Source organism: Patiria miniata, unplaced genomic scaffold (genome assembly GCF_015706575.1).
Source record: "Patiria miniata isolate m_02_andy unplaced genomic scaffold, ASM1570657v1 HiC_scaffold_2, whole genome shotgun sequence".
Lineage (NCBI taxonomy): Eukaryota > Metazoa > Echinodermata > Asteroidea > Valvatida > Asterinidae > Patiria > Patiria miniata.
The window spans coordinates 3,940,729-4,066,559 of NW_024037058.1; the positions used below are offsets into that span (position 1 = coordinate 3,940,729).

Sequence of the window (125,831 nt, forward strand, 5' to 3'; positions counted from 1 at the left end):
GAAGAATTATCTTTGCATATTGTGTGGAAAGAGTTAAAGCCAGTGACTGCTATGGAAATTGCAAAATGCCACAGCCTATGGAGCTCGCGCGGAGCCAGTCCAGTGACTCTTCTGCAAACACCCAAAAGCTGTGCGGGGAACCGGGGAAGAGTAGGGTTACCGTTTACCCCTGCACGGATCATTATTGGCTTGCCTGCCGCAATTTTCTTTCAGAAGGAATGAAGGGAGTAGGGAAGGGGAGAGTTAAAAAAATAAAAATAAGAAAAAGTCAGCTAAAAAGAAAATGGCTGAAATGAGCAAGCGCGTCGTAGCGGTGTGATTGAGTGTGTTTATATTGGCCCGAGTGAAATTGGAAAAGATTCCTTTCGTCACCCTCTGGCTGCTGGATTCCCAAGCTGGGAAGTTTGTCAACAAGCGAGGGCGCTGTCAGACGAGCGAGTACGCTACTTCAGTGTCGCTGGGATGCACTCCGGAACATATTTTATGATAATAAATGAGATTTTCGTCTCTTGTTTTTGGCAACTTGTACACTGAACGCAGTATTACAAGATCACACTAAAACCGTTGTTTAGTGTATGGCTGAATTTTTTGTTGTCTCTCAAAAGACAGTTTTATCACAAATTACCCTGGTTCAAAGCCACTAAATTGCAGTAAAGCCACGCTATAAATTAAGGCAATGGTAATATAATTGTGGCATTGTGGAGAGCACACTCTGCCCAGTGTTTGGGGACAGGGTTCAAGCTGCCAAAGCCGAACAAAAAAAAGAAGAACGAAAAAGAAAAAAAAAACTAGAGATTTGTGGTTGGCGCTACTGCAGGACTTTGGATGCTCCGCAGCAGCATGCACCCCCCCCCCTACATATTTGAATTGATCAAGTGATTTATATTGGCCGGATTGTTTGTCATCCGTCATCAAACCCGAGATAAATAATTTAATATCTGCCGGTGGAACGTTAAGAGGTATTCAATACCGGACTGACTGATTGATTAATGTATTTTGCTTCCGCCACAAGTGGAATATTTCACTCGGAACACATTAGGGAGATAAATACCGGGAATGGTAGGGGAATTTATTTCAGGCCCGGTCCGTTGCTGTGGAAGAACGGGCCAATGAAAATTTCCTGTCTGCCGTTGGACGTTAACCCTTAAAGTGTTTCATCAAGCATAAACGGATATGAAAACGGAATATTGTATTTTTTTTTACGTTTTTATTTTTAAACAGATGAAGATATGGCAATGGATCTAAAAATTGAAAATATCATATCTTGAATTACAGAAAATGGATTGCAGCCTGTTTCTTGTTCCGTGTCACGGGGCTTTGCGGCGTTAAGAAATATGTGTTGGTTGTCAGAATTCCATCATCCTATCCAAACAGTAGTAATCTGCCTCGTATTGGTACGCCCGTAATGAAATCAGCGGCCGGCGAAAATCTGGTTAGCTGCCAAAATATGCATAAATTTAAAGTGCAGTACTGGATAATGTGGCTGAGAAAGACCCGTCGGAAAAGACTCTCGCCTAGAGAAGATGACAAAGAAGATGGCAAAAAAAGTCTACCTTGTGTTTTTTTGTGTGTGTCTTGTTTGGAGAAAGAAATAAAAACGGCTCACGGGGAGTGGGGAGCCAGGGAGTGTCTTTAATTTCTTACCTGTCGGAACAAATCCGTCGGTTACCGGTTACGGGCCGCCTAATGTGTTTACACTAAAAATGTCTTGGAGCTGGTAGACCGCTAACTCATAGAACCCCTTGAAACTCCCTCAGGTGCATTTACACAGGATTTTAAATTGGAGAGCCGGGATGCCGGACTGATGGTCTTTTTTTAGTTCTCCTGTTTGGTCCTCGTATATATACGGTTCTGTTGAGTCTAACAGCGCGTGCGGATAAGCGATTGCGGAAAATTAGTGTTCCGAAGGAGGGGCGAAAAACGGACTGTTTTTCTAGCATCAAAGCCCGGGATTGAGTCGTGTGTTGTTTGTTTTGCTGCGCAAATTGTCGAGTGCATGTAACTTAAGTGAGCGGTTAAGTCTGAAATTGTTTTGGCCGAGCTCACGTTCTGGTCCTGCTTCGCGGCTCGGGTCACGTGCAAATTGGCCTGGGTAAACAGTGGCCCACGGTCAGAGTGGGCAGCTCCCTTAATGCCACGTGGCTGAGCAGCTGGCGAAACTTGGCAGAAATCACGCTTGCTCTTTTGCCGAAGTCGCTTTCCATTTTTTGAATCAAAACTTTGCATTTTCAATAGAAGTTATCAATAGAAGTTTGGGTAAAGAGGCCAAATTTCATAAGCTGCTAAGCAGACAGCTTTGGCAAATAACAAGAATTAGGCCGGAGCAAGTCACAAACAATATAAATCATGGAATATTTTTGGTGGTAAATTGTTTTTGACGAGCAAATATTTTATGCGCCTAACAAGTTCCGTACTGAGTAAATCCATGAAATTGGAACCCCTGTTTTCATTTAGGGGTAAAGGGTAACTGTGAAAATACACAATCTCGGATGGTTTTTGTCTCGCCTGAACTTTGTTCAGGAAAGAGACTATGCAATCACTATGTATACGTGTACGTCTGTAGTATGTAATTGTATGTAAAAGTTGAAGTCCAATTGGAACGAAACTTGGGTTATAGATGCAAAATGGCAACCTTCATACTGATTAGTCACTCTTTATAGATAATCACGAAAGCAGGCGAGACGCATGGTTTGAGAACTATCTTGTCTTTTTTTCAGTTACGTGCGAGAATAGGACAAGAAAATACTCGCAGTCCTTGAGCATATATAAAGCCATGAAGAAAATGGAGAATTCTTATGAGTCCATTTCTCTCAAATGTGTGGTAGTCAGGCATGCAACTTTTCCTCAGATCCGCTGATTTCCTCGTTTTGTAACTTCTCGTGAATGCCATTACAAATTGGAAAACACTGTACAAAGTCTTGTGTGGTTTGGAATTTCTTCTTTTTTTCTAAATTCTCAGGTGCAAGCCTGGGTATTTCTGTTCTCCCGATACTTGTGCAGTGAAATCTCGATTAGTCTAAACCTGCTAACTCGAAAACCCTTCTCACTCAAAGTAAGCACTTATTGCTCACTCAAAACTCTGCTTAACTCAAAATTTGAGCCCATTCCCCTGAGATTTGACAAATCCAGATTTCAAGGTATTTGGCTACCCTTGCATCATGTACATGTAGTCGAGATAAAATGAAAAGTTTGCTAACTGAAAAAAAAAGTCTAAAAATATACTTCTCACTGTTTCCTCACCGTCTTGTCTCATCTTGTTCAATCCATCAGAATTTTTTTGTAATTAACGAGTGATTGTGTTTTTCATTTGTCAAGTTATATTTTTTTGTTGGGGGGATAAATGGATATAGTGTCCCCGTTTCTCGCATGTCAGTTCCATGGTCTGTTAAATCCGTGAGAAAAAAAAAAAACCGTTTGTCTTTGATGAAGGAGCTATAATACCTGTCGTGCATATTGCCCGGCCTGATGACAAACGTTCCAGAGAAGGGTATCCCTTGTCTGTCATACCACGGGTGGTCAGCCGTAGAAGTCGGCGTCCCGCTTCACCGGTTCCCCGTCTCTTTCTCTGTTGACGATGATCGAGGCAAATTAATTCCTGATGTACATTGTGGGATCCATCAGTTTTGTGTTTGACAGATACATGTATATATTTGCAGGGTGCAGAATGATTCATTGAGTATTATTTTGACCTTATGGGGAAAAGACTTGACCTATTTCCTGTTCTGAACTCAGCGAATGTGAAGTGAATTTCTGTGTTCAAATATCCATTGTGCGATGTTTCACGCTGAGTGCCAATTTCAGGTAAATTTTGTAAAGCCCTTAACCAAACCTCCCCAACTCCACGCAGATCCATCTTTCCATTTTGGTGGATTTTGGGGGACTTGGTCCTGCAGGCCTGGCTTGACTAAACATTGATGGAGTATGATGGACTTGGGCCTGGAGGCATTAAAGCAAAGCATGCATTGGAAGCAGTGTGATTGATGGATTTGGCAGACTTGGGCCAGTACTTAGTAAAAGACAGTAGGGAGTTAGGGATAATACGTTAGTATTAGGTTCAGTGCGTGGCGGAAAGCTAGCCAAGTAATCTTAAAAAGTGGGCAATTTAGACTCAACGTCAGAATTTTTCTGAGAACTACTTCCCAAGTTGTACATGTACATATGTACCAGTACATCCACCATTCCAAACTCGCAAATCACGTATTTTCAAGTTTTGTACCTTTTTTATTCAAAACATATTTAAATCTTGGTGTCAAAACTGAGAAAGGTTCAGAAATATCTGTTGCCGAAACAATTCTCCCTCTTAACCCTAACCTCACCAAAAGGTACAAAATACTACTAGTAGTAAACTGTAGTATGCAGTACTTCAGCATATAAGTGGGCACAGCACTCATGCTATTTGTTGGTTTCTGGTACCTGCCTACATAATTGTTATGTAGTACCGTACTTTGTAGTAAGTGTGTGTGGTACTTTTAAATGAACTACTAAATGAACTATTTGGGGCTAAGGTTAATATCAGCATCAAGAACATTTTACAGCACCTACTGAGGTCCATTTCAATTGCAATATGACATACAGTAGTCTCTTAACGATAAGCACTCCTGCAGTTCCATTTATAGTATTAGTAGCGGCGTGTATGAACATTCTTGTTTACATTACTGGATAAGAAGTCTTAGCATTCAGACACAAACCCAAGCTTTTTAGTCGCATCCTGTTAAAAGATTACTGCCTAGATATTTGCCAGCCAACACCAGAAGTACATTTAGTAAACCTGTCTTTTATCTTCAGATGACCCCACATTTGGAGCTTGAACCTTCATCCAACAGAATCCAAAACCTTTTACAAGTTATCTGCCCAAATCAGGGATGGGCAGCCATTTTTTTTTTTTTTTTGGTTTTTGGGAAGGCCCACTCTATGCGTGACAACAATACATTGTGCAGACGTCCCTACATCATATCCTAGCAACTGAGCCCCTGCAAAACACATGGTGTGTTGAGTGTTACCAGGGTGCACCAGACTACTGGAAAAGAATCTGCCTGGCATTACTTTAAAGGGAAATACGCTTCGGGTGCATACTTCAAGCGATACTTGATAATTATTTGATTTTTTTATATCATTAAAAGGTTTGATAATAGAGCTGTGTCATGGCAATATCTCATGACTTGAAAGATGTAACTACAGTGATCGTTGAGTTTAGCACTAGAATACACATTCCAGTCTAAAAATTTGGGTTTCTCTTTTTAGAGGGAATATACAAACTTGGCAGACATCAAAAAACAAAACTACCAAATTATCATGAAATACCTTACTTGACTGTAAGTGAATAATAGTCTCAGGCATCCTGTGAAATCGTGGCACATGGTGTGCTGTCATTTTCAAGAAAAGTGGAATTATGTATCAATTACCAATCATGGTCGTCTGGCCATCGTTGGAAAAAACTGACTTTTTCCAATTCTTCACCATTTATGCGAGTTTTTCTTTTGGGTGTACTGACAATATTGCGGGGAATTGTTTAGCCTTGGCAGAGGCTTGCGCTCTCTGAGTGCTTTCTAGTTTCCAGCAGTTTTCTATTTCTCAAGTGAAATTTTGTCTAAATATCTTGGATGAGAGATCCTCTTTAAACCTTACATGAAAACAATACAATCGACATATTCCATCACACAGTCGACATATTTAACCAGGACTTATGTTATTCTCATATCTGCTTCGCCTGTTTAAAAAAAACACATGTAATGATGTAGCCCTTTAATTAGAATCTGTGCTTAGCTCAGGTAAAAGCCTGTCATGCGCTGGGCTGGGATTAAAGGGCTTTGTGGCCGAGGGTCGCGTAAAATCTCTGGGATTCGCAGACAATTTAAGGAGAAGGAAAAATAAATTCCAGCGAGAGTTTATCGGGACTTAAGCCACGGAGGCCAGAGTACTTAGGTCGACCGCAGTGTTTATCCTATAGATTTTTTTTTATTTGACTTGGTGGGTTTTTTCCCCTTAATAAAATGGGTTCACTTGAAGCAGACTGGCAGAATTTAATATTATGTTGCCAAGAGGGATTAAGCAAAGCTAGATTTCGGAGAAGAAAATGTAGATATTTCACTGACATTTATTGTTTTATTAATATAACTTTCAGGTGATTGAGGTGAAACGTCTGTCACATTTTAGGCCTGGGTTGGTCGCAGTGCACAATCTGTGGGAATCATTGTAAAAATATTTGGGGAAAAAAAAACTTGACCTGCTCTGGAACTCTCCTAAGTTAGAGCTTTTCTTCATCTAATTCTTGACATAAATTCACTAATGCAGCCTGAATAAGAGGATCCTTTCTTCTGCATGTCCAGGCACCGGACCCCTAACAGCGTGCTTGCTTTTTCCAGGGACAGGTGGTGAAGGGACGGTTGTGCTTATAACTAGGATCGGCCTGATCGTACTAGGCTCCCCCCTCCCCCTGCAGCTGTCAGGCTAACCAGAGAGAAAATAAAAACATGGCCGTCAGAGTCCCCGAACAGCCGGTTTTGTGATTCTATCATTTCCAAGCAGGAAGCATTTCATTGGGGTAGCTTCCCCTCCCAGCTCGCTGGGGAGAGAGTCGGGAGTTGACTAAGTCTGCCTGGTAGTCTGCGCTTTGCCTGGTTGCACTCGGACTGCGAGCCAGCCGTAGTGTTGCCAACTAATGTACCACGGTTGTGGTTAACGCGGGATTGTTCTTTAGGAACTTAGCTAAACGTGTAGAAATGACAAACTGTTCTCTGCCAGTGCCTGGCAGTCCGTACTTTGCCTGGATGCAACAAACTGCAAGTCAGCCACAGGGTTACCAACTTATAAAGCAATTGTCAGTGTAGAAGCTGAGCCAGCTTGGCCAATCCAAATCTTTCCACATGTACCGGTAGTCCTGAGCTCAGATACCCGGCATTGCCATGCAACTCACGTATGATATTAGAGACCAGCCTGTGCACACTGTGTGATGGCTTCGGAGATGATTTCGGACACTCTGAACAATTCAGCCAGCGCCGTGTATTCGCTTGCCATTGCACGGGCCACAGCACAGCATGTGCATACGCATGAATGTTTGAGCCTCGAACACTCGAGTATGGCATTTCTTGTCTGCCGGCAATATTTGATGGCATTCGTAGGCCTCTCTCTATATATCTCTCGCTCTCACGTTGGCCTACTTTTCCTCCTTTTTTGGTTCGTGAATAGTGATGAAATCGAGTTTTTTTTTCTCTGCGTTTTTTTGGTTGTTAAATGCTGTTTGCTGCTGGCAATAGCGATGGCATGGAGGTAAAGGTTTGGACAAATAATCCAGCGACCGGGGAGGGAGTTGGGCTCTTGAATTCTTCAGGATGTCAAAATGTCAACAGTGTCAAGAGTGCTCACAAGCCAATTATATAGGCCGGTCTATGTCGTTTATTATGTTGTTTCTCACACTTTCGTTTCCTAGTTTGTCCCATAAAAATATCATCACAGATGACTTGTTTGTTTAGTGATGAATATACTGATCAATAGTTAATTTAGCTCACAATTTCCATTTACATGTTAAAAAAAAAATTACTTGTGCACGTTTTTAGGGTTTTAGTAAATTGAACTGTTTTATGCAGCAGCTTGAGATCAGCGCAACCTGTTCTCTACCCTCACATGTACCCATTTATTCTTCTGGTTGAAAAGAGGCAATTGTGGTATAGTGTCTTGCCCAAGAACACAAACACCATGATCTTTCTCAGTCTATGTATGTACCACTGGACCATAACACTCTATTTGGACTGAATGTTGGCAGTAAGAGCGGCAGAGTTCTTTGGAAGAATTCCATCAGGTTTTTGGCTCCTTCTCTGCGAGTTTTGATCCCCTTTGTTCATCCCCCAACCAGTGCCCCGCCCACCAATGATTCCCCCTCCAAATTCACCACACCAACATGAAAATGGCTCTGTATTGTTTTGCTGCGTGGAGCAAGAGGCGACAGTGTTGGTGTCACATTATACGCTCGGCATCCTGGGAATGATTATCGGCCAGCGACGAGAGATCCCCTCGCTCGTAAACTCCGCTGATAACTTCATCGGAGGGCAGAACTACAGGGGCGGTGCTGATGGGTTTTTGGATGCCACAGATCCTAGAAAAGGCAAATCAGACAGAAAGAAAGCATCTAGGAGTTGTTTAATTAAAGGATTGTTTTTCTCTCTGAGTCTGAATGTTGGGGACGATGAAAATGAAAGTATGAACATGTAGATGCAGCACATGCAATGACGGTTATTTTGAGGGACGTCAATATTCTCCTGTGCAGAGTGATTTCTTCCTGTGCTTTATAAATATCACTGGCTGTACCCTTCTGATAGTTGAATTGCTACCTGAAGAGGAATAATGCTTAGCTGATCTGAAATTATCAGTAAAAAATGTTGCACGCAGAGAAATGTTTTTATGTAAAACTAGTTAGAAGCTGCTACTGGTCTTAATTGTCTAAACTGCAGAGTTGCTGATGCAGCCTTGGCTGTGGGCCATATTTACGGTATGAGGAAACGATTTAGATCATGTTCCCGGTAATTTTATTAACACGCTTATATATGCGATTTTGTCACGAGATAATGTCGCGCGCACAAATCAATGAGCGCCTTTACGTTTAATATGCGACTTACTGCGCGATTTTTTTAAAATCAAATTTGTTCACACACGCGGGTGTGCGACATTGCGGCGCGACATAGTCGTTGCGACAAAATCAGGTACATGTATGTGTAAATAGGCCTTGTAAACTGTTGAATGGAATGGTGCCAGACTATTTATGCATTCCAAGCCTCACTTTCAGCCTCAATTTTAAATTATTCACGAGAGCTCAGCACACCGGTATTAATGTCTAATTAAGTTTATTTCATTACTTTCATTTCTATGATCAAGTTCCAAAAATGAAGATTTTACCTCGCTTTCAATTCAATATGGCCGACTTGTGAATAAGGCCCATAGTACAGTATCACAGCGTTGATCGCTTATAAATTTATGTTGATGCCTTCTGCATAAAATGCAAGAAAGAATATCAAAGTGTTCCCCAACTAAGCTTGCTTCAATTATCCTCTTGAAATATAGGGTGACTACAACCTGCTTAGTCTGCTCTCAATCGGGAGAGGCAGGTGCCAGACTTGGGAGTCATTAAATCAATTAATTAGCTCAATGATTACACATTCTAAGAATCCATTAATTGCAATGGCTACAGTTTGCAACTGATGTGTTGTGGAGGGACATTATGCGGATGGTTGATGTTTAAAAGATAATCAACTTTAATTCCTCTCAGAAATTGATTTTCGACTAATTGCGTAATTCAATGTTTTCATTTGGATGATGTGGGGAAACATGCATCTCAATCCTCCAAAGTCCTCTTGGAGGTTTTGGAGGATTTGGGTGTATTGGGGATGAATGGCGTTTGAGAAACATGAGAATTTTGGAGGATTGAGGATGAACGCTGTTCAAGCACATGAGCGTTTTGGAGGTCTGAGGAGGAACGGTGTTTTAAGAGGAAGAGGATTTTGGAGGATTGAGGATGAGTACATTTTGAGAGGCAGGACTGTCTGATGACTTTGAAGGATTGAGGCACTGGGTATCCTTCATTTGAACTTAAAGTGCATTTTTTTAAAGGATTTTGGAGGATTGAGAATGGTTTCTAGCAAAATGGGGCCTGGAACAAGTTTAAAAGCTTAAAAAAACAATCAAGACTGGTTTACAGACAAAAGAACGTGTCTCATTTGTCATAAAGTATTTGAGGAATTCTCTTCTGATGATAATACCTGTACAATAAATGCGTTTCCCCTTCACGTGCAGTTTTTAGGATAGAATTAGCCACTCTGAACGAATTGGGGCGGAAAGGAAAGGAAATTAAAATGACATCCCTCACACCCCCCAGTCAATTAAAAAAAAAAAAAAAAGATGTTGAACAAAAATATCGGAGAGAAGGTGCCAGAAATTTGGTTGGCAGATTGCAGTATGGCTCCAAGCTCTCATATCGCCACAGCGTGCTCTTCATAAGCACTTCTTCCGTCGTTTTCCCAGTGATACAAAAAGTTGATTCACTTGGCTCCGCGGGGAACGATTGGCAATTTAACTGGGTCATTGTGCCTCTAAAACACTAGGAAATGATTAATTTTTGCTTATTTTTTTCTGTACCCCTTTTCTCACTGCCTCTCACTCGCTCTCATTGTAACCTCAGCTCGACAGCTGACGGTTTCGGGGAGAGAAAGAGAGAGAGAAAAAAAAAGGGAATTCCGAAAAAAAAGTATCGCTCAAATTGACAACTGCGGTGCGATTACAGAATCGAAGAGGGGTGTTTGTTATTTGCTGTTGGTTTTCTTTGCGGGATTTTTTTTTTTGCTGGTTGGACGGCAATTTTCGTTCGTGTCATGCGAATTTATACCCAGTTTAGTTGGCAGATCTGGGATAATGGTACATGGAGAACGGTAACAAATTGCCTCAGGGTCAGTGAAGGGAAGAAGAAAGAAACTGTAAGGAAAGGCGAAAAATTGGAAAGACGCTGGATTCCGAAAGTGGAGAAGTTTTCATTTTAAAGAGAGATCTAAAGGTCGTGTGCAACATTTGCTTTTGCTGTAATTTTCAGAAATGGATGGATTTGGGGTTAGTAGTTTATAGCAAATGTTGTTACACTGATCTGTTTAAAGTTTTTGTGTTCATAGATTCTAGAAAAAAAACCAAAGAAAAATAGTGTTCTTGTAGTCTGGTTGCCTGACCCTACTTCAGATGAAACAAGGCAATTTGTAGACATTAGGGAATTGTCAGGTCAGGAACCAGACTAGCTGGCTTGCACCCATTCACGGATGTGTAACCGATTGCACACAAAATGTGAACTAAATTTGGGAAATTGGGGCAGTATTTGGAGAAAAAAAGGCTGTTTTTCCAACGATTATCGGCCAACCATCGTTGGAAATTGATACAAAAATTCCACTTTTCTTGAAAATGACAGCACACTTATACATGTATGCCACGATTTCACAGGATGCTTGAAACTATTATTCACTTACAGTTAAGTAAGGTATTTCATAAGAATTAGGTAATTTTGTTTTTGGATGTTTGCAAATGTTGTATGTTACCTTTAAAATCTCCAGCTGCTCAACAAAAAAGGTCACAGAGGATTGACCTATTACTTCACATGTGGATTTTCATACCAAATAAGGCCAGAGGCAGACCAAAAAAATCTGAGCTGAGTTGAACAAACATAGCATGACAAAAATAGGACAACATTACTGCTAACACGGCATGACAGGAGATGTACACAGCGCATGGTTTTTAGGACAAGCACATCCCCAATTGACCTAGATTTCTGTGTTTTCTTTTCCAAAGGCATGCTTGATGCAATCGAATTCTAGTTATTATATTAGGGGCGAGCTATGGGGGCTGTCAGTATAATAGCACTTTGTAAGAGTGCAGTTTAGCTGCACTATCCAAAATGACAATTGGGGAACACGTTTTGACATAATTACAAATGAAAAGAGATTTATTTGGGTAATTCAGCGAAATAGTGAGCGATTTTGTCTCGGCTGTTCTGGAGAAATGGGCCTACATGCTCAACTGCAAAAGCAATGTTGGAGATTTTGTAAGGCCAAGTACAAAAAAAACATCAGTTGATCGTCCTCGCCCACATCTTTTTTTGAAACTGCATTTTTTTATTTATTAATTTTATTTTTTCTCACCTCAAAAGCTAATTTTTGTCATGCGTAAAACATTCATTAATTTGGTAAAAAAAATAGAACATTGTTTAACATGAATATTCTGACTACATGTAATACTAGTAGAATAGCTAATAAAAAGCTGGAGGTCATTTTGAACTGTAAAAGTTGGCGGCCATTTTGAATTTAAATACATGGCAGCCATCTTGGAAAAAAATTTAAAAATAAAAAAATGAAACGCCCCCATCCTCCTCTTTTTGAAGATATCCGGACGATCAACTGTTTTTTTTTTTTTACTTGGCTTAATACAGAAGTAATTAAAAATTCTTCCTTCAAAATTCTTATTTACATATCAGAACTTGAAAGTTACAAGAAATTAAACAAATGATATAAACAAAGTCTAGATTTTGGGGGATAGTGAAATTGTTCTTGTCCCCTCAAGGGATAGTGCAGTAATAACCATCAACAGGCAAAACACCTTTGAACGCAGAAAACCTGAAAAAATGAAGTGCGCTTGAAAAAAAAAAGCTGGCCGATATCAGTGGTGATATTTAATTAAAATACCCGTCCAATAGTAAAGCAGCACCTTGTCATGCGGCGGGCCCGCGCATACCATTAACCTAGATCAAGCAGTTTGATTGGCCTAATTCCACTGCCACGATGGTCAGTTCCTATTAAACTTCTTGCGTGTTTGCTCTCATTTTATTCGGGCCAATAAACTAGAGGGACGGGGGACAATTTGATAAAGGGCCGGTGCAAGTGATGCCACACGGCCATACTGATATGAAACTGATCGATAAATTTGCTCTAGCTGTACGTGATTGCTGTTGTTTTTTCCCCTTCCTCTGTCCCATATCTCTTTAAATTCGCTGGAACTGTTGTCAAACAGGATTGGTGAAGATGAATTGAGGATTGTGGATGACGTATTATTCCCGGTTTTATTAAAATGGTGGAATTGGGTTTCATTATTTGACTACTGCGGTTTTAATATGATGTACAAAAGAAGTATTTTGGCCTATGCTTTTGTCTGAATTGGCTGAACGATGTTTAAAAACTTGTGTAATCAAAATGTAATGAACCTAAATAAACCCATATAATCCAAGTTACATAATCAAATACTTAAAAACAAGTTGGTGAAAAATATCCTTGTTCGTACATTGTTATTGCTTAGGAATCTATCTTTTTTATTTAAGAGAATACTAAATATCATAAAACTGTGAGTTTAATTGCTGAAATGCAGTTTCAGTAAAATTGAATAAAAAATCTGTCTTCGGAAATCTCCAATACACATCTTAAATCTGAATATTTTGATATATAAATCTTTATCTAAAAAGTATTTCACATGTTTTTCCATACTCTGACCTCATTAGAACGGCTTATTTGCATATTCAGTAGACTTAATTTGCATAACATCCTCATTTCCATAATTGTATTTGGTTCAGTAGATATTTCAAATGGAGAGGGGCTGTTTTGTGGTGTTCATTGCCAACGTGGCACAGGCATTTGTCTATAACCGCCTGGGGTGATTCTTAATTGGTCATGTCAGCTGCAATACAAGTCAAGTGACCAATGTCCCAGTTTTGCTGCTATATTTTTAATAGGAAATCGCGTCCTTGATCCAAATAAAAATTGGACAGGCAGACCGCAGACCGGTGAAAGGGACTTGTAATAGCCATTAACTGGAATCACCATCTGTAAAAAGAACGTTAAGTGTAAATAATTAAGAGGAAAAGATTTCAGCTCATAAAATATGTAGCGTAGAGGACTGCTGTATTTGTCATTGAATGAAAGAGAATTTTTGATGCCTTGTAAACTGAATTCTTATATAATGTCACTAGCAAGCAGTTTTTTGATGATTACGAGTCTTGAAATAGTTATTCGTTTCATGTCTTCAACAAACTAAACAAAACACTAGTTATTTAGTAGAAAAAAATATTGAATCAGACGATGATTGACTTTTGGAAGACCATTCAGAATTTATTCACTTTAGCATTTCCGTTTTTAAAATTTTGTTTGTTTTTTTGGTTTTTGTTGGAAAAATAATCTAGCGAGCTCTTGAAAAGATTATCCAGAATTTTTTCTCATTTCTGTCAAGTGGGCCGGGCAATTATTGCATTAATTTGATTGCATTGTTGAAACTGATGAATTCTGGCCCTTCAAAAGATAATTTGGTTGTATAACGTACAGATAAGATATTGAAGGGAAGCAGGCAAAAGAAATTCTACAGGAAGACCTTCTGGAAAAAAAAAACGCTTCTTTATTGTTCCATTTTTTCTCTTTTAGTTAAGCCCATATGGATGTTGCGAGGTCTTTTAAGAACCGAGTGGTTTGGCCTCGACGCTTTTCTTTCATGCGGCCCTGTCCATGAAAATGGCGGGAAGTCTCGTGTCGGATGGATGATCGCAATTTGTACAGGGTAATTGGCGCGCAGTGTGTCAAGAACGAGCGAACGATCGGCATGAAATACTCACCTTGAGAATTTAAATTGGTTGGAGACTTCTTTTACACAACATGAAAAACTTTAAACTTAAAAAAAACCTGCCTTTTTTCAAAAACTGCCCCCAATTTACAATCAGTTACACATCCATGAATGGGTGCAAGCAAGCTAGTCTGGTTCCCTGAACTGGCAATTCCCTGACATCTATAATGCTCCGTTTCGTCTAAGGAGGGTCAGGAAACCAGACTACAAGAACACCATATTTTCTTGGTTTCTCCAAAATCTATGAACACAAAATTCTACGCAAACATAAAGTTGCGTAGCAATACTTTCTACTTAACTTTTTGTCGCTTCGTTTGCTATAAAAAAAGAAGCTTATTATCATCCTGTGCAGTTTGCTGTTCATGTACATGTATATGCCATCCAATATGTTTTGTACTGTAAATTGAAAGAAAAAATTGTATCTGAAAGGGAGTGGAAATGCACGCAGGGCGTTACAAGGTCACAACATTGTTAGGACTCAGAGCGGCATAAGATTTGGACAAATTGGGCCCATTGTGGTCAGTGCAGGAAGGACTGAGTGTATACTATTTTCCCTTTGTGCACGGCTGTCAGTTTGAAACGCCTGCGCCATATTTCACTGATGCCTCATTATGTCTGCTTGTGTGGCCATAAAAGGGGAAAAAATATGGGGAAAACTATTTCACAGCCTTCAAGGGTAGATGATAAAATTAAGTTTGATTTTGCAACTTCAATTTGATTGAAAGCCTTGGGCCCTTTTGTTGAGGTCCCCGGTACTCATGCAGCTCTGCCAATGGAACTGCACTTAGGGACCGGTGGAAATTGAGGTTCATTTGTGCTTATGAAGGGAACATGGATAGGGACCTATTGATGTCTTGCAAAATTATTAAACTAAAACAAAACAAAAAAACTGCATAAATGTACTTTTTATGTATCATTAAAAATAAAAATTCCCTCAAAAAAAAGAAGGAGTTTTATGCCCTACGGATGATGTTGGAAGTATTTGCATAAGATAGAAAGAATTTAATGAATGCTTTAAGTCACAGTAGTATTAGTATCTGATGATTTTTTTAAACTCATTTTCCGACCGGAAGATTTGCTTTACATTTTTCCCCCACTTGGCTAGATACAGTCTTCGAGTTTGATAGCAATGAAGTAAGCTGTGTGAGGAATCTTCTGTTGTCTTTTTTGATGATGCTGGTGGTTACTATGGTTACATGGCAATCATCAAGGCTGGTATAGGCATTGAAAAGTCTGTGGGATTACACATACATGAAGCATGTCTGATTGGTTACCAGGGAAACTCTCAGGCTATTAGTATTGATTCAGGTTGACTGGTACTTGGGTTTGATAGCTTCTAGGCTGGTTACACGGTCAATTGACTTTGGCCAAATCGCTTGGCCATTTTGGAGGATCGTGATTTAATTGGTTATCAGGGAAATAGTTGGGTCATTAATAATTGTTTCTGGCTGGTTGATCATTCAATTATTATTTTCTCAAGTTGTTCCTATGTTTGCCTGTGAAAAATGAAATTAGTTTCATTTACCAGGGAAGTCCTTGCTACTTATTACTGAGTTTTGCCTCGTAAAGGAAAAAAAAAATTTGCTTTTGCTGTAATTTTCAGAAATAGATGGATTTTGGGGTTAGTGTTTTATAGCCAATATTGTTACACTGACTGGTTTGAAGTTTTGTGTTCGTTCCCTGACCCTGCACTTAAGAAGAAAGGGAGCAATTTATAGCATCGGGGAATTGTAAGGTCAGAGAACCAGTCTAGCTGGCCTGTACCCATTCATACTAGTGTGTAATCGATTACGAACAAAATGTGGACTAGTTAAATATGGTAAATTTGGGGCAGTATTTGAAGAAAGGCCAGTTTTTTTGCAACGCTGGTTGGCCGACCAGCATTGGAAATTGATACAAAATACCACTATTCTTGAAAATGACAGCACACCAGGTGCCATTATTTTACAGGATGCTTTAGACTGTCATTCACTAACAGTCCAGTAAAGTATTTCATAATAATTTGGTAGTTTTTTTTTTTTTCATGTTTGCAAATGTGATATTCCCATTTAATAACGGACAAGACATTTGAAATCCCCCCCCCCCCAAAATTTATCACAGAGACGTTCCAAGGCTGAAGTAGATTTAAGAGGAAAGGACAAGAGTTTGTGTGGGGAAATTCACATGTGTCTAAAGTGTTCAGTTTATAATTTCTACTGTAACATGATATTCTGAATGACTGCTGCTGGTTGTGTCATTTGCCTGAAATGACCACAAGTCAACTTTTGATGGCGTTTCCTGTGCCATTGTAGGGAATAGAAAAAAAAACTTTGTTGTTATTCCATATTTCTCTGCAGAATCTGAGCAAGACATTTCCTGACGACGTCAGCTGTAATTTAATCTTCCCAAAGCTCTTGCTGGATGTTACTGAACGCCAAAAACATCCTGCGTTGTTATTGTTCACCTCGTGCTTTATCCAGCCAGATGAAAATAAATTGAACAATTGAACTGGCGAGGGAATTTTTCCCGGTCTCCTGTATCCGACCCAACCGACTGGTCGTAACGAAATGATGTAAGGACACAGACTTGTGTAATATTCTCATAACCTCAGCTTAAACACGCACAAATAAAAAAAAAATTAATATTGCCGTGTCGGGAGTGGGTCGCTTTTCACTGTGTGGACAATGTTGTGTATTATGAGTGTCTCTTTTTATCTCTGTCTCTCTCTTGCTGTTTTCTGCCTGTCGTTGCGGTTTACGAAATGCATGCGGAGCGAGTAGTTACGAGGCTGATTGGTCAGAGTGCTGGCCAGATGGAATAGCTACGGGCAGTTGAAAATGATAGCATGCCAAGACGTCTCATTGAGAGATGGCCAACCATGCGGCTGATAGCAGAAGAAACAACGGAAGATATTTTGTCCTCTTTCGTCCATCAGTGCATCTTCTTGGATTCCTTCCATCATTTTCTCCCATCGTTCTGGCTCTCGCGATGGGACCCCCGCCTCCAGTAAAGCTATTGATGACATAGCACACAGGATGTCTTCGGACTCCCCCCGGCCTCCGTACTCCTTCTCCGAACCATCCTCCCTCTCTTTGGTGGATGAAAAGCAAAGATGCTGAGTCGCTCTGAGATACCTCATCAGTCATAGCAGCACCCCCCGAAAGCTATCCATCTAGGATTTCAGCTAAATTGCAGCATGCAAGTGGCCTGGCCTAGGACTTTAGATGAAGACCATTCTTTGAGGGGGGGGGGGGGATGGACGTAGGAGAAATATTGAAGTACACTCTAACACGCAGGTTTTGATTAGGGAATGGAAATTTAGGTTGGAGGCACTGTGTCACAGAATAAACTACACCCAAGCAGGTTTGCTGCGGTGTTGTGTCACGTAATTGAATTTCACGTTGAGATCTATCTCACCCAAAAGACACTCAGAGCAGGTAAATGAAACATAGAGTTAAACTATCGGCACACAGCTAACTGTTTAACTCAATAAGTGTATGAACTCATCTTGTAGCCTCAAGTTTGCACTGTAACGTTTCCAAAATCTTATACGACACATGCACCTTTTCCACAGTTTTAATACTTGGTGGAGAGTTAGTCTTTGCATCTGTGATGCAGTTTTTCCCAAAACCTGAAATGGAGGCAAAAACGACGGCTGTCTCAACGTTGCTCGGAGCGGCCAATTATCTGGAACAAAAGACCGGAGAATTAGCGTTTATTTCCTGAAATGGGTGTTTCCCAATTTGAGATGTCGGTGCACCAGCGTTGAGCACACTGGATGAGTAATGATGGCAGGATGGGGTAGGGGCTCCTAACGTAATTGACAATGTTGTCATTGCCTAACTGGATTTCTGATTTTTTTTCTTTTTTCGCCTCTTGAGAGAGCTTACTGTTCCCGCCTGGGCCCTATTTTATTGAATGGCTTTAGTGTTTCCGAGCTGAGAAGAAAATATGCTTGGCAGCTTAACGTTGGCACTTCCAACATTCACATAATTTGTCCTCGGTATTAACCGAGGGAAAACACCCTTTTACCATATCCGTGTCCATATTTTAATGGGATGGACAGGTAGTTGTTCCCCAGATGGTCCTTGCTTAGATATTGGTATCTTGTAACATATCTGTCTTACGTATTCCAAAAAAAAAAAAAATGAAAATGGAAATGCACTCTCTGTCTACATGCCAATATTTCTTGCTACAAAAATTTGCAATTGAATTCACAAAAGTTCTACAGCTCAATAGACCATTATCATGTTGCGACCATTATCATGTTTGTTCCTTTTTGCACCAAAAAACACCATTCAGTAGCCTACAGTTATTGGATACAGAGAACATGACTGAGATGGTGGCAGCATGATAAAGGTCCATATCTCTTTAAAGGGAATATACATCATTTGCTTTTGCTGTAATTTTCAGAAATGGATGGAATTGGGGGTTGGAAATATATAACAAATATAGTTACACTGACTTTTTTGAGGTTTTGGGTTCGAAAATGCTATAAAAACCAAGAAAAACGATCATTTTCCTGTAGTCGGGTTCCCTGACTCCACATAAGAAGAAACAGAGCAGTTTACATACATTGGGGAATTGTAAGGTCAGGGAACCAGTCTAGCTGGCTCGTACCCGTTCATAGGTTTGTAATCGATTGCAAACAAGTGCGATGGTCAATTGGGGCCAGTATTTGAAAAAAAGCCAGTTGTTTCCAACGCTGATCGGCCGATCAGCGTTGGAAATTGATACAAAAATACCACTTTTCTTGAAAATGACAGTATACCAGGTGCCATGATTTTACAGGCTGCTTTAAACTGTCATTCACTAACAGTCCAGCAAGGTATTTCAAAATGATTTGGTAGTTTTATTTTTTGATGTTTGCAAATGTTGTATTTTCCCTTTAAGTACAAATTGCATTACTCAAATTGTATACACGAATGCACCACCCTGCTTTCAGAATGCATCAATGCTACATTTAAAATCTTTTTTTTTTCTAATTTGGACAGTATACACTGGAGAAGTGATCGCAGAATCGTGACGAAAAAATTTACATTGTCACACCAAACAGAATGTCACACATTCACTAATAATAAAGCAGGTAGTCAGTTGGGTCTATGTGAACATTTTTTTGTTGTGTGGGCTGGTCGGTGTGAAAATGTTTAAGTCAATGACGTCTAGTAAGAGCGAAGGTGCGAGAGCTAAATTGCGTCTGCAATTAGTAGTGAAGATGTGTTCGGTTGGAAAAAGGGGTAGGAATATGGAGGTGTGCGGCGCTAGGGTGTTCCGCCAGTGTTCGCAGTGTGCAGGCTGTTAGAATGCCATCTTTCCCACCAGCATGCTTCATTTGAAATTTCAGCCAATCAGAGGTGTCCTTTCATCCATGTTTAAATGCTGTTGATGAGATGCCGCTGTGAAAAGTCAGATCATGAAATTATCCTGCAAAATTATTGAAACAGCAATAGTCCTATGTAGTACCGAAGTGTGACGTCATTTAGAACCAGAAAGTGCAGTGCAAACGAATGGAGTACGCGCGCGTGTTGGTTCACGGGCTGAATCACGCGCTAATGTCTTTCACACACATTTTGTGCGCGTGACGTAATTCACTTCGGTACTCCATAGTATCAGTCAATTTACATGGACGGTTTAAGTTAATTTACCATCACAGTTTCTGCGTTGGGGGTATAATTCTAAATTGTCATTGCAGCTTTGGTCTTTCTTTTCTATCTTTCTTCTATATTTTGAACCTTTTAAGCTGCATTTAATTGGCAAATGATTTTGAAGATACATGGTACCGGTATGTGCAAAGTACTATTGTACAGCATGGAAGCTTTTTTTTATATGTACATGTACAAGCACATACATGTACATATGCCTGCATGTTGTACATGTACATGTACACGTATGCACATTGTACATCAATGTACAAGTACTTGTGAAACTTGTTCTCATTTTTCAGATTGTATATATACCGGTACTGTACACCATTTCCGTCACAGAATACATGTACATGTAATTGTGAAGGACACATGTACCGGTACATGCACATTATAAATAACTCGGTACATGTACATGTACATGTAACAATACCTTTAATTTATGATATAAAAATACCCAGTAGCCGGAGTGCCACTACCTCATAAATCCAAACAGTAATAATTATTTAACTAATTTCCTCATCACACATGCATGAATGACTATCAAAAACAAAACTACCTGTAAATGCAGCCTGACAACAGAGCAATAAAAGGCTTTTATATACTTTTATCTAGAGACTGTTCTTCCTGCGTGCCTTGGTAAAACCCCCCGCAGCTACCGGGCTGCTGCGGTTGATATTGCTCTACCGGTTTGAATCACGAAGTTTGGATTAATTTCGACCCGTGTCCTGCTGGCTTGCTGTAATGATAACAAGTTTTTATTTTCGCTCTCTCGTTTTTTTTCTTTTCATTTTGATGTTGGTAGGACATGCGCTGTTGCGCCTGTTTCGCGTGACAACTAAAGATCCAGGGTTGACACACATGGATATCATTATATGTCCGAGTGGAATTAAAACATTTGGCATTTGTACAGTCGCCATTCAATTGAATACATGTATTTGATGTGCTGGTATTTCTCGACATGTGCACGAGGAGCATGTATTTTGCACAGGTATACATACATGTACTACAGGGTGGTCCAAAAAACGTTTACATTTTTTCAGAGAAGATTTCATGGAATTGGGGAGATATGTTAAAATTGTTTCAAGATATTCTTAACTACAACATCTTCGTGCTACGTACTTATATGGTGAAAACGGTGCTGAAAATAAAGCCTAAATTTAGAAATGGCGACGGTTTTTAGGAAAGATGGTCAAAAACGAGTTTGTCCTCACGCAAGTCTATGAGATATGGTCAACACAATAGCACTGCAGGCACAAATAACTTCAATAGTTGTAATCAGGTCTACATGACTGCCATAGATGTGGACAAACTAATTTTTGACCAATCTTCTGTAAATGGCCGCTATTTCTTAACTTGAGCTTTATTTTCAACGCCTTTTTCACCATATACAACCAAGATCTTGTAGGTTAGGCATATACTAAAACAATTTCAACATGTCTCTTCAATTACAAGAAATCTGCCTCTGAAAAAGTGTAAACATATTTTGGGACCACCCTGTACAAATGATGTCCATGTATGTTTATTCAATAGTTTTTTGGCTCTGTAATGGAAAGAATATGATCGATCACCTTGAATAATTAAAAATCCTGTACACTTTCTCTGTTGTTATTTGTTCAAACTCTTTTGCCCTTGTACCACCCTAAACTGCTCCGCCTGTTACTCCCAATACTGCCCACACTGCTCCAGCACTAAGGTTGTACACAGGAGTAAGTTTTATACAATGTAATACAATGTATGACAAGTGATTTCTTAAATTACATGAGTTTTTGTAAACTAATCTGTTTTTAATATGCATACTGTGTAAGTGTTACACATATATGTGTCCACACAAATCTAATACAAATTAGGGAATGATTTAAAGAAGCATTTTAAGAACCAGACACCTCATACTTATCAATATTCATTTATGCAAATTGCCTTACATTTAATCACATATATGTGCAAACCAAGCCCATCAGATAACAGTGTTAGACTTAGAGCAGTTGTCAGGATACGTGACTCATCACTAAAAAGGTTGTCACATTTTCTAGTCCACCTGGGAAAGCCCTCCCTTTAATAACCAATGAATATTCATGAGTGCAAATGTGTCCAAAGAACAACGGGAAACCAGCGGAGCGAACTTGTTAGCCAAAATGATCGCGGGGGCTTTTACTCTTGACACGTTGCCGTAACTGGGAAGGGCAGGGGATGTCCTAACGGTGCTTGGATCCATCAGTGTTTGTTAATTAGGTTGCAACACCTGTCCCACGTTCGGAGACAGGTGTGAATCGTGCGATTGGTTGATCTGGTGTGTGCCGAGTCTAGTGAGTCAATAACCCCTGTTTACCCCATGCAACGCCCCCCCCCTCTATCTCCCAAGGCCTTGTGATGCTGTTTACTGATATACTGCAGCCATGATGTCAGAATTTTTAAACCATGGATGACCCAAAGTTGTTGTTTTTCTGAGAGTTTAAATTTTTAATTTGTTTTTTCTCGTTTCAAGAACTGCCGTTGCTTTTAGGAGGTCCAACCCATCACAGGTTGCTGTTGTTTTAAAGGGTGCATGGTTGAGCTTACATATGCAGGAGTATCACTTTGAAGTAATTGGCCTTTTGATGAAAACTGATAATGATTACGATGATTATGATTTTGAGAAGGTGTGCAAATATTTCATGAGATGGAATTTCCATCGGAGGGATGTAAATTTTATTATGGGTTTTTGCAATTTGCTGAAATATTTTATGAACACTGTATACTAAGTGTTGTCCGAGTGCTTGCAAGAAAAAATTTGCAAGATGCTCCTCTGGGAATCGAACCTGCGACCTCCTGCTTCAACCATCTGCACTGAGTATACAGTGTTTATAGAATAAAATCAGCCAGGAGCAAAACTCAAAATGGTATACAAATACTTGGACGTTATAAACAATGTTTCTGTGGTAACGTGTGAGGTAGACATAAGCACGAGTGTTGTACATGTAGTTAGCTGTTTCGAAAACTTTCCAAAACAGCTCTTGTTTTCGTGCAATTTTTTTTTCTTCTCCATCTTTTTAGACTTTTCTCCATAGGGTGAAACAGCTTGTGTTTGTCCACAAAAACATTTCTAGTTTTTGTTGCTATTTTCACGGATTACCAATTGTTTTTCTTCATTCTTTCTCATCCTTTGCCATCTGTTTCTTCGATCGTTCTATACATTTTGTTGGCTTTTATTTCTATCACCATGTTTGTCTTCAGTAAAATACCCTGTCAGAGATGACCGATCGAACATCGCACAAAACCCTGCAACACATTGCTCTCACTGACAGATAAACGTGTCAAACTTGTAGGATGGGGGAAGCATCTCACACACGGTTTGAATTTTTAATAAGGCCTTTTTTTGTGGGAGGGGGTAGATATTGTCAGAACTTATTCATAACTAGTCTTTGGTCGTAACTACATTTCGCACGTGTTAAAAACCATCTTCCTTTCCTGTATTTCTCACACAATTGGCAGCTGGTATAGATTTTTTTCTGTACATGTGATTGTGACATGACCCCCCCCCCATGACAATGCCATGCTCAGTGTGTTGCCCCCCCCCCTTTCTTCTCTCCTCCCCCCCCCCCCCCTTTGCTGGGGGTGATCATATCCCCAGGCGGAATCATACAGCCGGTCATCGACCTGTGCTTCACACAGCTTTGCTGCTGTGTCCTCCTTCCCGGTGCCTGTTTCTACGTCCAAACCCCGGGGGTCCCCCCTGCAGCTTGCGTGATGGGAGCTGCCACATGATCCGCTCGACATGTGCGCGTTTATTGCCAAGGTGCTGTGTGCAGTCGCGCATTTATAATGCGCCCGTGCTGCAACAAGGTGAAGATTTCCCGATAATGATAATTTTGGGGTAATATTGGGTTAGATAAGATTTGAAGGTTTGCATGTTGAAGTCAGCAATGATAGTGATGTCAGTTTGCAGTTGCACAATGTGACAAAAACAAGTATCTTTTGTGAGTTTGTTAGGTTCTGAACAAATCTAGGTACGTGTATACTCTGTCCATTGTCATCATTTTTGGCATGCACTTACAACGATAATCTTGATTGCTCTTTTACAAACGATAATCTTGATTGCGAGGATGTAGGTATTTATCAAACCAAAGTTTAGAGGGATATTTTGGTGTCAGTGGAAACAAGGGGGAAAATTGTGACAGATGAGCGCATGTATTGTACTTTAGCTAATCCTAACGTCCTAGCCAATACTTTGTGATAAAGAACTGAGTACTACAGAATACTATGAGTGTTGGGCACACTTACATGCTGTAGTATTTCATACTACAGTTTACTAGTACATGTAGTAGTACTTTGTAGCTTTAGGTGAGGTCAGGCTAAATTAGTGTTTGAAACATGACCAATACTGGTATTTCTGTGGAATGTTTCGGTTTGGACCATCTTAGAATTATTTATGAAGGATAATTTTGATTATGATCATTTACATGTAGGTATCAAATGTCAGTTAAGATTTTTTTTAAGGGGTGGGTGGGTAATGTTTGTTTGTAGAGAAAAATTGTTGTAGAGAGTCACGCGTGTTCGTACTTATTGATTGAAACGGAGTTTGCATGGGGGCTTGAGCGGCCTTAACGACATTGATGAGTCGAGGAAATAGAGAGATGATTTGCCTGGCCAACCGTTAGTGGCCTCGGAGATAGAAAGTGACCTCACGGAGTTGAGTGTCCTCCCGCGCGGCCACGGCCGGAGAAGGAGAAACTTGCTTGACCATCAGAGTGGACGTTCCATTTCCGCATTTGCTGCGCTGATCGGCGGATCAGATTAAAGCAAAAGGGCTCCGTAAAGTGGAAAGGTAATTTGAAAGGGAAGGATCTCTCCTGATGTCAGTTTCTTGAGGTCTTGGGAATCGGCGTGCGCGGGACTGTGGGTTTTTCGTCGTTAGTGGGGACGTTTTGTTTGATTTGGTTGCCGTCCATCACGCCGGTTATTGGCCTTGGGTTGGATAGGATTGATCAAAGAGAGATATATTGGAGGGGAAAAATAAATTGGTTAAAAAGAGTTCTCAATCATTTAAGTTTAAGAAAGGTTTGTATTTTTTTGTGTCGAACATTCAGGGAGAAGCTCTATATTGCGAAAAATTTGAGACTTACACGTGGACAACAGTGATTTTGGTGACTTGTATTCAAATTAGCATAATAACACTATTCTTGCGATTTTTTTCACGATTTTTTCGCCATCCATGGTTGAAGAGCTATACTTCACTACATTAAAAAAAAACAGTTCAAATAAGTTAATTAAGTAGGTTAAATTTCCTGTCGAAAGTGGGTTTCCTTCTTTTTGCACCACCCTGTATATTTGGAGGGAACATTGAGATTTAACAGCCCAACTGGCTAATTGAAGAATTATCCGAATTCTGGGTCACATTTTCACCAAAGCTGACCTGAGTCATTGTATTTGACAAGAAGACTCTTGTCCCATTCGCCCATTTCCACTTAAAGGGAATATACAACATTTGCAAACATCGAAAAAAAAACTACCAAGTTTTTGCGAAATACCTTAATAGGATGTTGGTAAATGACAGCCTGAAGCATCCTGTAAAATTATGGCACCTGGTATACTGTCATTTTCAAGAAAAGTGGTATTTTTGTATCAATTTCCAACGCTGATCGGCCGATCAGCGTTGGAAACAACTGGTTTTTTTTCAAATACTGGCCCCAATTGACCATTGCACTTGTTTGCAATCGATTACAAACCTATGAACGGGGACGAGCCAGCTAGACTGGTTCCCTGACCTTACAATTCCCCAATGTATGTAAACTGCTCTGTTTCTTCTTATATGGAGTCAGGGAACCAGACTACAGGAAAATGATCGTTTTTCTTGGTTTTAATAGCATTTTCGAACCCAAAACCTCCAAAAAGTCAGTGCAACTATATTTGCTTTATATTTCCAACCCCCCAATTCCATCCATTTCTGAAAATTACAGCAAAAGCAAATGATGTATATTCCCTTTAAAATCTGTTTTGAGACAACTTTTAAAAAAATATGTAAATTTTTGTCTCCTGCTCTCTGAGAGCAACTCTGCCAAAAAAATCCTCTTCAGGGACGAGCAGTTGACAAAGAAAACCATTTCATCTTCTCGTTTAAGTAATCTTTTATCAAAGAATTTTTCAAAGAAATGTGCTTTATGTATTTGTTCCTTCCCCCTTTAGTATAAATATTTTATTGCTGAGCGAACTTCACGAAATTTTTTTTTTGTTCCAATACGATATCTATTTGAATGTGAAGGTTGATGACTCGCAGAAATTCCCTTTTGAAAATAAGATCTGTCAGGGAATAAAAAAAAGAAGTGGATTTATGAGCGCGACAGTATTCCCGGAAGAATTCGAGTTATTATCCTTGCCGGTGGTCCCCAGATATTGTCCAATATTGGAAAGACCGAGGGGTATGTATTTGCACTGCATTACCCTTGTGACCGAGCTGATTAATTTGGACAAATCAGCACCATTGTTGAATAAATCTTGCGCAATTATTCATCTCAGAGGCCCTAAGCTTGTGGTGTCTCCCTCTTAAAATCCTTCCCCTTTTAATCTCGTATTATTTGCAGTTATTTCCCCCCTGGCATCCTTGCTAGTACGGCTTAATCAGAATATATCAAGAAAAAAAAAATCCCCCTAAGAACATTTTTTTTATTTGGCCGTAGTTCGGGAGGGGAGGAAATCCTCAAATACTCGTGAAATGGAAAACCTCGCAGTCTTAAGTATTCTCGCGCTCTGGATATATTTTTGAATCCTCTTCACTTACACCTGCTTGTTAAGATGGACATCGCGGACAATGTTGGCATGGTGATCCCGCATCCCAGAGAGCGTGTTCGCTGAGAGAAAGGAGTCCGTTGCAGTTACACAATGTGTGTTTTTTTTGCTGCTTCTCTCTCCGCCGTGATGTGTCATGCCTCCGCTCGAATCCCTGAAGCGTGTTTTGTGGGAAAAGAGAGGGAGTATATAACGGGAGGGCTGTAAGCAAACGGATTCTGTTGATGGGTCAGGGAGATATTGGACGGGTATTTTAATTTTTGAGTGATTTGGGGGGGGGGGGGAGGAGTTAGAAGAAGGGCAGTGGCTTTCATTCAATGACAGAGGGATTGTATTTTGGAATGGGGCATCTCTGGGATAGGGCTGAAATATTCTGTTTGGCTAAATTGAGTGGGTAATTACGTATTTAGGTGGACAAGATCTTGGGAAGACTAGTTTGATGTGATGTTATCCTGATCCTGTCAACTGTGGATAATAACCACTGCAAATGGAGCTCATTTAATTTTGTTAAGAGTTTTCAATGCTGTGATCTCAGGTCTTAACATTTTTGCTGTTTGTTTGATAATCTGGTGACTTTGCACCTGATGTCCTATAGCTATATTTCTACTGAGGTCAATTTTATAGACCGGCTAAGTGCAAACCTTTGAGTAAGGATAAGAAATATTTGCTTAGCAGAAGGCGGACTACCAGTCAAAATATCATGGGATATGCAATGCTTGTGATTGGTTACCAGGCAAACAAGTTACCAGCTAAGATTAATGGGACATTATACAAATAATGAATGTTTATGATTGCAATGGTAAGAATAATTTCATAAGGTGACAGATGGAATGGGACATGGAATGGAATATTCCATCTGGCACCGAATGAAATTATTCTTTCCTTCGCGCGAATGTGAAACATTCATTATTTGTTTTATACAACACCAGAATAAATCTTCGTCATCTGATTGGTCATAGCCATGTACATGTATAGTAGGACCGTGCAGTGAACTTCTATTAACCTTGGAATAAAACTTCTATTTTCGCTGTGCGGACGTACTGTGGGTTGGGACGAATAATTCAATGACGTGATCAACGACCAACAAATCAGATGATGGGGATTTATTCAGGTGTTGTATAAATACATATAAAATGCTCATGGGATATCCATGTAAAATGACTGGGTCACGGCAGATTTTCCCTTGGCACATAAGGTTGCTAAACGAAATGTCCTGCTCAGCATCTCCACGACATTTGGCGTAGGGCTCTTTTTTTTGTTGGAGAAATTGTCAGGATTTTGTACTCTTGAGATCACAAAAATGCACAAACACTCCGGATCAAGTTTTCTGTCAAATCATGCCAATGTGTACCTAACCCTTTTCCAAGTTAATCTAAAATGAATGTTGAAAGTGCCTTGTCTTGCACCTTTCGTCTTAGAGGGTAAAAACAAGGATGGTGTCTTGCTTGTGGAGACACTGTTTCCAAAGTTAGCCTTTGTCTGTGTGTCGAGACGCGGGAATTGACTACGGCACAAACTTGGCCCGTCGTTGCAGGGTGGAGGTGACGGGAGCTGGGCGGGGCCCAGACATTGAGGCGAGAATCGACGCGGTCAAGAAACTAAACGCACTCGTGTAGACTGGAGCCAGGGCTATATTTATCTTAACACGCTCTGTCTCTCCGTGATTTGGCATCACTTCACACTCCATATTCCGACGAAAATTGTTGTTAAAGTCTCTCAAGTTTTTTTTTTTTTTCTTCTTTAATGGGTTTGATTGGCAGTCCAAATGTGTCTCGTGCGGAGCTCCGTCGCGATGTGTCTTCCGAGTGCACTTTAGTGTCAGGCAAAGTGTATCCACCTTCTGACACCGTTTTTCCCGTCTGGCACGCATTATTTCTGGTTAATCAGTAAGGGAAAATCGTTGAAATGGGCCACACGCTTCGCCAAGGGGGGGAAAGGGAGGCAAAATAATTGAGAGGTAACATAAAACAACACGGGGGAAAAAACTAGAGCCGAGAATGAGCTGAATGCTCAAGTATGACTGACAAATCTTGGATTGATGGAGTGCTTATTTGTCACCCGTTGGCTCCCGGATTTCACCAACACGTTCCCGAGTCTGGTTCCCGAGTCTGGAGCCGCAAGCTCGCCAAAAAAAAAAGTTGACAATGCGCTGAAATTACATCTTAAAATTGTAACCCGAACACAGAAGCAATTTACCATTTTCTCTTTCTTTTTCACTGGATTGATCATTGAGTTGCTCTGTGTTTAGAGTGCTCACGATTGGTAATTGTGCCTGAAACTAGAGAGAATGTCGATCGACTGGTGTCTATCTTACAGTTTGGATAGATCGGAATAAACAACTGAAGTTATGTAGGTTTTTCGGTTTTGAATAGCGGACTTTCTTGTAAGTTTTACTGAACGTGGGCGTTAATATAAGGATTTTGACACTGTATATTTTAATCTATGCAGTATACCCCTGTGACATTTTGTAGTCGGGTTTCTTGCCTTCTTTTTTTTGACCTAGATATGACAACCCTAGCTTCCGGACTAGCTTGCGCAATGTAACCTTGCGAAGCATGGAACGCGAGATGGTGTGTTTGTGTGTTTGAGTGTTGGGGGGGGGGGGGGTTGAGTTAAGTAATGCTCAGGGAAGCAGTAATAGGTAGAAGTGACTGGGCAATGAAGCGGCCGGGCTATGGCTTGGTTTTGACAGCTTATGCTAGGACGAGCCTGATTGCAGTCCTGATTGCCAACTGGAGCGGAAGACTCTTCACATGATGATGAGGGAAAGAAAACGGCAAGGCAAGAAGGTTTTTTTCTTTTTTGACAAAAAAAAGAATGAATAGAGGAGGTTTGTGAGAGGTCTCTAAAAGGGGGGGGGGGGGAGAGGGGAGAGGCAGGACTTGCGGTCCGGGAAAGTGCAAAGGGCTTTGCGAAGCGCGGAAAACCCACTTGCGGGCAGTGCGAAACGCATAATTCGTGACAAATGACGCCGGGGAAGTGTGACGACTTTTGAACCGCGATTCTGACTTGTCTTTTACGACATGAGGGTGATTGCTGTCCCCGCTCGTTGAGGTCGTTTGGAATTTGGAGGGAAATGTGGCATAATTAAAGGTACACTTTGCCCGTGTTGACTAAGAGGAGGCCATATTTGCCGTGCGTGTGCATGTGTCTGTTTGGAGGGTAACGGTAAATGTTTGATTTCTGTGATCAGCGAATCTGTCTTCTGTGTCTAACTGCCATCCCAGCCAATTTACTTGGAGGTTACTGTTATGGTCCTTGTGTATCATGTATATCTGATACATGTACTATCGTTGATGCATTTGAGGTGTTCTTACCATATATCTTGTTCTGATGTTCACTGCAGAAAAGGGAACAGGGTTTTGTTGGAATCACGTGTGCACCGTTCCAATTTCAAAGCTCTGCTTACCAATAAGCTAAACATCCCCACTCAAATTACATGCAGCAGAAAGTTCTGCGCCAACGACTAGTGTATGTCATGGTCTATCAAGGAACTTGTGTGCATGCCTACTGCAGATCCTGTAGCGAAACTTAAATAATTAATACAGGGACGACACATATTTTCTACACAAGACTTGTGAGCACAACATACATGTAGTGCACAGAAACGTGGCTAGCAGCAATGTTACATGTCGTTCTTATAATAATACCAAACTGTCACTATGAAGTTTAACTTATGGATTATTAATTTTTTTCATTGCCCCCTTGAGATTCTTGAACTGAAGCTTTTTGAAACAGGCTGTCAGCATTTATTTTTTTTTGGGGGGGGGCAAAAGTTTTGCAATGCTATGGAAGCCAAATGATGACTCATCCGTCTTTTCCGTCATGTACAATGTTTTACAAAACGATTGAACTCGGGAGTGTTGACTGTAACTCCAATCTACACACAGAAAATTTCCAAAGATTGAAAAATCTCAAACTACTCTAAATCGCATCCATACACGTCCAGCCAAGCGTCAAAATACCCGTCCTTTGTCAGCAGAAAAATTGACGTCTGCTGACGTAGTCGCGATATTGCAGCTCGTCACAGTTGAGCGCTTCAGAATGCGGCCTCTAGTCAAGCACGGTGTGAAATTTGCGACAATGTGAATGTTTTCACAATGGGAGAGAAGGTTTGAGAATTCTCACGGTAGTGGTGGAGGTTTGGGGAGGGGGGTTGAGTTTAATAGGCTTATTTTCGTCTGTCTGGCATTGCTCAGAAAAGACATATAGCTCTGTTCATGGGAAAGAACTTGTGTACATGCTATAAATGTAAAAAACATTGTAAGCACTGATCCTACTGCTATTGTCAGGCAACTTTATGTATATTTGGAGGTCCTTTAAAGGTACAGTCCATCATTTGCAGCTATCCAAAAAGTAACTGACGTATTAATGGTTGAAAAGCATACTCGGTTTAAAGAAAGTAATGGGAATAAACTCCCTGTGAAATTATTCTTTCTGGCAAGCTGTCATTTTGAGGAATCAATGAAAGAAGGCCTTTCCAACGATGCATAAAGATGCATCGTGGGAAATTTCCATTAGTAGTTCGTTTTTTAATTAGGCGAAGCGCGTGCAAGCGTTGACACGATGCACACCCAGGCGCGGTTGCTATATATATTTCGTCGGTTCAGTGCGCGACATCGCATAGCTGCAATCGGCTCAGTGAGAACGTGTCTCGGATGCTGAATTCGGGCCCAATTCAAAACGTGACTTAGCAACTTTTGATTTGAAATTGATCCTAGAACATTGTTTTCTCGGAATATACAGCATTCACTGAGCTGAAACCTCATCAGGTTAGTTGTTCAGCACCCTTCTTTAGATTTTGAGCACCTTTGTTGCTTCAAACGAACAAAATGCACAAATTACAAATGATGGACGCTACCTTTAATACTTTCGGCTTCATGTGTCCTTGTCATGTGAACATAACATGTATCATTTTCAATATGTTTCCTTTATAAAAAAAATCCTCCAAACAGAAAAGTCTTTTGCATTTATACATATGAAGTAGTGTTAAAAGACATGCACTGCAACACAGTGTTGCAACATTGAACACCATCTTAAAAAAAAAATGAAAATCATGAGCGAAAACTGGATGACGTGAGTAAAAATTGAGAGTGACATGGCTTTGCATGTGCCTACTGTCAAAATTGTCTAGCGTAATAAAATAAAGTGTCATGTTTTTAGTTGTAAAAGTCATACATGTAAATTGAGACCACTGATGCAAAGTTAGCTAACATTTCCAAATAGGTTATTTTGAATGTCATAGAAATAAATTTTTCTGACCGATGCCTTGGAAATTATTTCTCCAACCACTAGTGAGGGTCATAAAATTCTAGTCAGTGTGTGTGACTAGGTCATGTCTTATTTAAATGTTGTCAAACAAGTATCAGGTATCATAAATATCGGGTGTTGTATTACAATGCAAGTTCCAACAAAGACTAGTACATTGTTCGGACTTTACAAAACCACTTGATTATGAGCTGATGAATCTATGCTAGGCTCCGCCCAGTATGTCATAGGATTCCCAAACGTCTCGGCCCCAGCGCCCACAGCCATATCTAGAACACACTGTACTGGATAACCCATACGTATCCGTAACACAACTCATGTTCCAGGGCCCCAAGATCTGGGGCTCAGTGGCCCACGTCAATTTTCGTTCCCCCTCTTCGCTATGCCGCCGAGCTCTCCGGTGTCCGCGAGCACTGCCGGGGTATCCGTTTCTATTAGCCTTGTCCATGTGTAAAATCATCCCCCTCCTCCGATGGCTGTGACGGACCCCGGGGGGGGGGGGGGGGGGATTTTTGGGGCGAGCCGGGCCGTTGCGTTTTCTGCGGGACCGGGGCCATGCGATCTCTCATTATCAATCTACTGTGTTTATGTTGCGAGGACGGATAGGTATTACTGCTCCGGGCCATCATGTTGGGAAAGTAATACTGAAACGCGGTTCTCGTCTCGCAGAAGAAGAACAGAAAAGAAGGGAAACGCAAAAAAGAAAAACCAAAAAACAAGAAGAAAAGCACGATAAAGGCGTCACCACTTCAATAATTTCTGAAGGATTGCTCAGCGGAGATTTCTACCTTGGTAAAAAATGGATGCCTCCAGATATTGGTGATTAGATTAGGAGTAATCAATAGGAGTTGATCAAGATCTTGAAAAGGTCGCGACCCCAAGGGATTCAATCAATGATGCAATATTCAGGTGAACAATAATGGATAGTGTACCGATATGCCCAGCTGGAACAATTACGTTGAGAAAACAACAAGTAGGCTTTGCACTTCTATAACATTGGTGCATTCTACAAAGTAAACAAGATGTGCCATCGTTGGAAGATTTTTAAAATTGGCTTTGTGCCAAAACTGACCCAACCAAGTAGTCGTTTCATCTTCACGGTTCTTAGCAACCCAACACAGCTCAAGCCTCGGAGATACTTGAAAGTTGAACCATCGTTCCCATCACCCCCCCTGTTCCAACCAAAACAAAATAAAGACAACCTGTCAACATAATTATGAAATGACAAGATTTGCTCCGGGCCTCAAGAAGTAAAGGAGAATAAGAAATTGCTGGATGCGAGAGGAAAAATAAAGAAGAGGGGGTTTTGGGTGTATAGTGTTTGAGTGGATATGGTGTGGATGTCACGCGGACCTGTTTGTACAGCGTAGTATTGACAGGCAGGTGGTCTGGTACGTGTTAGGTGTCGCGGGGTACCGGCCGTGGAGACCGGTGATGCGAGTACATGCTGTTGCCCTACAGTGGCACTCCACCCTAAGAACTGGAAAAGTAGGGCTGATAAAAATATTGAAACCCCCCCCCCCCCACCTTCTGCACATCTACGGTGAGCAGTGTCATAATGGAATGATGTGATTGGATGTTGCTGATGAAAGCCTGCCCTTTGATTGGCCAATCTTTGATTTGTTTTTCGTGGCAGCTTAAGAACCAGCCGTGTGTGTGGCTTTCATTTCAATTTTCCTCTGATTTTGTGGCATAAACACGTTTGTCAGTGTATTTTGCGCATGTCAGCTTTAAACTTCATCATTACTGAAGAAGCTCCATCATTTCCAAAGATATTTTCCACTTCCAGTGCGATATAAATCTCTCTCAAGATATTCCTCTGTCAAAAAAAGTAAAAGGGTTTAACTGAAAACAAGTGTCGCATTTGTGACAGTGCGTCAAAGCTAATCGTGAAAACCATCCCACAGTCGCATAACAGCCCGGCCCTATCAATTAGTTTTGACAAAGCCCTCAACTAAGAGGTTAACTGTTAGTTGGTGAGCGAAACGCCCGACGAGTGTTTTGATATTTCCTTTCAAGTGTGCCCACTGCCCAACACTGTGAGAGCACTTTTATCTGATAAAAAATTTAGTAAAGAACAAAAAGATGTAAATGTTTATCAAAAATATTGAACTGAACTGAACAACCACTGAACAAGAGGAAAGAACAAAAATGGTGTCGGGATTTTTTTCTCTCGTGTCAGCCTTCGTTATTTAAATCTTGCCCGCAAAACGCGCGGTGTACTTTAAGTGCTGGACGTTGCCCTCATTTTTTCGAGCACAAGAATGCCAAAGTACAATCACCTGCAACAGCGGAACATCTGCCAATATACTCAGACAGTTAATATCAGATCAGTACATCATTAATAACGCATTTGGTAGCGAGTTTTTTCCCGCGCGAGTTTTTTTCCTCCCCTGTTCTGTATACGAGTAGAAAACCTCTGACGTGTTTGGCACGTGTGGGTAGAAGGACTAAATCCACCTTGGATTTGCTTGACGGTAATTTTTTTTTTTGTGAAGGAGTATAAAAGGAACACAGAAATTGGTGTTGGAGATGCTGCAGCTGTTATTGTCAACCTGTAAAGAGCTATAATGCAAGGCGCTCATTTAAAAACCGTTGTGTCCAATGCGGGCATGCTGCAGAAAATATTCACATGCGCACGTGTGAAATTGAAGAGGGGTTGATTCAAAATTCAAGTGCAGCCAGCATATTTAGTGCTGGAGGGTGTGTGGTGGATGGTTTTGCTCTGTCCGCGATGATGGACACACTTGCAGGTTCTTTCAGGTGAACTTGCTCAGGCGAGTTCAGGATCTTGAGGGGGATGGCTCACTCTTCAGTGTATATAATAAGTTGCTGGAATGTTTAAATAGTTGTTAGCTTTATGGCAACTAGTGTATGTATATTCTCTGTGTATATTGGGCACTTGTTTTTTAGCAATTTTAGGATCATCTGTAAATTGTAATAGCATGATGATTTTTAAGTTTGTACTGGTTGCTTTTTAAAAATTATTTTGACTTTTTACTTGAGTTTTGATTAGAAACCCTAACCTTCCCAAATCCTCCAAAGTCTCTTTGCAAAATGGAGAATTTTGCAGGATTGAGGCTATATGACGAAAAAGTGTGGCTGATTTGGGAGATGCACTGTGTCAAGGTCTTGGGCCAGACCTTATGTTGTTTATGCTCAACTGTGCACAAATTCAGGCCTAGATTATACTTGAAATCATCCGCACTGCTCCAGGATGTCACAGGCTCTGCCACAACACATTGACAGTGATTGCTGGAGGATTTTGCAGGATTGCGGCATGGTCACCTCTCCAATGACCACATCAAATGACCACATTCGGGCTGTATGCAATTTTTACATGGAGGCAGTTGGAGGGTTTTGCAGGATTGAGGTTGCATCCAAGAAAAATCCCAAAGGACTAAGGGTTAAGAGGTGGTGTGAAAGTATTCAATTTTCTTCATTTCCAAGTAAAGTTTTCTAAGAGATCTGTGACTTATATATTGTTCATTTAATCAAAGAGTTGTTTGTGGATAAAAAAACAAACCCAAGCCAAACCCAACCTTGTCAAACTTAAGGTAATTGTCAACGCTTCTCCAAGTGTGTGTTGAAGTTTTAGTTGGTTCATGGCCATGCACATTTGGTAACTGGTACTCCCACGTGTCTGACCTTTTGCCTGAACCCTGCACTAACATTGTAATCCCCATGTGATTCTCACAAACACACAAACACAAATTCTACTCAGTAGGACCGCACCAGGCCAGATTTCTATAAGTGTCCTACAAAACTGAATCTGGAGAGAGACGCTGGTTGTATAGTTCCCGATAAAAGATAGAGGCTGTGTTCTCAGAAGTCAATTATTAAACGAAGTGTAATCGCATTTCAATAGGGTGGTCTGTTTTAAGATTTATGTTTATGATGGCACTGTGCCACGGATTGGAGTTCATGGTACAGGCAGATAACGTCCGCTCATCTTGCTGAGGCAGTGGACCTCGCACTTTGGTTACCACAGCAATTCCAAGGAGATACATGCCAATCATCAGGGGTCAAAGGTCAACGAGCCTGTCTGTTTGCATGTCTGACAGTTTTCATATCGCAGGCCTGATAAGGTAACCATGTTGGTGGGTACACACACAACATGATAAGATTAATTGAGATATTAGGATTTCTGGATCACCAGGAAGTCGGGAAAAGAGGCTGGTTGGTTTGCCATGTTGAAACAAAGGGGAAGGATATCACACCTTCGCTTGTCAGAAATAATGGGGGTGGGTGTTGAAGAAAAACAATGATATCTGATGTATTCACACTGAGTGTTGTGATTAGGCATGATAGATCATTTAATACTGAGACGTGCAAGAGATAAGCCGTCCAGACGTTTTATTCAATTGACGGAACTGGCAACTTTTATGAAATATTAACGGGGAGATTGCACTTGAGCGCACTTAGGCCGTAAATCCATACTTTAGTCAGATTTTTAGAGGAAAAATAAAATTCAGGGAATAAATCTTTACGGCACGTTCCGAGTGACGGAATAAAATGGCCCCTAGGGAAACGCCGATCAAAAGTGTTGAGGGGGAATTCCGAACCCCGTTGAGGAACGCGCTCTCACTAGAAGGAAAAAAAAAACAGAAGAAGATATTTGGAATGATAAATAATGCATTTCTCCGGCGAAATAATCAAACTGTGCAGCGGAGGATAGGTGTCGTGGCAACGGGGCATTTGTCCTATGATATCACTCATCGGTGGCTTGATTCAGGCAAGATTTATGCAGAGGGGTAGGAGGTGAGCGTAATTGAGAAATCTGATGCCGTGCATCTACGGTTACCTTTCTTCTTTTTTTCTTCTGGTGCGCGAGGGAGTGCGCGCGTGTCTGTGTGACGGAGGAGAAGAAGATGAGGTACGAAGACGGGATTGTGGGGAAGATAGAGACAGAAGGAGAGAGGGTGGAACGAAGAGGAGGCAGAGAGATGAAGACAGGTGGTGTGCCGTGGAGAAGACGCATGGCCTCCTAGCTCAGGAAACCATCTATCACTGGCTGGGATTCGGCTTCCTCGGCAGCCGTAAAAAAAGAAAAAGGACTGACGAAGCGAGAGCGAAGAAAAAGCAGTGCACGGGAAAGGGGGAAAAGAAAGGCGAGCAGGAGAACGTAAATCAGTTGGTGATGAAGCGAGAAAGCGAAAAAAAAATCTTGCGGGGAAAGAAGATTGAAGGTTTGGGGGCTCAAGAAAGATAGCGGGGTAGATGGATCAAGATTTTGGAGGGATGAAACAATTGAAAGGGGATTGTGAAAGCAAGAGGAATTTGTTTGGAGAAAAAATGAATTGGAGAAATGGGTCAAATGTAAATGTGAATGATTTGGGTATTTAGGGTGATGTTCTGAGGATGTCTGTTCTTCTTTTTGTATCAAACCAAACTATTATTTGTCAAAATATTATTCAGGTATTAACCGTCCTATGCAAACATACATTCTGTGCCAGGTTGTCCTTTCAGTCAAAATTAATCAAGTAACTGTTTTCAACAGTCAAGAGCTCCCGGCCTACATAAAGCAGGATTGACTGACTGTGACTGTTATGTGACTTGATACAGCTATACATTGACTTTGGTGATTGATAAGCCAGCTGTCTCTACCACTTGTTTTTTTTTCTTCTGTTGACTGAATTGACTAGTTGAAGTGCTTGCTTTACATGATCTGACTGTTGGTGACTAGCCTGTGTAAAAGGCATATGGCAGGGGAAGAGGATTGATTTTTTTGACTGTCTGTGACTGTTCAGATAGCAGGATGGTTAATGAAAGATTCTGCCGATGTGATTCTACTGTGGCATCCATACCCGTTGCTGCTGTTCTATCTCCAGTGGGTCCCAACATTTCTTTCTTTGGTGCATGTAGCATCATGTACATCAACTACATAATTTCCCAAACCAGTATCTCGGCTGTACATGTAACTTAGGTTTTTAATGATTTTGCTTAGCGCTTCGTACCATTCACAAAAATACAACAGCAAATTCCCAGGGGCAGTGTGCTAGCCTCCCAACTCTCCTCACATACCTGGCTACCCAGACGTATCCCATCAATCATTGGCTGGCAGGTCTAGGGTCAAAGGTCGTCGCTATTTGTCATTGTGTAGCCAAGGTGTGTTATGACAAATTGGCTTGAACCAGAGAGGGAAAAAGTTCACCAGTGAGCAAGAGAGGGAGCTTACTGGCTAGAAGCAATGAATGCTGTGTGTTTTTTCTTTGAACGAGTTTAAGTATTTCTAGCTTTGGGATGGCAGCGCAACAAAGTATCGCATCTCTTCGTTAGTTAGTTAGTAACAAATGCTGAAATTGTCTATTGCTCCTACATATTTTGACCGATTTCAACCAAACTTTGTCCAAAGTATCAGTAGCCCAGCCCCACCATGTCACATGACCAAACTGGGGTCAAAGGTCATCATGGGATCACTGGGGTCAAAACCTGATTGTTGTGTCTCAAAACACTAGTCCTTCCAGAAATTACATGGCACAATCATGTGACTCATGCATGAACACGAATTTGTTGGCCCGCAGCTTCCAAGATCCGATCGAGCTGGTTCAGGCACAAGCAAAAGCCAAATTGTATCTTTTGTCATCTGTTCTGTCATATCGGCCCATTCCTCAGAGTTTAAAATGTTCTATTTTTAAGAAAAAAATTAATAAATATTCAAGTAACATTCCATTGGGTTTGCTGCTCTGTTGCTCGTGGTCCATCTTGACATGTGTACCATTATCAATTCATAACTGGATGTTTCTGCAATCTCAGTTTCACTTGGGTTCTAAAATTAGGCACCTCGTTAAAATTGTAACAATGCTAAGAATTTGTCAGGTGTATCATGACATTTCTTTATTCCCGGGGAGAATAGCTCGTGAGCAACTTTCACTGCCAATATAAGGCAACCCTCACAACCCGACCCCTTCTTTAATTACTAATCGCGGAGATTAATAACTGAAGGCGTCCGTTTGAATTACCCAAGAAAGCTGTGATATACAAAAGGGTAGGATATACAGTGTCGTGTATGCACTACTGTGCCTTGCTGTTTACCCGAACATGATCGCCGGTTCAAATGAGAGTTAGCCACGCCAATTAAAGAACAGCTTTTTTTTTCCTTTTTACGGAGGCCACAATAGGGTTTGCTAAATCAACACACTTAATAGCGTTCCACTCCACTGCCTGAGCCACCGATCCAGCCTGCACTTCACAAAAGTGCTTTAATAACTCACGCCACCAGCTGTGTGACATAGCAGGGGCCTTTCTTATGCTCGGATAGCAACCCTTACAAGGTTTTATTTCCTTCGCGAACCCTGCTTTTCTTTCCCATCCTTTTATCTGGTTGTGTGTATTACATGCTTCTTTTTTGACGCAGCGGTGTCCTTTTGCGGCTTTTGAAATTCTCGGCCAAGCCGAGATTAGGTTGCACACTGTGTTTTTATTGTAATTCCACGGAGGAGAAAAATGCGGCAACTTGACCAAGGGGGAAAAAGAAGGAGAAGAAGAAGACGAAGATGAAAGACTGATTGTTTGCTGCGGCATGGAGGGGTATATAGGGGATAATTAAACTGAGAGATTGTATAACCTTCGCGTGTACTTTATATGGATCTACATGGGGGATGGTGTGTCGCGCCCAGGGCAGGTTGCCGTTCCACGGAGCTTGTGATAATATTGTCTCAGTCGGAGGGAGTTCTTTTGTAGGGGAGAGGGTTTAGATGTGCCGCCAAAAAAGAATGACAGCTCGGTTTTTTTTGTTTGAAAAAGAATACACCGAGGATTTGAAGATGGGAACCACGATAGATGACATAAAAAGATGCTGGGATGATTTGGCGGAGATGCTCAACTTCAAACGCAAAAGATGGATTCTAAATTTGGTTCAGAGAAGAATTGAAGAAATCCAAGATGGCTTGATGATTAGATGATTAAAAGTTGTTGCATGTACAGTGTAGTTTAAACAGTCTGGTTAAAAATACAGTTTGGAAAACGAAATTGATTGAGGTTTTTTTCCTCCCGACTCAGAAAGTCAATAAAAATGGTCTTTAGTTCAGTGTTGAGGAAACCTTTCTTTTCTGGAAAGACAAGGCTTGGCCAGGCTGAGATATCAATTTTCCGTGCCCATATTCGGGCGGATCGATCAGGGCCCAAGATAAACAGTTTACCCTGCACCACTTGGGAACCAGGTAGGATGTTATGATCAGGTTTTTTCTTCTTCTGTGATCTCCCTTCAGCGTCTGCCCAATAATATTCTATCCCCCCCCTCTTTTTTTCTCTCTTTCTGCAAATGCCATCGATTGCCTCGCGTAATCATGACCCCAAAATATGCCACTAGAGAGGTGGTGTAAGCCTGGGTAGTTTTTTTTCCAATCTTCTTGTGATGGGTTTCCTGCAAGCAAATCTCAAACATGTTTCTGTTTTCGTCTATTTTTTTTTTTCGTTCTCTTTCGGTTGCAAAATGACAACATGCATCTTGAATGGGATTCGGTATTGTATTTAGGTTGTCTCTCCAAGGACGTCTGAGAAGCAGGAAAACAAAAAGAAATTCCTAGGGGAAAATGTTCTGCCGAGATCGCCAGGAGATCACCCCCAAGTCTTTATATATATTTTTTCTCTTGTCGCAGAGATCCATAAACAAGAGGGGGGAACGAATTTGTCTCCAGAATGTTAAACACGGAGCTATCAAAGAGAGCCCCGATTCCTTGTCTCTCGGTGGAATTCTCACAGCGGATGTCGCAGCGGCTAAATTTTTTTTTATTTGATAGATCGGAGGGAGAAAAAAAAATATCCATAAGATCTGAGCACAATCGGCAGCGGTTTGATAAAAGCCGGTTTCTTTGCCTGTGAGGTTGCAGGGAGGGTAAAGCTGCCGTGGGCCCCTCGGTGATTTAGTGTAAACGATTTGATTTTCACCTCTCTCCTCCCTTCGTAGCGCGGTAGCCGCGGTAGCCGCGGCAGATGTGTGTACGGACGGCCACATACACGGTGTGACGAGTTTCAATTGACACCGGAGCACGCCGGATGGATGCAAATCTCTTTGCGGAGGCATCCTTTTTTTTATACTCTGCAAGTCTTTTTTTCTTTTTTTTTTAATCGGGTCTTATCTTCGGGCAGTGTAGAGAGGGGAGGCATTGCTTGCCTAGGCCACCGTGATTGGTGCGGTGGTGCGGGTCCTGGGAGATAACATACTGATAATTAAAGGCCCCATCGGCTGTAGCGCGGTAATCAAACCTATAATACCTAAATCACTCACTCGGCTCATACCCGCTATGTACAACCAGGCTTTTGCATTTCGCTCCAGATATATTTTTTCCTGCTCTACACAGTCTCGGTATATTAACCTTTGCATCCACACTGCTGTTCAAATAATAATTTCGTTTTAATGTGTCCAAAGAAGTCATTAGGCAAAATTGATAACACTGAGGGAAAAATGAGCAGTGTTTAAACCATGATCTCTCATGTTTTTTCATTGAAAGCAAGATAAAATGTGCTTTTTAAGCCTACAAATTAATCTGTTTTGGTTATTAGGTACCCGATAGTAGATGTTTTTTGTGTTGTCTAAAGTTAAGACAAGATTTGAAAATGTACTCTGCGTTCTCAGAGATGCCAACCATTACTCTTTTGGAGTAATTATTAGGATTTTGAGGCATGTTACTACTCTTGAAAATTCCAGCTGTCCTATATGCCAACATTGTGGTTACTCTGAAAAATACTGTGGTTACTCTTAAACTTGACTGTTGGCCTATGTATTTACATTAGCATTACTCTTTGCAGGAAGAATCATTACTATTTTGTAGTCTGTAAAGTTGGCATCTCTGCGTTCTTGATTGCATATTCAAATGTGTAAATTATAACTTTATTTAGTGAAGGGCGGGTGGTGTAATTTCTAGCTTGCTAAAAGAGTTCAGAGTAACTCAAAAGCGAGGTGCGGGTTTTGGGAGTTTGTTAGCCTCCTACTGCACTCTTGCCGGGTGCACGACTCATTGGATGGTAAACACTGTGTTGGGCCAATTTATGACGAACACGGCTTTGCGCATTTGATTAAAGTCGTTTTCCCCTTCTGTCAAAGGGAGTTAGCCCTAAATTAAGCAGTGCTTTTCATTAGCGGCTAACCATTAGTGCAAACATATTAGGCCGTGTGTGCTGCAGTTGCCTGGTTACCGCCAGTAAATGGTTCCCTGTTTTGAAACCGTGCTGTCAAGCCCAAGCGATGTTTGTTGTTGACTTGCTGTGTTGGCACTTTATGTTTGCCGTATCCTTCCCCCCCAAAAAGATCTCTAACACGTCATTTCAAGTTCTCAAATCAGCCCTTGTTGTGGCTGTGCTTTCTGACTGTACCCATTATTTCTTTATCTTTTAAGAATTGGTTAAAACTTCCTGTTTACCACCATTTCTCAGTTACTTGGTATTTTTTTGGCCAATATAGCTCCACCCGTTTCACCCAGCTATATTTGGCGCTGGAAAATATGAACCAGAGGACCAAATTTCTGGATCCCTCACGAGTAAACAGCTTGAGCCTAATATCACGTTGCATTTTAATGACGTGTCGTACATATTTCCTTGGTAGCTGGCATGGCTCCAAGGATTTGATGCATTGCAGTAAACACAAATTCATCTCCTCCCCGAACCAATAAAAGCTAGCTTGTATTTAGATTTGGCGCGTTAATACCAAACTTATTGTGAGTTTTTTTTTTCTTATCCAATTGCCAAACAAGTCTTCTTTTTTTTTAGATTCAAGGTGTGCTTATTTGATGTATTCTTGTTTGCGGTGACCGGTGGCATTGGTGATGAAACTGCACATTATTATGCAGTCATTTTGGTTGTCTTGTCTCTCGGCTGCCCTTTGCTTGTGATCTGTTTGTACCGTTGAGGCACCCTACTGTCAATAGCGGCCATTTTGGTTTGGTTCAGTTGAGCCATGGAATGATCTCTGTCATCAGTTTTGCCATCACTAGTCAGCTACATGTATGCTCAAGCTCCTGAACCCATTGAGGTGTTCTGAGGCCTATTTTGGCATTGACCCGCATGTGTAATATACATACATGTCCATGTCCATGTACATGTCCATGTACATGTATATCCAGTCCCATGCACATTTCTTCTATCTTGAAATCATGTTAACCCAAATTTACCAAATTTAATAATTGTGAGTTTGACAGAATGTTCGTTTATACCATTATACCATTTTGAGTAAGTGTAAAATTATCAATTTGTTGCATGGTTTTGAAATTGTCCAATAGGATCAATGTAATTCAACTATGAATGAGTGTATTTATGTCACACCCTATGTATATGGTCATGTAGTTACCTTTCCATGTTTGTATTTGCCTACCAGAGCCTCAGTTAAGTACCTATTCACATCCCACCACAAGAGGGCTCACTCACCCTAAGACATCCCCACCATCATAAATGAAGATGACCTTCATAATATTAAAGAGCCCCAGATTCATAGAGCTGACTAATAGGCTTGCATTATTTGGTTGGTAACCATTTGTTTTGTTTTTTGGGTAAGCAAGTCTATGTGCTAAGTACATGTAGCTTCATGCATTTGCCCCAGGACATGGCAAGATCACAACCAGTCATCCGGCTCTGTAAAATCAGGGGGGGGGGGGGGGAAGACACCATGTTCCTATAGGGTGCCCTGTTCAAAGTGGACACAATCATGGTCACTATCGGACCATGGGTGGCGCTCTTCATCCCGGCACATTTGCCGATGGAAACACGTTGTTGCCGACAGGAGAACGATTTTGCCGACAAAAAATAGTAATGGAGGGGAGATGACACACCCCTCACACCTCTCCTTTAGTGATGCCCCTGCCTCCACCCCACCCTAGGAGGTGTTTTAGGGACAATACCATATAAGGCCGGCCAGTTTTGGCTCCTCCCGCTTCCCTCTTTCTCCTTTTAATTCAGCTCTTAAACAACCATGTCACATCGGGCAGTTGGCAAACACCCAAAAATATGACATGGTCCATATCCTTGCTTTGCATGTGCGTGCTGGTATCTTCTTAGCATGTTTACTGGTCATGTGTGTCTAGTCCATGGAGTATGTGGAAGCTGTATATCTTTCTACTACGACTGGTATATTTCCTGCTGAAAATAACACTCTCCAGGCATACAGGATAGCTTTTGGTCATGCGGCCACTCGGCGTTGTAATCATGACTATTCGGCAGTATAGTTTTGCAGGAGAGGTATATTGAAATGGTTGAAATACATGCATTAAGGACAAATCGGAGAAAATATTATGCAAATATGAGACAGGAATATACACATGTACTTCTCTTGGAACATAACAATATTTGTTTTCCTGGAAATAGTACTTGGAGTAGGACATTGGTTTAGTTGCATGTGCTTGTGAAACTCACAGTACCGGTACATGTAAATGTATTGCTTTTTTTTTGACACTCTCTGTGTTGGTTGTGTTTCCGTTTTGTTTCTGCGGTCTTTGGGACGACTTTAACAGCTGAGAGAAAATCCACATCCGAATACCTGAGATGCCGGCGAGATTCTTCGAGATGTTGAGTGATGCTGCACGCGTTGTCAATCATTGACAATCACTGACAGTTCATTACTGCTGTAGATTCCCAAACAAGACCACAAGTTCACAAACTGACACAAGTTAACACAGGAGTTTTATTTTATTCTGCACTTGAAAATGGCATTCACAAAGTGGAACTTAAATTAAAAGATTTAAATGTTTAAACGTTTAAACGAAAACAATTCTAAATCCGTTTGCAAATTGTCTAAAAACATTTAAACGAAACCCAAACTATAAAAAAGGGACCTACGTTCACGTAGTCTTCCTTAGTTAAACCTACATAGCACAAATGATTTACTATGTTTTCAAACCTATTTAATTCACAAAACCTTCGAAACACTTCAATACTATTTGATTTCATTCGGGGCACATGTAGTTCAGTTTTTACTTTTTCAGTTACTGACACTGCTGCTTTATCATGTCAATGACACCAGCCTGCAGACATAATGAGCCTTTGTGAATGGCTAAACATTTAAACGGTTCTTAAAATGTTGGCTAAACGTTTACAAAATTAAGCGCAACGTCACATCCTTATTCGTAAATGATAAGTGATTGATGTACAATGTATACACAGGAAAACGAAATGAAAAAAATGTATAAGTTAAGATCTTGCCGTGTCTCGTGTGGATACTGGTATTTCCCTGTTTCCCTTCATAAATGATAGAGTTAAGTAGTTGGGTTTCACTTTCCATCCTGTTGGTGCGTCAGTAGCAAGATGGATCCAGGAATACAAACAGACGATGATTTATTCAAGGCTAGTAGAACATTCTTAGACCAGGACGAAATTGCTTAGTGAAGCAATTGCTTAGCAGGCCAGCTTAAGGACCAACATTTGACATGATGTTTTATTATTTGTAGCCTGATGCCAATTTTATTTAGCTGGTAAGCAGCAAAAAGTTGATTTGCAAATTTTTGCTGAGCAGAGATCTGAAGTGAATCAGTCACTGGCAGTAAATAATGCGTGACTTCTTAGCCTGTGACATGTTTTTGATAAACAAATGTTTTCCTGTGCTTTACAAGTTATACTACCGGTATTTAACAGAAAATCGGTAGGAATTGAAAATCCCCAAGAAAACTTTACAAAAACTGACAAATGTTATGAGAAATTGTTGCCTGCTTGTAACATTCTGTAGTGCGGACATGAGCCATACCGGAGCAAAAGACAGTTGTTTATGAACAGTTGCCAAGGTGATTTTCAGTGGGCCGTTAAATTAAACTGCCTGAACTTAAACTCTGGAGGAATAAAAAAACAATGGCGCTATTGTCAGTTCAGTGGGAGGAATGTGAAGAATAGTGCATGTAATTTGCTGGACAACCCACGCATTGACCTTTAAAATACTCTGACCAACAAGATTTGCTCGCTATGCATTGTGCAAGTGGGTTTGTTTCTGCATTCAATAGGGGACGTTGAACAATAGATGACAATAGTGTCCACAATTCCCGAAGGTCTACGATTGATGATCGTGTACAAAACATATGGGAGGTCTTCCTAAAAAGTTTTAGTAAAAACAAAAGAGGGACAATAGGGGTCCATGATTGAAGATGTTTACACACTTGTGTGGGTGGTAAAATATTAGATCATCAACATTAGTTCCTGATTTTCTGCTGAACATTAATGTGTGTTCTGAATGTGACATTTATGTTTGTGGTAAACCTTTCATAGCAATGTTTTAAGCCTGCTCAAATTCAGTCAAGAACCAGGTGGCAGCAATATGTAGCTCTTAAAAATTTGGCTGGTATACCTGTTCCACCATAGGTAATGCATTATGCTCCTGCCAGGCAATTTTTAAAATTTCTAAGTAATGTTTTAAATTTTAGCCCAAGTAAATTAAGTTTGGGAACAGTCGGTGGCAGTGTATGCCTATACTAATTGATGTTTTGGCTGGTACCCTGCTCTAGATTAATTTGAAGTCAGTTCTTCTAAGCAATTTTAAAAAATCGCTTGGCAAATTTTTAAAGCTGAACAAACACAAGATGAGAACCAGTCCCAACACGCCCCACTTGACATTTTTAGCTGGTAACCTTTTGTAGCTGCATGGAACTGAGTGTGATTGACTCCTGGTGTCAGTGGTGGGTGGCGAGGCAATCATTTTCTAAACGCCCACCTTTACCTGGGCAGGTCAAACACTGTCTGTGCCCCCGTCTTGTTTACCAGAGTTTTTGTGAAATAATCATCCACGGGCCCCGACTGGCATTTGAGTGTTAATTCTCAAACAGATGGTCTGGCACTTGTACATAACGACTGAACCTACTTGTGTTGAAGTGGGATCTCAAATAATGAAAGAAAGGGGGGAAAAAAGATACAAATGAAAACCAAACAGCTTGCCACAAATGCATTGACAGTCAGATCTGATGACGAACAAAATTAAACGCCTTTTCAGAAAATGAGAAATAAATTGACGTATGCACGCGGCTGCAGAAGTCACAATGGGGCGTTTTATTATGAATCTTTAGCGGAGCCGCAGTTGAGTGTTTGGAACACAGGGTCGGACATCTTGAGAACAGATCATGCTCAGGGAGATTGCAGAGTGTATATTTCTTTGATGAGGAAAACATGAGATGCTTCTTCTTTCTTGTTCCACTGGCTGCAAATGTAAAGGTCGTCAACTGAGAAATCTTTTCTCTCCCAGAGCAAATTCTGTTCTTTAGAGTTCAGTAATCTACCTCAAGGTTTTTTTCATAATGAAGATGCTGGGGCCTGTACTTTACGTCGGCAATAGAGAATCCTTTGCTAAGAAATGAGAAATCAAAGACTCATTGAAGTGCTGCCCTGTCAGTTGATGAACAAAAGCAAGGAGTGCATCTCCTTTCTGCAATTTTATTTCTTGGCGAGATGCGTGTGCATTGAACTGGGTGGAAAAGGATGCAAACAAGCATTGATTTGTCCTTCAGCAACCCGACTATATTGATTGGAAAAGTTTCTAAAAGTTGAGTTTTTTTTTATTAAATAGTGTTTGAAATTTGAATATGCTCTATACCAAATATCACCTAAATTCAACAATTTCTGTCAGTAATTCCAATCTATTCTTCTACCACTTGGTGTTGTTTGATTTTGCCAAGCTTTTACCCACCCTACTGCCTTTTACAAAGTTATAGTACTACCTTTTTATACATGTACTTGTGGAAAAAGATTAACAGTACTTATCCCGTACCTGGTTCTAATTCTTGTTCTCCCTATATCTTCTTCACCCTTCAATTCTTCCGAAGCCTCATCTCATGATCTTACCAAACAATTCACTCTCAGTAAAACTTAAATTCACTCAGGCCAACGTTACTCTCTCCCCATAACCTGCAAATTGTAATGCAGATAAGCCTTGCGTGTAAAAACCTACAGTACTGCAAAGCCTATTGCCTTATCCCTTTATTAAATTACTGTACCGGCTTTTCTTAGCCCATTCAACCTCAATTTTCCTACCGTAACCCAGTTTTTTTCACCCATTCACTACCCTTAACCCAGCTTAGCCTAAGTCCACCCAGCCCCGGCCCAACCGGTTATAACTTTAATACCTGTCGCATGTGTCAACCCAACAAGCCCTATCAAAACCCAAACAAAAATTTCAGTCATTTTCAAAGTTGTTCCCCTCCCTCGAACCCTCTTCAAATCCTTCGCATGCAGCTTCTCAAGAGAATCTTAGCGGAAACTGGAGCCTGTGTCAACAATCACTAGCGGTTGACCAGCGTCTTGGATTTCATATACCCAGCATTCTCGGGCCATGGCGTATTACGATGCCTATTCCCGCACTGTGACCGCATCGTGGTCTTATAACGTCATGCTTGGATACCCCCTGATGGTGCCCCGGACTTGAGATGATGCAAGAAGGCGGAATCATGATCGTTTTGTTGGCCGCATTGATGGCACAGATGTCAGTCGATGTTGGGGAATTTGACTGGCAATGGAATGGGAAGCTAGATTGTTGTTGTACTGTAGGTGGCAAGGAAAGGTTTTTAAACCTGAACTTTTTTAACAAGGCATTTTTGCCTGAATTTCCTGAATCCTTAAAAATCAAATATCAGTCTAGGAAACCACCAACACTTTCCTTGTAGATGTAGTTCCATTTTTCAGTGATCATTTTCTAATGATCTGTTCTTGCTCTATGCGTGATATACATGTAGCTTACTCAGGCATTGACGTAGTGTCTTGAATATCAATCATGGGAAAGGTGACATAGTTTTAGAAGAGTGCCCTTAGTCAAATGCGGTTTTCCTTTTTGTATTTCCTATTGGACTATAGTCAAAATAACATTGAAAGATAATCACTTCTTGGAATCGTGTTGTGAACTGCCAAAGTTCAAAAGTTATAGTGCAGAATATACCTTGAAAAATCACAATACATGTGTAGTTTGTCCAGTCCACTTGCCATAATGTTATCTGTGAACTGTGAGACTATTTTGGAATGCGCTTGGTTCAAGAAATTCCAATTGGAAATGATAGAGCGAGGCTCTAAAAGTGTAGATGTACGAGACCAGCTGTTGAATAAGAACTGACACATTATGACATCTGTTTATACCATAGTGTGAGTTCTGTAAATTGTGAGGTAATAAAATCCGGCATAGTATATGATTTTTATCGGTAACCCATGTGTGATTTGTGAAGGATGTGTGTCATACAATCTGTCATAGAGCTTGTTTGCAATCCCAGTGCTATGGTCCTTTGGCAAAATCCCTGTCTCTTACAATGACAGGGTAGCGCCTCAAACCTCCCATGAGATATTACGCTTTCACAATGCTTTGTGTTATCCTGATTTCTCCGGAGAGCAGGAGTCCGAAAGTGGTCTGGTGTCTGGTGTCGTCATATGTCTTGTTAAGGTGACACAGTGTAGTCTGGTTGAACTTTGGTCTGGTGCCCAACATTCTCCCAGGTGTTAAATGGTTGTTGTGGCATTGTACCTGGTGTCAGGTACCAGTGCCTTGGGGTTTGACTCTTTCAGGGAATATCCCCAAGCAGAGAAAATTTGTGTTACAAATTTATATATGCTAATTGAAAAAAAGCCATCCAATATTTGTGCAGATTAATAGTTGTTAAACACTTAGTAAATTAAGTTCCTGACTTAAGGAGCTGATAAGTACATGAATATGCTGAGCACACATATTGGTACCACGTTTGGTTGGTTCCCTGCTTACCTGTGGTGTAGTTTGTCTACTTGAAATGATTATAACACTTGTAATCTCTGGCCCTGTAAAATCCTGTTAAAACCTTGTAGAAAGTGAGCACCGAAGAATATCTATCCATTCACACCAGACCTTAGGCAGCCAGTTATAATGCATAATATAACCGTAACGAGAAAGAAAAAAATTGAAAGGAGGAAATTGAAGGTTATTTATATTTCCCCCTCCCCAAGCCATGCAGCTGGAATGGGAAATGGCTAATATTGTCAGGCTGAAATATCGAATAAGAGGATACAAATTCACGACTTATTTTAGGAAATAACGTTGTAAAGTAGGGGTATAATTATAATTATCATTGCCACACTTAATTGAGAAATTCATGATAGGTCAGTATCAACTTCGTTACCAGAATTTGACACAATTTTTATTTATAATGGAAAAAGAAGAAAAACACAACACTGCATGACCAGTTTTTCAATTCTCGATTTACACAACTTGACACCGCGCTCATTTAGAGTCCCGTGTTTACGCATGAACAGCAGTCTTTCCGTCCCGGACAAAAACAACTGCTGTTATAATGATTGACGACAGGGATCATGTTATGGGGAACGGTGACATGTTATGGGACCAGAAAATTTGCGAGATATTGCCCAGGGCTCAACTACAGAAGTCATGTTGCGTTCTCCCGAATGCGAAATTGTCATGGGTAAGCACACAGACGTTCCGTGCCATCCATCAGCAAACATACTGCATGTTGCCGAGTGACAGAAAAAGAAATGCGCTGTGAACCAAGGGAAAAAAAAGAAAGATTCCAATTAAATGGATTCTAACAATTACATTTGGAAGGCCCGAGGGAAAGATATATCTTCCCGACTTGAGACAGCAATAGTTCAAAGAATGTAAAGTACACTTGGACTGTAGATAAAAAAAAAAATTAAGAAATGAAATTGGATGTAAAGAAAACTTTGAGAGATCTCATGTTGGAGTAGGTGTTGGAGTATCATGGCAAAATATTGTCAGGATTTAGGTTGGCCAGTCGGATTAATCATAAATATAAATCATGAGTATCAGTGTGGAATTTTGTAAAAGGATAGAAGACTGTTAAAAAAAAATCAGTTTACAGCGGAATAAATTTTGACAAATAAAGTTTGACCGATTTTGACAAAATCAGAAATTATTAACTAACATGCTGCAATTTATATTGAAAATTTAATAATATCAAAATTATTAACAATGTATATTTATGTACATAAAAACATTTTTAAATTTATCAATAACTGAAATTTAATAATTAAAAAAAAATGAAAAGAAGTGCATGTTGAAAAAAATTTCACCAATATTTGAAATTTAATAAAAAAACAATTTAGAGAAGAACATTTTGAAAAAAAATCTGTTTACATCAAAGAAAAATACTGAGATAAAGATTTCAATGGATTTGAAAATTGTGAAATTTAATGCTGTTTTTTCCTTCTCCAGTTCTTGAAAATTTGATAGGTTCATTTCCTGATATTTTTTCCCATTAATGGCCGGGCATGGACTTAATTGATTGGGGATTATTTTGTGAATTTCTCCATCCTGACAGTGCCCTGAGGGTGTTAATGCTATTCGAGTTTCAGAAAAAAAAGCAAGTAATTAGCGTCTGGTTGAGCGCTTGGAAGGGCAGGGACTCTTAAAGGAATCACTGCATTGTGTAGCGCTAGCATTGTGTACAAAAATTTCTACTGCAAAGACTACTTTTGCCAATTTGATAATTGCTGCCTCACTAGTGTAGGAAAATGTGTAGATTGTTGTCATTGAAAGGAGGGTTTTATTGTAGGTTAGCTGAAAACATCTGGATGTGTATGGGCTCTGTGCATAAGTACCTGGTACCCCTTCAACAGAAAAGGAGCATTGGTGGAAACCTACATGTAGACTGGTTTCTGGTCCATCCACTGCATATTTTGAATGATCCAAAGTTATTGGGTGCAGGGATTGGTCTGGGAGACCATCGCAAGATAAATTCAAATGTATTCGCGTATATATAGCTTTGGCACATTCAGGAAGCCGTGCGTACTTATCGCACGAACCAGTACATATACTCTTGTTTTACTATATTCCCGAGGACAATGCTTTGTGTTTTCCTTTGTCCCTGTAATATAACACACTCCGCTGTGTGTCCCGTCCATTGACACAGACCATGTCACATCTGTTTAGAAATTTGATGTCTACTTTCAGCAAACTGTTCTCTTCTGTACTGCATCTACCGGTATGTGTGTATCTCCCGTGAAAACTGAAATGAAGATGGTTTCAAAGGGATGACAGTTACATGTACTGTTAACTGTGGTCAAAATTTCATGAGAAGATGCCTAGGTGTTTGTTTTGCCTGTTGCCTGTCAATATAGTGTCACCAGTGACATCGTCTATACATGTAGTTTGGCTAACTTATCTGTGCATGTTTTCATTGAGTTGAGATGGACCCACAAATAATTACAACCACGTCATACGGTGGTAGAAGTGTATTATTGTTATTAATTATTTCTGGTAATGAAACCAAGGATTCCTCAAAAGTGCCCTATTCAGTGTAGCTCGCAAGCCTGAAGAAACCAGTGAGAAGACGGTGAAAAGAAATGACAGTTTTAAAGGTGGGAGGAGAACCCCAGAATGATATTTCTAGGGAAAACCACGGAATCAGGCAGGGACTGAAAACCCAATCCACGTTTTGGCCAAGACGGGATTGGAACCCGGGTCACATGTTGGACGACGAGGAAAGCACCACTTTGCAACCTCCTCTCCATGATGTGCTTTGGTATAATTATCGTTTCCATGCATCCTCATGAGAGCGCAAAATATTTCTTTGAAGGAACATAGGACAAAGGCGGAAATATACGGCAGCATCCCACCTCTCTCAACTACGGTACAGTGTAACGACCCAGAGCCCGCCTTGCTATAGAGCCAAAGAACAAGTAGTCTCTGACCTCATCTGCTGGAGATTACCTTGCCCCAACAGAGGTAGGAGACCCCTCAACTACGTTGACACTGTATGCAATGATGTGAGCCAGCACGTTGATGACATCACCACGGCCATGGCGGACGAGAGTCTGGAAGAGTTTGGTTGCATCCATCCCGGCTGCGGCCGCCCAATAATGATGATGATGATGCACCTTTAATCTTGCAAACAGTTTATAACTGGGGGCACATGGCATGGCCCTTTACAAAGAAGACCCGGAGTCACACCAGTTAAAGTGATTGATCACTGCTTACCAAGAGCTACTAAAAATAAATTGGACAGAGGCTGCACATGAATAAGAAACAGCATTGTGCGTCTTGAGACCAGAATGCCAAGAATGCTTCACTGTGTGAATAGGCTGACAAGCCATGTCCTTAAATTAAGGACAAGCTCTCTTAATTGTCTGTCTGTGGAGTGGCAGTCCAGGGCCTGTAAAAAACAGGGATGGCTCCTGACTTCACCATCCCTAATTGGCCCAGCATTTATCACATTGTGACTGTCATTTCCCCTTCTTTCGGAGCAGAGATTGCTCCTTATTTTCCTCCTGATTTTCTTGCCTAATTGGACAGTGCTGTGCTTGTGATATTGCAAGTGGCTGTTGTGACACTCTCTTGATTATAGAATGACTCCCTTTTTTTCTAGGCTTTAATTTCACATACTCGGCTCATTAGTGTGTTAACGTGGCCAGATACAAATATATGTTTGTTTCCTTTCTTTAAACAAAATAATGTGTAAAGAAGATTGAAGTTGAATTGCAAAGTGTTTGTGTAGAAATCTTTGTGTACTTCTCTACATCACAGCAATTGTAGTATATTTGTAAATGTGCATAGAACTTGTAAATGTGCATAGAACATAGAACATGTACATGTACCGGTATGTTACAAGTTTCAAGTTACAGGCCTAAACCATCTACTTTAGATTTAATATCTTTAACAACTAGAACTTGCATGTAGACATACATTTTAGAAAACAATGTCTCAGATTTTGCAACTGGAACTTAAGCATAACATGCATGTTACTTTTGAAGTTAAAAACAAGGAGTTGGATACATTATTTGCATTTTGCAAATTTAAAACTAGAACACCGGCCTGAAACAATTACACTGGCCCAATTTTCAAAATCTGAACCTAAGTATTGCAGAGCTGTCAAGATTTAATGGGGGAAAAAGAAGTAGACATGCATGTATACAGCACGGCGGATTTCAAAAGAGTCGGCTCAAGTAATGCAGCACAAGTCTGCAACCAAGCGCGCATTTATCCTCTTAAGTGCACCCATGTAGGCCAGGAATTAGCATGCTTAAAAGCCTAATTGCGGCCTTACCCCACCGGCAGCGGACAACGTTTTTCAAATGGCGTCCCTGATTGGTCCAAATTGAATTATTCAGCCGGTACCCGGGCCTCGTCGGCCACTTTAAGCGCGCCAGCGATTTGTGTCAAATGCGGGGTCTCAACACACACATACACAGAAAATAGGATTTAAAAGGGAAGGGGGCAAAAGGGGTCGATGAAATTTCTTCCCGCCGGTAAATTACTTTTAACAGACCCAAGCGTACCGTCTTTTTTTCCCCTTCTGTCTTTGTGTTGTCAGTGTTATTGATCTGCTACTACTGGTATTATCAGGGCATGAGAATTGTGGGTAGAATGGCAGTATCTAGGCAACCTGTTTTTCTTCTGTATTGAAGGGGTGTGTGTTTATTAACGAAACCACGCGCTCGGCTGCCAGAAGTGAAGCGTGTTCTGATTTGCCGTGTTTGCCGAGTCCCTGGATTTATTAATAATTTAAGAAGTCAAATACTGGCTGGTCGATTACTGAAATACCCGAGATCCATCAAGCCTGCTTCGTGCTGTAGGTCTCTCTCTCTGCCGTCCCCTTCACTCTTTTTTAAAATTGATGTATGATATTTCCTTGATGAAATTTTCCCCCCTTCTCTTGTTTGAACGTCACTCCGGTCTTAGTATGTCAGCTGCTCGGATATTGATGTGCTTGTTTTCATATTACGGAGGGGACGGCGTGTAAACAGGGAAAGCGGGGAGAGTATAGCGGGGTGGGCATGGCAGGGAGATGGGGTCCGGGTGATCAATGATGGTAATATGGGATGGTGTGAACGGTAGGAGGAGTGAAGGAGGATGCTGGTGTGTTACAGATGATGTGGACATTTCATCCAGGGGGTATTGATGAGATGCTCGCCCTCTTAGTCTTACCCTGCCACGCCCTATCTTAAAAAAAAAAACAGAGTGTGGTATAGACCTGATCTTGCTGCCACCATTTCAGTCATGTACCCTGTCTCCAATAACAGTTCTGAATGATAGTGTTTTTGTGCAAAAAGGAACCAGACTATTTCAGTCATGTACCCTGTCTCCTATAACAGTTCTGAATGATAGTGTTTTTGTGCAAAAAGGAACCAGACTATTCATCTTGCTGCCACCATTTCAGTCATGTACACGTACCCTGTCTCGTATAACAGTTCTGAATGATAGTGTTTTTGTGCAAATAGGAACCAGACTATTTGTCCTTCCAGCCTCGCTTTGGTTATGTTGATTTAAATGGGGAAAAAATAAAGATGGCCGCAACGTGATAATGGTCTATTGGCAGACTAATGTCTCAACTATGCATGTTTATCAATACACTTACATGTCTGTGAAAACAAAAATTATAAGCATAATTGGATAAAAAATGATGCAGAATTTTGAGCTTTGATTCAACTTGCCCCTTAGGAAGGATTACAGTGTATAATTTACAAAAGAGTGCATCCAAACCTAATAGCGCCCTCTATTGTGGTTGTCGTATCCGAAGAAGGCTAATTCATGTACATACATAGGGAGGATGCCCACTGTATTAGGAGAATTGAGGATTATGGGGAAAAAGTCCATACCTGGACACCACTTGACATCCTGTGCACAAACCCTATGAGACTGGTCTGAAAAAGTCAAAGTGTTTCTCAGTAAATGCTTCAATATTGTCCCTGCTAAATTTGACTTTCTAGGACATGTTATCGCTTTCAGATGGCTGACAGGTCACTGCAGGGAAAAATTAGTGATACATGTCCATGTATGGAATTCTTTCCGGATGCTAAACAGAAGAACAAGAAACTGAAATTTGCAGAAGCGTTTCAAATGTTCATCAGTACCTGCCCCTTAATAACGTCAAACCCTGTATCCCACACAGTGTTGCATTTTTTACTCAATGAGCTACACAGCATATCACAATACATAAATCTATGTATCCAAAACTGAGTTCCCAGTAGTTGTGCCGATGGTTTTATAATATTGCCAATTATCCTGAAACTTCACCCTCTTGAAAATGATTCATTGGAGTGGACAAATAATAACCCAAAACAAGTCGAGGCTTGCATTAACGAACAAAGCCGCAGACACCGTCCCCATCACATTGTCCCCGATCCAATTTTTGTCAAAGTTGTGATCCATCTTGCAGATGCACCCCGAATGACACGGTTGTGTCTGTGCACGCGCCCGGCCCGCACACGTGATGAATTGCCCAATCCCACTTCACTAATGGAGCAGCAAATAACCGCAAAGATGCAAAGTATTCCCCCGAGGAAAATTCAGAGGTTTCTGTTTGTGTCCTTTTTTTCTTTCTTATTCTTCTCCTTTATTTTCCTTTTCTCTCTTTTCTGTCTTGTTGGAGTGTTTGGAACTATCGACGATAATTTTTTAACATGGACTGATCGAGCATGACCAATGATAAGATTCTAACGATGATACAGTGTTGGTGGGGGGGGGGGGGGGGTTTACATGATAAACAATTATGTTGGAGTAAACTACCGGTGCGTCATTTGTTGAAAAGAAGAGGAGGAGCAGTTAAACGAGAGAGCACCTCCACTGTCAAAAACAATTAGAGAAAATAAGGTATAACCTTCCGTCTGCAATTTTTTTTGTCAATTATTTTTGTACAAGGACTCTCATCAGGCCCAGTGCTTGGGAAAAAAAGGAGAGAAAAAAAATGCACTTGAAATTACAATTTGAGCCATTGGTGACATATGCAGCTATGTTGGCAATCATTAAGCGTAATTTGAAACGTGCCTGCCAAGCAAATCTGATGACCTATTGAAATCCGATCCCGGGATTATGTATTTCTTTTCCGCCAACGTGACATTGGATGACTCGTCATGAGCGCGAACGCGATGCGGGAGGCTTCAAAATATCATTTTTTTTGTTTTTTGGTGGTCCTTCTTGAGAGGCTGTTTGTCACGGTGGACTTTGCCCTCTCGACATGACATGCAGAAATGAATAAATTTGGCCTTTCTTGAGCGTTGCCACTCGTAATTTTTTGGTTTTTAAATAAGAAATTTGTATTCGTGCCCAGAAGTGGCAAACCATAGAATCAATATTCCTTTGCTTTGTTTGATGTAAGAATTATACAGAAGGAGAAATTATTTGATGAGAGTTTTGAATTATTCAGCGGTAATTGAAAACTTTGAGTGTAATTGTCAATACGAGAAGCCTTCATGTTTCTGGAACTGCAAAAATCTTTGACCAAAAGATAATGTCTTAAAATCCCCCAAGGCAATTAACCAATGGAAAAACATGTTTCCAGTCATGTGACTAAACTAATTTACATATATACCGGTAGTTAAATCATATATCTGAACTTACATAATAATTGTTCTTTTGCGCATTTTATGAAAATTCGTAAATTCAGAACAGTTGCGTTTCTTTCTGTCGCAGTTTGGAAAAAGCTTGAGTGTGAGCGTGACAGTTGCTAGGCAACAGCTGGCTAGATTTTGTCAGTCAGTTGAACACGTTTTCCTTTTTTCTAAGTTCCATGCCCATATGCAATTGTTTACTAGTTGTTTACAAGTTTGTTTTCTATGTTGTTGTTTACAGGTAGAGGATGTGACCCTAATGATGGACAGGCAAACCAACAGGCATCGAGGTATGTTCACATTTTGTTTCTTCCTTTTCAAGTAGTTTATTTGTCAAAACAAGACATTACTAAATTAAACGCTAAACAAAATACAAACTGAAACAGTATTGAAAGCCCCAGTAAGCCTTCAAATACTGGACTACATTGTACTACATGCTATCAAAATACATGTAGTTTATATCCTTTTTTTAATAGTAAAATATTTATGCTGATTTAAATGGAAAGTGAAAAAAACTACAGGTACATGTAAACATACACTTTATCAAAAACCTCAACATTCCTTCAAATAAAGCAAATGCCGTCAAAATATGGGAGTTCTTTTTTTTTATAAAGCTAAGTGGTCATGTTATTTCTTGACACATGAGGGCGCTGTTTATGTCATGCAAGTAGGACAATGAATGCATTTCATGTGCACTGAATGGCTACATTTAAAACCTGAACAGTAATACATAGCTGCATGTACATGTATATTTACACACACCAAATGGGAACAAACAAATGCTACCAACATTATGGTTCTGGTTGGTCATGTACAAGAAGCGTTTTCTTTTGAAAATCTTCACAGAAACTTCATTTCACCTTAAAATGTGAATTGCCAAAAATGGTCCGGATTTCACGCAGAATGGAAAAAAACAACTTAAGCTTGTCACATAGGTCTCACCTTAACTTTGTTTTAAAGACGTTTCCTTAGTAAAGTTGGATGGAGATGAAAATTATTAACCAACTTAATATTTTGTATATATTCCGCTCAGGAGGTTTTGGAAATGAGGCTTTCGTTGTGTAATTGCGCCTAAGGCCAAATCAACCACGGGTCAATATCTAGAATAGTTTTGTTCTGAATGTAACTTAAGACCCCTGATTTCACAGCTTACTAACTGTACAGTTTTGCCAGTGTAATTGGTTTTCCACTCAATGAAGACACTCGTGAGATTGTTAATTAATGGTAATTTATACATAAAAACCACTCTAGGGTATATATTTTAAAAGATGGACAAAAGTCCCATTAAGTCATTAAATCATTGATCTTTTTTTTTTTCTCGTATCTAATTTGCTGCAATGTTTTAAAGCCTGAAAAACTTTAAATAGGGTTGAATTTCAGGTAGCAATCTGAGCATCCAGTGTGAGAAAAAAAAGGAGGGAAAGGGGGAAAGAGAGGGACAAACAAGAAAGAACGGTGGATGGTTTGGCCAGTATCGGCAAGGGTATGGACGTGCGTAAATGACCCTGCCGCTGGGCATGCAGGGAGTATCAGTCCAGCACTAATGGCCGGCAAACGGTGAGCCAACGCAACCAGAAATTAATTGAACGTACTAACAGTGTTGGCAAAAATGTAACCCAATCCCTCGCTAGCTTGATTCTCATTTAAGGCAAGCCCCGGCCGAGACTCGGAGTTCCTCTTTGACCGCTGCGATCGAAACTGTTGCTCCGTTGCCTCCGAAGGAAGAAAAAAAGAACTTGTAGTTTTCAGTTTTGTTGACCATTTCAGCCTAGGAAATGAATAACAATGTGAGCAGATCGAGTGACTTGCCAGCCCGCTTTCAGCGACATTCTTAAACATTTTCGCAGTTGGTAGGGTCCAAAAGGGGCCTTTGTCGCGAAGGAATTCTTAAACAGTCAGCTCGGGTGTCAAACAAGTATAAATTGCTTGCCGGTCTTGTGATCAGGATACATTTACCCATTCACACTTTTTTTTCTGGAGTTGTTGGCACATGTAGTTTTCTTTTTTTATACTTCGGCGGGTAGAAATATAATTCCCCAGGTTTTGTCGCGGAATTGTGCAGGCATGAAATTCTCGGGTTATCTGATCGTTGTAATTATCTCAGATTGGATTTTTTGGTGAAAGGGAGACGGTGAGTTCTACATGTACCGTTGCATGACTTCTAGGTTAATCGTTCTCAGTCATTTTAGAAAAAACAGCACATCAAACATAATACATTGTAAGTTTAGGACGGTGGTTCATAAAAGGCGTTACTGTTGTTTGCTTGACCTGTACAATAAATCAAAACTTTTAATTAAGTTCAGTGTAGCTTCCGATCTGAGATGTAATTCTTGGAGATTTTTTCAAGACTGGTGATTGACCAGTAAGAATTCAGGTCTTAAAACCGGTCCAGTTTTTTGCAGTTGGAGCAAGTTTAACATTTGTGTGCAGAGCTGAAGTTTCTTTGGAAGATTTTGTCTTTCCTTCAGATCTTTCCACATGTAGGTTTGATGCAGCAGTTTACGATTGAATTTTATGGTAGGCTTGTTGCCTGGGATTTGTCATAAAACTTCAGAGGTCGCTATTGAGCAGAGCAAAACCTAACTGAGCGGATGGCCACCAGAAAGTGATATCCGCCATTGCCAGATTAATCCAAGCAAATTACAAGTCCCAGCAGGAAATGAGGCTCCTTTATATCTGACCGCCGAACCATAAAAATGAAGGAGAAACGAGTCCTATTGTTCCTATTTTTTTTGAGAGCCATGCCACTTGGCAAGCCAGCGAGCCATAACTGAAAGAAAATGGAGCAAATGTTTGAACGGCGCGCAGTTGATTATTTGCTGGCGATTCATAGAGCTGAGTCCGGTCGTTTGCCCGCGTGACTTGCCCCCCCTTTTCCTTTCAAGCGTGCCGCTCCTTGCAATGCCGCCATCATTGTGATTTGTTTTGTGGGGCAGTGATCGGCAATCAGCGTGGGGATCCAGTCATGTGCGATGGGACTATATGAGGGAAGCGAGAGAGAGGAGTTAAGAGAAAATGCGAGCAAGACGGCTTCAGGGCTCACCAGAGTATTTGAATGGTATTGACCTTTCCCGCTGCAGTCGCAATAGTCCAGTTTTTTTGTGCATGGTGCTGCAGGGCGGTTTGCCCTCGTAATTTCCTGTCTCTTTGGTTACCTGTGGGAAATAAACCCAGCGTGCATAGTGCAGGGGCCTCTCGGGCCAACGGCCAAAAAATTGCCCGACACACGAGATAAAGAAGGGGGAAAACAAACCACCCAACACAAACACACACACGGGCATAAGCGGCATAGGTCCGACCCGATCATTTTTTTTGAGCTTTGTATTGGTTTGCAATCGAGAATCGGAAATCCGAGCGTGTCATAGCTCTCATGCCGTGTCCGCCGTGAATTTGCATTATTATTCCAGCCTCGGTGCCCGGCGCCGGCCGCTGACAAACGTTTTTGACTTTTCTTTTTGTAAAATTGAGAAGGCAGGGGATAAAAAAAAAAGGAAGAAAAAAAAAAAAAGATGCGAGGATGGCTAGGATAGGAGACACAGGTCCCGGCACATCAAAAATAGAAGTCCCCATCGTGTCTTGGGACGCGGCCTGGGACGAGACAAGGCACGCAGAGAAAACAGGAGAAATTGACTTTCATGGCAGATTAGGATTCCGCGCTCAACTCGACCCCGGCTCGGCCGGGTGCCCGACTCTCCGGCTGCCCACGGAAGAGTTTTAGAGTCAGTAGGTTTGGCGCCTGTGTGATTAAACGCAGTACTTGAGGGGTCTTTGCATTCACTCACACCTGCTGGCCATAGCCAATCCAGTATAAATTTAATTGTGGGGATCCTTTCACTTGGGGATCGCCCGGTAGAATTCCATTTTGTTAAATGACACGAAACTGTCATGAGAGGGAGATGTTAGAGAAAGAGTGGAGAGAAGAGGAGGCGAGTTGGCGGCGTCCGTGCTTGCTGAATGCCAAGTCGGATCGGTACTCCGGCCGGGTCACGACCCTTAGGCATGGTTTTTTCCTTCCCTTTCTTTCTTATTTTCTTGTTTCTCACCTCGGATTTATAGAAAAAAGGAGGTTGTCTGGGATAAGAAGCTTGTACCGTTGAGATGGCAATTCAAGCGTATACATTTCAGCGCCAAGCCACTATCCGGTCCGGCGGACTCGCCGGGCAATATAGTGTTACTCCGAAATGCATGCAGGAGCAGCAGTTTAGAAACAACACAGGGATCCTAGTGAGACATCACTGCCAACTCTGCGGCGACGTCTAAAGGAAAAAAAAAATGGAAAGAGACGGTTTGGGGGTACAAAAAAAATTGGCAGACATGGCAGAACGCTCACACGCCTAATAGGTGCCGCAGTCCGTGTAGGCGTTGATCCCCTTTCTGCCCGGAACTGATAATGGATACATGTAAATTTTAACGCGGATGCCGCTGAAGCGCCTCTCTTGCAATTCTGATATCCCCATCTGACTCTCAAGGGCCGAGAGCTCCTAGACATCCTGGCCCCAGCGTCCGAATTCACCTGTACGCGAGATTGCCCCCGACAAGCAGCTGGATCAGTTCAGAGCCACAGAAAATGTTTTCAGATCACTACTAAGTGGGCAAAATTGCACGTTTTCTTCTCCTTTCTTTTTTGCCCACTCTTCGGTCTCCTCTCTCCTTTTTCTTCCTTTTCTCTCTTCTTTCCGCATCTTCTTGCCCTTTTGCATGGATCTCTCTCTCTCTCTAAAGAGTTGAGTTTGCAGTGCCTGTCTGGACATGCCGTGCCGTTAAGCTTCTGAGGGGAAGAGAATAACAGAAAGAAAGGGGAAAAAAAGGAAGCAGTAAGGAGAAAAAATGCTCAAAAGAGGGGCAAATAGATGGGTAAGAATCGACGTTTTACTTGAGTAGATCTGATCAGGAGGGGATATTGTGTCGCCATGTGTTGGCTATTTTAAGGTTTCTAAGTAAAGCCGTGGCGCATAGCGCGCTAAGATCAGACAGGGGCTGCGCTAACAATAATACAAGCCTTCGCTCCGTGTGGCGGCAGGGGCCAGACAGTCAGGCTCCTGGTCAGGGAATTTGCAATTCAGAAGAAAAAAGTGAGGTGGGGGAGGGGGGGGGGTGAGAGAAAGAAAGAAACCTGATAAATAGTTTCAAGAAAAGGGCACAACAGGTTTGTTGTATGCCTGTGTGTTTGCATTTCATGGTGCTGTGAAAGAGAAAGAAAGCAATGTTAAGTGGTAATTTGTTGAGAAGAAAGAATGGCTAAACATATAAAATAACCCGCAGGCGAGATACAAACAGACCAGGAAATAGCCCTTTTGGGGTCTTGCTTTATAAAAAGGAAGAAAAAAAAGGTTGTTTGCAAAATCTGTACATGTAGTATTGTATGTACATGTGAGGTTTGAGCATCAATATTAGGTTTTGCCCTTCACCGGCATATAAACACTGCTTACTCAGTGTGTTACCTCCGAGTGAAAGTTGGAAAAAATCACTTGGGTGGGATTCGAACCCATGACCTGCTGCTTTCTAATGCAGACGTCTTACCACTCGACCACCATGCTTGCGAGTTCACAAACATTTACCGAATGGCATTTACTTTTTCTGTGTAAGTTTTATTCATTGTTTTGTTCAGGTTGAAGAATGCAGTCCATTCTTTTGTGGGTAAACAGTGGCTGTGTAACAGTTCCTTGAATGATGTTTCCCAAATTACATGTACTTGATGAGACTTGCTATGCAGTGACTCAAATCAAGACCGTCTTAACATATCACACATTAGTTTCTGTCAAGTTTGTTCAAAACTGACAAAAAGAATTTTGAACAGAGGACATGAAATCTTCAACCCCACGATGGTCATAGGTTGATCCCGAACATGTACATGTGTAGCTGTGTGCTCATTGGGGAAACATGTACATGTACATGTACACAAATACATATATCCTCAAAAGTCAGGGGTGCGTTTTGGCGGTCATAAACAGTCATAACCAAAAATTGGTTCGGTTGTTTCTTGTCAGTGAGTTTCTTTGGGAATTTTAAATGGGCGAGCATTTCTCATGACAATGCAATACTCAAAATCGCAAATCCCCAAAACAATTAACCAAAGAGAAACAACAGAACCAGTTTTTGGTCATGACCGCCAAAACGCACCCGGAATGCCATCCCATTGTGACAGCTGAGTCTGTACTTCTTTCCTAATTATTTCCGGAAAAAGGAATTAATTGCACAATTTATACAAATAAATTATATAAATTTCACGGCTTGTGAACTTTTTCTTTTAATAAATTAAAGCATTTTGATTTCAAAATGATGTTAACACAACACACAGCTACAAAGAACTTGTACCTGTAATTGCTGAACCACAAAATAATTTAAAACTAATTGAATTGAAGCTTTTCAGAGTGTTGCAGAGTAAAGGAGCGTGTATGCACAACACTGCTAAATTAACACACTTTTGGTAGTCATGACTCTTCTGCCGTGCGTCGTTTCTACATTTCAATTTATTTTTCATTAACGCCCCAGTTTATAAGCCGAGAAGGCGGGTAAAAACAACCCACCTAAGCCCAATCGATGGCCGGCCAAATTTACAAAAGGCTTCGGTTGTGAAATCAATTTAACACACTTCCCCGGCGATATCTCTGACCCACTTTGCTGAATTAACTAGGGCAGGCTTTGCCGACCTGCTCGGGCCACGGATGAGAGCAGTGCCAGTCGCCGTCTCTCGCCCGTAAATTTCATTCCCGGGTTTACGGCCGTCCTTCTCGCAGCCCCTAATCAAATATGTATTTTATTTTCTGACAGAATTTCCTGCGTCTCGATTTCTGATCTTTTAACTTTTCTCGGAAGCCGATAGGAAAATCGTTTTTGTTAAAAACTGAAAAGCAGGCTTTCCGGACATTTCTTTCTGTTAATTTTTGTGTGTGTGAGGAAACTCGCCTGCTCGATTCATTGAAAAAGAATCACTTGAAATTCTAAAAATGTGCAAGGATAAAGCAGCGGTTCATTGCTCGGCTTTCGCACAGATTTACGCTTCCCAAAAAGATATTTGTAGCATGTTTCGCCAGTAAGTAAAAGCATGAGAATATTTATTGAGATTTTACATGTGATGCGATCAAGCTAAATGAGTCGTTTGTCAGGAATTTTCATGTAGAGATTCAGGCCAAAACGGGTCTTATTCACGAGTCGAGTCAGCTATCTTGAATTGAAAGTGAGGTGAAATCTGAATTTTTTTAACTTGCGAAGAGAAATGAAACCAAGTTAATTTCTAATTAATTCCAGTCTGCTTCAATGAATAATTTGAAATTTGTAATTAAACATTCCCTAATGTTTAAAGCCAGATTAAAAAAAAATGACAGTAAATAAGGCTGCATTGTGCCTGCATAAATAGTCTGGCGCCATCCCATTCAACAGTTGAAATTAATTTTCAATTAATGAAATACATTCAGGGAACTCAACAAAAATGGCCAACTCGTGAATAAGGCCCATAGGGCCACTTCATCACATCTCTTGGTGTTCTGACTTCCATAATTATTGAACTAAAGATGGTTTCAGCATGCGGTTTTCACAGCAGTAATGCTGAGATTGTGCTCTTTTCAAATCTGTTTAAAATAAAAATTGACTAGGGTCGACAAACGACTCATTTAGCTTGATCCCATCACATATTCAAGATGATGCAGATTGTCATCACATTGTGAAATAATTAAAATTTCACTGGACTGTGCGTAAAGTCAAACTGCAAATATTTGTCCATCGAGATACTACAATCCCTCTTCAAAGATTCTAAAGTATCATAAGGTCATCTGAGGTTGCCGATGCCCAGAGCAACCAACATGGCCGACCTTTTTTTTTGTCTAACTTCTTTTTACTTCATTCCTCCGTGACATTACATTGATGCTGTGAATTTGCCCCGTATCTCCCTTTATCGCACGAATCTGCAAATCTAATAAGAAGCACTAAGACCATTCACCAGAGGCCTTGAAGTCAACAGGGATTTGCAACAAAAGAATGAAAGCAAGGAGCTAGAGAAAAAGAGAAAGAGACACAGAGAAAATAGAAGAAGAAAAAAAAATCTACTCTCTTTTGTGAAATTTCCCCGGGATGAACTATGATGAGCCTTGACTGATTTACAGAGAATGAGCGTGTGCAGGAATTTATGACCATGGGCATGCTTTTTAATAATGGCATTTCGCTGTTGTTATCTGCCAACTCCCGTCATTTTTTCCCCCATTTCTCTGTCTTGTTTTCTTTCAATCGTTGCAAGCGCTCTTGGGTTTTTTGCCCTTGGAAAGAAAAGAAGGGGAAGGGGGGCTGAGGAGGAACACAGGACAAGCGAAGGACACCATCTTTGATACTGGGATTGAATCTCCTTGTAAAGGATTGGTTGTAGAAGTAGTTTTGCTCTAGACCTGCGGGCTGTAAGTGATCTTTGGTCTGTGGGGATTCCATGTTTCTGCTAGATCACATTCCCTGCAGGTGTTGGGGTTTAACACTCACCTGGTGTCATTGATGAAGAAATATTGCAGATTTTTTTTTTTTTTTTGACTCTCATTTTTTTTTTCATTTGAAATTTGTTTGTCATTGGAGCAGTGGAAAGAATATTAAATCAAAGTGGGGATTGGGCTCTTTTAAGAGCATATTTGATCCATGTTCTTAGGGCACAGCCTTCACGAATGCCAATTCTAATCCAGTCATTAGAAAGGGGTTGTTTTGTTTCTGAGCGAGGCACTTTACAATGCTTGTTTATGCTTAGCTTTGGGAGCAGAAAATTGTTGTTTCAGGTTGCAGGCCAGTAAGTGGTCCAAAATCGCCTACGCTGGCCAAATCATGATTTGCATGCCCTCAAATTCTTCCTTATTTGAGCATATTGAGGGCCATGAACTTGAGGGTTTAAAAAAAATATGGGTGGAAGCCGTGCAGAGGACTGTGAACTTGTAGTTCTGTGCAATTTGGATGAAATTGGAGCCCTAAAAGCGCTCTATTTTGCAATGGAGTGTAGGCATCGTTTTTTCAAATGACAGTGGGCTTCAGGACCATTTAAAATGGAAATTTCTCCTAAAAGTCATCAGTTAACCCCCCCCCCCCCCCCCGAAAATTGAAAAGAAAATGAAAGATGATGAAATTAGCTTTAATTTGATGTGTGTCTCGAACACCTTGGAGAGTTGTGAGTATTTTTCCAGAATTTTTGAAGTGGGGGCATTTATCATTGGGGTCTATGGCAGTTTATTTACTGGTCTGCAACCTTCAGAGTAGTCTGGGGGACCAGACTTATGGCCACCCACTTTGGCCACACATGCTCTTGAGATGGATATAGGAATTGTGAGTATTAACCCTAACCTCCTTCAGTGATTTGCTAGGAACCTTCTTCACTCCTACAAATTCTAATTATGGTAAACTCTAAACCCAAACTGTTGGACTCTGATTATTGGTGGTATGCCTAACCCAGTGTAAAGCATAATCAGTTTACTAGTGCAGTACTCACTCCAACAGATTCCAACAAACCCTGGTGTTGGAGTTCGACTGGATGGGGATTGTAAATTTGCAGAGCCTAGTCACCATCTCTAAGCATTTGTCGTGATGTTGCTGTATTGTTGGATATTGCTAGATTAAGGATGGTCATAGTTCTTGATATAATAAGAAATGAAAAAAAAAAAAAGGGGCGGTTAAGGATAAACTATTGTGCCTCATCATTATATTCCAATCATTTGAACACATATGTGGATACATTTTCCCTCAAAAGTTGTCATGGAAATATACGCATGACAGTTATCCTGTTAATCACTAAAATTTTGTTTCTTTGATCTCACAAACGTCTTCAAACTGTACTGCTTAAAACCCAAAACAAACCTTAAATGTTTAATCAATAAAACAGATGTTTTACTGTAGTAAAAATCCAGCGCCTATATATAATTGTGAATTTCTGGTATTCACAAAACGAATCACGAAATCAAAGTTGAACATTTCCCAAATCATACACGTTGTCGCACACATCTTTGCCCAATTATTTTCTCTGTCAAACCACATGGAGTTACATTTGTATCACGGTGTTAGTGCTGATCATTTCTTTTTTACGTTGGGTCTTGTTATGATCGGATTTCAGCCGTCCCACGCTCTGTCCTGACTCATCTTCAGCGGCATTTGAGCGCTGGATTCCCTTCCACCACGTTGACTTTCTGGATCGCGCGAGACCGGGGTTGACGACCGGCCCGAGCAGTGGCGTAATGCACTCAACCTTCTGCCCCGTGACCTCGCGCTGTTCTGCAATCGTTCTCCACTCCTCCCCGCTTTTTGCTTCTCGCAAATCTCACCCACGTTTGCAAAAATTTGCCGGTTGGCTTCACCGATGAGGCAGCTTTGAAGCCATTGGGAGAAAGAGAAAAAATAGAGGAAGCAACTGAAATCGAAAAAAAAAAAAAAAAAAAACACACCTTGTTGACTAGAAGTAAATTTCCCTTTTGTCATCTGATCAGGGGATGAAGATGTTGCATGCCTGCCTGCCTTTTTGTTATTTTTTGTTTTTGCTATCAGTGAAAAGGTATTGTTTTTGTTCAGATTTTTTTTCTTTTCTTTTTGGTGTTCTATCCCAATCCCATAGACTTTGTACATGTTTCATTTTCGTGGTCACTTTTCCCAAAAAGCAACCATCAATCTTAATCAAACTTGGCACACTTTGGAGGATACCCAGCACCTCAATCCTTTAAAATCGTCAGGCAGTCCTGCCTCTCAAAATGCATTCATCCTCAATCCTCCAAAATCCTCCTCCTCTTCAAACACCATTCATCCTCAATCCTCCAAAATCCTCATGTTTCTTAAACACTATTCATCCTGAATCCTCCAAAACTGCCAAGAGGATTTTGGAGGATTGAGGTGGGTTAGGATTAAATATTCAAATCAATAACGTTGAAATTTCGTCGAGGCAAAGTAATAAACTTGAAATATAATTGGGTCATTTAATTGGATGGAGCTTATTATAGGGGCATACATGTAAATACATAAGTTTGGAAGAACAAACCCACCATATTTAATTCAATACTTCCATTAGTGTTGAGTTTCTTTTCTAATCAACAATGGTGTGATTGAAACTAAGAAACCTAAAAGAAGAACTTATCGGTTGAGGTGGTTGATTCCTGATGGCATTTAGCCTGTCGCTAAGTCCATTCATGGCCTTTTTGTGAGAGTTCCAAAGTCATCAATGCGGCAACATTTACTGACAGCAGTGCTCAATTATGCTTCGATTCACCACACCAAAAGCCAGAACCATCCCAGGAAATTACATAGATACCTGAACCCGTTATTTTGTATCGTACTTTTTTTTTTATTTCGATGAGAAAAACAACTTTAGGCAAAAATCAATTTGCCTGTAGAACTTCCCTGAATGGAGGCAAAATGGCGTGATACTATCGTTCCCTTCTGCCCTTTTTCGTGAGTCGCTCCGGATTTTTTTGTAAGAACTCTCGTTTAGAAACTCTGACAGCCCTCTTATATGGCAGCAACAACAGGAAATTGAAACAAAATGGAGGAGGTTTCTGGCTCTTTCTTTTGGAGATTGATCGCCTTGGTAACAGCATCTCTGACGTGCTGATGGGAAATATTGGGGGAAGGGGGACTTTGCATGGAGTGACAGTGGTCTTGCAGGTGTCTGTTCAGGTTCACCGTATGGATCAATTCTTGTCCTAAGACCAAAGTTTATTGGCCAAATCCTCACAATAACTGTCGGATCACAAACCGGAATAGCAAGTACAGATTTTGCAAGGGTGAATGATATCCCAGTTAAAATGTTGAGCACGGAATCACAGTTCATGGATTTGAACCCTGCCAGTGCACACAGTGTTTGTGTTCTTGGGCAAGATACTTGCCTCAATTTGCCTCACTCTCAGGTGTATATATGGGTACCTGTGAGGGTTGAGACTGGATTGTGCTGAACTCAAGCAAATACAGATTTTGCAAGGGTGAATGATATCCCAGTTAAAATGTTGAGCACGGAAACACAGTTCATGGATTTGAACCATGACGGTGCACACAGTGTTTGTGTTCTTGGGCAAGATACTTGCCTCGATTGCCTCACTCTCAGGTGTGTACATGGGTACCTGTGAGGGTAGAGACTGGATTGTGCTGAACTCAAGCTCTTTGAGACAGTAGCATAAAGCACCATACAAGCATTATTATACGAGTATTAATATGTTGTACACCGAGTACTATTTGCCATACACCAAGGCTCTTTTCGCAGGTACATGTACTTCATAAATTTATCGTCCATCTCTTCAAAATCATAAGTGAAGAGCTGCAAAGCTTGAAACTGCCTGTCAGTGGTTTTATGACCCATTGTGCAAGTGACATCATTGAAATCTGAAGAGTAAGCAATCACCTTCAGATATTAACAGGAAAACTGACGTCAATTGAAACAAGGTCATCCCCAGAGATAACGCTTGCTTCCGAGTGGTAATCCAGGTTATCCCTTGAAGATTACACTTTCTGCCTAAATCTTAAATGTTTGGCTTTGCTCCCCCGTCCCCCCCCCCCCCCATTCCCAAGAAAATGAATTTCTCCCCTGACTGACAGCCTATCTGCAGATCTGCACAGAATAGTTCATTCAGTGCACACTCGAGTTCGTTATCTTATCAGTAGAAATTAAAAAGAAAAAGGAACAAAAAAATAAAACTGGTACCAGAAAAGAAGACAGATTAATGTAAATAAGCAGGCAGGAAACGACCTGTAAAGTAATGAAAATGGATTAGTGCGGGCACTCCAAATCATGATATATTTTTTTAATTTTTGGGGGGTTGGTAACCAATCTACTTTGATGGACACCGTATTGGCCCAGTCACCGCTTTACTTGTTTTAGCTTGCGCTTGTTTTCCCCCTTTTTCCCCCTTTTCTTTTCGTTCCCTCCTGTCATCATCTTGTGCTACAGCGGCTGCTCCTTTTTATTTGATGATGGGACGCACGCGTTAGTTGCAAGGTCAACATCCCAGTACCGTACCGTATACTGTAAAAGAAAAACACATGTATGCGGCGGAAAAAAAAGGCTCTTGCGAAATTAACAACTGATCACTGTTCATGCTGCCTTGCGTTCATCGCTCTTCGACCTCCGGACAAAGTGCAGCCGGCAGGTGAGTGAGCTACCCTGTCAGCATCACAGTCCAAAACGAAAATAAGGAAAAAACAAGGAAGAGCAGAAAAATATGCAAAAAAAAAAGAGAGAAAAAAAGGAATAATGGCATTTTCAATTTTACTTGATCATGCATACCAGCGAGCTGATAAGGTGTAATGCATTTGAGTCTGTGAAAGGTATCGTCTGAAAGGCGACATGTCTTAAATGATTCATGATATTTCACCAAAGAAATTATATGAATTGAGGAGGGTTTTAACCTTTGAATTGACGTACATGTGGCGATGATGGTTCACTGAACTATTGTGTGCATGGACTTGTGTAATGCAATTTAAAGAAAACCACATGTATGCAAAAATTAATGCAATTTTCTAATTTTTTTTATTCCATAAAAGCACTGACTGAGCTGTGTCGAAATCAGAGATTATCATTTTTTTTGTATGAACCTCCACATCTAAAACTTGGAGTTGACGAAGATAAGATTTTGCAAACCACTTATGTAGAAAGACCGCATTCAAGGACAATTTTCTCTGAAAGGGACCTGTTTTTTTGTTGTTAAAAGGCTGGGCATGTTGTAACAATGGTATTTATAGGTCTTGTAAAAGAAGTGAAACTATTTCGCGCAGAATTTTGCCTACTCTTTCCATTAACCCTATCGTACCTGAATCCATCCAAAGGATTTCGGCGGATTCAGGATACCTCCATATTGAGCTGTTGGGGGACTTTGATGGATTCAGGATCTTAACAGTTTCACTCCCGCCTAACTGGTGGATTCTGATGGACTCACTGGCCACCAACATTTTGTTGCATGGCAAAATTAATGGATTTTGGCGGATTCAGGATACTTTTTAGTAAAAACTACCCAGGGGTGAGGGTTAAAGAAATAGTGATTGAAAGAAAAGTCCCAGGTTTTCTCAACATATTAGCAAATAAAGCTTATTTTAATACCACTTGCACCTGAATTACATTTCAAAGTGCCTGTTTTGTAAAGATTGAGAGTTTAACATTCCCTTTTTAAGTCAAAAATCCAAGTTACATCCCAGATCTAGTTCCCACATTTCCTTGATTTCATTTTACTTCACGCAACAACTATTTGGTAGGCCTATGTGCTGCAGCAGCAATACTTGAAATATATAGAAGCTATTCTTGCATTCTGTGTGTTAGCCACAGGAGCGAATATCACCATGTAAATTTTCTTTCCATCGAATGCATCGAATGTCTCATACTCCTGAGAGGGGGACATTTTCATGCATGAAATATTGGAAATTCCATGATATATGAATGTTTTATCATCTTCCCCGATCCACTCCAATTGAATCACAAGTGGTTGACTTCCGTTTATACTTTTCTGAATGCTGTGCCGACCAGAAAGCATCTAACATAGAGTTGCAACTCTCTGAGGTCGTTAGAGGACATTCCGTGAACGGCTCTGGAATCTGATTGGTTGAAGAGTTTTACTTCCAGACCCTGCGTGGGTTATGAAACATATCCATGAGCATGAACTGAACTTGTCGGTGATAGCTCCGTCTTTTCATTGACTGATACTGCTTCATGAGGATTTGACAAAACAGGTCTGTGAATTGCTCATTCTTTTACATCGGAATCGGCATGATTGGTCCAGCAGAGAGAGAGTGATTGCTCCATTCTGTGATTGGTGATGCCACTTCCAGTGCATTTGTCCAATAAATGTTCAGTATAATCCACATGGTTTGCGATTGCTGCGGTAAAGACAGTGATTGCTCCATCATTTGATTGGCTCTCCCCTGGGACACCCTTCAGCATTCTCCGGTCTCTTTTCCTATGGGACCATTCCTCAACCCTTAGGTGATTGGTGGGGAGAGAGCGGTGTTAATATTTAAACAATCAAATTTGCATATCTATTGACAAATACCGGTAGTTTGTGTGCTGGTCGTTCACCCGGTGTACCGGCAGTGCTACGCACTGAGGCAGTTTATACCACACAATTATGGAAAATTGATGAATATAGCTCTCAACCTTGAAAATCAAATTAATGTTCTGTAGCTAGCTGTTATTGTGTCTGTTATGTTCTGTGGTTTTGGTTGTTGCCATGGACAGCTTTTGATGTGTGTTTTTAATATTCTAGAGATGACTATATTCCTATGGTAACATTTTGTATACATTTCTTCTATGTAGGGTCTTTGTAACGACATTGCCATATTTATTTATTTATTATTTTTGGTTTAAGTTTGAAATTTGTTTGATACATTTTTCCCTTTTTAAAATGATAATGTCTTTTTACAAATTATGTTTTACTGTCATCTATTTGATACTTTGTGTTTTGTATAACTGTTATCAAGTGTTTTTTTGCCAAAATTTGTTTACTTCTTTCACCTTGTTTCAAGTTTTAACAACAATCTCAAACAAACAAAACCACCACTTCTGCTCCAGAAACAAATATTTGCCCAAACGAAACTCTCCAAAAATGTGCACTACATGTGGGAGCAAATTAATTTTTTGCAATTCACTTCAGTTCCATTGTATTGAAAAATTGTTTTTAAATTGATTACAAAACCAATTTTCTTTTTAAATTGAACGTAACAAGTAACACGGCATGACGCAAATGCCTAAAATAGTCTTATAAATGTATTGCACAAAAAGTCCCAGAATATATATCAAGGTGTAATATATACATGTACATTTTTGTAAATGTATGTGTTTTTACACAATGTTCATCAATACTCAAATTTGTATCCTTGTGGAGACATCGCTTTGTTCTCGTGTACAAAATCGTGAGAGGGTCGAAAGCTATTTTCAAAATGCTCCAATTTTAATCAGAATTACTTTCCTGGGTTGAAATTCCGACCAAATATCCCTTACATAAAATACTTTAATTTGGAAATTGGAAATTCCTAGGTTTTTAGTAAAATCCATATATATTTTTTCGTGAAATCCTTGTTGAGACCTATTCACCTTTTGAAATTGCCTTGTGGAGACCTTTACAATCTTTGGTTCCGTATTATACCCGGGTCTCCAAAAAGCATCATTTTTTTAAAAAACATGTCGGCCTATACACACCATACAGTGTGTTGGTAACTTAACTCTCCAAGTCCCTGGTTTTTACAGGCTGCATGAAAAATTCTTATAAAAATGATGATGTAATAGTAGTGATTGAGAAAAAGAACAAAACGCCTCGATCAAATGCAGAAGATTAGAACTACTTTTTAACATACAATTCTGTATAAATATAGTTCATCGTACACTTGACAAATGTTATTACCAGTCATGCTAGCCTGAACAATTTAGGTGACGAATCCCTTTTTTATCGCCTCATTTCACCCAGCCGTGCAAATTAAGTCAAAGTATACACAATGTACCTTTAATAAACCCTCATATGTTCAAGCCGGCATCGCCCCATCAGTAACTGCACGGAATATTCCCCCCCCCCCCATCCCCCCATTAAACGGTCATTGTCCATTGCAATCGTGTCTTGTATGCTGTATGCGACAGCCTCGCGGTTTTGCCAGTGTTGGAAAAAAGAAAGATTAGTCCTCCAAGGTCAAGGTGAGGGAATAATCAGTGAACTACACGGTCGTACCCTGCTATCGGTCGTTGCCCACCCGAACCGAAGAGCTGAACTCGTGTACTCTCTCCCTTTTAATCCCAGTCCTGTACAATGGATGCCGTGCCTTTTTTCTTTCTTTTTTTGGAAAGCAGTAACATGCTTTTTGCATGGCTCTGGTTTAAAGGGAGTATACAACAGTTGCTTTTGCTGTAGTTTTCAGAAGTGGATGGATTTGGGGGTTAGTTTTTTTTAGCAAATATTGTACCACTGACGTTTTGTGTTCGCGAATGCTGGAAAAACCAAGAAAAACATCTTGTTCCTGTAGTCTGGTTCCCTGACCCCACTTATGATGAAACAGAGCAGTTTATAGACTTAGGGCAATTAGGTCAGGGAACCAGTCTAGCTGGATTGTACCTGTTCATAGGTACGTAATCGATAGCAAACAAAATGCGGACTAACTAAATACATGGTAAATTGGGGGCAGTATTTGAAAGAAAAAGCAGTTTTTTTCCAACGCTGGTTGGCCCACCAGCGTTGGAAATTGATACTAAAATACTACTTTCTTGAAAATGACAGCACATCAGGTGCCATGATTTTACAGGATGCTTTAGACTGTCATTCACTAACAGTCCAGTAAGGTATTACATAATCATTTGGTAGTTTTGTTTTTTGATGATTGCAAATGTTATAAATTCCCTTTAAACTAAAGTAGACACAGGGGATAAGAAATACACATTGTGGTGAATTGTGCACAGCAAGCTGGATTTGGCAGCGTCATTTTATTTGGGAAGAAAACATGCGTGTGGAGTTTTTTTGTCATGGGGAAAATATTCTTCCCCGCCCTGATAATATATGCCCCTCCTTATAGATCTATGTATGCAATCACAGCATTGTTTTTCTTTTGAATTATTCCCCACTGAAAGATAAGACTCGGGGGGCGTAATGCTGCAAGAATTTCACTGAAATCCCCGGTATATAAATATTGGACAGAGGGTTTATAGTTACATACGTCTGGCAATTGCCCTTATCAAAACAGGAGCCACAAACTTTCGTCTACCGTGGCTGGTCCTCTCATCCTAATCAAATCGTCTCATTAACGAACCGCTGCGACATTTTTTTGTGTGTGCGACTGTCGCCTATTTCAATCATTTATGAAATGTGAGCCTTCTTCAAAGATAACAAATTTACTTAAATGCAGAAAGCCATGTTTAAAAATTGAGAACAATTATTGTGGGAGGCATGGGGAAGTATAGCAAACGAAATTTAACAGTGACATAACCTGGTTTATTGTTTGAAATCCTTGTACATGTAAATGCCATCATATCAATTTTTAATAAGGAAACGTTATTAATGTGCACGTTCTGCTCTGACCAGGCTGGTTGGGGAGAGTCTTTCACGTGCCCTAGTTGAAGGTCGCGTAAGGCCCCCTGCTAATTGCAAGTAGCGTGCGTTTCATCACGCTTGGTTTTTAATTGAATACAATGGCCTCTTTGGAGGAGATATCGATCCCATTGTCAGACCACTCTCTCCTGGCCAACTTCCGATGGCACTGGTTGTTTAACGACTTTACGATAAGGAGGCTTTTTCTTTTTTGGTGATAAAGAAATTAATGGAAAGTAAAAAAATAATATCTAAAATTTGAACAGGAGAGAGGGAATGGATCGGATGCGTACAGTTTTGTTCAGTGTAAGAAGGAAACACTGAGGTTTTTTTAAAAATACCCTGAATCATCACCAAAACTTGCCACGTGAATTACTACTTGGCTTTGCTGACTAGCACCAGACTATTTCTATCATAAGTCAATTGTGTTTGATACAATTATGTGGAGGGTGGAATCGGTGGATTCCTCCTGCAACATTAACACAGCGAAGTTCAGTGGTTGAGCATGTGTAAATGTAGCCTTGATTGCAAGGCTGTGCTGCATCAGCGGGCACACATCACTGGCCATGGCTTACCTGGCTCAGGCCACATGAACACACATGGCGAAACCTCGTAAAAGAGGCATCGTACGAAGCCCGCAGTGAATACTCACACTATACCATATTATACCAGGGTAATGTACGTATACACTGTACTGTACACACACACATACTGGAATTTGAATCCTTGTGGAGTCATTTCTTTGTTCTCGTGTACTAAAGTTTTCAAGTTTGAAAGTGTACTTCCAAAATGCTCCTATTTTAACCAGAATTAATTTCCTGGGCTGAAATTCAGACTTAATGTCCCTTACGTAAAATACTTCAATGTGCGATGAATCAACCCACCTTGGAAGTATCTAGTTTTTGAGTAAAATCCATACACATATCTATTTCGTGATAACCGTGTGGAGATGTATTCACCTATGGAGATTGCTCTGTGGAGACGTATACAATCTATGACCAGCAATGCGCACACGCTGATGCAGCACATACACAGCCTTGCATTCAAGGCTAGTGCAATATATGCATAAACAGAAGACCTTAATTTTTATTTTTGTGAAAAAAAGAAGAAATATTGGGGAAGTGAGGAACGGAACAATAGTTGCTAAAATGCACATTTCTTTTGTATTATTAGTCATTAAAGGGAATATACATCATTTGCTTTTGCTGTAATTTTCAGAAATGGATGGAATTGGGGGGTTGGAAATATATAGCAAATATAGTTACACTGACTTTTTTGAGGTTTTGGGTTCGAAAATGCTATAAAAACCAAGAAAAACGATCATTTTCCTGTAGTCTGGTTCCCTGACTCCATATAAGAAGAAACAGAGCAGTTTACATACATTGGGGAATTGTAAGGTCAGGGAACCAGTCTAGCTGGCTCGTACCCGTTCATAGGTTTGTAATCGATTGCAGACAAGTGCAATGGTCAATTGGGGCCAGTATTTGAAAAAAAAGCCAGTTGTTTCCAACGCTGATCGGCCGATCAGCGTTGGAAATTGATACAAAAATACCACTTTTCTTGAAAATGACAGTATACCAGGTGCCATAATTTTACAGGATGCTTTAGACTGTCATTTACCAACATCCTATTAAGGTATTTCGCAAAAACTTGGAAGTTTTATTTTCCGATGTTTGCAAATGTTGTATATTCCCTTTAAAAAAATATTGTGAATTAATGTAAAGTATTGAAGGCTTTGATAAAACAAGAAAACATTTCAGTTATTTTTATTAACGAGTTTCCTGGGAGAAGACATTAAAGCGGAAAATAAAACAAACGAAGAAAATCCCCTTTTTATTCGCAGCGCATTACACGCGTCATAAAATTTTGTTTGGTCTAATTACCTTGGCCGGCAAGTCACGAAACACACAGGCAGCAGAATGTCATGGCCGATTTTTATAAGCGCGAGGCTTTTCCCTCCCTGTGTTGCTATGGTAACAAGAAACAAACAGCTTGTAATTGACAGCATATGATAATGAGGTGCAGTGGGGAACAAAAAAGGACTAAGATTTTTTTCCTTTTTAAATAAGAGGTTCCTTTTAGAATACGTAGATCTATGCAAGCTATACCAAAGGCCAAAGTGATCACAAATATTTTATTGTCTCGGTATTAAAGGGAATATATACATGTACAACATTTGCTTTAGCTGTAATTTCCAGAAATGGATGGATTTGGGGATTGGTATTTTATAGCAGATGTTGATACACTGACCTGTTTACAGTTATGTGCTCATGTATGCTATGAAAACCAAGCAAAAAGTGTTGTTCTTTAGACAAAATGGAGCAGTTTATAGATTGTCAGGTCAGGGAACCAGACTAGAAGGCTTGCACTTGTTTACTCATGCGTAACCGATTGCAAACAAAATGTGGACTAACTAAATTTGGTAAATTGGGGGCAGTATTAACAAAAAGGTCAGTTTTTTTTTCCAACGATGGTCAGCCGACCATCATTGGATATTGATACAAATATCACTTTTCTTGAAAATGACAGCACACCAGGTGCCATGATTTCACAGGATGCTTGAGACTTTTATTCACTGACAGTCCAGTAAGGTGTTTCATGATTTTGTTTTTTGATGTTTGCAAATGTCATGAATGTTGTATAGTGCCTTTAAAAGGGATATGATTTTGACATTTACAATTTGAAATGAGTTGCGCATATTGTAGCAGTACCTGCAGAACTCACTGCTAGTTAGTCTTGTCACAAATTCCAGTGAGAAATCATTAAAAAGCAATTAAATTGACTGAAATAGAATTCCTACCTGCAATAAGTTTTATTGGTTATTTTTTTTTTTATTGTTTTCCTGTTTCAAAGGGTAATTAGCTGTCAATCTTACATAATTATGCAACGCCCGTTCTGTTAGTTTCATCAACTGGTGCGTTCATACACACACCGGAATTTGTATCCTTGTGGAGTCTTTTCTTTGTTCTAGTGTACTAAAGTTTAAGAGTTTGAAAGTGTACTTTCAAAATGCTCCTATTTGAACCAGAATTAATTTCCTGGGCTGAAATTCCGGACTTAATATCCCTTACATAAAATACTTCAATTTGCGACAGATCAATACACCTTGGAAATTCCTAGTTTTTGAGTAAAATCCATATATCTATTTCGTGATAAGCTTGTGGAGATGTATTCACCTATAGAAATGGCTCTGTTCCCTATTGTGCACATGTCTCCACAGGGTACCGTGTGCCAGTCTTTAGCAAACATTACCTTTCCCCATTTGAGATACATGTACAACAATTGCCATCAGTCTGTGTGTGATAGCATATTGCTTTCTCTCAAACATCACTTACGGTACCCCCCCCCCCCCTTTACTCTTAACATTTTTTTTCTTGCCGCACTCTTTCATGCAGAGTAAATTCAACACGTCTAAAAAAAAGTCTACGTAAACTAATAAAATCACATTTGTACATAATTCTGTAGCCAGCGGGGCTACAAAAATCATTCCCCACACAAACTGTATGTGCGATAACACACAGTGCATTGTGGACCCAGCTGAAATGTTGTTTCGTCTTCGCCGCCTCCAATGTATTCTGATACTGTTTAAACACAAGTCTCATGTTTAAGGGTAAAAGATGAATAAAGTTTGGGGCCGGCAGGACAGGTACAGACTGTTAGTTGGCGGCAGTATAAGGAGTCGTGCTTTCTTTTTTCTCTTCAAAATCGTGTTGTCTCGTTTGTCGGGTGCCAGACAAACTTATTTACGGCGTGTGCTTTATATGGGTGATATGGTTTAATTTGAGTGTACAATTCCAATCCATAAGTTTGATGCCAACGTTTTGCAAGATGTCTGCATTGATGCAGAAATAAACTGCCGGAACCCTATCTTTGTACCACATTTTATTTTCAGATTGAACGAAAATATCATGTCATCATGTCCTTTAAACACACTTACGTACATGTAAATAACTGAAGCCTATACTTTTTGTAATACCGGTATGTCAATCCTCTTGTGTGTTTAAGACCATTCACATGTAAAGGTTCATCCAAATTTTGAATATTAAGTAATTCTGATTTTTTTCCCCCCTGGCTTTGATTGAATGAAACCATCAGTATTTTCTTAAAACAAATCTACCGGTAACTTATCGTAGCTCACAAGACCATTAACATGTAAATGTCGATCCCAAATTTCAATATTGAATGGTACTGAAAAATGAATACATAATTCCCAAAATGATATATATGTACTATATGGTCTCTTGAGGGCAGTATTGCAATTTAGGGGACTGCACATGTAATTTCCTTTAATACTGTCACACAGTTATTGCTTCAAATTGCATAAACTCCTGCTTTCTGTAATTGCACTGCCTCCGGCAATTGTCATTACTTGAAATGTTTGATGCTATCAACAGATTCCAAACTGAGAAATGCTTTCGGGCAAACATTCAGATGGATTTTTCAAAATTGATAAAAGATGGCAAGATTCATAGACTGGAAAAAAATACATTAGCCTTCACTCACTTGTGACTTAAAGGGAAGATACAACATTTGCAAACATCACAAAACAAAATGATCAAATTATCACGAAATACCTTACCGAATTGTTAGGGAATGATATTGTAAAGCATCCTGTAAAATCATGGCTCCTGGTTTGCTGACATTTTGAAGAAAAATTGTATTTTTCCAACGCTGGTCGGCTGACCAGTGTTGGAGAAAACTGTTGTTTTTTTAAAAAACTGCTCCTGATTTTTCCTAATTAGTTATTCCGCATTTACTTTGCAATTGATAACACACCTGTGAAGGGGTACAATCCTTCTAGACTGATTCTCTGACCTTTCAATTCCTCAAAGTCTATAAATGGCTCCGATTCATCTTAAGTGGGGTCACGGAACCAGACTACAAGAACATGATCGGTTTTCTTGGTTTTTCCACCATCTACAAGCCTAAAACGCGAAACAAGTCATTTTTACAATATTGTCTATAACATACTGATCCTCCAAATTCATTTATTTCTGAAAATTGCAGCAAAAGCAAATGTTGTACATTCCCTAATTAAATAGATATCAGATCATCCAGATTCTTGTCGAAAATTCATACCTGTCAAAAGTTCATACCAGACATCAATTGGCAAACTTTTCTTTACATGTTAACTCTGTGTATCTGTGTTCTCAGACATTCTTTTAAAACCAATTTCTGATGTTTGAAACCTTTAAAAATGGTACATTTACCACAGAATTAGCACAAAATCATGACAGTTTCTGTATTTTTGTTGTTTTCAATTATTGAGCTTATCATTTTAAATTGCCTCACCGTGTTTTAAAAAAAATTGTTTGATTTAGCTAAACTAATAAGTGACTCTGTATTTGATCTTTCATAATTCTTTCATTTGCAAAACTCTTTTTTTCTGAAAGTTGTTTAAAAATTGTCCTTCCTATTTCTCCATCTGCAGGCTTTGGTTTCGTTGTCATGGAAACTGAGGAAGATGTGAACAAGATCTGCGAGATGCATTATCATGAAGTCAAAGACAAAATGGTGGGTTACAAGTTCCTTCTTTAAGAACCTTCAACTTTTTCTTATTTTCTCTTAGTAAAGTTTTGGGGCCTTTTGATTATGGCCGCCATGCTCCAAAATGGCTTATCAATAAGCCATTTGCGAATAACCTATACCCTTTGGTAAATTTGAATAACATCTGGTACACTGACTTGCTCAGAATGATTGGCATGTTTTAACTTTAAAATCTCCAGACTAAAGACACTGTTGCTATATCACATGATTCGGGGCAAGCTCTTGCATAGTTACGTAAGAGACGCTCGGCACCAATACATTGTTCACAATGGGTGAGAATGGCACAAAGACACCAGACAATGCCGGAGCTGGGGGTTGCTAGCGTAAGGCTTGCCCCAAATCACGTGATATAGCAGCAGTCTCTTTGGTCTGGAGAATTCAAAGTTAAAGTGTGCCAAGCATTCGAGCAAGTCGTGGTTATATTATCATTATTACTATCTCTATAATAAAAACTGGATAGCGTACAGAAAACCGCAGAAGAAAGCCATTTGAAGCCATAATTGGAAAGACCAGTTGGTGATCTATAAAGGACAAGTTGCCGTCTTTATAGGCATTTGTGATTCACTTTTGTAACATCGTGGTTCACCTATTTACCTTTTGTCCACCACCACTGACCACGGTTCAACATTTTTCAATCATCATGGTTTACTTTTTGAATGCCGCAGTTCACTTTTTGGGACGACGTTTGGAAACATAGTCACAACGGAAAATTGTCCTTTTAGAACATCATAATACGTGTACGTGAACAAAATGGGCGTTAAATCTTGATACAGCGCACACTGTATGTACGCGTAGAATGTTCGTATATCTGTGGGCATTTTCGCAAGACCGGGGCGAACTGGTCAAAATGCAAATTCAACTATGTGACTGGTGTATGGGTATCCAGTCTGTATATAGAGAGCAGTGGTGATAACTTGAATACACGTCTGGTAACCACACTCTCCTTCCCCTTCCTTGCAGATTGAGGCCAAGAAAGCACAGCCCAAAGAGGTCATGATGCCCCAGAACCAACTACGCCAAAGGACGGCACTCATGAGGAACATGTATGGCATGTATGGTGAGTGTCATGGATTGCAAGCAGTGGCCACGCCCAAATTACGTAACTAACAGCCACCAGTTGCATTAACTCAAATGGCTATGGGAAGCGGCTTCAACTGCTTTCATATACACATGTGTTAATTTTCATGCCGTGGCTATGTAATTCGGACGCGGCCATAGCAACTTCAGGGCTGTTGAAGCCATATCGGTCTTGTTCCCTGAAGCCTTGGTAGTGATTCTTTGGTTTGGTAACTGTATTGTGGCAGCCAGACTCGATTCACTACAACCTCTGAGAATGAGTTTAGCAGCACCCTATTGGAGCAGATTTGCAGAAAATATTGCTTAGATGTGGCCATAGCACCTTCAGAATTGTTGGAGCCATATTGGTCTTGTTCCCTGAAGCCTTTGGTAGTTATTCTTGGGTTTGGTAACCATGTTGTGACAGCCAGACTCGATTCACTACAACCTCTGAGAATGAGTTTAGCAGCACCCTATTGGAGCAGATTTGCAGAAAATATTGCTTAGATGTGGCCATAGCACCTACAGAATTGTTCAAGCCATATTGGTCTTGTTCCCTGAAGCCTTGGTTAGTGATTCTTGGGTTTGGTAACCATGTTATGGTAGCCAGACTCTATTCACTACAACCTCTGAGAATGATTTTAGCAGCACCCTATCGGAGCAGATTTGCAGAAAATATTGCTTAGATGTGGCCATAGCACCTTCAGAATTGTTGAAGCCATATTGGTCTTGTTCCCTGAAGCCTTTGGTAGTGATGCTTGGGTTTGGTTACCATGTTGTGGAAGCCAGACTATAAACTTTGAGAATGAGTTTAACAGCACCCTATTGGAGCAGCTTTGCATAAAATATTGCTTAGTAAAGTTATATGCTAAGCAGAAACCAGTTTAGAATCATTCCGAAACAATGCATCACATGTGCCATTCTTTTCAAAAGCTGTCATGCTTGTACTGTCGATTATGACATTCTCTGCCAGCATATATCCATTTAAGAAAGCAAAATTGTGTTGGTTGGGATAAAAAAACTTACCTTTGTTTTCGTTTCTGTTTTTTGTTGTCGATCCAGTTGCGCCGTGGACACCCTACACACAAGGTACCTGCGCTAACCCAAGTAAGAAAACCACCCCTTGTTAACCAATCTCCCTGACCCTTCTCTAGATTTGTTCAAATTATCCACTTCAGTTAAAATTAAAACGAGTAAACAAAAATTCAACTTTGTACTACATTGAAATGCTGCTTTAACGAACACCGCTATTACAAACATTTGGCTATAACGAACATCCCGCTTGGCTCCTGAAATAGTAAATTCTTTTTAGAATGCACAATCACTGTAACGAACGACCACTATAAGGAACATTTTTATGGGACCCCATCATGTTCGTTATAGCGGCGTTTTACAGGTACTGTACCAGAACCGTGGGTGCGAATCACTTGCACGCTACACACATGTATGCGTTCTCAACTTTTGTGACATTGTGTTATTTGGAGCATTTGTGATGAGGCACAAGTCAATCGCAAGTCTATCACAAGTCAGTCACAAGTCAATCACAAGTTAATCACAAGTTAATCACATGTCAATCCCATGTCAATCACATGTCTTCCAGTCACAAGTGAAATGTGGAAAAGGCTTCATTCAACCCTGTGACTGGACATTTGTGAATGGACTTTGTGATTTATTTGCAACCAGACTCGTGATGTATTTGTAATCCGTAACATTTATTGCAATCATTCTTGTGCACAATATTAACTCATTGATAATGTTGGCGACGCACTCCTGAGTTGAATACACCCAAGGTTAGACGTTTTGAAATTGAAAAAGAGAAGCTTTTATTTTTGTCACTGGTGGCTGTAAGCTTCCTATGTCTTGGTTTGTGGTGAAAAGCTACTCTGGGACGAGCCTCTTGAACCCCAAGTTTCTAATTTCGAAAGATGTTTTCATAAGGGAGGGGCTTCGTGCTTGAAATCCCAAATGGCATCATGTTAGGCTGTCGACATTCACCGTAAGACATAACTATGGGTCTTGATTCTTAACCCGCGGAGCAATATTGGAGAGGCTACTTGCGGTCGAGTTATGTTTGATTGACAAGCTGTTTGTGTGGGATTTGCGTTTGTCACGATCGTGTCAACAACCGTCGTGCCAAACTGATTAAATTCTCCCGCCTTTTTTTTAACTACATTGTTTTGGAGATAAAGTGCCATTTTCAAGGGTCAACAGTTACCTTGGTTCATGACTTCATTTTTTTTTATAAAAATGATCGTCAGTTTAACTTTGTATAACTTTTTTTTGTCTTTTCCGGCTTCTAGTGATAAATGGCACCTAAAGACAATCTGAATCAAATTTCAACAATTTTTTTTTTTCACTTTTCTTTTGTTTTTTTCACTTGCCTTTTAACTTGTGTTTTTAACAACTAATGTAGGTATTACTAGTGCATTGTTAAAAGATACTAACCACTGAAGAATTTGTCTCGAAAGCATTACAGTTGAAGTTTTTGTTGTATCGTTTATTTCAGTTTGCAACACCATTTACTAACCCACACTTGTGGTATTCTTTGGTCATAGAACTCATGTTATTTAGATTCACAGAATTTATTCACACAAAAAAGGCAAGTGGGGCTAGGAAATGAGGATTTTTTAATAGATATACAAAATATCTAACAACTTTATTTGGGTTTTGTCATGGAAAAAGTATATTTTTTATGAATAAGCCATTTGCGAGTTTAATTTGAATAAAATCTGGAAGGCTGACTTAATCTTTCAATGCTTTGCACGTTTTAACTTTGCCTTCTCCCGACCAAAGAGACTATCACTATATCATGTGATTCGGGGCAAGCCTTACGCTAGCAACCCCCAGCTCCGGCATGGTCTGTTTGATTAGCAACAGTGTCTTTGGTCTGGAGAATTCAAAGTTAAAATGTGCCAAGCATTCTGAGCAAGTCAGTGTACCAGATGTTTTTGAAATTTAAATCCCAAAGGGTATAGGTCACTCGCGAATGGCTTATTTGGAGATATTTCCTTGTGGGCTTTTTTGGGGGGAAGATGTTTCAAACTTTTCAGGGTAGGAGATTTAAGACTCAAAAATTCCAGTACTTCGTAACTAGGTTATAAGTAAATACCAAAATATGTGTTCTTTTTCATGTACCGGTATTGTCGTCCTTGTTGATTTTTGATAAATATAAACAAAGATGAAGTTGAACAATACTTACAATTGTGATGTAATTTCCCCCATACCTTATTTCCTTAGGCTTATCTCCTTCTATGCCGATTCTTCTGGAGTCTGTCCCTAATGTTAAAGGCAAGTTCCTGGCCTGAGATTTTTCTCTGTCCTTTATTTTTCTACCTGCGATGGTCACCCACAACTTAGGGAGACCATTTCAGCCATCCATCAGCTCAGTTTGTCAGGCATTTGATCACAGTGAATCATCAACAACACAACCAACGAAGTATCAATTAATCAGTTCACAATCACCTTGTCTTTTTACTCAACCAATCAGTCATGTACTTGTACCAATTATCAACTAATCAATCAGTCAATCTGTTGATTTGTCTATTGATCAGTTGTCTGTCAGTGAATCAGCAAGGGATTTGATTATTCGGTTGATCAATCATCCATCTTTCAACTGATCAATTGACCAATCAGTTGGCAATACATCAACCGTGCAATAGATGACTCTGTCATTTGATTGATTGATCTGTCAATCAACTGACAATCAATGAAACACCAGTCAACTGATCAATCAATGAAACACCAGTCAACTGATCAATCAACAGAATATCAATCAACTCTTCAGTCAACTGATTACTTGGTCAGTTGATCCATTCATATCTTGTTTGTCAGCATTCATGCATTATTTTCAACCAATCAGTTACTCATCACAGACATTCCGACTGATTAGTCAACCAATCTATCCACCAATCAGTATTTCAAACATCAATCACTTGATTGATCAATCAGTCAGCTTCTCAATTGGTCAATCTGTTGACTAATCAGTCAATAAAACAGTTATCAACTGATCAATGAATTGATAATTGGTCAGTCAGTTGACTGATCCATCAATGAAACATTTATTAATTTGATTAATGAATCTATCATTTGACTGATCAGTAATAGAACATTTATCAACTGATCATTGAATCGCTCAGTTGATCAATCTGTTGACTGATCCACCATTCAACTATTTATGAACTGATTAGTGAACCTATCAGCTGATCAATCATTTGACTGATCAGTAAAAGAACATTTATCCACTAGTCAATGAATCGATCAGTTGATAATCAGTTGACTGATCCACCATTCAAACATTTATGAACTAATTAATGCACCTCTCAATTGATCAATCATTTGACTGAACAATCAATGAAACATTTATCCACTGATCTATCAATCAATCAACTAATCAACCAATCAATCAGCACGTCAATAAGTTGTTTTACCAAATTGATGCATTCGTTTCAATCAACCAACAAAGCACACTACAGAAAAAGCATTACACACTGCCCATCTACTTAATCTTTCAACCAATCTTTCATTGTCATAATGAAATGATCCGTTAATCAAGTAGTCATCATTTACATCCACTGATCTTTCAGCAAACCATTGCTTTATTACAAACCTGCACACTGATAACGATCACCGACACACAACCCATTGTGCAAACACCAGACACTTTCAACCAATCATTCTTCAGAATCAGTGGATCAGCACATCAGTATCAGTCGCTCATTTTAATGAACAACATAGATTCCATTGTGACTCAACTACTTGTTCTTTCTGTGGAAGTTTCTAACCCAGTTCCAGCCAGTAGATAATATTGGTTGTTTCTTTAGTATCCAGCCAGTTTGCGTCAGCACGCAGTATAAATTTTGCACTTCATACCAGTCTTGTGTGGATGTAGTCTTGTGTCTGCGATAAATTCTTGTTCTACAAATACTTCCTGAGTATATTTTTTACTTTTGTTCTTTATTTTGTTGTGATGTAACTGAAAAGCAGCTGTACTTTGTTGTCTCTGCTAATGTCATTTGTCCTGTGTAAGAGATATTGTGATTGTTATGTGAAATTGGTGCCTTTTTTTTAAAGCCATGGTTCTGAGAGGTACATTGATTTTGTGTTTGGTATCAAAGTTGCCATATCTTGACCCAGTTGTAAACGGACTGCCATTTATGCAGTTACAGTGTATTTTGTGAAAACAAATCTTGAAGTGTTGTTCTGGTTGTTTTGGAGTTTCATTGTCTTGTCATGAAACTTTGTGAGTGTTTCGTTGCTTCCCTTCAGTTGAAAAGACGAGTAACATATTACAAGTATTGTCTTCTGAACCGATAGCTTGTCAAATTGAGTTCGGAAACAAGCTTTATATGGGGTTGTACCTTTTATAAATTTAATTTTCCTTTAATTTTACATTAAGTGCCTCTGAAGTGGTGCAACCTTTTTAAGAAAGTTAGTCCAGTTGTTGGCCTGGCATTTTATTTTGTGCATTTGCATTCCAGATTAATTTACTTAATTTCAGTAAACACAAAAAGCATTTGCTTAAAGGGCCATGACATCAATCTTACTTGGGAACAAATTTTGTGCAACTTTCTACTCCTCGTAAATGTGTAAAAAAAACCTATTTTTGTCATCCTTTTTAAGTTAATTTTGATGAAAAGTGCGCTTTTTTTAACATTTAAGAATTTTACATGAATTTCCTGACAAATGAGGGCGCTGTTGCTGTGATGTCATTTCAGGAAGACACTGTTCACTTTATGGTTTTCTCTGCTCAAATTGTGGACCCAAAATTTGCTCATTGAAAACATTTGTGAGAAAACTTTGCTCATTGGCTTTCTCTCAAGTACTGAAACAACAACGAATCACCAGAGAAAAGAAAATACACGACCGCAAAAAAATCCAAAATTCGGGCAAATTTTGGTGCTGAAGACATGTTACATTGAGTTTCTGCCTGAAATGACATCACACTTTTGCTCGTGAATATATGGAAATGTGCATCAGCATAAAAACCAAAAAGGCACAAAATACCCCTTAAAAATTGTAAAATGAAAATTGAAAATAAGGCCAAATGGGACACTAAGGAGCTTTTGCAAGTATTGCATTAAAAGACTTACCGGTACATTACATGTGCCCTTAAACAAAAACAGCTTTCTAGCTTAAATATTGTGTAATATTGCTTTGAACTGGTGTTTTGCTGGTTTCCCCTTAATACACGTATCTTAAATGCACCAGGCAATACTTTCTGCTTTGCAACAAGTGCTTTTGCCACGTAGAAGAGATTTTTTTTAAATTTTGTACATGTACTAAGGTTCTTTTGTTTCATTTCTTTTCATATAAATAGGCTGTGAAATGTCTGAGGGACGAAAATTGATTATTTTTGTTGCACGATTGTATGGAATATTATTTTTCTGCTTTACTTTTGTTGTTGCGATCAAAGCATGAAGCAAAAATGATGTTAGTGTTTTGCTTTTGATCAGTCGGTGTTTACTAAAGAATGAAAATATTACAAAACTTGAAGCGCTTTTAATTAGTTAGTATTGCCAGAGTGGATGGGATACAGGGAGATAATGGGATGGACTACCCCTGTGTTGAACAAAATATGTATTGAGACTCCTTTGGCATTGTTGTAGCTGCTCAGCCTATGCCTGTAGGCAATCCTTTCTAGTGCTGCCTGTTGTTTCTGACATGAACTCTACATGTCTGTATATAAAATTTGTTCACAGTGAAGGAATTCAGCTGAGAATGTATTTAAAATTTAAAATCAAAATAAAATTGTACCAAATGATATTTTCAGAACTGAAAGTGAAGGATATGTTCCTTTTCCTACATGTATAAGAAGAACGAAGATGGAGAAAAAACAAACTAAAAATAACATTTTTAATGCTAAGCTAAATTATTTTATACATTGTACCAAAAATATATATGACTTTAGAACAAACTTCAATGGAAGACCATGCCAGTATATTCATCCTTTCAACAATATTGTCAGTTTACATTTTGTACATCCTTTTTTTTCATAATGTGTAATTCATTGAATAACATTTCAGTCACCTAACTGTAATTCTCCCTTTTGTCGCCTTTGATTTCTTTCATACAGGTTATCCAGCAAACTTTGCTTTCGGACGGTCAATTCCTGCCTACCCCCCATTCACCCCGTATTTTAGTGGTAAGTGCTCGTTTTCTTGAATACCATTCAGTTTTTGTATTTCTGCCCCCTTGGCTTTCAAAATTTTCATAGCATTATTCTCCAGAGATTCCAAGATTTTCAGGAAAAAAAATGTCTTTTCTTTCAGCAGATTACCATTTTCTATTATCATTGAAATAATGTGAAACAAAAACACTCTTTTTATCATGCAAAACTTATGATATTAAATTATATTATATTTTAAATCCAAACTTGTAATTTCTAGATAATGTTCCAGCAATCCTGTTTTAAGTTTCAGGCTTGTCATTTATAAAAAAATATTTGATGTACTTTTGTTGAAATTTTTTTTTTCTGAAAGTTTTGGAATCGTGTGTATTTGGCGCCGTTGCCATGTTCCACTCATTTGCATATCTTCTGCATGACTTGTCACCCGATTGGCTCAGAGCATTTGTCAGCCTTAGTAACCATTACCATAGTAGTTGAGTAGCCAATTAGAATTCCCCTCTTGGGCTTGTAGTGTTGTAGAAAGTAGACATAGCAATTCTGTTTTGTTACGTTATGCTGTACACTAAAGACAACTTCTCTACAATTAACATTTGGATATTTTTTGTGTAAAAGTTGAACTAAAACTTCACAAAGATTACTTAAGAAAATGTAGGCTGAGTACTTAGTTTTCGGTACATCATTTTTCAAACTGTCCTTTTGGATTTGGTGATGTCTTCTAAATCATAAGTGGTACTGTTTTAAAGTAGCCCTAACTAGGGGTGTGCATTTACGTGTAGTACGAGACCGGGTACCCGATAAAAAAAAAATACGGGTACTCGGGTACCCGATAAAGAAACCCAACTCCAAAATTCAAATCTCAGAAGTTGCTGTTCTCATTGTTCATAAAGGTCTGTACGATAATGCCGTAGTATAATCGTACATCGGTGCGTCAAGATACAAGTACGTACAGTGAGCTTTATAGCTTTATGGTGTAAACTGCAACTTTCGCGAGCGTCATAAACGTGAAATATGTTTTGTTTTCCCGTGTGGCCTGGTTTTCATTTTTGAAAATTCCCCACAAATGACATTCAAAACCTTTCTTTTTGATTGTCGGTGAAGTTACTAAGTAATTTGTAAAGTTGGTTACTGGTACTTGATTCCATAATCTGGAACCGGTTCCTGACATCAACGGTCGGGTACTCTGGTACCTGGTTCCGATGCACAACCCTAGCCCTAACCATTAATACTTTGTATGAATGTGAAATACTGCATACTTTAAGTTAAGGCAGGTTGCATAAACCCTTTCAAATCACAAAACATTTGGCAAGTGCAGGCAACTGAAATTGATGTTGTTATGGCAACATGGTAGGGTAGACTTCTCGTAAAGCCACACATGCTGAAAGTGTGACTGCATGATTTGATTTCCTGAAGCAACTGTCTTGTCGATCCAATAGTCTTCACTTTATAACGTCAAACATTTTTGGTCGTTTTTTTTCCCCACTTAATTTAACATCCTAACCTGCTGAATCCAACAGGATCCAACTATATCATAATCCTGTTGAAGCAAGTATACTGAAATTTGTATTTTTGTGGAGACATTTCTTTGTTCTCGTGTACTAAAGTTTTCGAGTTTGAAAGTACAGTTTCAAAATGCTCTTATTTTAATCAGAATTAATTTCCTTGGCTGAAATTCGGACTTACTATCCCTTTTCTAAAACCATTTGTGACAGATCAACATACCTTGGAAATTCCTAGTTTTTGAGTAAAATCCATATATCTGTTTTGTGAAAACCTTGTGGAGACATTCATCTGTAGAAATTGCCCTGTGGAGACGTATACAATCTTTTGTTCCCTATTGTGTGCATGTCTCCAGAGGGCATGGTGTATCAGATCCTGTTGGTTTGAGCAGTAAACCCCTTGTACACATATTCAGAGTCGGATTCTGTTGGGTACTGATAAATAACGCCAAGTTGGACTCTGTTGGATCCAGCGGACAACTAAAAATTAGGCACAGTTGGATTCTGTTGGATTGAGCAGGAAGTAACCGTTGGACTCTGTTGGATTTCAGGGTAGTCCTGAGGAACCCTGACTTGGTGTACATTGCACTGGGGCACACTGCATCCTTTCCCCCTGAAATAAACAAAGTCTTCATCATGAAAGTCCCTTTTAAGTGGTTACTTCTTGTTAATATTATGGGATGTTGTACCTTTTAACCTGTAAGTGGAGATTTGTGTTGCGTTTGTGGTAAACATTCACAATTTTACTTTATGCCCCTTAGGTAACTTGAGCCCTTTTTTCAGTTGTGACCTTCATTGATTTGTCACATGAATGATTTTCCTCGCATGGTGTTAGAGATTTCCAGCTTTTTGAGAATTTCACTGATGCTTCAATGGAAATTGGAAAAAACGTCTGTCTGCTGTATGAGTTGAGCTTGTCCTGTAAGCCAGCGTTGGACATCTGTTTTTGTATACAATACGTTTGTTTGTAAAGGGTGGATCAAATGTGAATTTAATCATGTTATCGTGGCCTTTCTGTGTGACTGCACACTGTACATGATCGTGTCCTAAGGCCGGGGCTTGTGCTATGCCTACGAGGTACAAAAGGCTGTAAATAATGAGTTCTTCAAAATCATAATGGACTGTGAGTTTTGATTTGTTGGTTGCATTGAGGTAGAGCTGCCAACTTTCCCTGATTCTGCAGAAAGATCCCTGAATAAACCAGTCTTCCCATGTTCTGATGAAAAAAACTTTTTCCCTATTATGTTGAATGTAATTCTGAAACTCTCCCTGATTGTTGTACAAAATCTTCCTGACTGCAAGATGCAAATGTTGGCAGCTGTAATTGAGGAATGTTGACTTTGGATTTTTCCTTGTTTTTAGAGACCAGTGATTTTTTCTACTTTAAATTAACCCTAACCCACTTCAATCCTCTAAAATCTTCCTGGCGGTTTTGGAGGATTGAGAATGAATGGTGTTTGAGAAACATGAGGATTTTGAAGGATTGAGGATGAATGGTGTTTGAGAAACATGAGGATTTTGGAGGATTGAGGATGAATGGTGTTCAAGCACATGGGGATTTTAAAGGATTGAGGATGAATGGTGTTCAAGCACATGAGGATTTTGGAGGATTGAGGATGAATGGTGTTCAAGCACATGAGGATTTTAAAGGATTGAGGATGAATGATGTTCAAGCACATGAGGATTTTAAAGGATTGAGGATGAATGGTGTTCAAGCACATGAGGATTTTGGAGGATTGAGGATGAATGGTGTTCAAGCACATGAGGATTTTAAAGGATTGAGGATGAATGGTGTTCAAGCACATGAGGATTTTGGAGGATTGAGGATGAATGGTGTTCAAGCACATGGGGATTTTGGAGGATTGAGGATGAATGGTGTTGAAGCACATGAGGATTTTGGAGGATTGAGGATGAATGGTGTTTAAGCACATGAGGATTTTGGAGGATTGAGGATGAATGCATTTTGAGAGGCAGGACTGTTTGACGATATTGAAGGATTGAGGTGCTGGGTATCCTTCATTCGAACATACGTGCAACATTTTGGAGGATTGTGGCAGATTGAGGATGGTTCCTAGCAAAAAGGGCCTGGGGTAGGGTTAATAGTGGCAAATGGATAGAATAAATCTAATTCCTGTGAAATTTATACATAAATACACAGTTTTTGTTGGTTAATAGTTCATTGGCCCCTGGCCTGACCTGGCCATAGTGGTTTGTTTTGGAATGAGGAATACAGGATATTTATTTGTCAATAGTTACATCGTTTGTCATCAATTTTTATCAATGGACCATTGTTGCCAACATTGTTTCCTGGTAAAGGAACACCTGGTTAATGTGAAAAGAGTTCTGACTGTTCGTTCCAAGGCAATGGAGGGTCACTCCATGATTATTCTTTTTGGATCTGGTTTGGAAGTATTTTCACTCTGCGAGTATTCCTTACGATGAGAGTTTAGATTTCAATGCAGCTAACCATGTTTTAACCCTTACCCTACTTGACCCTCCAATGCATGCCAATTGTGCCTCAAGAAAATCTTCTATGTTTTTTGCATGGCCCTCCAATATCTGCCATGTCATTTCAAGGGTAACTGGACAGGCACTCCAATACATGCCACAGAGAACAATGAGAGTCCTCTGATAACAAAGTGAGTGCCCCCAGCTGGTCAGTATCAGGCACCCTCCAGGGCCTCCAACTCCTGCCAATTGGAGCCTTCACTGTTAAGACTTGTTATCTGCCAAATAACTGCAGCTGGAGGGCATTGGCATAACCAACTGACATGCAGTAAACTACCCTCAGAGAGTAAGGGTTAAACGTGTTGTTTGTTGTCCTGCCATTTCCTTGGCTATGTCTTGTGTGTGTTTTGTCAGTATACATTAGGCCTGGGCGGGTAGTTGATTTTTCAACTCAAGTACTCGAGAAATGCCGTACGAGTAGTCGAGTACTCATGAGTGATAGTGAATTCCTGCAACAGCAGAAAATGACATTTACATGTTATTATGATGCGAATTCTTCCAAAGTAACAGGCAAATTGCTTGCAAACAGCACATTCTGCACTGAGTCATTTCTTGACTAAGTCAATATTCCTAAAACAAAAATTGTTACTCGAGTAGATGAAAAATCACCAATAGAACGAGTAGCATAAACTACTCACGAGTACTCAAGTTACTCGCCCAGCAGTAGTATACTTGTAAATATTGGGAAATGGTAAAAGGTGAAGTTTGTTACCAGCCAATATGGCCCGTCAGTTTATCTCCGGTTTCCCTGGCCTGAAACGACTGAGATTATTTCTATTCCCCCTGGATGGGATCATGCTAGTCCATCGCAGGTTCCTCCCCAGCTAATGCCGGTACCCATTTATACTCCTGGGTGGAGAGGGGCAAGTGGGGGTGAAGTGGCTTGCCCAAGGTCACAACATATGGCCAGCAGCTGGATTCGAACCCCTGGCCCTCTGATCATAAGTCACAAACCCTAACCACTAGGCCACACTCCCCCACTGGTAATGGTGCTTCATTCCTTTGAGAAAAACGGTTCAATCAATGCAACTTGGTCGTACTTTTTTGTGGTCTACAAGTGGTGCTTTATTTTTAAATTTGAGTCTAAATTGCTTAGGAAAGTTGGAATCAAGTGGTTTTTTTTGTAAATCTAGCACAACTGTTTCTATGCTATATTCTTCGCCTACAAAGTGTGTGACTGGTTGACTATTGACTATGCAACTTTGTTCCTAGTAAAGGTTTTTCTCAGACTCACGTTTGTGGCAGGGAGTGAACGTTGTTGCATTTGCATGATTTTTGTTTTAAAATTTTGCGATTCAATGATGTGCACTCTTAATAGTGGTGATTTTTCTGAGCATGTGGATAGAAATGTGATTTTCCCGCCTCTACTAAAAAAAAATGACCAATTTAGTTCAGAAAATAAACCAAAAAAACTCTTTAAATATTGGGTGTGTTCAGTAAATATTTGGAATGTGAATTTTGTGTTTGTAAATTGTTGTGTTTGTAGACAATTTGTGTGAGTGTTTAACCCATTAGCACTTGTATTACACTGTATTACATTGTATTTAATATTTGTTAAATTGATACAGCTAGGTGGTTTGGGTTGATACAAGGATTAACAGTAACACGAAGGGCACTTTGGGGTGATACAGGAACTGTTTAAGTGATTTTGTCTGAAACTGACATCTAAATATGGACAAAATATTCCAACTGAAGATGAATGTATTTGCATTCATGCCAAACTTTTCTCAACCTTGAACCCTGTATGGTGTTATGTGCGTGCATACCACAATCCTCGTGCCTAGGGTTTGGCGGGGCCTCGCCGGCCTTTACCCCCGGACACCAGCGAGCTGGGCCAGCCGCTAGAGGGCGCTCCACCGGACGGGGCGGCTACTCAAACTACCACAATGCACCAGGTAAACAGGTTACCATGGTTACAGAAAGAAAAGAAAAACATTAAGTGTTCAGGTTGCGTGTGGTACTTCATAACAGGGTTCTCCCCTTGTCTTTGTTGCCTAGTTAAAATTGCCAGATTTTTTCCTTTTTCTTTGAAGAGTATAAGAATACATATAAAAAAACCAAGGTTATATGTTCTTGAAGATTTTGTAAACCACAATTTAGAGGTTTCTACATCATTGGAGTTTCAAAAAACATACCTCTTTTTTTTTTCAATTTTTTTGCTAGTTTTTTTGTTCAACCTTAAATTCTTTTGGGTTGAAGATCTTGTCTGGAAATGTTTCTTAGAGAGCAAGCTAAGTTACATCTGAAGGAATAGGAAACTTAGCCTTTCATGTAAAATTCCTTTCAATTAAAATAGATAAGCTCGAGACAACCTTTTCACACACAAAAAGATTACCATGCCGATTCAGTGCACATAATGACACCCGAAAACAAATCCCCGTAAGCAGAACAGTGCTTAAAAATTGAAAAAAAAAAAAAAATTGAAAAAAAAAAAAAAAAATTGAAATGAAAACAAAAAAAAATATTAAAATGGGAGGACCCTGTGGTGTCGTGTGTTCATTCCTTCACGTGGTTTGGCCTGGAATGATGTCTAACTGCACCGTGCTTTGCTTGACCAACATGTCTAATGCAGCTTCACTTTTCTCAAAACACTTGTTTATTAACTCTTAAACTTGCTGTGCTGAAACAATATAATACAAAAAAAACTTGGCTATGTGCAGAGAGACACTTGGTGGTGAAATCTCACTGAAAAATTTGCATCATTGGTTCAGTCGGTATGGGTACATTGCTTGGGTATGTGGGTGTTTTGGCCTTCAAGTTGGTGTTAAAGGATCCATGAAATGCATTATTCTTAAAAGCACATTTTGTGCTACTTTCTACTCCTCTTGAATGTATGAAAACTATTTGACATCTCTTTGTTACTTTTATTGAAAACTGCACTTCTTTAAACATTTCAAATGTTCCATGCTTTTCCAGACAACTGAGGGCGCTGTTGCTGTTATGTCATTTCAGGAAGACACTGTTCAGTTTAGGGGTTTTCTGTTCAAATTGTGAAGCCAAAAACTTGCTCATTGAAAACATTTGTGAGAAAAGCTTTCTCATTGGCTTACTGCCATGTACTGACGCTACAACGAATCACTCAAAAAAGAAAATGCACGACAACAAAATATCCCAAATTCTGCCAACTTTTGGTGCTGTAATAGCCGTAACCTAGAGGTTTCTGCCTGAAATGACATCGCACTTTTGCTCATGAATATGGAAATTTGCATTAATAGCATCAAAACCAAAAAGGCACCAAAATACCCTTGAAAATTAAAAAAATGGTTAAATGGGACACAAAGGTGCATTTTCTAAGATCGCATTAAAATTTTTTTTTTACGTTGAATGGGCCCTTTAATGTTTTTGTGTGAAACTTCTGCTAGACCTTGATATTGACCAAAAAAGATGATAAAACTGATGTCTTAATTTGTGATCAATTTGTATACAGTAATTTGATTTGATGCGTTGACGGTTTGGAAGAATTGAAAGATGGAAAATTATCTTGTCTAGGCTGTTTTGTAAATCACTGAATCTAATTAACTGTGCATGAAAGTTTCACAGCATACTTTCAAATTTTGTTGAATTTCTGCCAACTTTCTTAAAAATAATAAGCGCTGCTTTTCTTCACAACTAGTATCTCTAGTTGCCACAAAAAAGAGGGTTTTTTTGGTGATCAGTTTATTTCTCTGATATCTAACAGATATGAGTGTTATTTATGTATGCATGGTAATTATGGGTTGACTAGGCTTTCATTCCTCGCTAATTGGCATATTCATCATCCATGGCGTGGCTTTGCTGAACTCGGGCACTGTGGTTGGTTAGAACATTGAGAGGCGTGTCCATATGGTTCATCAATATTCATTGGTTGGGAATGAGGCAGTTTGATTGGACGAATGTCTTCCAGTTGGTCTGAAGTTCTTGTTTTGGGTATTCATGAATATTCATGACTGTGTGACTAGGCAGTCTGTATACAGGCACTTTGATGATTGGTTGAAATTTTGCCTGCGGGATCATGGGTCTCATTTGCTTAATTCATATTTAATCTCATTTTGGTTGGTGTTGTTTTGAAATATGTACATGGTATTTATAAAAGTTGTATAGCTAACAGTTTTTTAAAAGATTCATTAAAGTGACAGTACATATTAGAATATGAATTACAAAAATAATGACTTTAAATTTCAAAAATCAATTCTGAGGAAATATTGTGTAGGCAAACTCGTCATGAGATTTGGCTCCAAGTAAATCAATTCAAATTTAAATTGGCAGTTTGAAGAACAAGTCGTGAACACAAGGCAGCTTTAGTTGTCGTCATGTACTTATTTGTATATTTATTTGGTACTTTTGAAGTTTCAGTTTGAGAAACTGTCATATTGTATTGCTTTAGTTGTCGTATTACACTGAAGCTTCTAAAATAGATTTGTTTTGTTTTAGGCTTTATATTATCTGAAGGTTTCCTTTGATTTTTACATTTTATATTGACAGGGCCAAAAGTATTTGGCCAAAGAAAAATATACTTAGTCACCCGTGGCCTGTTTGTGGCATTGAATTAGAATTATTAGAATTTTAATTTTGGTGTACAAATGTGTTTTGTTGTAAATGAAAATTGTCCAGCACAGTTGTATACACTGTATATCAATGTAATCTTCATTCTTGTGTTGCTTTGTTAAGTTGAAAGAGATTTTGCTTAATTTGCTCTTCATACACATGGCAAGGTTGCTTACATTAACCCATTTTTTTCTGAGTCGAGTCAGAAAAGTTCAAGGTGTTTTATTGTAACATTGCAGATTTTTTTAGTCGTTAAGTGTAGAAAGCGTGTTAACTTAATTTCGTACATGTATTATATATGCTGAATTTGGTCCTCATTTATCACAAGTGAAACAATTGTCAATTATTTGCGTTGGACCTATTCATTCAACAGATGCCAATTTTCCCCAGAGTATGTGGAATTTGATAAAGAAATTATTTTTATTCATAGTCGGTTACCGGAAGGAGGATTGAAATCTCACTTTTCAACTTGTTTTTGTACGGTACTTACACTATACTGCAGTTAATCGATATATCTACAACATGTAATACATTTTGCTAGTGATGCTCCAAGAGAATCCTTTATCAGTATCGCCAAGAAAACTGAACAACTCCTTTGAGCTTGTTGACAAAAAGTCTAGAATTTTCTCACTAGGCTCCGATGATGTTGTAATTTCTTGTTGAGGACATATAAAGTTGGTAGCTTATCTGTGTGATAGTCATGTACGCACATCTACGCCATCAGGGCTTCTTTAAAAAAAAAAACAATCGTAATTTTGTGTTTTTGTCATGCATGCCGCCAATCTGAAGTCAGAAAGTTGTCATACAACTGAGCTGTATGTATTCATTGTGCTTTGTAAAAAAAATGGAAGGAAAACAAAGCGTCCCCTCTAAATTGTGTATCTGAAAAAAAAAAAGATGTGATAAACAAAACCTGTCCATTGTGACCCGTATACCAATTCACAGAAAACGCCCTGAGCAATGAACAGCTGACCTACCTGAAGACGACAGGACTTGACAAGTCTGTCTGTATCGCCTCTCCAGGCTTGCACGCCTACCCGGGCGGCTACGCGGTCATGCCCCACCACGGACTGCAGCCAGCCGTGGACCAGCGCCGGCCCGGCAGCTACATTCCGTACTCGTACCCGGACTACGGCTCGGCAGGGCCCGCGACTACGCTCCGGGCGGCCAACGCGCATAACCGGACGGACGGCGGCTCGGCGGTGACCCAGCACCAGCAGGCCGAATACAACAGGGAATATCACCAGGCAGCTGGTAATGTTGCTTCTACTACCTCAACTAGACTGAGATGACGCGTACTGAACATGCCACCCTCGTATGAAACGCATACCGTCACAAACACACACACACACACGTTTGTGTTACATGCTCTATGTGGACATTCCTTTGTTTTCGTGTTGTTAAGAAAACTCAGTACAAAAAATAATCTTAAACTGTGAAAACTCTTTCAACCCCAAATTTGTTTTTTGATTTCCTTGAATGTTTCTCTTCATTCTGCGACTGATAACCCAAACCCCAAAATGCCTCTAAACCTGTTTTCCAGAGAGGGCGAAACGTTATGTGGACATGGTGTAGTCCACATAACGTCAACACAACCTGCATTATGTGGACATCGTTTGTTCACATGTCCACATAGTGACTAAGACAAACTCACTCATACACAACTATTTTCGTTTCTCTACCTGTACATGTGATTTTTGGTCATCCTTGTTTTGTTGAATTGGAAAACTCTTTTGCAAAACCTTTGAAACTTTTAGGGCGATTTTTTTTTTATTGCCCCTACCAAATACCTTGAATAATTTACTCCATTTTCGACCTTAATCATGCTTTCAAAATGACATACATCAATCGTTTTAGAAAAACCTAGTTCCCATGTCATAAAATCCTTGTGTGAATTGTTAGTGCGTCTACACATATACACAAATGCATACATAAAACTTGCATGTACAAACACTTGATGAACATTGGTGCATTTTTAGCAGTCAGTGTAGCTAATCCAAAGTATTTTTAGGTTCACTTTCATAATCTTAAAAAAACCCAGGCTTTTTATGTAACTCCCAGGCTTCCTAGCGTTAGTTGAATTAACACAATCAAAGAAAACAGTACGGTACATTCGCTGTGCACTTTGTGTGTTTTTGTTGGGTCTTTCAAGTGAGGATGTTACATCCATGCATAAAATTGATCAATTCCGTCCGGGAAATAGCAAAATACTTATACCAAAGATTTTTACAAACGTCTGGGTTGAAATGCCTTTAAGTGACACGAGTCTAGCTGTTAGTACTTATGGAATGACTTTACTTGCAAAGCCCGCTCCATTAACAACTTCGTTTTTGTATAAACCTTGCATGGATTTAGCATTCCTGCTTGATCAAGTTTGTCGTCCGCAACTCTTCTTATTTTTAGTCCTAACATGTAGTGCGTGTGTGTAGTGTGCGTGTGTGTTGTTTCCTTCTTTAATGATAGATCATTCAAATAGAAAGTAGTATGCTGACAAAACCTCATCCTTCATAATGCCAAGTGTGACCAATTTTGTTTATTCATTTTTTTTCTCAATTTTTGTTATGAATTATATTTTTTTAAAGAAAGCCTGTGGTATGCCGCTTTGGAAAGGATTCCAAAGATTTATCAATCTTTGGTCATAAAAGCTTTTTGGAATTATAATCAAATAATGGCAATTATACAGCTCCATCCCTTTTTCTTGTACAAAAAAATTATGCCGGTATATCACAGGTTGTTCTTCTAAAGCCCGGTTAATACTTCACGCGAAAGCGAAATTTGTAACATCAACAATACGTTTGAAGCGCGTCCACCATTGTTGACGACATGAATTTCGCTTCGCACTTACTTTCGCGTGAAGTATGAATCGGGCTTTACGCAGATTCCTTTCTGCATTCACAAAATCAAAGAAGGCGTGAAACAAAACAACAGCCAACAAAAACTATCAAAGTTTAGTTAAGCGCCACTCGGTTTCCTGAAAAAAAATTGTGTTTTTATTGTGGTGCTGGTGTACTCCAGACTTCAAATTATTATTTTTTGGGGGTAACATGTTGAATTGTATTTATTTATGACTGTCTTTATTTGACAACCTTGCCATTTTGCAGTGATGAACTCCCCCTACGCTCAGCAAGGTTATGCCCCTTCCCCCTCGCCAGTCAACAGCCGTAGCGGTTTCAACGTTAACAGCAGCCCGGGGCCCATGGACTTGTATGCCGTCTCCACGACTCAGGCCGACCAGAATGCCATGACCAGCAACTTTGTGCCGGCGGTCAGCCCGCAGCCAAACAGCTACGGAATGGGCCAGGTAATTCAAAGAGCCACTTTAGAAATGGTTCCAAGATAGAGCAGGATGAGTCAAAAGAATTAAAGAGGGAAAAAACTGGTGAATGTGTCCCTTTTTACAAAAAAGATGGACACTTTTCCTTCTATAGGTGAAAAGTGGATGAAGTTGCCCTGCCAGATACCAGTGCAAGGAACTTTTTCTAATAACAATAATAATAACGTGGTGCATATATAGCGTTTTGTACCAAAGATCTCGAAGCGCTTCACAATTATTATCCCTGTTCATCAGGCCATGAGACCAGTTTTTGCAGCAGCTCGAGATCAGCGCATTCTAGTCTCTACCTTCAGAGGTACCCATTTATACTCTTGGTCGGAGAGAGGCAATTGTAGTAAAGTGTCTTGCCCAAGAACACAAGCACCATGTTCCCCGTCAGGGTGCGAACCCACGTACCATGGCATACGAGTCAAACACCATAACTATTGGACCACAGCGCTCCAATTTAAATTTTATTTGTAGAAATGTTACTTGAGGCACCTCAAATTATTTTTTTGTTTTTGTTTTAAAACAAGATATTCTTTAGAATAGGTTTAGTAGAATGAAATACAACGATTTTCCCCTCCAAAACTGAACACTACTGTAGGATTCTCATCTTTACAACAAAAAAGTTTTAAAAAGAAACACAAAAATCACCCCTAATAAAGTTGTTTACGATGTAATTTTTTTAGTGTTAAAATCAGATATTCACAAGGGTGGGATGATTCCAAACCTAAAGAAATTGTTGGAAAATAAAAAAAGACATGGAGGGACTGATGAGATGTCTACTCTTTCTCTCTTTCTCGCTCCCCGTAATTCCCCCTTTTTGCAATGTTCATGCCCGGTCCTCGCATCCCAATTCTAGAAGGTAATGTCATCTTCATTCTACGTATATTTGGTTTTTTCCCCCTCCCAACTTCAACTCTTTTTTTTTTCTTTTAACGGCTGGCAAGTGTTGTGAACTAGAATTCTGTTGAAATGTTTATACACATATTGATATATATTGTAACCACATCTTAGACTAGCATAATCCATATTTACCTAATCGCCGTCTTTTTTACCTTTTTTTTGTTGTTTTCATGTTATTTACGCCATATTTTTGTGGTCGTCTTCTTACGCACTCATTGTAGTGTTTAGATGGCTTGCACTGCACTAACCATGTTTGCTTTTATCTCAAAGACCAAAAGAATTTAAAGGCCTATTTACCAGAAATACCTCCCCAAAACAACCAAAAGAAAAAAACTTTAACCAAACAGGATCTGTGCAGATGCTTTGGAGTTGTCGTGTTAATATATAACGACTTCTGCCACGACCGCCATTTTGGATTCTATTAATAGCTTGTTTAATCGCAGCCATTTTGTTAGAAGCAAACTAGAAATGGTTGCAGTGTGTACTTTTGCAGTGCATGTGGTATGACGTCATGGTAACGATGGAGGTGTTTTTTTGTGGTTGGATCATTGTTTACAGATTATCACAAGTGTGTATTTTCTCTCCTCTTTCCCCTTCATTTTGGTGGGCTCTTAAAAATATTTATCCCGGCTCTCATTGTGGCTTGGTTTAAGGACTGTATCGTGGTGCAAGTGTGATAAAAACTTCACAACATCATGAACCTCCTGCTATGAGAATAGTCACAGAAATTTTTTTAAAAAATCAATCCTCTTCCCTGCCATGCGTTTTACACTGGCTAGTCACCAACGGTCAGATCATATTTCAAGCAAGCACTGTGACTAGTCAAATTCAGTCAACAGACAAAAGCAGGCAAGTGGTTGGCACAACTGGCTTATCAATCACCTACAGGCAAAGCAAAGCTGTATCAAGTTACATGAACAGTCACAGCCAGTCAATCCTGCTTTATGTAGGCTGGGAACTCTTGGATGCTAAAAGCAGTCACTTGATTGAATTTGACTGAAAGGACAACTTTGCACAGAATGTATGTTTGCATAGGAGGGTTAATGCCCAAAATATGAAATCAGACATTATTCCTTCATTTCCATTATTTGTATCACCGAAAATATATCTGCTGGAATAAATTTTTTGGGAAGCCAGAAATTAAGATGAGCTAGCAAAGAGTAAAATGTTCGTATTTGAACAATTAAAAAAAAAATCCAAAAACCCAAAAGAAAAGAAAAATATTATATCTCAAGGGGCTATCTTCCTGGAAAAGATTATTAAAGTTGTGAAGACAAAAAGGGGGATAGAAAGAATTTAATACTACATTGAATGAAATTGTCTGAACTGTGTTCAAAGTTAACTGAGGTTTCTGTAGGGTTTACTTGTTTTGTTCAATTTTGTCCCCCAACCACAATACACGGCTAGCCCAAAGGGAAAGAGGATGACAGTGGTTGCCATGGAAACTATCTAGCCAATCACTATCTACAATGGGCCGCAGTGTTAATTTTTAAAAAATTTGATATTCTGTCTCTTTTATTACCACCCTTGAATTTTTGAAATTTCATCCCAATTTTGTTTTTGTAATTTCCCCTCTTGCCCACTGCAAAGAAACCAAAATCAAACGGATTGATTTGTTGACCATCATGTTGTTGTTCCCATTTGTTCCATTCCCCCTCCTCCAGGCACTGATTGCGCCCAACTTCCCTAATGTCAATGGTTATACTATGCAATGAGCTAGCCGATTGATTGAATGAATGCACCACCTCTCAGGTATACTTTCCACTATACATTTCTCCAGGTCTACGACCTTTCACCTTTTTATGTGTGCTTTGTAAATATGGCCTGAATGTTGACCTTTCTGCTTGTGTTGCTGCGAATTTTTTTTTTATACTGCTATGACCGTGGCTGTACCAATATGCAACCTGATCTTGTTCATGTGAATGTTTCATTGTGACCCTGTAGCCTGCATAGCCATAACCGCTCTTGTTCAGACCTTCAACCTTTTTACAAAATGACCTCTGTGACCTCCCTCTGTGACCTCCCTCCGTGACCTCCCTCCGTGATCTCTGTCCATGACCTCCCTCCGTGACCTCTCTGTGACCTCCCTCTGACCGCCATCTGTGACCTCCCTCCGAGACCTCCCTCTGTGACCTCCCTCTGTGACTGATCTCTGTGACTGACCTCTGTGACTGACCTCCGTGACCTCCCTCTGTGACCTCCCTCTGTGACCTCCCTGTGTGACCTCTGTATTACTTCTCTGTGCTACCTCTCTGTGACCTTTTTATACTGCCATGGTATCTCATTTGTTCATTTTTGTGATGTGCTTGCATTAAAGGGAATATACAACATTTGCAAACATCGAAAAACAAAACTACCAAGTTTTTACGAAATACCTTACTAGGATGTCGGTAAATGACAGTCTAAAGCATCCTGTAAAATTATGGCACCTGGTGTAAAGTCATTTTGGTAATTTTGTATACATTTCTAACGGTGGTCGGCCGACCACCGTTGGGAAAACCTAACTATTTCATTTACTGCTCCAAATTTACAATTTTTTTCAGTCAAAATGTTGTTTGCTATTGGTTACATGTTCATGAATGGGTGCAGGCCAGCTAGACTGGTTCCCTTACCTTACAATTTTCCGGCATCTATAAATTGATCCATTTTATCTTTACTGGAGTCAGGGAACCAGACTCCTTGAGCATTTTTGTTTTTCTTGGTTTTTCCAGCATTTTCGAACACAAAACTTCAAATAACATGTCAGTGTAACAATATTTGATATGTTATACTAACCTCTCAAGTAGTTTATTTCTGAAAATTACATCAAAAGCCAATGATGTACATTCCCTTTAAGAAAAAATCACAAATGTCTCAGTTCCCCTCAAATTTCTGTACCAATTGTATGTCTTTTTTAGCCTGCAACTTTGCATCAATCCAGTGACTGTCACTTAAAATGTATAATCTTACTGTTGATGTCGTATTTGATTGTCGTTTTTGTGCTTTTCAGGCTCTGACTTTGTATTTAAACCGTCTGTGACCTTTGACCCTGTCTTTTCTACTCCCTTTCTGCTTTCCAGTTGCATGTACATCGTCAACAAGTTGTTTCCATGTTCTTGCTTGTATAAACACTGTGGCACTTTTTTTTTTTTTTTTTACCTTTTGACCAATCCTTACACCCAATAGCAGCTTCCAACACGCTTCCCTTTGTCAGTTGTGCACACTCCAAAGCGCCAAACTCAGTTTCATTTAATAATAGTAAATTCGGGCGTTTCACAATGCAGTGCGCCACCAAGAGTTTGCCACAGAGAGTTCATTTTTCCCAGTGCATTGTGGGAGATGGTCGACAAATTCGCAGTGCAGGAGATTTGAAATTGTTAGTTTATCCAGTCAGTGGTTTCGTAAGCGTATGATTCGAGGATCTGTTTGCCCATTTCTTTTCTTGTTATCAATATGGTGTTTTTTGTAAGGCCGCAGAATGTTTTGCCCCAATCTATGACATATTAGCTCAAGTTGTCTACCGACACTCATTCAAATGAGCCATGTTTTGTCGACCGTAAACTTGAAAAATGGACTCTCCGTTGCAAACTCTTGGTGGCGCACTGCATTGTGAATCGCCTGAATTGGAGCTTAGTGGTTGAACTGATAGAAGACCACACTTTTTCTATTAAACATGGTGGCCCTTAAAAAACACGGAACGGCATACTTTCACTATCCTGAGTCTCAAACAACCTATACCAATGCATGGGAAATTCTGTTAAAAGAAAAATGATACCAAGATCGCCCGATTCGGTCCAGTATTTTTTGTCTAGAGCCTATTTTGTGAAACAAAGTTTGGAGCCATTTTGTCCCGATGAATTACTAAACCGCACCTGCGAATTTTACTTAATTGGATAGAGGGATTAATTGTCATGTAATAATACCCACATGAAAGATGTGTGCTTCACAAAATAGGCTCTGCAGCAAAAACTACTGGACCGAATCACAATATTTTGTTATCATAATTCTTCTAAAAAGATTCTCCATCCATTGGTACAGGTTTTAGTCTCAAGGTAGTGGAAGTACGCCATTATGTTTTTTTGGTTTTTTGGTCACCCTTTACTTTTTTTTGCTTATTGCATTTGCATGCTTCTTTTTTCATCATTAACTACATGAATGTAATTTCCTTTCTCCAAGTGAAAATTTTTTGGGGGGGGGAGCTTTTAAACAACATTCTAAGGTTTAAATTCAGCTTGTTTCATACATTTCCTTACTTGCAAAACTCACTTGAAACACAAATTTTGAATAACATTTTTCTGCATGCAAACACTGAATGTTGCTCACGCCCGTTTTGGCATAATACCACTTTTGTGTCATAAAACCAGTTCTCTGCACACTGAATAATTCTGAAGCAAACACTTAAAACAGGTGTTACTTTCACATCTGAACTGGTGTTTGTTTCAACACTGGTTCCAATGGTATCGGTGTAATACAACCATTTCTATGGTGTTGATTTATAATTTGGGTGTGTATACTGTTGGTGCACCAGTAAAACACAAGTGCCCGTCACCTTTTAGCTCTTTGCACAAATCTGCCTCACAAGACCATAAAGCAAGGCCACATCTAGAAAAAATAACCAAAAAAACCCAAAACATTTTGACATTGCTGAGTTAAATCTATTAACCCTAACCCCTAGGCCACTTTTTGGCTAGGATGCATCCTCAATCCTGCACAATCCTCCAATTGCCACCATGTAAAAATTGGATTCAGCGTCAGTCCTCCAAAATCATCTGTTATTTCTTGAATCTGTTCAGTGGAGGGGTGACCACTGCCTCAATCCTTCAAAATCCTTAAAAAATCACTGTTAATGGGTTGAGGCAGTGCCAATGACATTCAGAAGCAGTGTGGATGATATCAAGCATAATGCAGGGCTCAATTATGCATGGCTAAACACAAACAATGCTGAGTACAGCCTCCGAACTTGACACAATGCATCCTCCAAAATCAACTGACAAAAGTTGTCCAAAACCAAGCAACTTGGGATGGACTTATGTGATGGACTCAGTCACAAGACTACCAGATTATATTATACACAAGACTGTGACAGCCAGTTTAGCATTCCATGAAAATTTGAAAGCTTGACATATCTTTGAGAATGACAATTTTCTTCGATTTTTTAAATTTTTTTAAATTTTTTTATTTTTTTAATTACCACTGCATGCCGTGAACAAACTGTCATAGGATTTTTAAGCTCTAGCAGCTTCTACATGTCACTTTGTGGTTGGTCGGTCAGTCTGACCCAGGAAACTTGACCAAAAACAAGTCCCTAAGTTTCCCATAAAATACCAAATTTTAATTTTCACAAAAAAAGAAAACAAAATAAATGAAATACCAGTACTTCACAAACATTGTTTTATATGAAAATTTTGTCAATGGAGGCAAGATATGTGCAGTAATATAGTCACGTGGTATACAGCGTACCATAATTCTGCGTGAAAAAGCACGCAATATTTTATGAGACTTACGGGGCTTATTTTTCTATTTTCGGAGGCAGACTAGGGCAGCCCGATTTTCGTGGGATTTTCATGGGAGGCTTCGAGGGCGCATGGGATAGTGCGTGGGATGCCGCGGCCCGGGCTTGTACGCACATTCTCCGGTCAACGTTATAGACTTTCATGGAAGACGGCCAGAGCTTATTGTGCACTCGCACTTGTTCCCTCATGTATTTATCAACAAAATTACCAATATTGAAAAAAGTTACAATGACATGTATCCATATAAACTCTTGAGTATGCAACTTTTTTTATACTTTTTCTTCTGCAGACGTACGGTGGCACCAGTCAGACTTACAATCCCCTTGTCCACGGCCGGAACTTCTAGAAAGAAAAAAAAAAAAGATACGTTATTTTTGCGGGAACGGAAAGAATCAAGCATCACGATTGCCAACAGGGTTACAAAGGCAAGGGTTTATAGATTCGACGCAGATCAACACTTCAAGAAAGTCCTGCGCTTTTTTAATTAAGAAAATATTTTGTTTTGTATAAATTCCCAGGAATGAACTTATTTAAATTGACCTACAAGCAACCTTTGTGTGCTCGTGTGTCTGCGTGTGTGAAAAAAAATCATGTACACCGGCAATCAAATTGGTTCAGGGGGAACAAAATGAAACCTTTTATGATCATGTGCAGAAGAGATACAAAACTTGCAACCAAATTTGCATTTATAATCATGTTCTGCGCACTTTATTTGAGATTTTCTCCCTTGGTTTTTTTTTATTGTTATTTTTTTTTTTTACAAACAAAGCATGTTTGCGTGCCCGCAAGGTTGTTTATTTAATATTTATGGCAGTGGCTGTTGACCAAAGTTGATGGGGGAAAAAATGGCTTTTTGGGGTGGAAAATAAGGAAGGGTAGGAGGGGGAACAGTTTGATAGTGGAAGCCTTTTCGGCTAAATGGGAAAAGGGCGAGCAGTAAAGTTTTAAAAATTAAATTAAAAAAAAATAAACATTGTGTGGTTATTTAAGTGGTAAAAAAAAAAAACAGTGCAAGTTGATGGTACGGCCATTTTTTATGAGTTTGTGTGATAATGGTTCAAAGATATTCGCGAATTATTGTGTCATTTTTGATCTTTAAGAAAGTTTAAAGTAAAAAAAAAACTTAAAGGACTTTTTGCTCTATTATTAATTGTAGCTTGCGATGAAGATATCTAACTGTCTGAGTTATTGAAAGTGAAAAAAAAAGTAGTCTGTAGTGTTGGTTAGCATCGTAGTCGGAGTAATGGTAGTTTTGCAGTGAATATGGGTGTAGTGGTTTTTGTGTAGGTTTTGAAGTACTGCTAGTGAAAAATCCCGTAGCTGAACACAATAATGTACCAACACTCTAAAATGTGTGGGCAGTTTCTCTATTCCGTGGTTGTTTTTTTTAAGTTTCACCTTTTTAAGTTTTAATTTGATTATTGTTTATATAATATTATTATGAAGTAAGTTTTAAAAATACATCTTGTAAAGGTATTAATGCCAGAGTGCCAATGATGTCAACGGTGTATCCCAAAGATAATTAACAAAAAAGTAATTGATAATTAATTGATGCGATTTTCTGTCATGTTTTAACTTAAGCTGGTTTATTATAAGTAAACTGCAACAAGTAGTGGTTACGCTATTAAGCTTTTCACTTTTTATTTTCTCAAAACGGGGAACTCAGTTCAGAGATTCAGCAACTCGTAGGGCCATTTTTTTTAGCAGTAATATAGGGAATTGTAAGTAATTATGTTTTACTCATTTTCTATTTTGTTTTGGAACAAGTTTCTATACTTTCTAGGTTTGCGTAGGTTATTAGAAATCTGCAAGGTTTTATTTCTGTGTGTGTTTTTAATTCTTGGGTATGTGCCAAATATTTTGCTCTATTCATGGGGCATTCGATGCAGCCTTGTGTGTCATCTTAAAAGACTGGGTTTGTTTTCTGTCTCAATCTGAGGCAAAGGGAATGGATGTTGCTCTGAAATACCCCTAAATGTCAAGCTTGAATCATACTGATTTGGGCACGGGCCTTCTAAATGCTAATAGCGGACTGCCAAAAAAAACTACTCAGTTGCAGTAGTTGCACTCAAAATTATTCACTCTGTTTGCTGAACACATAGTTCTCCGGGAAATGCTACGCATAGTTGATTTTTCTCGATATCATGGAAAGTTTTCCAATGTCTGCAGTTGGGGACCACACTCCAAAGTTTTTGCTGTCCATGTCAAAATGGAGTGAGCATGTTTTGGATTCTGATGGATATCTGCAACCAATGCAAAGGGATATGTCTAATCAATTGTTACCAGACAATTGTAGAGTTTTTTACTGGATATTTGTCCTCTGAATTCAGCTTTGTCCCAAATGCGTTGGGTCTTAATATGATATTGAAGATTTCATAAGAAGCGAGGAGGGAAAAAAGGGGGAAAGACATGTACATATTTCGGAGAAACTTTTGAATATCATGTGTTGTACAAGGTAGAACTTCACTGGAAAAACATCAGTACATGTATTTTTTGTTTTTAAGGTGAGAACATTTTGCGTAGTAATCGCCCAACTCCTGTATTGAAACAAGCAAAAATTACTGCCATAATGCTTTTTCATCAAAAAAAAGAGAAACTTTTTATTTTGTAAAGTCCCTGTACAGTAACAACCTAAAGAAATTTTTTCTTATAGCAATACTGGAGAATATTTCAGACAAGATTTAATTGCCAATTATTTTTTTTCTTCTTCGATGTGTTTACATATTTCTTTAAATGTTCTGCAAATTTTGCCTTCTGTTTCTTTTCGGACTTGTTTTTGGGCCCAGTTATGGCTGTGTTGTTTTGTGTGTATCTGGCATCTATGCATAGCATTTCATTTGTGCTGTTTTCCAAAATTTCTGTAAAGTTTAGACTTACATGAATTTTTCAACCAATTTGCAAGTTTTGGATCATCAAACGACCCCCATCATGAAAGCTAGTTACTTAGACTTAGTTTTCTATGGATTCTGCCAAATTTGGGGCATGACAAACCACCTGATTTATGTGGATAATCATTAATGTGGACCAAGAAATTGTCTGTGTTCCATTTTCGTTATTCCCTTAGGCTAACAAGTATGTTACATATCCTCTTGCGCATACAAAAAAGAAAAAAAAAGATGTACCATATTCACATTTATTGCTTGACAAAGAATGACAAGATCCTGAATCAAATTGTCGAAACTTGCTTTTCGATGACCACTTTTTAACAATATGCAGTTGTGTATACAAATTGGTTTTATAAACTCAATGAGTCGCCCCTAGTAGTCAGTGTATCGTGTAGTCCTGTTTCGTCCTCACAGTAAAATAATGTAGCTTTTCCAGTAGATGCGTCAATATTTGTGTGTGCGTGTGCGTGTGTGTATCCATGTACAAAAAAATCTCACTCTACCTCTGTCGATATATCATAAAGGAATGAATATCATAAAAAAAATTGAATGAATATAAGAAAGAAGAAAATGTTGGTGTTTAAAATCTTGTACAGTACATCACGTCGTCGTGGCAAGTTCAGGATATTGTTGCCAAAATGTAGATCCCATTTTAATTTATCGGGATTTTTTTTCGGGGGGGGGGGTGTAATCTTAAGGCCCATCTAAGATGTCATTCAGTTAAGAAATTATTAATTCTGCTTGGAATTTTCCCCCAACATAAAAAGGATGCTGAAAGAATTTTTTTTTTTTGGGGGGGGGGGGTTTAAGAAATGCACTGCATGGTTATCATGGCTGTCTTTAATGTGCTTGCCTTATTAATCAAGTTTTGGGTCAATGACATTTGTGGGCATCTGATGTTGATCTAAACAATTATGAAGACAGAAATTTGCTGGATCTTGGAGCGTATGCTTTGTGTCAACTTTTTATTCAAAACAAAGCGTGTCAGACTTAGGATTTCCACATGAAATCCTATTTCTGTAGCAAAGTGTTTGTTGTGTTGTACCTTCTAAGGACATCCTTTTGCTCACTTAACAACGCATGGAGAATTTCTGGATAAAATTTTAAACCATTTGAGGCATATGCTGTGGTACTGCAGCTTCAGATAGGACTGACCCAATAAAATGAAATCTTTTTTTCAAAAAAAATTAAAAATCTAACAAAATGTTGCACTTGCTTGTCTGCTCCATATTGGAAAGGCAAAGAAAAAATGCAAAGACAATGAATTTGAAATGTTATGATACAATCATTAAAAAAAACAGTTGTGTGGCCTAAAATGTGTTTTAACAAAACTGCAGTGTAATTAAGAAATTGGACAACAGTACAAAAAAGCATTTGTGTAAAAGGAGTTAGTGTAGCGGCGCGCTGTTTTCTTCTTTTTTGCTTTTCGGGTCCATGGTATATCGGTATGTAATGCTCCTGTGTATAAATATTATAAACAAAAAAAGTATCCGCTGTTGTACTGCAATTAAGGATTCTAATAGTAGTGTCTATTGGTAGATTTGTCGAGAAAAAAAAAACAACATCATTCAGGGAATTCTATATGGATGCATTGTAATGCTATTTTTCCATTTCTGCATGTAAATGCTTTAAAAATATGTCAATACACTGAAGTAACTTTTTGTAAAGGAATTTGTTCCCTTCCATGTTTTGATTTTATCTATAATATTAATAATTGATTGTAATTCTAGTTTCTGGGAATGGTTGATATATTTTTTAGCATTTTTTAGGATATTCAAAACTCGTAGTGGTGTGTAATGTAGTGGTTTTTTGAGAGCACTCGTAGATTGTAGAAGTAATGTTAAAATCTGTCAGATGTCTTATGTAGAAGTTAGAATGAAATTTTCAAACAAATCATGTGTACAGTCAATTTTGCTTTTGAATAATTAATAGTAATAACAAAAATGGAATGGTTAACAACTCCAGTGATCATGAATATGTAAATTCCAGGTGGACCAATCCAGATGTATAGCACTCAGTGTGGGTGTGTCCTCATTGGATGTAACCAATCAGCAGCTGCTCTTGAACCAATGAGAATAAGGGTATGAAATATGCTAATTGTAACATGATTCAACCAGACAGCTGGATTGGATGCCCAGGATTTACCTGCAATTGATCACACTTATAAGTAATTGAGAAAGAAACAACTCTGGAAGTTTTTACGGTTTCCTTCTTCGCTGTTCGGTTGGGTGGGCATTTTTATCTTTAACCTGATTGATCTTGTGTGTGAATTCTACAGTACCATTTAAGCAAAAGAAAGGGAGATAGAAGAAGAAAATGAATGAATCTTTTGCAGATTTTTTTGTCATATCACCATCTGTAAAATATCTTTTACGATTAAGTAGACACCTTTAATTGAAACAGTGGACAGTTGGGAACGGTGTGCTTCCAGAATTGTTGAGAAAAAAAAACAAGGGGGGAGGGAGAAGTAAAAAAAAAAATGTAAAAAAGGGAAAGTGGGATACTTCAATCACAATTTCTCTGATTCATGCTACCTTAATATCTCACCCTCTCCAGACACAAGTTAAAAAAAAAAAAACCAAATTACGTGACGGGTCAACATTTTTTACGGAAATTTATGAAAAGTGTAGCTGACTAGATTTCAGAAGTAGATCTTTGAAACAAAAAGATTGCAGAAGAATCAGAAGATTTAAAAAATGCTAATATGTGAAAAAAAATCATTTCAAAATTGTTGTTTTTAATATGAAAAAAAATGTTGAAATGGATAATAAATTAATTTTATCTATACCTGTACATATACATTAAATACAAACCATACGTTTTTACCACTGTACATGCCGCAAGCTGTTAATGTGCTGCATGCGGAATGTTGCAGAACGGCATTAAAACAAAGAAGAAAAAGAATTATTTTTTAATACAAGAAGAGTTGTGGGGGAGTTACACGAGGCGTAGATTCTTGTAGATTCAGAGTAATTCCAATCAGGGGTCAATTCCAGCCAGCTGCTAAGCAGATGGATTCACTAAGCGAAGGGTTTCCTGCTTATGGTTACCAGCTGAAATGTAGTACACAGAGTGTTGTTTGGCTGGTTGTAGTGTGGTAACCTCAAAATACTGCTTAAGCACATTCTGAAATCTGCTAAGCAGCTCCTCGGGATTGACCCAACAGATCATAGTGATTCTTAAGGTAGCTTGATTCAAGGTCAGGTCGGAGGGTAAAGGTCAAATGGATGCCTTCACAGAGTAGTTTTACTGTGGAACATATAACTGTTTATAACTGTATAAAATTCATGGATTTTGTTTTTGCAGGATTTTGTTTTTGCATTTCCTCAAGTAAATTATTCTCTGTCTAAATTAAGTTCTAAGCTTGTCTGTGAGTTTTTTATGGGGCATTTAATGCCTCGGTGTGTATGAATTAAGGAACATGTGATTTGCATAGTCATGCGACCTTTATGGAACACATAATGTCGGTATTGGCTGGTTAAAAAAGCTGAAATTTGGCAGTGGAGAAAAGAACGCCGATATCATCTCACTGAAGTAATTCAAAATCTTTTGTTCATTGCACAATAAACTTGCTAAAGTTTGCTCTTTACCCCAAATGTTTGTCAACTCAACATAGATTGAAATTTTCTTTCTTTGCAATTGTAAATTTGTGGCGAAACAACCAATCTAACCACTTGCAGGAAAAAGTGATAAGGTAGCAAACTATGCACACATTGTCCCAGAAAGACCTGATGAACTTCAATTTTGAGAACAGTGAACAATTTATTTGGAGGTGACCGAATAACGGAACATGGTCAATCTATAGGTTCCACAGTAAAACTTTTCCATTTCAGCCATGTTGGTTTTTGTAGGGTAGGGGCCATTTTTTTTTTTTTTTTAAGCAATGCTTTGACTTTTTTTTTCATGATACTGGGGAAGCTTGGGTGGAGTGGCAGTGATATATATCATGATTTAATGCAATCTTACTTAAAGCAATATTGTAAAGACCGTGATAATTTTTGACTAGTTCTACCTCCAGTTACTCGCAAACTTGTCAATTTAAAAAATCTTCCATTAACATTACGAGTGAGGCTAACAGTTGCACTTAGGGTATTCTATGTGGTGTTTTTTTTGGGGGGGGGGGGGGGTTTGGAGGGGTGGGTTTGGGGGGGTATCAGTTGTTTGCTTTCAAAATTGGCATTCATTTTATGTGAAAACATGCATGGGTACAATTTTTTTTTAAAGTTATTGTTAATTTGGTCCCTGCCCTTAATCAAACTGCCACGTGGCTGAAAGGGAAATCTAATTTTTTAAATGGTAGAACTGCGTAACACTGGACATTTTTCATGTCAATATAGACAGATGTTTTCCAACATGTGAACACATATTGAATATGAAGCTGTCTGTTTTTGGTGATAGAAACGGCAGATATATACTGGTGCAATTTACGTCAGGACCAACAGAAACATTGGAGGTCACATGTGAGGTCACGCTCCCTAATTTGATTATGCAAATTTTAGTAACTTATGCTAATTAGTGACATGTATATTCAAATTGGCTCAGGTGTCACATGTTCTCTCCAAGTGCCCCCTCAGATTAAAATAAATGTAGAATTGCAGACATTTAAGAAGCTAGTGACAACATAGGTTTTGCCAGAGGTAAAATACAAGTTCAAAACTTAATTTCACATTGTAAAAGGCCATTTTTTAACCATTTCATATGAAGGGTGTTTTCTTTTTGTTTGTCATTTTTGTACATTTTTCTGTAACTTAAAACAAAGAAATTGGAATGTTCTTATTAATGAAGCATTTATTAATTGCAGATGACAATTTGTTCTGTTTTTAATTTTGGGGCCACTGTAGAATTTTGTGTTCCATTCTTGGGAGAGTTTGAATGTATTTTTCATACTTCTATTTAATGCTCTTTTAAGTTTTAAGTATCTTTTTAAGCCAAAAATGGTAAGATTTTCCTATCTGTTGTCATGTAACAGGGATCTAGATTTATAAGTTGGAAAGGGAATAAAAAACAATTAATTTTAGTAGCTGAACATCTGTTTCTGAATGAAATATCGTGATTGGTCACTTCTCAAATAGTGAGCCAATCACGGACAAAAGGCAGGAAAATCTTGCACCTGATTGGCTGTCAGACATGAAATGTGTTTTTTTTTATTGGTCAGTGCACTCTCCCAAACAGCAGTAGATCATGTAGAAATGGGGTAACAAAAATTCGTAAAAATGAGTAAAAAAAAAGAAATAAAAAAAATGTTTGACTTCTGTACAGGAACTAAGTGTCATTTAGTGAATCTGTTGGTCTTCCTTGTCCTTCTGGTCTTTGTTACATTTTGTCTTAATAACGATTCCAGAGATGTGAAAAGGATGAGGGGTAGTCTTACCCCTTACAAATCTATCCCTCACAAGTTGCAAGTAAATCACAAAGTAATGCCTTTGTTATACTTTGTGTGCACAGCTTGTGATACAATAGGCCTGGATGAATTGCTATTTACTTAATTGTTACTGTTAGGACTTGTGATATTAAGTCCGAATTTCAGCCAAGGAAATTAATTCTGGTTGAAATAAGAGCATTTTGAAACTGTACTTTCGAAAACTTTAGTACATGAGAACAAAGAAATGTCTCCACAAGCTAGGATACAAATTTCAGTATGTGTGCACTCACATCCACAAAAAGTTTACAGGTGACTGATATAATTTTCAGTAATTTTGAAATAAAGATTGTTGGGCCTAATTATACTTTGCTGCTCATAATTTTCGCTTGAACAATCAGTTGAATTTTTTTTGGTAGGTTACTGGAGTACTAGCGTTCAAACAAACAGGTCTGGATGTTGTGCAACTTTCACGTTTTCGAACATGTAGTTCGCGCCATTATTGGTAACAATGATTTGTGTCGACACGGACTACGCGTTGTTTGACTTGTGGACTTTCGGCGGGTTTTTTTTTACGGCAGATGATTACATGCATGGTCTACGCGCGCCGTGACAAGTTTTACCTGTTTACAGGTAGGTTTGTTTAAGATTCGCTTCAATTTTTTAAGTGTAATTTTCACAATCAGATCTTTGTAGAATATTGACAGAACTTATTTCATTTTATCTGCTGGCATTTATAGATAAATGTTGTGATGGAGTTAGGATATCTGAAGAGCATAAAAGTGTGATTTTGAGCCCTGGATAAACCAGAAGTGTGTGAAGAAATTTTGTGAGAGGAGATAGGTCTAATGTATAACGTTATTCAGAGTACTACTACTACTACCGGTACGTACGCATGGCCGGCCAAGACCGGTGAACTTTGGCGGGCTTTTCTGACACTACCATGCCGCGGCCGTCACTAGTTTTACAGGTACATTTGCCTAAGTTTTGCTTCAGTTTTCAAGTAGGCTTATTATAATTTTCATAGCAATATTAACGGTGCTGTAAATTATTGACTGGACTTTAGCGTTTCATTTTAGTTTATTGAAGTGAACTCACCCAACTAGTCGGTGATATTTGAAACCATTAACAGTGCAAATTTGTTGGGTGGGTTTTGTTTTGACAGAAATTTTGGGGTAAAAGGATGATGATCATGAATACAACAAAACGCGACATGAAAATAAAGATGGGGATCACAGTTAATGTTTACCTATTTGTCAGACTAAGATCATGAGTAATGAAAAACATGCAAAGCAAAATCAGGCTTTTAAACTCTTTAACTCTTTAACCAGCAAAATTCTCCAAAATTGTCATTGGGCAAAGAAAAGGTCCTCAGTATTTCAACAACCAAGTTTGAAGACTCAATTCTTTTCTTCAATATTTTGCAGATGAGAGAGAAGTCAACTGATCTCAAAATGAGGCAAAATAGTCCAACTGTTTAAAAAGACTGACCTCTTCATTCATTGTTATTAGGTAGGTGGCTGACTATGGAGACATGTGTATAAATAGAGACTATACCAGACACTTGTGCCAGATGTATCTTTTGGCACAGTTGATTGATGCAGTACTGAAGGGTTGTTGGACTGGTTGTTTCAGGTGCCAGTCTATTTTCTTATGTTGCATGTTTTCAATACATTTGGAACTCTCATACGCAATATCGAGAGTCCCAAATTTTCAGACTACCTATTTGTGTGCCTTTTACAGATTTTTTACCAAAAATTAAAGCCATAGGCCTATTGCTCCTTTTAAAAGTTTTATTTAATAGGCCTACCTGATCTTTATTGAATTAGTATTTTTTTTACTGCTTTTAGTTCTACGATTGTTTACTTGATTTTTTTTTTTACAGGGGCAGGCCCTGTACGTATATGGAGTGAAGCAGCAAAAAATGAACCAACCACCAGGACCCAAGAACTCAACAAAATGCCGTCCACTAGAACGTGAGTCCTTTGAGTTTGTGTTGTACTTTTGTCTCCTTCCCTCCTGAGCCCATTGATTTTGGATACCATGCTTTAGGTAAATGTCAAGGTTACATGCATTAAAATAATATAAAATGTTTTCCTCAGGCAGTCAGGGTATCTCAAACAACCTGACATGTCGCCTTCAAGGTTGTAAATATGGATTGAGTATATTGGACCCCATAAGCGAAAAGAAGAACTGCATTCAGGATAGTTCAGGAACAACTTGTGTTAGGGTTTGCTGAAGCCTAATTAGTTTGGATCTCGTAGGTCAAAGCTCAAGGTCATTAACGTTCCATCTTTTCAAGCGTAATTTTAGCAATACCAAATGTTTATTACATCAACTTCACATATGATATGTTAGTTGTTTAGAACAGGGGCGGATCTAAGCTTTCAGGAAACGGGGGGGGATATGGGTGGTCTAAATGACGGGCTTGGGTGTGTTAGTCAACTGGACGTGCAGTCCATGTTTATCGCCCGACTGTCAGTTGTTTTTTAGTTGTATTCTTTTACAATTAAAGTTGAATTTTTTTTTAGTGTTATTAAATTACCCCTAGCATTTAGGCCAAATTGCATTTTTGTCTGATTTTGAGCGAATATAGTTTTTCACGTAATTCAGTGAAGTTGTTCAGTGAAGTTGGTATTATTGTCAATGATGTTAAGTTCTTGCAGGCCCTTGTTAGGCATGTACACCGCATATTACACCGACTAAGACACTTTAGTATTGCCTTTATAGATGACACTTTGTGAAGTTTAAGGCAGAATTTTGGCCATTGACTGCCCCTTGAAGTGTTAAGGCCAAACAAAATATATTTCTGCTTCTGATTAAATGGCATTTGAAATTAAGGTAGGTAGGGAATTTTTGGGGGTGTTTTTTTTTTTCATTTTCTTTTGATCATATATGTCCGCGTGTAGTCAAGGTAAAAGGTACTACATGTGTAATTGATGGTTTGTTTTTTTCCTCAGACTAATTCCCCCCCCCCCCAAAAAAGGGTAGGGCCTGTCAAAATAGGGTACGTAGGGAAATAGGGTAGGTAGGGTAACTGGAGCAGAACTATTGGGGTTTTTTTTGGCCTAATGGGCCAAATAGAATCGCAACACTAGCCATGTCAGTGATCAGGGTTTAAATGCTTGAAGTGTTGTAAGCAGGTCTAACTCTAAGGCCTGAACAGTAGGATTATTTGTTCTGTGCTAATAATAAACTGTAAAAGCCTGTCATGTCATATGTTTAGAAATTTGCCTGTGTAATAAATTTTGGATGCCGTACGATATCTTCAGGATTAAGACAGTTGTGAAAGATGCTGATAATATTCGGAAATGTCTGCCTTGGTGTTCATGAATTTTGTAGAAACATGTTGAGTGGAATGCAGACCCTTATTTTCTGATTGAAGTGACAATAAACTCGAAGAGAATTTATGCTCACTTTATAGCATGTGTACTGAATAATTTTGTATTTGTTTACATTAAGTTTCTAGGGAATTTTGGCTCTAAAACAATTCACCGGAAAATAATTCTTACTTTTTCTTCATATTCAGACATTTATCTAGTTCCATGTTATTTTATTTGAAGGAAAGGGACATACATGCATACTGTCATTTGCTAGGATTGTAATTTATTTTCTATAATCTATCTCTTTCCAGTTTTCACAGTGATTTGGGGTGCTCATCAAACATCAGTCAGAATCATTGCGTCAATCCTCATCCGTTCTTGTAGACCAGGCCCTTCGAGCGCTGATAAGCCCATAGTGAAAACGGTGCCTTGTGATGGAGTTCACACCGTGCCTGATGTTCCTCCACACATTTGGGGTGTAGCTGATTGCCACACTAGCTGCAACCAACGAGTGTCTCCCCCTGGTGCCTGCCTACCCCATTGGTGTCCTCCCCCGGTGTTGGTGTCAACACGGATGCCCAAGTCATCACCTTGTATCAGTCCTCGACCTGGTGTTAAGTGCTATGCTCTGCATGCCTGATTTCAGGCTTGAGATGTATTGTAATAAGAAAGAAGAATGGTTTCTAATGTGTTTAAACTATGAATGTGTAGCTATTTTATAGACAAATTGAAATGATTTTTTTGCTGATGGAGATGCAGTAGTGTTTCATGTTCAATTGGCATGATGTTCATGTACTAGATATTATGACTTGTACCATCGTTATGAGTTGTCTCCTTTATCATACTAGCTATCATTTTTAAGATACGGGCAAACCTAATTTGAAGATAAGAGAGAAAAATCAGCAAATAATTTGAGCATTATTCAAAGACATCACATAAGTTTCAAGTGACAATAACTGTGAATATCAAGAGTCATGTCAACAACAGAAACAGAAGGGCAGGAAGTTGCTACTGCTACAGATCAAGGGTTATGGCGCAGTAAAAGAGAGAAAACTGACGGAGAAGGCCCAAATCAACATTGACCAAACCATACAAGACAAAGAAGGAAGGTTCAGCAATGCTAACTCTAGATGGAAAGCAGAAAAGCAGCCAGGGACCTCCTCAAGAATTTCTTGCCTGAATTTATCAACTACACCAGATCCACAATCGCATCCAAGTCCTTATGCGCAGTTACTAAAACTGCAGAAACTGCAAGCACCGAACCCAGATGTACTCTGTCAAGTTGAATGTGCTTCTCAGATTTCTTAGGGCATTGAGACATTGATCAAGAAACGGCTTGAACATGTCAAGGAACTTGACTTCAATACACCGATCGAACGGAAGAATATATCGGACCCGCAGATGAGTTTTTTAATCCCTGAAAGTAGTAAGTACACATCTGGAGGTGCAGCTCAGATGATCCAAGGCGCTTTCCTGCGCTCAGATGAAGCTGCCTATCAGGATGCTTGGTCAAAATTAAACACAAGATATGGAGATCCCTTTCATCATCCAAAGGACCTTTAGAGAAAGAATCGCTCACTGGCCCAAGGTTGAAGATAAGGATGCCAAGGCACTTCGAGATTTCTATGGTTTCCATACAGCCTACAAAGATGCCGTGCCACATGTCAAAGGCTATCCTGAACGACTGTGAAGAGAATATAAAATTGGTGAATAAACTTTCTGAATGGGACGTGAAACAGTGGAATTGTCACGTGAATGCTTCACGAAAGAAGCAGGAGTATCTCTCCTTCGAGAAGTTATGTGACTTTGTTGCAGAAGAAGCGGAGGTAGCATGAAACCCTATTGCCATATGTTGAAGTCACAGGAGAGTCACAGAAAGGAAACAAAGCAACCAAAGCATCAGGTCCTGGCAACACAGGCCTCTGGTCAAGTCACAGCAGCATCTTCAAGCACTCCTCAACCCCTCCTGCCTTTTTTTGTGCTGGTGCTCACTCCATTCACAAGTGCTCTAAGTTTGAAGGCAAGTCTATGGAGGAAAAGAAACAGCTCATTCAGGATAACAGACCCTGCTTTGAATGTTTGAGAAAGGGTCACCATTCCAAAGACTAAGAGGGGAGCCACATATGCCAAGTGCAATCTCACATGACGACAATCCTCTGCAAGTCGCAAGAGCCCTGCCAGGGAAAAGAATGAAGAACAGGCCTTGGCTATGTCTTGCTGCGTCACAGAGAGAGGTAGCACTACCATGTACATGTATGATAGTACCATTGTAAGTGGCTGCAGGTTTGGATCCAGCTAATGAAGTTTGCACCTATGCCATGTTGGATACACAAAGCGACTCATCCTTCTTCTGAATACCACTGCCGACAGTCTTCGGGTAAAAGGCCAACCGGTCCAGCTGAAATTGGCAACGTTGACAGCGAGTTCAACAGTACATGTATTATTATCGGGTTTTGTCCTTCACCAGTGATTATTTTAAAATACATCGGTGAAGGGCAAAACCTGATACTATGTTGGTTGATCATGGATATACCTAGAAGCCCTCTAGTTTTCCACCCAAAGGTCAAAGGTCAAGGCAAATAAATTAAAACAATGAGTCAAGGCATAAGATAGGTAGGTACAGTCGTCTCTCATTAATACAAACTCGGTCGAACCAAGCCAAAATGTTTGTCAACTCAGAATTTTGTATTGTTAATAGAGGAACATCAGACCCATTCATTGTGCACATAAATGCAGTCGGTACCAAGGCTTTATAAATTATGTACACGTGTGCTATAACCAGAATTTGTACATGTATTAACAGTGTTTGTAATAACGAGTCGACTTTACTGATATTAACCAAATCCATGCCATAAAATATTTTGGTTGGGGGGGGGGGGGGGAGGGTGTGACAGAACCCATGTGAATGCGGTAGATGAGATATGGAATCACTTCACCTGTTGCACTTTCTCCTAATCACCTGCACTCATTGTCATCAAAATTGACTGACGAAATCAAAATCAAGTTTTTCGTTAATAGCCATGCTCTTTGGAAAAATTAAGGAAGAAAAAGGCACTTACCACCCACCCCCATTACCGGGGGAAAAAAATGCCTGTTTACTTTTGAAATGCCTATTTCTGTTGTGCAAAATACTTATTGAATTTGACAATTTAGAAGGAAATTTGTTTGGTTAGGGGTTTGTCAGAACCCATATGAACATGGTAGATGAGATATGTAATGACTTCACCCGCCTTCACTTTCACCTATTCACCTGCACTTATCGTCATCAAAATTGACTCAGCCAATACCCCAATCCATTATTAGCTGTTTCGGTGTACACACCGAAACAGCTCTTGTTTTCGTTAAGATTTTTTTTTTTCTTTTTTTTTTTTCTTTTTTTAGCTGTTTCGGTGACACACCGAAACAGCTCTTGTTTTCGTTAAGATTTTTTTTTTTCTTTTTTCTTTTTTTCTTCTCCTTTTTCAGACTTTTTCTCCATAGGTTTAACACACGTTTCTTCTGGCAGTCCACTTTGCCACTTTTATAAATCCGATTGATATCAGACTTGGTACATACTTAGACCACCACCCACAGATGGTCCTAGAAGAAATTTGTGATCGTGACGTCATCAGGTGTCAGGTTACGTCACATTAAAGATGCATTTTTCCCCATATGTTTTGTACACGTTTTAAAACACTCCAGTTTGGCATCTTCGTAAATCCGATCGACTTTAAACTTAATTCATAATTAGACCACCACCCACAGATGGTCCTAGAAGAAATTCGTGATCGTGACGTCATCAAGAGTCAGGTTACGTCACATTAAAGATGCATTTTTCCCCATAGGGTTTGTACATGTTTTAATACGCTCCACTTTTTGGCACTTTCGTAAATCTGATCGACGTTACACTTGGTACACACTTAGACCATCACCCACAGATGGTCCAAGAGGAAATTCGTGATCGTGACGTCATCAGGAGTCACGTTACTTCACATTAAAGATGCACATTTTCCCCTTAGGTTTTGTACACGTTTTAACACGCTCCACTTTTTGGCACTTTCGTAAATTTGATCGACTTTATACTTGGTACACACTTAGACCACCACCCACAGATGTTCCAAGAAGAAATTTGTGATCGTGGCGTCATGAGGTGTTGGGTTACGTCACATTTAAGATGCGTTTTTCCCCATATGTTTTGTACACGTTTTAAAACACTCCACTTTGGCACCTTCGTAAATCCGATCGACCTCAGACTTGATACATACTTAGACCACCACCCACAGATGGTCCTAGAAGAAATTCGTGATCGTGACGTCATCAGGTGTATGGTTACATCACATTAAAGATGCATTTTTCCCCTTAGGGTTTGTACACGTTTTAAAACACTCTACTTTGGCACTTTTGTAAATTATGCGATCGACGTTAGACCTGGTACACACTTAGACTACCACCCACAGATAATCCTAGAGGAAATTCGTGATCGTACCAATGCCGAGATGGGTTATAGATGAAAATTCATGTGATGTCATCATCAAATGTCATGTGACGTCCCTTAAAGGGGCATTTTGTTCTTTATAGGCCTATATTTACAGACCTATACGTTCGATTTGGTTATAACTTGACATGTACGTATAATGTGCTGTTATAGATGACATTTTTAGTGATGTCACTAATTGTTCATCACGTGCACAGAGTAATTCGAATATCCGAAACAGCTTGTGTTTGTCCACAAACACATTTCTAGTTTTTTTTTTTTTCTCCTTTTTCAGACTTTTTCTCCATAGGTTTAACACACGTTTCTTCAGCCAGTCCACTTTGCCACTTTTTTAAATCCGATCGATTTCAGACTTGGTACATACTTAGACCACCACCCACAGATGGTCCTAGAAGAAATTTGTGATCGTGACGTCATCAGGTGTCAGGTTACGTCACATTAAAGATGCATTTTTCCCCATATGTTTTGTACACGTTTTAAAACACTCCAGTTTGGCATCTTCGTAAATCCGATCGACTTTAAACTTAATTCATACTTAGACCACCACCCACAGATGGTCCTAGACGAAATTCGTGATCGTGACGTCATCAAGTGTCAGGTTACGTCACATTAAAGGTGCATTTTTCCCCATAGGGTTTGTACATGTTTTAAAACGTTCCATTTCGGCACTTTCGTAAATCCGATCGACGTTACACTTGGTACACACTTAGACCATCACCCACAGATGGTCCTAGAAGAAATTCGTGATCGTGACATCATAAGGTTTCAGGTTACGTTACATTAAAGATGCACATTTTCCCCATAGGGTTTGTACACGTTTTAAAACACTCTACTTTGGCACTTTCGTAAATGCGATTCATGTTAGACTTGGAACACTTCTATACATGTATGTCTGATTGACTTTACACTTGTCAGACACAAGTAAGACCAGCAGCCTAAGGTGGTCCCCAGTGAGTTCATAACGATGACGTCATCATGTGTCACGTGACGTGACATTAAATGAGCATTTCTTCGAATCGCTATAACTTCGAAAGTACAAGTCTGATTGGATTAAAACTTGGTATGCACATTCACAGGGATGGTTTATAGATGAAAATTGAAGTGACGTCATCATCAAATGTCATGTGACGTCCCTTAAAGGGGCATTTTATTCTTTTATAGGCCTATATCTACAGAACTATAATGTTCGATTTGGTTTTACTTGATATACGTATTATAATGTGCTTTTATAGATGACATATACAGTGACGTCACTGATTGTTCGTCACGTGCACAGAGTATTTCAAATATCCGAAACAGTTTGTGTTTGTCCACAAACACATTTCTAGTTTTTTTTTTTAGCTGTTTCGGTGTACACACCGAAACAGCTCTTGTTTCTGTTATTTTTTTTTTTCTCTTTTATTTTTCAGACTTTTTTCTCATAGGATAACACGTGTTTTCGTTCTACAAGTCACTTTTGGCTTTTTTTCAAATCCGATCGACTTCAAACCTGGCACACACTTAGACCACCATCTGAAGATGTGTCCCGAAACTTTTCGTCATGCTGACGTCATCACGTGATTTATTATAGAATTTTGAATATTTAATTTTTCCCATAGACTTTGTACACAGAAATTTAAAAAAAAATGTCAATTTTCAGAGGGCATTTTCGACTCTTTGCCAGTAATTCATTTACACCAATCTTTGTCCAAGCAAAGACTCTAATTCAAACAACATTGTGTAATGATGACGTCATGATGACGTCATCCGGTGTTTATTTATAGGCAATTAAATTGTGACAATTTTAATATTTAAGAATGCATAAGAAATCAACCGTACGCGTCCGCAGCATTCTGTTGCCAGCAAGTGGTAGAGTAGGTTGAGGTCTTTATTTCATTCAGTGTGCGTAAAATCACGTGACCCTTGCTTCCGGTCGAAAAAGGCCAAAACCGGAAGTGGCTTATTATTTAAAAGTGGTAATAGATATGAACTTGCTTTTAACTGTGTTAGTCTCTTGGCTAATAGTATTCTTCAAATCATCTACCGATGACGTCATGCAATCTTCGAGCGCCCTCTAGCGACAGGTTGAAATTTTTCAAAAATGTATTTTGAATAGATGTCTGTGGCGAAGTTTGTCGGAATCGCCTAAATATTGGTGTATATGATGACCTTGACCCATTTAAGATGTGTGCGAAGTTTAAGGTGTATGACGTCATCAGACCGGAAGTTATAATGAAAAAACCCTTTTTCCTTAAAAAATTCCTGAAAAATCAACCATGGCAGTTTTTATATTAGTTTCTACTATAATTGTCTATTTAAGGGTAGGTCTAAAATATTTCAAAGCTTCGAGGCAATAAGCAAACTCGGACATGCCCTGCGCACGCTTAAAACTTCAGGTTGACAATAACTCTGCTTTAAAACATGCACAGTCCACAATGTACATGTACATGCACGTACGTTGTACATATCGTATGTCAGTCAGCCCGCGCGCAGCGCACGTGTTGCTGAGGTCAAATCCTGTCCACAGTGACCGTTTCAGCCGATTTCCGGCTAACTTTTTCATGCATAGTCAGGGACGTAGGATAGACACTTTTTGTATAGAATACGCATGTACATGTTCATTCGACCTGGATGAAACTCCTTTTACGGCAGTCATTAATAAAACGGTCGAAACAGCTCAGTGTTTGTCCACAAACACATTTCTAGTTTTTTTTTTTTTTCTTATTTGTCCACTTTTTGTCATATGTTTTGTACATGTTTTTCTTCTACCCATACACTTTGGCATTTTCGTAAATGCCATCGACTTCAGACTTGGCACACACTTAGACCACCACCCACAGATGGTCCTAGAAGAAATTCGTGATTGTTACGTCATCAGGTGTCGGGT

General features: G+C 39.4%; 1 protein-coding gene across 1 annotated transcript; it reads left to right on the plus strand.

Annotated features, from left to right (window-relative positions):
* The first annotated feature begins 57,198 nt into the window (after positions 1 to 57,198).
* On the plus strand, positions 57,199 to 113,164 carry LOC119727035 (RNA-binding protein Musashi homolog Rbp6-like). Its single transcript, XM_038198925.1, has 9 exons — positions 57,199 to 57,265; positions 80,385 to 80,467; positions 81,461 to 81,557; positions 82,607 to 82,663; positions 84,794 to 84,844; positions 88,629 to 88,697; positions 98,156 to 98,464; positions 100,312 to 100,511; positions 107,214 to 113,164. Exons 1-9 carry the CDS (start codon positions 57,235 to 57,237, stop codon positions 107,268 to 107,270), a joined length of 954 nt encoding a protein of 317 aa, XP_038054853.1. The 5' UTR covers positions 57,199 to 57,234; the 3' UTR covers positions 107,271 to 113,164.
* Positions 113,165 to 125,831: the final 12,667 nt, after the last annotated feature.

Bases quoted from the DNA above. Each gene is read 5' to 3' on its own strand.
- LOC119727035 (XM_038198925.1), top strand. From the start codon at position 57,235: ATGATGGACAGGCAAACCAACAGGCATCGAG. The intron at 81,558-82,606 runs GTGAGTGTCATG...TTCTGTTTTTTG, and splicing joins GAACATGTATGGCATGTATG to TTGTCGATCCAGTTGCGCCG. The intron at 98,465-100,311 runs GTAATGTTGCTT...GCCATTTTGCAG, and splicing joins GGAATATCACCAGGCAGCTG to TGATGAACTCCCCCTACGCT.